Source organism: Giraffa tippelskirchi, chromosome 7 (assembly GCF_054371585.1).
Source record: "Giraffa tippelskirchi isolate mGirTip1 chromosome 7, T2T-mGirTip1v1.2.pri, whole genome shotgun sequence".
Taxonomy (NCBI): domain Eukaryota; kingdom Metazoa; phylum Chordata; class Mammalia; order Artiodactyla; family Giraffidae; genus Giraffa; species Giraffa tippelskirchi.
The window spans coordinates 72,466,427-72,599,267 of record NC_137281.1 but is presented as its reverse complement, the minus strand read 5'-3'; the positions used below and the strand labels follow the sequence as shown (position 1 = coordinate 72,599,267).

General features: G+C 42.7%; 2 protein-coding genes and 1 long non-coding RNA gene across 4 annotated transcripts; 2 read left to right on the top strand and 1 right to left on the bottom strand.

Annotated features, from left to right (window-relative positions):
• The first annotated feature begins 11,913 nt into the window (after nt 1–11,913).
• On the top strand, nt 11,914–18,343 carry LOC145515859 (uncharacterized). Its single transcript, XR_014061072.1, has 3 exons — nt 11,914–13,974; nt 14,918–15,126; nt 16,799–18,343. It is a non-coding gene; the product is annotated as an uncharacterized LOC145515859 (long non-coding RNA).
• A 19,265-nt stretch (nt 18,344–37,608) lies between these two features.
• Nucleotides 37,609–90,111, top strand: SFXN1 (sideroflexin 1). Its single transcript, XM_081517281.1, has 11 exons — nt 37,609–37,664; nt 53,070–53,242; nt 68,597–68,767; nt 69,693–69,791; nt 71,330–71,405; nt 71,979–72,064; nt 73,279–73,406; nt 76,528–76,577; nt 84,015–84,064; nt 84,465–84,512; nt 87,699–90,111. Exons 2-11 carry the CDS (start codon nt 53,079–53,081, stop codon nt 87,793–87,795), a joined length of 969 nt encoding a protein of 322 aa, XP_081373407.1. The 5' UTR covers nt 37,609–37,664; nt 53,070–53,078; the 3' UTR covers nt 87,796–90,111.
• Nucleotides 90,112–93,903: 3,792 nt separating this feature from the next.
• LOC145515856 (uncharacterized) lies at nt 93,904–100,108 on the bottom strand. Of its 2 annotated transcripts, XM_081517282.1 has the most exons (6): nt 99,959–100,089; nt 96,061–99,595; nt 95,651–95,754; nt 95,432–95,563; nt 94,940–94,995; nt 93,904–94,408 (listed from the first exon to the last, which is right to left on the bottom strand). In XM_081517282.1, exon 2 carries the CDS (start codon nt 96,937–96,939, stop codon nt 96,379–96,381), a length of 561 nt encoding a protein of 186 aa, XP_081373408.1. In that variant the 5' UTR covers nt 96,940–99,595; nt 99,959–100,089; the 3' UTR covers nt 93,904–94,408; nt 94,940–94,995; nt 95,432–95,563; nt 95,651–95,754; nt 96,061–96,378. The 2 variants fall into 2 exon arrangements, 1 of the variants encoding a protein (XP_081373408.1); XR_014061070.1 differs by lacking the exons at nt 95,432–95,563; nt 95,651–95,754 and having other exon boundaries at nt 93,904–93,988; nt 94,154–94,408; nt 99,518–99,595; nt 99,857–100,108.
• Nucleotides 100,109–132,841: the final 32,733 nt, after the last annotated feature.

The window sequence follows — 132,841 nt, the reverse complement described above, 5'->3', positions numbered from 1 at the left end:
GTCTTTTTCTCTCAACTCATTCACCTGAAACATCTAGGTTATCAAATCACGTATTGTACAGGTTGATAAGTATTATCTTCTATGAGTAAACTTCTGCCATTTTTACTGCCTGAACATCCAATTTTCTCCTTACCCATAACATACCCCCCCCTCCTCAAAAGGATCAGGAATGCATCTAGAGAAGGAGGGAAGACTTTGTGAATACCTAACAGGATAATTTTGTTTCCTGTCACCCGAAAAATGAAAGAGTTGGACAATTTCTTACAATTCCAAGACGGACTCCTGAGGTCTCTTTCTGGCAAATGTAGGTTATTGATTTTTGAACGTCATTGCTAATGGAACAGGAAATAGTAAAGTGTAACTTAAATCTCGGAGTTTTTTCCACTTTGCAGAGGGTGTGAATTTCAGAGGAACTTACTGTTTGGCTAGAAAGTGAAAGTGTTAGTTGCTCAGTCGTGTCTGACTCTTTGTGACCCCATGGACTGTAGCCCACCCTTCTCCTCTATCCGCGGAATTCTCCAGGCAAGAATTGGTAGCCATTCCCTTCCCTTGGGAGGATGTTCCAACACAGGGATCAGGTTTGGGTTTTTTCCCCATGTTTTCTCTCTCGAAGCCAAGGTGAAACAAAATCTTCCGTTTTGTTCTATAAAAATGTCCCCCACAAACATCAGGAACCGAATATAAATGCAAGCAGGTATTAGCATTAGATCATGCTGGGAATGTAAACCCCAGCACAAAAGCACCTTTGTTTCCCAAATTGACATGTCTTTTAAGCTCTACCATGATTTAGGCACTGCAGGGAGGGGGAAGTTAAAATGTTGCTTTTCAACAAATTTTTATTTGGCATTTGTAAAAGTAAATGAATACAGAAGGCACGCTATCACAGGGGAGCTTAAGCTCATAAAAGACTAAATAAAACAACTGATCTGTCAAGTATAACAAATGAAATATTTGGGAGGCTTTAGGATATATCTAATACCCCCAAATGATTGCTTATAATGTTAGTGAAAAGAGATAAAGGCTAGCTGACCTTGACTAAATAACTAGAATGCTTGTTTTAGATCATAAATATAACTTCTCTAAAATTCCTGATCCCATGTTGAATTGCCTTCTCCTATAGCTTATTATGGAGAAGGCAATGGCACCCCACTCCAGTACTCTTGCCTGGAAAATCCTATGGACGGAAGAGCCCAGTAGGCTGCAGTCCATGGGGTCGCTAAGGGTCACACAACTGAACGACTTCACTTTCACTTTCCACTTTCATGCATTGGAGAAGGAAATGGCAACCCACTCCAGTGTTCTTGCCTGGAGAATTCCAGGGACGGGGGAGCCTAGTGGGCTGCCGTCCATGGGGTCACACAGAGTCGGACACGACTGAAGCGACATAGCAGCAGCAGCAGCAGCATAGCTTATTATATGATTCAAAAATCAACTCTGTTAAAAATTTTAAATCCACAAATGTCAGTTTGGGTGGCGGTTGAGAGGTCGTCCATCATGCATAGTGTGTGCGTGCTGTGTCTGTTCTTGGTTGCCTTTTCTCTTGTCTTTGTTTTCTGACTTCTGTAGATTTACCTGAGTAGTTTTTATGATTTCTTTTTATCTCCTTCATTGCCTTATTGTCTTTAATTCTTTGTTTTGCTATTTTCATGCTTTAGGGTTCACATCATATACCTGAGAAGATGTATAAGATATAGATACAGATATATCCGGTTTTACTGCATTTCACAGATATTGTGTGTTTTACAAATTGAGGGTTTGTGGTAACTCTGAGCAAATCTGTCAGTGCCATTCTTCCAACAATGCTTGATCAGTTTGTGTGTTTGTGTCACATTTTGGTAATTCTTGTAACATTTCAAAGTTTTTCATTAATTTATATTTGTTATGGTGATCAGTGAGCTTTGGTGTTACTACTACAACTTGCTGAAAGCTCAGATGATGGTTACCATTTTTTAGCAATAAAGTATTTTCTTAAGGTATGTACAGTGCTTTTTAAGATATAATGCTATTGCACACTTAGTAGACTACAGTATAGTGTAAACATAACTGTGTATGTACTGGGAAATCAAAAAATTTGTGTGAAACATTTTGTTTGTGATATTCATTTAATTGTGGTGGTATGGAAATAGACCCACAGTAGCACTGAAGTGTGCCTATATCCATTTTCTATTGACATATGTATGATATTTTATAGATTTATGTAAGATATGTTATGTCTCATACATCTTTTTCATAGACTGTCTTCAAGTGAAATGTACCATTTTGTGTATAGTTAAAAAATTTACAATAGTATTTTTCTATGTCTTTCCTTTCAATCTTTATGTTGTTTTGTCATCTATTTTACTTTTATAATGATATAAATCCCAGAATACATCATTATAATTTTTCTTTAAATAGTCAATTATCTGCAACACTGTTTACAATATACAAGACATGGAACCAACCTAAATGTCCACTGACAGATGAATGGATAAAGATGTGATATATAAATACCCAAAGGAGCACTACTTAGTCATGAAAAAGAATAAAATAATGCCATTTACAGCAACATGGATGGACCTAGAGATGATCATCCTAGTTTAAGTAAGTCAGATAGAGAAAGATAAATATCATATGATATCATTTTTTTATGAAATGTAAAATATGACACAAATAAACTTATCTGTGAAACAGAAACAGACTCACAGACATAGAGAACAGATCTGTGGTTGCCAAGGGGGTTAGGAGATGGGGATGGAAGTTTAGGATTAGCAAATACTAACCGTTATATATAGGATATATAAACAACATTTTACTGTATAGCACTGGGAACTACATTAGTATCCTGTGATAAACTATAGTGGAAAAGAATGTGAAAAACAATGTACATACACATGTATAACTGAATCCCTTTGCTGTAGAACAGAAATTAACACGACATTGTAAATCAACTATACTTCAATAAAATAAATTTTAAATAGTCAGTCATCTTATAAAGATATTTAAATAAGAAAGAACTACTATATATTTACTATATAGTAACTTACGTGCCTCTTCTGATACTCTTTATTCTTCTAAAACTAGATCCATAGTTTCATCTAGTATCATCTTTCTGATTGGAGGATGAACTTTAACTTTTCTTGCTACACAGATCTTCTGGGATTGATTCTTTCAACTTCTATATCCTTGAAAAGTCTTTATTTTGCCTTTATTTTTGAAAGATGTTTTGCTAGGGAGAGAATTCTGGATTGACAGGTTTTTCCTTTTTGTTCTTTAAAAGATTTGTCCACTGTTGTTTAACTTGCATTGTTTTCAGTGAGAAATCTGATGTCAGCTTCACCTTTGTCCTTCCGTACGGAACACATCTTTTTTCCTCTGGCTACTTTTAAGAATTTTTTTTCTTTATTATTGATTTCAATCAATTTAAAGATGTGTGGGTTAATAGTTTTTGTTAAATTTGGAAAATTTTGGCCATTATTTTTCAAATTTTTTATCTGTCTCCTCTTTTTTTCAGGTTCTTCAATTTTATGTGTGTTAGACTCCTTGGGATTGGCCTACAACTCACTGATGCTTATTCTATTTTATTTACTCTCTTTTCTCTGCATTTTCATTTTGAATATTTTCTGTTGCTATACCCTTGAGTTCACTAATATATTTCTTTTTCACTGTCTAATTTGTTCTTAATTCCATACAATGAATTTTCCATCTCATCATTTGTAGCTTTCTCCTCTAGAAGTTCTTTTTGTGTCTTTTTTACATGTCCTATGTCTCTACTTAACATTCTGTATGTATGACATGTATTTGTAATAACTGTTTTACTGTTCCTCTTCACTAATTCCAATCTCTGCATCAGTTCAATTGATTGCTTTTACTTCTTATTATGGGTTTCACTTTTCCAGTTCTTTTCACATGCCTAGCAACTTTTGACTGGATGCCATACACTGTGAATTTTATCTTTGGGGTACTGGATCTTTCTATATTCCTATAAATATTCTTGAACTTTGGTTTTAGAACACATTTAAATTTCTTAAAAGCAGTTTAATCCTTTCAGGTGCTGCTTTTGTGGTGGTCTGGTTAGGTAGAATGAAAGCAGTGTCTAGTCTGGGACTAATTGTTTTCCTTGACTGGTGCAGGATCCCTCTGTGTACTCTCTCCAAGGCTGTGTGAGTTATGGGGTTTTCCAATCTGGCTGGTGGCAACAAGCCCTGTTTCTGGTCCTGTGTGAGTTCCCTGTAATATAATCTCCCCACTCCCACATCCTCACATCATATACAGTAAATTCGCTACATACAAACAAGTTCCATTTTGAGAGGTTATTGGTAAGTCCAATTTGTTCATAAGTCCAACAAAGTTAGCCTAGGTACCCAACTAACACTATTGGTTATATAGTACCATAATGGAATAGGTTTGTAATACTTTCCACAAAAATAATACACAAAAAAACAAACACAAAAAATAAAGAAAACATTTTTAATCTTATAGTACAGAACCTTGAAAAGTATGTCCAAGCTGGGTTTAGAAAAAGAAGAGGAACCAGAGATCAAGTTGCCAACATTCGCTGGATCATAAAGAAAGCAAGGGAATTTCAGAAAAACATCTACCTCTGTTTCATCGACTATGTTAAAGCCTCTGACTGTGTGGATCATATCAAACTGTGGAAAGCTCTTTAAGAGATGGGACTACCAGACCATCTGACCTGTTTCCTGAGAAACTTATATGCGGATCAAGAAGCAACAATCAGAACCCTTATGGAACAGCTGATTGGTTCAAAATTGAGAAAGAATCGAGCAGTCTGCTGCAGCCCTGTTTGTTTAACCTATAGGCTGAGTACATCATGAGAAATGCTGGGCTGGATGAGTTACAAGCTTAAATCGAGATAGGCAGGAGAAACATCAACAACCTTAGATATGTGGATGTTACCACTCTGATGGCAGAAACTGAAGAAGAACTAAAGAGCCTCTTCGTGAGGATGAAGAAGGAGTGAGAAAGAGCTGGCTTAAAACTAAATATTAAAAAAAACACTAAGATCATGGCATTTGGTCCCATTACTTCATGGCAAATAGAAAGGGAAAAGGTGGAAGTAGTGACAGATTTCCTCTTCTTGGGCTCCAAAATCACTGTGGATAGTGACTGCAGATGTGAAATCAGAAGACAATTGCTTCTTGGCAGGAAAGCGATGACAAACCTAGAAAGTGAAAAGCAGAGACATTATTCTGCCAACAAAGGTCTGTTATCATCAAGACTATGGTTTTCCCAGTGGGCACGTACAGTTGTGAGAGCTGGACTGTAAAGAAAGTAGAGCACCAAAGAATTGATGCCTTCGAACTGTGGGGCTGGAGAAGACTCCTGAGAGTCCAGTCAATCTTCAGGGAAATCAACCCTGACTATTCGTTGGAAGGACTGAAGCTGAAGCTGAAGCTCCAGTATTTTGGTCATCTGATGTGAACAGACGACTCATTGGAAAAGTCCCTGATGCTGGGAAAGATTGAGGGCAGAAGGAAAAGAGGGCATCAGAGGATGAGATGGCTGGATGGCATCACCGATTCAGTGGACATGAACTTGGGCAAAATTTGGGAGATGGTGAGGGACAGGGAGGCCCAACGTGCTGCAGTCCATGAGGTTGCAAAGAGTCAGACATGACTGAGCAACAACAACATGGTAAAACAGCTGGCATACAAGGGCTGGCATCAAGTGATCAGGTAAGAAGAATTACTGACTGGAGGAGGGAGAGGAGGTGGGAGATAGCAAAACTGAAGGATTGTCAGCAATAGGAGACGAAGGGCAAGCTGCAATTTCATTCATGCCTTTCATGATTGGACATGCAAACACACATTCACATTTTTGAAAATTTGCAACTTGATGGTTCATATGTAGGGGACTTACTGTACTGGTTAGTTCCTGCTGAATACTCCAAGGGATGCTGAAGGTCTCTGGAGTTCCCTATCTATCTATCTATCTGTCTGTCTCTCCAGGTCTCTCCTTTGCAGTACTTTATTCTGTGACCTCCAGCTGTTTTGATGTCCCTGGACTCTCAATGCTGTCTCCTCAATTCTAGGAATCCACCAGACTCCACCTGTGCTACCCTTTCCCATACCGTGACCTGGAAATTCTCTTGAGTCAGTAAGCTGGGGCAGCTGTAAGTCTCACCTCATTTGGTTCCCATCTCTGAAGGATCACTATCCTTTGTTGTATGATATCCCATATCTTGAAAACCATTTCATACGTTCTGCCCATTTTATTGCTTGTTTCAGATAGGAGGATCTATCCAGTCTCTATTACTCCTGTCTGGAAATAGAAATCTCAGCTTCTAAAATTTTAAGTCTAAAAAAGGCAAAGGAATATAAGCCAACAAAGGAAATTGGGATTGGAAATGAAGATTAGTACGACAATAGATTTTCTTCTGGCTTTTTTTTGCACCTCCAAACTACTCCTGGCCCATGGCTCTAGGTTGCCACAAGTACCAGAACTAGCCCTGGCCCACCTATGTTATGACTCCAGTGTTTTCCCTCTTCCCCTGTCTAAATCCCTCAGTTCTGAGAGATACTTGGAGTCAGTTTGACCCAGTCTGGCCTTCTGGGGTTGTGGACAGAGTCAATTCTCTGAGAAGAAATGGAATGGTAACAAATGCCATCATGCATTCTCTAAATATTTATTGAAAACCTATTATTGGCCAGGTACTTTTCTAGATGCTGGAGCCATAGCACTGTACAAAGAAAACACCCCTGTCCTCATAGCATTTATATTCCTGTGCTAAATCATGCATAGCTTTTTATAACAAATTGTCCTGAGTTTCAACTTGGTTGAAAGAAAGAATTTTCTTACTGGCAAAATCATAATCTAAGCTAAGATAAAAGATGGGCTCAGTCAGAAAAGTTGTTTATACTATGTAAATATAGAATCTATTTAAGTCACCTTAAAGAGTCTTCTTTAGGCCATTTACAGAAAATACAAACCCCAACGGAGAGAAGCTTTGCAGAGAAAATGCTGAAGCAGGCTTTTGTAAATCAACACTCTGTGAAGACTCAAAAGATGCTAATTTGTCTGTTGGGCCTATGAGACAATGTACGATTGGAGGACCCCAGACAGCATCCCTCAATTCACGAAAGAATTCACAAGTATGAAATGGCAACCCACTCCAGTATTCTTGTTTGGAAAATTCCATGGACAAAAGAGCCTGGTGGGCTCCAGTCCATGGAGTTGCAAACAGCTGGAAACAACTGAGCCAGCACACACACACACCAAAGAATTGAAGCAACTTTTCCAGCTTCAGAAAGGTCAGAGAGGGACCAGGGGAGACTCCCCAGAGGAGGCAACACTTGATCTGCTCTTAAAAGAAAGAAAGGAAATAATCCAGATGAAGTGAGGGAAAGGTATGTTTGGGAAAGAGAGCACGATATATGTGATGTGATGGTGATGGAGAAGGGGTGGGAAATGAGAAAGAGGAAGTTGGAAGATTGGAAGAAATATAAAGAAGAGGGCCCACCCCTGCTTTGGAAACCCAAGCAATTTTAAGGTCAATAAGCTTTGATTTAGAGGCTTGGGGGTGGATCTCAAGAATAACTAACAGGACTTGTGTTCATGGAATAGAGAAACTAGAGGCAGAAGCCCCCACATATCTCAGTGGCTCCAATATGGAAGAGATAGGGAACATGGAGAAACATGGTCAACACCCTTGCAGACAGAATCCTGGGATCCTTGTGAAAAGGTTTCCTCTCCATACCACCCATAAGCCGTGTGGCTTCAGTTTCTAGCCCCTACTTCTCTGGAACTACTGTGTCACCAACTGCTTACTCAGAATCTCCACCAGGTCATCATAATTGTGTCCCCCTCTTCCTCTCTGCCACTCCTCTTGTGATTCTTCTCTTGGTGAAAGACATCTCGACTCCCCCAGATACAACAATGGGACTCAACACATTACCTGAGGTCTTTACTTGCTTCTTCTTCCTACCTTTAAAATCATACCCTCCTTTTTATTCTTCTGAGATTCATGGAGACCTCTGCTCCCTTTTCTTTCTTTCCAAAACGACTATTCTATTCCAGGTCTCAGTATCTCTCATTTGGTTAGTGCAACCGGCTTCCCAATCATCATCCCAGCATATGCGTTACTGAGTTGTTAAGTCATAGGTTATGTGTCTCTACTCTTCACAGACACTTTGTGAAATGGGATAAGAAGAACCTTTCATTGCTCTTCCCATGTTACCACCTGACACTACTGGATATGGTAGCAAATATTATATGTTACTTGTCCCTTTCTTTAAAATGTAATAATTCCTTATATGTTATACTGGCTCTTAAATTTCTGTAGGCTTCACCTCATTCAATTCAGTTCTAGCAAAAGCACTGTTATTTTCAGCTTTGCAAAGGAAACCCTCCTAATTACAAGCAAAGGAACAACAAAAACAGATTAAAAAAAAAAGCTGGTGAGATTAAATCTTAAACAGCACAGCGTTTTGAGGGTGGGTGGAAGTTTTTAGATAAACTTGAAGGCAGAAAACATTTAAAGAGAGTTCTCTGTTTAGAAAACAGCAAGGGGCCTCAGTTGTCCATAAAAATCTCTTTGGAGATACCTGGACTCAGGGTCTTTCCTGTTGAATGTTCTTTTCATCTGTCAAGGATTTTCATAGTGATTGGCCATCGTCAGACACCTTATTCAAGTTGGTATCTATTATTCCTGGAAGGTTCATAAACTGCCATTTTTCTTTAGCAGAAAGAGAAGACTCAACTCAAACCTATCTCTTCTCCCTGTCTCTTTGTTACGAAGGTAAATAATTGGATAAATCTGATGGATTCCTTTCCTTTGAACAATGAATGCTCATGATTAGGAGTCTGTCTCTGGGTATAGTGACACCTTTATTTTTTGTTCACCTAGCACTTTCCTACCCTGCCTATCATGGCACTCAACTCCCCTGACCTCATGGGACCAGCGTACGACATACACTACCGCGTTCAGACTCTTCCCAGGCATCTGAAATTTGAGTTAGACACACAGAGGAACAAAAAGTGATCAGAGCTGTCTTTTCAATGAACTTTGTTTGGCTATCTGGATATCTACATGCAGAAAGATAAAGTTGGACCCTCACCTAGTACCATATAGAAAAATTAACATCAGCTGGATCAAAAAAAACTAAAAATAAGAGCTAAAACTATAAAATTCTTAGAACAAAATATAGAGTGGAAACCTTCATAACACTGGATTGGCAACAGATGCCAAAAACACAGGCACCAGAAAAGAAGTAGATAAATTTGACTGCATCAAAAGTAAAAACTTGTATGCATCAAAGGACTATTAATAGATTATAAAGGTAACCCACATCATAGAAGAAACTATTCACAAACCATATTTATAAGGAATTAATATCCAGAATCCATAAGGAACTCCTACAACTCGAAGTTTAAAATAGAAAAAAGACTTAATTAAACATTACTCTGAAGAAGATTTCCAAATGGCCAATAAGTGAAGGAAGACATGTTCGTCACTAATGTTTAGGGAAATGAAAATCAAAATCACAATAAGATGCTACTATTATCAAAAATATCAACAGTTAGCAAGGATATAGAGAAATGGGATCATTTGTGCATTGCATTGCTGATGGGAATAAAAACGGTGGTGCAGCCAGAATGGAAAATATCATGGCAGTTCCTCAAAAAGTTAAAAACAGAGTTACCATGTGATTGGGAAGCCATTGTTTCCTGGGGACAGAGTTTCAGGTGAGGAAGGGGAGAAGTTCTGGAGACAGATGGTGGTGATGAAGGCTCAACACTGTGAATGTGCTTAATGCCACCAAACTGTACAATGAAGATCCTTGAAATGGTATATTTTATATTATGTACTCTCACTCAGTCGTTTCTGACTCTTTGCGACCCTGTGGACGATAGCCTGCCAGACTCCTCTGTCCATGGGATTTTTCAGGCGAGAATACTGGAGTGGGTTGCCATTTCCTTCACCAGAGGATCTTCCCGACCCAGGAATCGAACCCGAGTCTCCTGCATCTCCTGCATTGCAGACACATTCTTTACCACTGAGCCATCAGGGAACATTTCACCACAATAAAGAGAACAGATCAGAACTGAGTCATTAGACGTCAGCCTCTAGAGGGTGGTCTGTGAGCTCCTGCTGTTGAAGCCCCCAGCGCTTCCCTAGACCTCCCATACAAAGATGAACCAGCCCACTTTTCCAGCCTCTGAGCTCCCCTTCTCCTCACTATCAGGTTCTCTTTTGGCCAAAGGTATCGGGGATAGGTTTCTTTCGGCCAATGGATATTAACTGCAATGCTGACATTCTACAAAAAACAGCTGCAGCTATTTGTCTGTGAGGTAGCATTGCTAATTATTCTGTGGGACTAAAAATATCCGCCATTTTATGAACATCCTGATAGCTTACGGTGAACGATGTTGGGTTCATGATCTCTGAAGAAGATTTAGCTTCGGGACCAGGGATCAGGCTTGACCACTCAGGGCTCTTGTGTGGCAGAAGTTCTATTACAGTGAAAATGGACAGAGAAAGCTTCCGACACAGACATCAGAAGGGGGTGGAGAGTGCCCCCCTTGCTAGTGTCAGCAAGAGAGTTATATACTTTTTAAATTAGTTATTACAATAAATCAAAAGGATGTCTCAAGGTTGTAAAAGTATATCCAGATGAAGTGAGGGAAAGGTATGTTTGGGAAAGAGAACACGATATATGTGAGCAGATATATATTATATGTTACCAGACCCACTCCCACAATTTACATTTTAAGGTAACAGGATTAGAACTTAACAATAGAAAGATCTTACCAAGCTCAATGAAAGTATGAACCAAGCCATATAGGGCCACCCAAGACAGATGGGTCATGGTGGAGAGTTCTGACAAAATGTGGCCCACTGGAGAAGGGAATGGCAAACCACTTCAGTATACTTGCCTTGAGAAACCCATGAACAGTATGAAAAGGCAAAAAGATAGGACACTGAAAGATGAACTCCCCGGGTTGGTAGGTGCCCAGTATGCTACTGGAGATCAGTAAAGAAATAACTCCCGAAAGAATGAAGAGATGGAGCCAAAGCAAAAACAACACCCAGTTTTGGCTGTGACTGGTGATGGAAGTAAAGCCCAATGCTCTAAAGAGCAATACTGCATAGGAACCTGGAATGTTAGGTCCATGAATCAAGGCAAATTGGAAGTGGTCAAACAGGAGATGGCAAGAGCGAACATAGGCATTTTAGGAATCAGCAAACTAAAATGGACTGGAATGGTTGAATTTAACTTAGATGGTCATTATATCTACTACTGTGGGCAAGAATCCCTTAGAAGAAATGAAGTAGCCATCGTAGTCAACAAAAGAGTCCAAAATGCAGTACTTGGGCGCAGTCTCAAAAACAACAGAGTGATCTCTGTTCATTTCCAAGGGAAGCCATTCAATATTACAGTAATCTAAGTCTATACACTGACCAGTAATGCTGAAGAAGCTGAAGTTGAATGGTTCTATGAAGACCTACAAGATCTTATAAAACTAACACCCAAAAAAGATGCCCTTTTCATTATAGGGGACTGGAATGCAAAAGTAGGAAGTCAAGAGATATCTGGAGTAACAGGCAAATTTGGCCTTGGAGTACAAAGTGAAGCAGGGCAAAGGCTAATAGAGTTCTGCCAAGAGAACACACTGGTCATAGCAAACACCCTCTTCCAACAACACAAGAGAAGATTCTACACATGAACATCACCAGATGGTCAACACCAAAATCAGATTGATTATATTATTTGCAGCCAAAGATGGAGATGCTCTATACAGTCAGCAAAAACAAGACTGGAAGCTGACTGTGGCTCAGATCATGAACTCCTTATTGCCACATTCAGACTTAAGTTGAAGAAAGTAGGGAAAACCACTAGACCATTCAAGTATGACCTAAATCAAATCCCTTACAATTATACAGTGGAAGTGAGAAATAGATTCAAGGGATTAAATCTGATAGACAGAGTGCCTAAAGAACTATGGACGGAGGTTCATGACATGATACAGGAGGCAGGGATCAAGACCATCCCCAAGGAAAAGAAATTCAAAAAGGCAAAATGGTTGTCTGAGGAGGCCTTACAAATAGGTGAGAGAAGAAAAGATGCAAAAGGCAAAGGAGAAAAGGAAAGATATACCCATCTGAATGCAGAGTTCCAAAGAATAGCAAGGAGAGACAAGACTTCCTCAGTGATCAATGCAAAGAAATAGAGGAAAACAATAGAATGGGAAAGACCAGAGATCTCTTCAAGAAAGTTAGAGACACGAAGGTAACATTTCATGCAAAGATGGACTGAATAAAGGACAGAAATAGTATGGACCTAACAGAAGCAGAAGATGTTAAGAAGAGGTGGCAAGAATACACAGAAGAACTGTACAAAAAAAGATCTTTGTGACTCAGATAACCACAATGGTGTGATCATTCACCTAGAGCCAGACTTCCTGGAATGTGAAGTCAAGTGGGCCTTAGGAAGCATCACAATGAACAAAGCTAGTGAAGGTGATGGAATTCCAGTTGAGCTATTTCAAATCCTCAAAGATGATGCTGTAAAAGTGCTACACTCAATATGCTAGCAAATTTGGAAACTCAACAGTGGCCACAGGACTGAAAAAGGACTGTTTTCATTCCAATCCCAAAGAAAGGCAATGCCAAAGAATGGTCAAACTACCACACAACTGCACTCATCTCACACGCTAGTAAAGCAATGCTCAAAATTCTCCAAGTCAGGCTTCAACAGTATGTGAACCATGAACTTCTAGATGTTCAAGCTGGATTTAGAAAAGGTAGAGGCACCAGAGATCAAATTGCCAACATCTGCTGGATCATCAAAAAAGCAAGAAAGCTCCAGAAAAACATCTATTTCTGCTTGATTGATTCAGCTTCCGTCAAAGCTGAGTTGGTAAAGAATCTACCTGCAATGCAGGAAATCCCGGTTCAATTCCTGGGTCAGGAAGACCCACTGGAGAAGGGATAGGCTACCCACTCCAGTATTCTGGCCTGGAGAATTCCATGGACTATATAGTCCATGGGGCCGCAAAGAGTCGGACACAACCGAGCAAATTTCATCATCATTCATCATCATTCATTATTGACTACGCCAAGGCCTTTAACTGTGTGGATAACAACAAACTGTGGAAATTCTTAAAGAGATGGCAGTACCAGACTACCTGACCTGCCTCCTAAGAAATCTGTATCCAAGTCAAGAAGCAACGGTTAGAATTGGACATGGAGCAACAGACTGGTTCCAAATAGGGAAAGGAGTATGTCAAGGGTGTATACCGTCACCCTGCTTATTTAACTTATATGTAGAGTACATCATGAGAAATGCCAGGCTGGATGAAGCACAAGCTGGAATCAAGATTGCTGGGAGAAATATCAATAACCTCAGATATGCAGATGACACCACCCTTATGGCAGAAAGTGAATAAGAACTAAAGAGCCTCTTGATGAAAGTGAGAGAAGAGAGTGAAAAAGTTGGCTTAAAACTCAATATTCAGAAAACTAAGATCATGGCATCTGGTCCCATCACTTCATGGCAAATAGATGGGAAAACAGTGAAAATGGTAAGAGACTTTATTTTCTTGGGCTCCAAAATCACTGCAGATGGTGACTGCAGCCATGAAATTAAAGGACGCTTGCTCCTTGGAAGAAAAGCTATGATCAACCTAGACAACATATTAAAAAGCAGAGACATTACTTTGCTAACAAATGTCTGTCTAGTCAAAGCTAAGGCTTTTCCAGTAGTCATGTATGGATGTGAGAGTTGGACTATAGAGAAAACCGAGTGCTGAAGAACTGATGCTTTTGAACTGTGGAGTAGGAGAAGATTCTTGAGAGTCCTTTTGACTGCAAGGAGATCCAACCAGTCCATCCTAAAAGAAATCAGTCCTGAATATTCATTGGAAGGACTGATGCTGAAGCTGAAACTCCAATACTTTGGCCACCTGATGTGAAGAACTGACTCTCTGGAAAAGACCCTGATGCTGGGAAAGATTGAAGGCAGGAGGAGAAAGGTATGACAGAGGATGAGATGGTTGAATGGCACCAAACTCTATGGACATGAGTTTGAGTAAGCTCTGGGAGTTGGTGATGGACAGAGAAGCCTGGTGTGCTGCAGCCATGGGGTTGCAAAGAGTTAGACAAGACTGAGCAACTGAACTGAACTCATCAGACCCACTCCCATAATATACATTCTAAGATACCAGGATTAGTCAGAAGGTTTTCAGGAAGGGGAAAGTATCCTCAAGCAGGATACACTGTTGTTATATAATCCTTAGTACAGAGTTTAAACTGAGTTGTTTGTATTGTAATCATCAGTTCCCGGCTTAAAGAAAAAAAGTTTTCAGTGACTAAGACTAAGGAATGTAAAGAAAAGCAAGATGTCTGTCCTTTCCTCCTCCTTGAGAATTCCAGACCCCTGTCTCTTCCTAGAGAGCCCCAGGCCCCTTTCTCCTCCTTGGGGGCCCTGGTCTTTTTATCAACCTGCCTAGGAATTGATTTTCTGAATCCTTTATTCACTCTGTTTTCACCTGTACCTGACACTTCATCCTTCAGTCACCTTGCATGCCTAGGGTCTTCAAACTGAAGTTTTCTTTAACATTGCATTCTTGGTTTTGTACTGGTTTCGTTCTTCTCTTCCCCCCCAACAGGGGACATGCACCACAGGCTATGGGCCTGAAAAAGTTACCGACTTGCACTGGTCCTAATTCTTGGACATGACATTATAGTCAGCACCTACCCCGCCTGGAGGAGGAAACTATTCAGGCATGATATCTGCTTTGGTGTTGTTGTTTAGTTGCTCAGTTGTGTCCAACTCTTTTGCCACCCCATGGTCTGTAGCCTGCCAGACTCCCCTGTCCATGGGATTTCCCAGACAAGAATACTGGAGTAAGTTATCATTTCCTTCTCCAGGGGATCTTCCTGACCCAGGGGTTAAATCTGTGTCTCCTTCATTAGCAGGAAGATTCTTTACCACTGAGCCACCAGGGAAGCTCCATCTCTATTTCGCTCAAGATAAATGAGGGGCTCAGAGAGGGGAAGTGAGTTGTCCAAAGCTACCTAATGAACAAGATGCTAGCGCAAGAGTCTTGCCAGTCCTGTTTAACTCCAAAGATCATAATCTCTGAATGTTGGATGGAAGATGGCTGACAGTCTGTATATCAGAGGTAATTAGTGCATCAAAAACAAAAGAATCAGGGCTAATTCTCCAAAATCACATTCATTAGTTTGGGAGTAGGACTCATTATCACCATTAAAAAAAATTGGATATTTCTACTAAAAGTGTAAAATATTCATCAAGTGAAACAAAACAGTCAAGATATCAACAGATGTCATTTTTTAAAATCCAGATTTAGCAGGTTAATTAGAGAATATGAGACACAGTGGCAGAGACAGAAATCACTAAGGTCCTCTTGGGTTAAATTATCACAATACGCAGCCCATGCCAAATGAATGAGGTTTCTGAACCAATGCCAGTATAAAAATGTTGTTTTTTTAATCTGTTGCAATACAATAAATGTCATGTTCATGCTCATTTGTGCTAAAATGAAACACGTTTAAGAATGAGAGCCAACAAAGTAACAAAGTGGGAAAGAAACTCATGTTTTTAGTGCCATCTATGGGCCAAGTCTGGTGACAGTTTCATCAGCCTTATTTTAAATATGAAGAAAGTACAGCACAGTAGTATCATGTATTAATAAAAGACAGGCTGGGATTCACACATGTCTAATTGTATGTGATTGAAAAGCATGGGCTCTATATTTTTGCACATTTATGTGGTCATTCATTCAATAATGATTTATCAGAAACCTATCATGGGCCAGGCCTCTATGATACACATATACAGACACACACACCCAGATACATCTGCCTAGATACACACACAGTTTTTAGGTAAATGCGGATTTATTTGCAGTTTACAACTGTAATAATTTCTATGAAAGAAGACAAAAAGAGGAAATAAAAAAGAATGCAAATTAGGGATAAGCTTTTTGGTAGATTATGTTGTTGTTCCAAATATTTGCCTCCCTGGGAGAATATTACCCTTCCCCAGCTCATTGACTTTAGGCTTGCCCTGGGACTTAACAGTGCCCTTCCTAAGGAAGCATTATGTGTCCCCACACTGTTGCACTAAGGAGTGTCCCACATGACTTGTTTTGGCCAATAGAATGTGGCTGGAAGCCATGCATGTTTTTGTCAAGCATAAGCCTTAAAATCAGTTCAGAGCTCACCATCTCTCTTCTCTCTCCTCTGGGTCCAGCAGTGTCCAAGGCAGAGACTGTGAACAGTCTGTCCCAGAGAGAAGCTGTGGTGGATCAGAGTTGCAGCTTTCCCTTTGTAGGGATGTCCTTGTTAGAAGTCACTGAGAGCTGGGGCTCATTTGTTAGTGCAGCATGACACACCTTATCCTGACTTACAGACTCTCTCACCAGGGGTGGTCAATGAAGACCTCTTTGAGGAAGTAACATTTGAGCTGAGCTCCAAATGCAGGTTCCTGTCAGGTAAAGAGCAGAAAAGGAGGGCTTCCCAGAAAGGGTAAAATAGTCAGTGCACATGCCCTAAAGTGGGAAAGAATGTGGCATGGTCTGTGCATCTGAAGCTGATAAAAGTGATGGAAGGGAAAGCTGGAGAGATGCCTGGGCTGAGTTTAAGGACAAGGGAGCCAAGTGAGGAGGCTGGATTGCATTGTGTGTGATAGGAACCCACAGAAGGCTTCCAGGCAGTGACATTAAGTGATCAGATTCAAGTGTTTAAGAGATTTCTCTGTATTCTATTGAGCAGGAAAGGAATCAGGGAGTCCAAGTAAGAGGCTATTTCATTATTGAATTTGTGTATCAGGCACTCCATCCAATGCTATCATGAATTACTGCTCTCTTCACAAGAGTCCTGTGTGTCAGTTGGGTCCTCTGGGAAGCAGACACTGAGAAGAGATTAGGAATACAAAAGAGGGAATGCCCGTGGAAGATAAAAAGGGAAGAAAGCAGAATTGGACCGAGGAAGAACTGTGATGCAAATCTGGCAAAGTTTTAGCCAACTCAACCCAGTGGGGAGCCTCAGAGCAAAGACTTCTCATCATGGGAATCCTACACCTGGCAGAAGTAGACAGGCCCTAGTCTTTGCACAGGGCTCTGTCATCTCCCAGAAGAGAGTATAGACTCTGCTTGAACGTGAAGTCAGATCCTAAAGGCTCTAACTAGAAGCTGCTAATTGTATTCACTCCGGCAGTGGAAAAAAACTCTTTTTAAAGGGAGACCCAAGCAGGACACCATGCCCTTTAAGGATAGATTTTTAGCCATATCTTACAAATTAGGAAATAGAGGCTCAAAGATCCTACTTTGAAAATGTATTTTGAGTAGGGTGCATAGACTCTGGCTGACATCCTCTAATGGCATGGTCTCTGTGAAGTTCAGGTTAGTATTAATACTTATGGCAGGCACTGCCAACACCCATCCAAAATCCCTCCCAGCTTGCCTGTCTGGGCTGTAGCAGATAAAGAGCTAAAAACCACGTTTCCCAGAATCCTTTGCTGGCTACAAGCAAGTATGTGACCTTGCTTCAGCCTGCCTGATACATCCCTAGACGAGGATGTGGCAGTGAGCAAGGGAAGGTGGGCCGCCAACAGATGAGAGAATAAAGCGGTGAGCCCTGTGGCAAAGGTTTTCAGTCCCCATCACCACAGTGTTTTTTCTAGGACAATCCTTCATCTGGCTGTTTCTCCCAATGGCATTTTTTCCTGATCATGCATTCCCAAGTCTGATTCTTCAAATACCCTGGAAGTTTGCAAACTATCTAATATCTCTTAACAAATGCCCTTCTGTTTAAAGTAGGAGGAGGGGGCTCTGCAACTGCAACTGAGAATCTTCAGAGAGACGGTACTGGTGTTAAGCACTAGACTGTAAGGGCACATATGCACCATTCAGCAGGGGAATGGAGCTTAGATTCAAGGGCACTTCCCAAGCTCTGGCACACTTTAGTGTGGCATTCCTCCCAACTGAGCCACCCACAAGTTGGCCTTTGCAGTGTGTAAACAATATTTTAAAAATCAAATACACACCTGGCAGTGTTTTGGTTAAGAAAGTCTGTGGCTCAGATCATGAACTCCTTATTGCCAAATTCAGACTTAAATTGAAGAAAGTAGGGAAAATCACTAGTCCATTCAGGTATGACCTAGATCAAATCCCTTATGAATGTACAGTAGAGTGACAAATAGATTTAAGGGACTAGATCTGATAGGCAGAGTGCCTGATGAACTATGGACAGAGGTTCGTGACACTGTACAGGAGACAGGGATCAAGACAATCCCCATGCAAAGGAAATGCAAGCAAGCAAAATGGCTGTCTAAGGAGGACTTACAGATAGCTGGGAAGAGAAGAGAAGCAAAAAGCAAAGGAGAAAAGGAAAGATATTTCCATATGAATGCAGGGTTCCAAAGAATAGCAAGGAGCGATAAGAAAGCCTTCCTCAGCGATCTGTGCAAAGAAATAGATGAAAGCAACAGATTGGGAAAGACTAGAGATCTCTTCAAGAAAATTCGAGATACTAAAGGAACATTTCATGCAATGATAGGCTCGATAAAGGACAGAAATGGTATGGACCTAACAGAAGCAGAAGATATTAAGAAGAGGTGGCGAGAATACACAGAAGAACTGTACAAAAAAGATCTTCACGACCCAGATAATCACGATGGTGTGATCACTCACCTATAGCCAGACATCCTGGAATGTGACGTCAAGTGGGTCTTAGAAAGCATCACTAAAAACAAAGCTAGTGGAGGTGATGGAATTCCAGTTGAGCTATTTCAAATCCTGAAAGATGATGCTGTGAAAGTGCTGCACTCGATATGCCAGCAAATTTGGAAAACTCAGCAGTGGCCACAGGACTGGAAAAGGTCAGTTTTCGTTCCAATCCCAAAGAAAGGCAATGCCAAAGAATGCTCAAACTACTGCACAATTGCACTCATCTCACATGCTAGTAAAGTAATGCTCAAAATTCTCCAAGCCAGGCTTCAGCAATACGTGAACCGTGAACTTCCAGATGTTCAAACTGGTTTTAGAAAAGGCAGAGGAACCAGAGATCAAATTGCCAATATCTGCTGGATCATTGAAAAAGCAAGAGAGTTCCAGAAAAACATCTATTTCTGCTTTATTGACTATGCCAAAGCCTTTGACCGTGTGGATTCCAATAAACTGTGGAAAATTCTGAAAGAGATGGGAATACCAGACCATCTGGCCTGTCTCTTGAGAAACCTGTATGCAGGTCAGGAAGCAACAGTTGGAACTGGACATGGAACAACAGACTGCTTCCAAATAGGAAAAGGAGTACATCAGGATGTATATTGTCACCCTGCTTATTTAACTTATATGCAGAGTACATCATGAGAAACGCTGGGCTGGAAGAAACACAAGCTGGAATCAAGATTGCCAGGAGAAATATCAATAACCTCAGATATGCAGATGACACCACCCTTATGGCAGAAAGTGAAGAAGAACTAAAGAGGCTTTTGATGAAAGTGAGAGGAGAGTGAAAAAGTTGGCTTAAAGCTCAATATTCAGAAAACTAAGATCATGGCATCTGGTCCCATCACTTCATGGGAAGTAGATGGGGAAACAGTGGAAACAGTGTCAGACTTTATTTTTCTGGGCTCCAAAATCACTGCTGATGGTGATTGTAGCCATGAAATTAAAAGACGCTTACTCCTTGGAAGGAAGGTTATGGCCAACCTAGATAGCATATTTAAAAGCAGAGACATTACTTTGCCAACAAAAGTCCATCTAGTCAAGGCTATGGTTTTTCCATTGGTCATGTATGGATGTGAGAGTTGGACGGTGAAGAAAGCTGAGCGCCGCAGAATTGACGCTTTTGAACTGTGGTGTTGAAGAAGACTCTTGAGAGTCCCTTGGACTGCAAGGAGATCCAATCAATCCATCCTAAAAGAGATCAATCCTGGGTGTTCATTGGAAGGACTGATGTTGAAGCTGAAACTCCAATACTTTGGCCACCTCATGCGAAGAGTTGACTCATTGGAAAAGACCCTAATGCTGGGTAGGATTGGGGGCAGGAGGAGAAGGGGACGACAAAGGATGAGATGGTTGGATGGCGTCACTGACTCGATGGACATGGGTTTGTGTAGACTCCGAGAGTTGGTGATGGACAGAGAGGCCTGGCGTGCTGCGATTCATGGGGTCTCAAAGAGTCAGACACGACTGAGCGACTGAAATGAACTGAACTGAACTGAGACCTGCTAGAAATTGCCTTGCAAGAGCCAGAATTTCTTTCCAGCTAGAAGCAAATTAAATTTAGCATCTCTCAAAAAAGCAAAATAATAATGCTGTAAGGTGGGACTTAGCTACAACACAGAAAAGCTGCTCACAAAGATTTTTTTATTCAAGGCCGTTTTGAAGACACCCATTTTCAGTATTTGATTTAAATCAGAGAACAAGTATGATCATCTCTCCCTACCTGTCCAGTACAAGCACATCCTAGGCAATTTTCTTCAAGTGATTTTTCCTTGCAGCAGCCAAGAACATCAACGACTGACCTACAAGCCCATCACAGGAAGGACCTCTTCCTGCACTGGTACGGATGCTGCATGAAACAGTGGTAAACTAACGAGGGCAAGGCATGCACTGAGGGGGAGAAACTGACTGCCACACAGTCCCGAGCTTTTGTGTCTTCCTCTCCCATCTCATGGTGTCAAGGTCAGGACTGCACCAAAAAAACTGACACGCACGAAGCTAAGATGAGATAGTCTGAAGGACCATGGGACTGAGCCAAAGGGGAGGCTCAGAAGACCACCTCTCACTGAAGAAACCATCTGAGCAGGACCATACCCAAAATACCAGTAAGACCACACCACCCTCGGGACATTCCAGACACAACAGTGCTGCTCCCGAGGCCAAAAGCCCCTACTCCAGTAAGGCTGCAGATACAGTGTTTCCTGCCTCCCAAGAAGCAGGTCTTGCTTTTTAATCCTATTCACTGGATTAAAAATGGCAGTATATTTATACAAAGAAACACTACTCAGCAAAAAAATAAAAGGAGGGAAGGTGAAGTACTGATACATGCAACACTGTGGATGGACCCACAGTCATGCTGAGCCAAAGAAGCCGGATATAAAGGACTACAAGTATAGTATTCTGTTTATTTGACATCCTAGAAGAGGTTGAACTAATATCTAGTTACAGAAAGCAGCGGAGCGGTTGCCAGGATGAGTGCCAGTGAGCACAAAAGAAATTTTTTAGGACAATGGAAATAGTCTATGTTTTGATTGTCGTGGTAACTGTACAACTGTTTATACATTTATTGAAACTCCATGAGCCATACAATTTGCAATAAACAGTACATTTTATTTTGTATCAATTATACCTCAATAAAGTCCATCAAAAATTCCTAGAACAATGACTGTCGTCTATGCGAATCTACATAAAAATCCCTTTGCTATAAACACTTGTTCCTTTCAAAAACACAACCCTTCACCTCTCCGAGGGTGGCGACGGTTCTGCTGCCAGATAAATCTGAATAATAGTTATCCTTAACAGAAAATGCTGTGCTAACCTTTTTCTGAAAAAAAAAAAAGTTGGCTCTGCCATTGACTTTCTGTGTGACATCAAGTGTGATCGTTCGCTTCTAGGAGACAGTTTCCACGTGTGTGATGGAGAAACAGTATTACGGGGAAAGTTATCCAACGCAGCTTGTGTGGGAGTACCAAGTTCAGAGCTGGGCAAATGGGTGTGTTCTCAATGTGTTGGTTTGTTTTTTCCATTCCATCAGTGAGGACTCTCTTGATTGCAAGTAACAGACTATCTGCCACAACTTATTTAAGCCAAGGAGGGTTTATTCGATGAACAGCTGAAGAGCATAGAGTTTGCACCGGCCTTGGGGAAGGCTGGATCCCAGAGGGTTGGCAGTCATACCGCACCTCAGATTTCTCTTCCTCTCTCTGCTCTGTGTTCTACCACATCAGCCTCACCATCTGCCTCCATACAGTCCACTCCCTCACAGCAGCTCCAGCCACTTTCTTTATGCCTCATTTTCATATTACAACATCCTCGGTACACTCTGTTGTGTTTCATATGGGGACCCCTGCCTATACTGAGCCAAGAACTGTAGCTAAGGGGAGGTGATATGCTGATGAGCCAGTCATCCTGGAGCTGAAGTCTGGCTTAGTCCACCGAAAACAAATGGCTGCTACGCAACTGGGTAGAGGTAATTGCTCCATATCAGAGTACTCTCAGCAGAAAGAAGATAATGGATGTTGAAAGGCAATCATCAAATGTCCACCGAATGCATTCTATCAGCCAGGGGCTCCATCAAGAATACAGAAACTACACAAGCTATTTTAACAGAGAAGATTTAATCTAAGGAATTGCTTAAATGGGTTTAGAACCCTGGAATGACAAAAAGGAACCCTACGCCTTCAGAATGTAGCCACTGTAGGAATCAGCCTCTGGTTTTAACAAATCTTAGGGATCTGGAGGAGAGATCAGACAGGCCAGACTCTGGTGGTGGTCTGACCGGTGCTGGCATCTCAGAGCTTGCAGGAGATGGCTTTTGGATTCAGAACTCTGAGGAAGGGCACCCCATCTGTCTACACTAGTATCTCTGAAGAGGTGCAACAAGTCTGAATCTGGGCATGTGGAAAAAGCTTGACCTTTGAGATGAAGAAACAAAGCTGAGGTGATGCCAATAGGAAGAAAACAAGAAGGGATGCGATCCTCTTTCCTCATTCAGTCTTTCATTTTTCCTAGGCCCTAACAAAGGCCCTGTTTGCAGAGTCCTAGATTAACAAAGCAGGGTATAGAAAAACTGGGTTTGGTACAGAGAGATAATTACTTAGTAACTAGCACACAATTGACATGATCAGGGTATCAGTGAGAATATTTTGTTGCAAGCAATGGATAAACTCTAACTTAATTAGCTTATACTTAACAAAATATAAGTTCCCTAGAATGGTTCCAGGATTGTATAGTTCAGCTATTCAATATTGCACCAAGGATAAAGTTTCTTTCTGTTTTTCCACTCTGACATCTTTAGAATGTGGTTTTATCTTCAGCTAGTTTTCCTCATGGCAACATTATGGCTGCCACAATTCCAGACGTCACATAGCCATTACAGATTCAGACATAGAAAAAAAGGACTTTGTGAAAGAATATCTCTTTTTAGTTCAAGGAAACTTTTCCAGAAGCCTCCCAGCAATTTTTTCTCATATTTCATTGGCCAGGACAGGGTTACATGGCTATATGAAATCAACCCTTAACAAAGAAAGAAACTGAAATAACAAGTATGGCTTAGAGTAATTAAAACTTATTCCTGGGTAACATGTGGGGAGAGTATTTAGTTAAATAAAATTGAGGCTTCAGCCAGAAGTGTAGGTTAAATATTTAACAACCAGTACTCAGAGAAATATATATACATATGATAATTTTATTAGAAATACACTGATACAAAGGATGTGTAGAACAAAATTTACAAATGATAATAAAGTATACAATATTCTAAGTTTCACATAGACAACTGATACTCACAAGATAATTCATTGATTTTTACCAATACTCCTATATTCTTAGTCAAACTATAATTGCAACTGATCAACAAATTTAGTTCTGATAAAATATTGATTGATATGGAAGAAAAAAAGTGAAATAACAAAGACGTACATTTGAGCTTCACTCAGCCAATATATCTCTATCTCAAGCTCCCATTCCTCAGAGGTAGTTGAAAGTTTATCTTAGTTGATTAAAAGTTCACCTACCTTCCCAGTTTCTTGGGGTTTAATCTAAGTTCCAAAGCATATTAGAAGGGCCCATCAACCTTTTGTTAGTTTAAAGAGGTTGCTATTTTCACGTACACATACCTTGATATAAATGTCAATCTTTATATATATACCCCTCATTTCTATCTGCCAGGAATCTTTTGATCTATCAGCTCTGTTTCCATACTTGAGAGCCTGAGAATATCTATGAAGATTCCATCTTCCTAGACTCATTAAAGTCTGCCAGGGAAGCAAAAGGCAGGTTCCCTCTCCTTGGAATACATTAGTATCTGGACTTTCAACATTTTCCTTCTTCTCTCCTCTTCCTTCCGTCTGATGGAATCATTCCCAGTCTGGGAAAGGAGTAAACTTTACACTCCTTAAATCCCCTTATTCACAGTTTAGTAGACAGTGTAGTGAAATCTGGCTCATTCTTTAAAGAAAAATGAAGATGAACCCCTACCTCACACTGTATACAAAAGTCAATTCTAGATTGATTAAAGAGTTAAATGTGAAACATAAAACTACATAACTAATGAATTAAGTAGGGGAGCGCATCTTTACAACCTAGCATCTGGGGAGACGTGCTAAGACCAGAACTCAAAACCTCAAAATATAAGGTAAAAAGCAAATGGCTTTAATTACATAAAATTTTAAAGATTTCTGTTCAACAAAACACACTGTAGAACAAGTTAACAGAAGGATGAAGGTTGGGAGAAGATATCCACAGTGTTTACAATAGACACGGAATACCTGTAAAGAAGCAAAGACAGGAAACCTGATTTAAAAACAAACAAACAAACAAAAACAGGCAATGAATATGATCATGCAAGTGACAAGTAAATGAGAAGATCCTCAAAGTCACTGATAATCAAAGAACTACAAAGCACAACAATAACACAGAGCTTTATTCCCACCGGACTGGCACAGATCAGAGGGAAGAATGATGCTAATTTTTGTGAGATGTGAGGAGCAGGAGCCTTTTTTGCACATTGCTGGCGAGTGTTTAGATACTGCTGCCATTCTGGAGGGCTCTCTGGCAGCACATATCTTAAGTAAGTGTGCTTGTATGTGCAGAAATCTCATCCCTCTGTATATTCCCAGAGTCTTTATTAAACAGGACCATAACTGGACATACGAGAAGGCATTTATCACAGGACTCTTTATGGCACTGAGAAGTAGAAGGCACCCTGGTGTCCATCACGGATAGTGTATGGGAAAATATGGTGGCTCTGCGCCATGGAACTGTGTCCACAGTTAGAAGGGACAAAGAGATAGGCACACATGGATAGACCTAGAAATTATCATACTAAATGAAGTAAATCAGAAAGAGAAAGACAAATGCCATATAATATCATTTATGCATGGAATCTAAAATATGACATGAGTTATCTATGAAACAAAAATAAACTCCCTGATGTAAAGGCATAAAGAACAGATTTGTGGTTGCCAAGGGCATGGGGAGGATTGGATTGGGAGTTTAGGGTTAGCAGATGCAAACTATTATATACAGAATGCATAAATATCAAGGTCCTACTATAAAGCACAGTGAACTATATTTAATATCCTGTGATAAACCATAATGGAAAAAATAAGAAAAAAAAGTGTGTATATACATATATATCTAACATATATAAATATATATATGTAAGAATGTGTGTGTGTATATATCTATATATGTATATATATAGATATATATATATAACTTTGGCCACTTGATGTGAAGAACTAACTCATTCAGTTCTCATTCAGGAAAAAGACCCTGATGCTGGGAAAGATTGAGGGCAAGAGAGGAAGGAGACGACTGAGGACGAGATTGTTGGAGAGCATCACTGACTCAATGGACATGAATTTGAGTAAACTTTAGGAGATAGTGAAGAACAGAGAAGGCTGGCATCCTGCAGCCATGGGGTTGCAAAGAGTTGTACATGGCTTAGCAACTGAACAACAATATATATAACTGAATCACTTTGCTATGCAGCAGAAATTAATACAACCCTGTAAATCAATTATACTTCAATAAAATAATTTTTTTTAAAAGATATGCACAGAACCTTGTGAACAGATTCAGAAAATTTAGGGGGGAGGGGACGAGTAAGAGACCAAATGAGATCTACAGCAGAATAACATTACTGTAATTTAAAAACCATGAACCCACAACAATGTTACATGTTCTACAAGGACACAGAGTAGTGCCTTAGAGCTGTCACCCGTGGAGGGGAGGGAAACAGACATGGAGAATGGGGATTCAGTGATTAAATAAGAGGGGAATATTTCTTTCCAATATGTCATCTCCACTCAACCGCTCTCCATCCCGCTAAAAACTCAGACGTGGAAGGCCAGAGCCTAGGAACTTTCTGTCTGCCCTGTAGCTACTGTCGGCTGAGGAATTTGGCCCAGAACAGCTTGGTCATTTGAAGGGGAGGGAGGAGGACAAAGGGAATTGGGGGAGGTGATCAAGTTAATCAGCTAACCAGCTAATCTCTCAAAATATTATCCCATGGCAACTGTTTCAGGCTTCTTGGAGAGCATTTTCAAACCCATAAAAACTATCACATAAAAACTACTATATATAGCACGGATAAACAACAATAAGATCCTGCTGTCCAGCACAGAGAACTATATTTAATATCCTGTGATAAACCACAGTGGAAAAAATATGAAAAAAAGTGTATATATATGTATAACTGAATCACTTTCCTGTACAGCTGAAATCAACACAACATTGTAAATCAACTATACTTGAAAAAAATAATTTTTTTAAAAAATCCAGAACAATAAAGTCTAATCCATCTCATCAATTTCCTGTGACTTGAGTGAGTTTGTTTTAATTGAACTTCAGTGAGGTCTGCTACATACAGTTATACAGCTTGTGCACTGCACAAGGATGTCCCTGGCCACGTGAGTGAATGAAGGGGAGCTCGAATCCATCAGGGGTTCTGCTTACAGCTGGGCCAACCTGGAGCTACTTTAATCACAGGTAGAAATGCCTTTGATAATTTGTCTGCCAGTCAGACTGATCTTCGGTAACTTCTACCAAGGCATTGTATGTGCCAGCTGGAGCCCTGAGTCTCAGCCTGATCATCATTCTTATCAGAAATTTACTTATCAACTCAAAGGTGTTTTTGCAGCCTCTGCTTTTAGGACAGTCCTTGAGGCTATTTTACTGGCCTTTCCTTCTGCCTGGAACACTCTTCCCTGTTCCAGGCCTGGCCCCTTCCCTCCTTGATTTGGGTCTCTGTTCCCAAGTCACCTCCACAGTGAAGCCTTCTCTGAACATCCCCTCTAAGATCAGCCCCCTTCCCATCTTTACCTTGCTCTATCCTCTTAGCCAGTTTTCTTCATTCCGCTTTTCACTCCCTGAAGTCCTGCATGTATTGAGTCATTTCCTGCCCACCCCCTCCCCGCATCAGGGCATAAGTTCCCACAAAGGAGGGAGTCTCCCTCACTGGTGACTGTGTAGGGCAGGCATGGAACAGAGGCTCAGTTGATGTATGTTGGATGGATGAATGGATTAGACCAAAGCAGCTAACAGGGTATCATAGTCTTCTCAGATGGGTTATAGAAAGGGCAAGGGGAGTCCTTTCCCAGAGCAAAAAGAAATGTGAAGTTATTATTTCTTCCTTATTTCTGCTCTACTATGTTAAGATTAATTTGATTAATGAACAAGTTTCTTAAAACCCATGATGGGGTGAGTCAGCTTTCCCTGAGTAATAAACATTGTGTTTAGCCTCCAGGACCTATTTAAGAGATAATTGGCTTCCAAGTGACATTCAGCATTGCTGTATTTTTAAACAAAGAACCAATTCATGATGTGTTTTTCAGATGCTTTGTGTGTGAGACACATTGAGCTTTCACACCCCTCCCAAACAAGAATGCTTTTAGGATTATTGTCTGCATATTTGAGGAACAAAAGCCAAAGGCCTGTCTGCCCTCTGCTCACAGTCCAGCCCCCATTTCGGGCAGATGGCAGATCAGTTCTGCAATTAACCCACAAAGATCCCTGCAGTCAACCCCCCACACCTCAAGAACAGGAGGGGCCCCTATGAATCAACTGAAGGAGGATCCTGTGGGTTCTGCAGTGTTTGGACCACCCCTTGATTGCAATGACTTCCCTCCCTGGCTGCACACTGAAGCATTAAAAATCCAGATTCCAGGTCCTGTCTTTTAGGATCCTGATGTAATTTGCCTGGATTGTGGCCCAGAAAACTGGATAAAATTGGCAAGCTTTTAAAGCTTCCTGAGTGAGTCCAAGCTCTAGCCAGGGCAAGTCACTATTTTAAAAGGTCCTTGGTAGCACTGAAGCAGATAGCATGAAACCCCACCGCTGCCTGCACTCTGCCTCCAGATATGCCCTAGGCTGCCCATTTGTCCATTCTGCTTTGCTGGCCTCTTGGTTTTCCCTTCCTGGGCCCTGACTCTGGCCCCATCCTCTCCCTAATCTCTCCGATGAGTGAATCCAGGAGGACAGTGCTTCTAGCTTTGACCTCACCTCTCCTGAGAAGTATTCCTACATGCCCTCCAGCCATAGACCCCTGTCCTGTCTGGTACTTCTTCTCTACCTACCCCTACACCTTCCAGGCCAAGCCCACTCCATGCCCATCGTCACCCACCTGGACCACAGCTCCCCCACCCACACCCATTGTTGCCAAAATCTTGGGTTTCTCTGTCCACTGAAGCCAAATAAAAATTATGGAGACAGAGTTTGGAAGGCACAGGTGGCTTGAATTCTCAGCCAGCTGAGATAGAATAACAGCAGGCTCACGTCTCAAGAACTGTGCCCACCTCCCCCACCATGAGGAGTCTAGGGGCTTATATAAGGTGAGGGCTCGCAGTCAGGAGTCAGTGATGAGGACCAAAGGTGTTAGGATCTTGTCAAAAACAGTCGTAGGCTGGCATCAGTAACCCAGTAATTGAGTCTGGTAGTTCGGTGGTGCTGCGGCCTTCTTTCTGATATGTAACTACAAGGGGGAAGGTGTTGTAAGGGTAAAGCTAGATACAGGATTATTTAGCATAGTGTGTGTGCTAAGTCGCTTCAGTCATGTCCAACTCTTTGCAACTCTATGAACCGTAACCTTCCAGACTCCTCTGTCCATGAGATTCTTATCCAGGCAAGAATACTGGAGTGGACTGCCATGCCCTCTTCCAAGGGATCTTCCAGACCCAGGATCAGACCTGCACTGGCAGGCAGGCTCTTTACCACTAGCGCCACCTGGGAAGCCATTTAGTGAAGAGTCAGGAAAATAGGTATGAAGTGCAGCTCCTGCGAAGTTAGGGGGCAGAAAAGGAAACTTAGTTACAGACATTAAGAGCTACAGGCAATTAAAGAAAAAAACAAAAACAGAAAAACACTAGGAATGCTCAGGCCTGCTCACTGTTCTCTTTATCGTCTCTGTCCTTGGAAAAGCAAAAGTCACTCAGTCGTGTCTGATTCTGCAACCTCATGGACTAAAAAAAACTCATTTCTCTTTTTTACCTTCGCACTGCAACAAATTTAAAAAAACTCATTCCTCTTTTTTTCCCTTTTCACTGCAACACCACCTGGTGGGGCCTCTATGTTCCCCCTGCAAAGAATGTCCTTTCCTGCCTGCCTCTTCACCTCGCTTTCTCTTACCTGTCCCTTAAATCTGTTGCCTCAACCAGGATCCCTTCCCTGACACGTATGCAGAAAAGGCCCATTGTCCTTCCTCGGGGCTGCATGTCTGCGGCAGAGACAACCTGGCCCTGCCCGTGTTGGGCTCTGAGTGTCTTACTGGCAGGTGGACCGTGTCTAACACCTCAGTAGCTGAAGTACCCTCAATGGGGCTTCATCGGATGATATCAAAAGACACACAGAGAAAACTAACAAACAGACAGGACCTCAGAAACCTAGGACATTTGACTTGGTTTCCAGGTGAATCTCTGTCTGGGATACAAGCAGTAATTTATCACTCCTATTTTTAACTTTCCAAAGTAAGAATGAACAGGATGCAGATTTTGCATGACAAAGAAGCAAAGATGTACAAGAAGCAAATGAGTGTAAAAAGGCCTGAATTCAGCTCACAGATTTTTTTTGTCTTACTTTGTATTTAAAATAATTACTTACTAACATTCAAAAATTAAGAAATTCTGCCTCTTTTGTGGATTTCTGGTTTCTCTTGAAACAAATCAAAAGATGTGGCCCCTCATGTTCCTATGGCAACCTCCCTGGTGGTTGTGTCCCGACCACTTGGCCTAGTTCCATGCTCTCTGCTGTTCTCATTACCGAGATCAGGACCCCCAGGCCCTTGGAGCTCAAGCTTCTGGTCTCCATTAACCTTGCACACGGTGATTAGCATGTGTTCCACCAAGCCTTGTGTTGTTAAGAGCATTTCACCTGGAATCAGGCAGACCTGGAGTCACAGAAGCTGTGAGGTATCATTAGGTACACCACTTCACTGCTCAGAGCCTCCTTCTCTGCCTTTCAGAGCTCACAGAGAAGACAAAGGGACAGACCATAATCACAGAAATGTGAAGAAATAAGTGCGGTAACAAAATTAATACCAAAGTGTACACCCAATGTAAGTACAATAAAGTGCCTGGCAAACTGAAGGACAGCTTCCTGGAGGAGGTGTCTTTCAACTGGGCTTTGAGGGATGTGTATCATTTTGTCCAGGAATCAAGACTCTCTGGGAAAGGCATTCCAGACCAAAATTTGAACAAAGACAAACAACCTGGTACAGAGTACATCATGAGAAATGCCAGACTGGTTGAAGTACAAGCTGAATCATGATTGCCAGGAGAAATATCAATAGCAGATATGTAGATGACACCACCCTTATGGCAGAAAGTAAAGAAGAACTAAAGAACTTTTTGATGAAAGTGAAAGAGGAGAGTGAAAAAGCTGGCTTAAAACTCAACATTCAAAAAACTGAAATCGTGGCTTCCAGTCCCATCACTTCATGGCAAATAGATGAGGAAATAATGGAAACAGTGACAGGCTTTATTTTCTTGGGCTCCAAAATCACTGCAGATGGTGACTGCAGCCTTGAAATTAAAAGAGGCTTGCTCCTTGGAAGAAAAGCTATGACCAACCTAGACAGCATATTAAAAAGCAGAGACATTATTTTACCAACAAAGGTCCATATAATCAAAGCTATGTTTTTTCCAGAAGTCACGGATGGATGTGAGAGTTACACTATAAAGAAAGCTGAGTGCCAAAGAATTGATGCTTTTGAACTGTGGTGTTGGACAAGACTTGAGAGACCCTTGGACTGCAAGGAGATCCAACCAGTCCATCCTAAAGGAAATCAGTCCTGACTATTCATTGGAAGGACTGATGCTGAAGCTGAAACTCCAGTACTTTGGCCACCTGATTCGAAGAACTGACTCACTGGAAAAAACCCTGATGCTGGGAAAGATTGAAGGCAGGAGGAGAAGGGTATCACAGAGGATGAGATGGTTGGATGGCATCGCCAACTCGATGGACATGAGTTTGAGCAAACTCCAGGAGTCTGTGATGAACAGGGAAGCCTGGCTTGCTGCAGTCCATGGTGTCGCAAAGAGTCAGACACGACTGAGAGACTGAACTGAATTGAGCTTTCTGGAAACAGTGAGTTGATCAATATTCTTGTATCAGGGTGAAAGGTCAGAGATAAAGCTAATTGGAACTTAAGGTCAGTATCAACAAGTCTTGAATGCCATATCAGGGAGTTTGGAGTTTATCTGGAGGCAAGAACCAGTTTTCAGGTGGGGAGTGATATGATTTCAGATCTTGGAAAAATCACTCTAGAGGCAGAAATTAGGTGAAAACACATGCCGCAAACATTGCAAACTAAATGCAAAACAGAACAAAACCCCCTGCTCTTTTATCCACAAAAAGATTATAGTTGAATATTTATACACAGCTGCTTTAGTCATAATAACCAAAAACTGGAAAGACTGTAAATGTTCATCATTTCGAAATGAACACAAAAAATGTGGTCTATTCGTATGAAGCAGAATTCTATACAACTAGAGAAAACAAAGTACAACTATATCCAACAACACAGATACATCTCAAAAACATGCTAAGTGAAAGAAACCAGACACACATTCAAAAAAGCACATATTATGTGATGTCATTTAGATAAAGTTCCAGAACAGATAAAACTAATTAAACATTAGTGCTAGGGCATCATAGAAGATAGTTGATAAAAGTCAAGATAGTGTTTGTGCATGCTCATGTAGTTGCTTAGCCATGTCCAACTCTTTGCGACCCCATGTACTGTAAACTACCAGGCTCCTCTGTCCATGGGATTATCTTGGCAGCCATACTGTACTGGGTTGCCATTTCCTCTTCCAGGGGATCTTCCCGATCCAGGAATTGAACCTACATCACCTGTATTGCAGGAGGATTCTTTATCACTTAGTTGTCTGGGAAGCCCCAAGATGTTACCCCTGGAGAAATCAAGGAGTATGTTGACTGAGAAACAGCCTGAGGGGACTTTCTGGGTGATTCGATTCATCATCTTTGCTTGAGTGGGAGGCAGAGATGAGGCCTCTACAGAAAAGTCTTGATGTTGTGCTGGCACGTGACCTCAGCTCAGCCAATCAGATTGACATGCCCAGCCCATGGAGAATCGTTTCCAGCAGTGGCTGCAATAAGCAATTCCAGGAGGAATGACTCTTGTGCAAGCTGTAGTATCCAACATCCAGGGGTGGTGGCTACAGGGTCCTCACCACAGTGGTGCTGTGGTGTGATTTGAGTGGCAAGGGTAACTGCAGCAGGCATCATTCAAGGACCTGAGAATACAGTGGTGGGTAGACAGAATCCCTGCCCTTGTGGTGAAACATTCTAGTGGAAGAGACAGAGAAGAAACAGGTCAACAGATAAGTAAACACAGTTGTTTTGGACAGCAACAGTGCAGTAACAGAAATAAAAGAGTGATGAACTCCAGGGGGAGTGGGAGGGTCAAGGAAGGCTTCTCTGAGGAAGTGATATTTGACCTGAAAGCATTCCAGGCAGCTGGAACAGCATATGCAAAGGGCCTGAGGTGGAATAAATTGGCCTGTTCAGAAGTCAGGAATTTTGGTGATATTAATATGAAACTGCAGAAATGGGACAGGACAGATCATGCAAGTCTGTAGGTCATGATGGAATGTTCAAATTTAATTGTAAGTGTAGCTGGTAGCCATTGAAGATTTTAAAGCAGAGAATGAATTGATCTTATTCACATTTCAAAGGATCAGGGGATGGATTGTTAGAGGCAATAGTGAGAGGAGATACAAAGTCAGGGGAAGGATAATGTGATGGTTAGTTTTATGCATCAGCCAGGCTTGGCTAGAAACCCAGTTATTCAATTAAGCACTAATCTGGGTGCTGTTGTGAAGGTATTTTGTAGATATGGTTAACATCTGCAATCAGTTGACTTTGCATAAAGAAAACAGTCCTAATGTGGGTGGGCCTCACCTAAGCAGTTGACGGCCTTAAGAGCAAGGAATGATTTTCCCAGAGAAGTTCAGCTACTCGAGACGGAAACATCAATGGGAGTTTTCAGCCTGCTGGTCTGTCCTCTAAATTTCAGGCTTGCAAGCCCCCACAATCATTGAGAAAATTCCTTACCAAAACTCTCTAGATAGATAGATGAATAGAGGATGGACAGATGGATAGCCAGCTATTGTAGAGATAGACACGTATCCTATTGGTTCTATTCTCTCAGTGAACCCTGACTAACACAGGTAGTTAACCTCTCAGAGTTTCGCTAAGGACTAAAGAAGATGTTTATGAAAGTGACTACTATAGGCCCAGCTCATAGTGGATACTCCATGACTGTTATACCCCTATGTCCCAGCTTCTATTAGGCTCAGGATGAAGAAATGTTTGATTAGGTCAGAAAAGAAAAGAAAATTCTAGAAGAAAACATACTGAAAATCTCTCAGGGAGAGTCCTGGGGAACAGCACAGAGTATGTACACAAACTTTTGCATACCTCTACAAATCATGATTATGTATTTCCCTTTATCATCACAAATAACTTTGCTAAGAGAATCTGGAACATAAGGTTTTCATTTAAATATTAAGTCTCACTGAATTCCCTGTTCTACAATGAGGAAACTTTCATCTTGTGATATATTCAAGATCTTTGCTCAGCTCATGGAACTTACACTATGCTCAGAAATGTCCCCCTATCTTTGCTGACTTAAGCGTTGTTTTATTTTTGCCATGCCCTGAACAGTTCAAAGTCCACATTAAAATGTCAGGGTTTTGCAACCTTTGCCAATGCAAGCCCAGTAAGAACCCCCAAGCCCTTGTCAACATCCTGAAAATGATGTTTTGATGAAACATGAAATGATGAAATGACTGTCAGCTCTGACAGTCATCAGAGCTGAAAAATACTAGTTTAACTTCCCTGGATGCTGTTTCTGAAAAATGTTTATGTAAAACAATGGTAGAAACACATGTGGACACCTACTTTTTATTCTTTAAACTTTAGCTTATTTCTTCTTCTGTCATCTGCCTTCTTTTCTTTGATTTTTCAAATTTTATTTCATTCAGCTCAAAGTCACCACTTCTGAGCACCTGCCAGTCAGTAGAGACAGAACTTTAACTCAAAAGGACTTATGACTTAAAAAAAAAAATGTGCATATGGATTGATATATGGGCTCCTATAACTAGAAGCCCAAGAGGTAGACTGAGCTTCACTACTGAGTGAACACAGGGCCTGCAATGATGTCATCTGAACTGTCTCTCTTGCATCTTTCAGCTTAGTTTCAATTCTGCCAACGGGCAAGAACAGCAGCCCTGGCAGCCCCCGATCCATATTCTTCCAGCTTAGTAACCCCAGGAGGGCCAGAGGAGGGAGGTGACTGCCCCTTTTCCCAGTTCTACATGTAAATTCAGGGCAGGATTCTGGTTGACCGAGCTTGTGTTACATACCCATGACAGTGGCAGGCAAGAGAAGATAAATTCCATGATTGATGATCTGACCGGGATCAAATGAAGTAAGTGTTGAGAGCTCCCCAAAAGGAATTGGGAGAAGGTAAAATACACGCAAGAAAGAATTTTTGAAAAATAATGTCCCCCAATTTCCACTTGTCTGTATATCATAGCTATTTGTAGTCACTATGCATCTTCTTCCATTAAGAGATAAAGAATCTGGGCTGGTCATGTGACTTACTTTGACCAATAGGATAAAGCAGAAGCGAAGGCAACCTTGAATTGCTGGAAAAATGAGACTTGGAACAGAGCCCGGTTAGTCCACTTGTACTCAGATAGTGAGAAAGCCCTGCCAAAACCCACAGAGCCACCAATTGAGTAAGTTTTGCAGAGCCCAGCTTTGATTGGCAGAAGTGCCAGCCAACCTACAGATGCAGGAACAAAAACAAATGTTTATGAGTGTACACTCCTGAGGTTTTTGTGGTTCTGTTGCAGCATCAATGTGGCAAAAGATAACAGATAAACTTTGTATCTACCAGACATCGCTCTTATCCCCATTCTGCAGGCAGAGGTAGGCATCCCTCCTATACTCTCATAGCACTTACTTATACAGCCCATATTATACTGTGACAGTGTTTATACTAAGTTGTAATCATTTATTGTAACTACTTGTTTACATATTTATCTCCTTGCCACTAAGTTATTTGAGGGAAGAATTTTTAAAAAATCTTTTTGAGCCCAACACTAGGCACAAGATGTAGTAAAGAAAAGAAACTGGTTAAACGTTTCTAGGAATTATGAGGGTGAGGGGTGCCACCAAAAAACTATGTGTGAAACTGATGTTGAGTGACCAAATCCCTAACCAGGTTGAATATCTTTTCTTGGGTATCAGGGTCATTTGTTTTTCCTTTTCCATGAATGGCATGTTTCATAGTTTTCTGTATGTTTTTCTATTGGATAGTTTCTCTTTCTTCCTCTTAATTTGTAAATCTTTTAAAATACTGTTTCCATGTGTATTCTTTGTCATATCCATGTATTGGAAATATTTCCTGCAAGCCTATAAATGCTTTTCCTTTTATTATGGCGTATGTGAATTGTTTAATGAGGTTTAACTTTTTAATCTTCCCTTTATATTCCATTCATGAGTGTATGCTCAGTCACTCAGTTGTGTCTGACCCTTTGAGACCCCATGAACTGTAGCCCGCCAGGCTTCTTTGTCCATGGGATTATCCAGGCAAGCATGCTGAATTGGTTTGCCATTTCCTCCTCCAGGGGATTTTCCAGATCCAGGGATCGAATCCATATCTCCCACATCTCCGGCATTGCAGGTGGATTCTTTACCACTACACCACCTGGGAAGCCAATAGTCCGCCTATTTTGTGTTTATTTAAGCATGCCCCCTTTATCCCTGGGTCATGAAGGTACCCTCCTATATCATCTGCTAAAACTCTGGGAGTTTTGTTTTTCGTATTTGGGTCTTTAAACTGTGTGGAGCTCACTTTCATAGATGGTTTAAGGTAGGGATTCAATTGTCTCAGCATCATTTAATGAATATTTAACCTACCCCTTCACCTGAAAGTGAAAGTGAAAGTCACTCAGTCCTGTCCAACTCTTTGCGACCCCATGGACTATACAGTCCATGGAATTCTCCAGGCCAGAATACTAGATTGGGTAGCCTATCCCTCTCCAGTGGATCTTCCCCACCCAGGAATTGAACCGGGCTCTCCTGCATTGCAGGCGGGTTCTTTACCAGCTGAGACACCAGGGAAGCCCAAACAGTGGCTCCCCTTCACCTGGGATGCAGCTAGCAGCAGGTCTGTCTATGTGCAGGCCTCATGTCCGGCTCCTCTGTTTGGCTGCACTATTTGTTGATGCCTGTGCAAACACACAACCTTCTGTGTTCAAAGGACAAGTCACTCCACCTTGCTCTTTTTCTTCAAACTTGCTTTGGCTATTTCTGGCTCTTTATTTTGCCATATTCATTTTTACAGTCACCTTGTCAACTTATATGCCACACCCTTATACCCACTAGAGTTTTCAGAATTTTGTTTGGAAGTGCATTCAATTTTTAGGCTCATTTGGGGGAGAATTTACGACTTTAAAAATGGAATCTTCCTATCGTGAAATAATGTAAATTCACCATTTATTAGATTTCATCTGCCTCCAAAATATACCCACAATCCAGTAATTCTCACCATAACCAACCTGGTCCAAGCCAGGATCATCTCTCCCCTGGTTAGCCAAGGTCGCCTCCCTACCGGCCTCTCTGCCTCCACATCACCTCCTCCACAGCAGCGGGCTGAGTTTTGTGAAGCCATGAATCAGGTCATGGCTCTGGCACCACGCCAAATCGCTTTGTCGCCTCCGTGCCAGATTCCACATTTTGGGAAACAGTGGTTTAAATGAATGACTGAGACGATGCTGGTACCTGGGAAATGATCAAGTAAAGGAATCAGAGTGAGCGGCCTTTCCCTTCTCCAAGGGATCTTCCCAATCCGGGGGTTGAACCCAGGTCTCTCGCATTGCAGGTGGATTCTTTACCGGCTGAGCCGCAAGGGAAGCCTAAGAATACTGGAGTGGGTAGCTATCCCTTCTCCAGAGGATCTTCCCGATCCAGGAATCTAACCGGGGTCTCCAGCATTGCAGGCGGATTCTTTACCAACTGAATGAGAAGATGAGTGAGTGAGAAGATGAGCAAGAAGATGCTGGTAACCGGGAAATGATCAAGTAAAGGAGGCGGTCTCCTGGAAACCGACATGGGAACCGAGGCACTGGCCTGAGCAGCGCCCCGCACCGCCGCGAGGATGAACTTGGGAGTTCCTGATGGAGTCAGAAGCAAACGCGCGGGCACGGCGGTTCCGCTCCTGGACCAGGCGGAGGCTGCGCCCAGAGCGCAGTGACAGCGAGGGCGCGTCCGGGCCCTCCTGGCCTCGTGGCTCCGCACGGGGACGCGCCCCGAGGGCGCGCTCAGGGCGGCGGCGCGCGGGGCCGCCGTGGCGGGAGAAGCGCTTCCGGTGCCGGCGGAGGCGGCGCGGAGCAGGTTCTGAGAGCTGCGCGGGCGCTGGCCCGGGGGGAGCGGTGAGTCGCGGGCCTGGGTGCAGTGGGTGGGAAGCGCGCCGGGAGCCGGGCGGACGGGCGCGGGCTGGATCTGGGGCGCGCGCCCGCGGGCGGCTGCTGGGAGACCCCCCCCCCACCCCGGCTGGGAAGTCAAAAGCCCCCTCGCCCTGCCCGGGACTCCCCGGGCCAGGGGGTCCGTGCACCTTGGAGACCCCACCTGCCGTCCCGCTGCCCGAGCGCCCCACCTCCGGCAGCCTGACCTCCCGCGAGCTCCGCCCGGAGCCCTGCGGTGGAGCGGGTCCGCCGGCGCGGAAGGGGGTTCGTGCATCCACGCCCGCACGCGCCCTGCCACGCTGTCCTCGGGGCCGCGTGCCGAAACCCGCCGCGGGGAGGACACCAAGATGGCTGCCGCGGGGACGGGTGCGGGCGGGTGCCAGGCGGCGGGTGGCACGGACCCCCGCGCCCCCGGCTCCTGGCTCCTGGCGCAGAGTGCTGCTCCGGGGTCAGAGCCCGCCTGGCCCCAGCCATCTAGTAGGGCAGACACAGGCAGGTGAGGGAAACAGTAGTGATCCTGCTCAGAGCTTGCATCTCAGTTCTGACCTCCTGAGCTTTCCCACTTGTCACAGGTCTCTAACCTTGTCTACTAAGTGTGTGCAGGTGATCCAGGTCCGTGCATTTTTACATTACATTCCTGCAGCCCCATAAGGTACCTGGCCTTGCCTTCCTAATCCAGATGAGGAAGGAAACTGGATCTCAGAGAGGTTGTGTTTCCTGCCTAAGGTCACACAGTGGGTCCTCTGTAGTCTCAGCTTAAATGTTACTTCCTCAAAGATGGTTTCCCTTGGCCACCTTGTTTGATATTGTCTCCTCCTGCACATACCTTTTGTTAACGTTACCCTTTTGATTTTTTCATAAGAGAATTTGTCACCAGTTGAAATGAACTGTTGACTTCTTGTTTGATTCTCTGCTTGTGATCAGGGCTTCTGTTTGTCTTGCTCACCTATCTGTTCCCTGCACCAGGTAGACCCTCACTGAGTATTTGTTGAGTGCGTGAATGAAAAAGCTTAGCCTGGGTGACTTCAGAGCTTGGACCCTGAGTCACTCCATGAGCCACTGCCTTCTGAACCCCCATGGCATTTTGTTTGTACTTATCTCAGAGTTGTAATCTCTCTTCTGCCTCATCGTCTAGATTTTTCCTTGCATGCCTCTAGCTTTTCTCTTCCTGTGCCCATCCCCAGTTTGTTGAGCTGCTTCCATGTTTCAGGCCTTGTAATAGGTGCGAGATGGATATGCAAGTGAATAAGGAAGCTTTGCCACTCTTGTGGTGCTGAACTTGGACTTGCCATATAAGACTGACTTGTCATATAAGAGCCGTATAAGATGAGAGGGAATCTGGGACAATGAGGCTCCACCAGGAAGTTCTGGGACCTCAAGCAGCTCCTTTCTCCCCTGAGGACTGTGGGTGTCTGGTTTGTAAAAAATGATGGTGTTTGGAAAGGTGGATATATCAGTTTCTCTCCAGCTCTAATATATAATTGCTCTAAGTCTGTATTCAAGGGTTCAGTTGAGTGTCGAGCATTTAAAGTCCCATGGACTTTCAGAAAAGTGTTGATACCTGAGTTGCAGTTGTCAGAGAAAAAAGCTGTAGCTATAATTCAGAATCAGGAAAATATTTAGAATGCTTTTAATAGTCTGTAGAAGTCTTATGAAATCCCATGTGGATGTATAGAAGGAAGCCGAGAGGACAGCCAGAGCAGCAGTGACCCTTGGAGCAGATGCATCATACAACTACTTTGTTCTCTGATGCCTTGGAATGAAAAATAGCCTCTGACCTACTAAGCAAGCAGTGGCTAGATGCATTCGATTGGAGTATAATTGTGAATGGAACGAACCTTTTGTTTGGGGTTAAAGGTAAGAAATCAGCAGGCAGCCATTTTTTTCAAGGCTGACGATGGCCTCAACATTGAAAAATTATTGTCAGAATACAAATCAAACCTACACTTAGTTAATTATACAAAGTTCAAAGTTATTAAGTTTTTGGTTAACTATTACTTTGTGAAATAGACAATATATATAATCTGTGACTTGATTCTTTAAAGTAGGTGGTAAAATATGAAACTTGGTATGTCCAAAGTACTAGAGTTTGGGAATATTTTATTGTTTTCACAGGCTGATACCACTATCTCAAGTATAAACCAGTAGAATTTTTTTTAAAAAAAATGGATAAGAACTTCAGTCATCATAAGAAATTGATTAAGAAACTCAAAGGTGATCTTGAGGACCATTGAAATATGAACAATGATTATATTGTCACCTGTGTGTTTAAAGTTCAGCTAAGAATGGGATCGTCCTTGTGAACTGGGAGGCGGTGGGTGGGAATGGTGGCAGGGAGACAGACAGAAGGCAGTCCGTCCTCCGTGGCTTCTTGATTCTGCATGGGCCCTATGTCTTCGTGCAGACGTATCCCTGAAACAGAGGACGGAATACAACAGAAAGTCATTGCTGAGATTTGAAAGAATCTGCTTCTCAGCACAGGATTCAATTTTCTGTCCTATAAATTGATCTCCTGGGTGGCCACACCCATAAGAAAGGAATGCTGTGTGCTAATGACTATCTCAAAGCCAAATTAGGAAATGTGCTTCTTGAATAAATGTTATTGCTGTTGCCAGACACATCACTTTTGGCCTCACAAGGGCCTGGAGTGAAAGAAAGTGTTAGTTGCTCAGTTGTGTCCGACTCTTTGCAGCCCTATGGACTGTAGTCCACCAGGCTCCTCTGTCCGTGGAATTCTCCAGGCAAGAATACTGGAGTGGGCTGCCATGTGGCCCAGGGATCCAACCCGGGTCTCCTGCATTGCTGGCAGATTCTTTACCATCTGAGCCACCAGGGAAGCTAAGCAGGATATAAAATCAGGTAGAAATGCCATCTTGGGCATGACATTTGGTTTCGCTGAGTAGCTTTACAAAATAGGGGGAAATTTCTTAGAGAGCTGAAGTGAGAATTTAGCCATCTAGTAACACACGGAAAGCCGGGTGTCTGGCACACAGGGCTCTCAGCCATGTCCCCCTCCAGGGACTGGTAGGGTATATCGCACTCTCTGGCCCTAACTAAGTAAACCAAGGGCAACCAGATTGCTTCTCAACTTTTTCAAATGCAGTTATCTTAACTAACAATAAGCTTCCAGTTTATGTCAATGTATGGCAAAACCAATACAATATTGTAAAGTAAAATAATAGATAAATAAATTTTTTTAAAAAGCTTCCAGTTTAATAATTATCATTGTTAATCTTTAGCCAGGGTTAAAGGTCTTTCTTACCAGGTCCCTGGGAGAGCACATTCCCTGATAGTTTGTTTTCTATGAAGTAAATTCTTCTTCTATTTTTTTTTTCACAGTAGTTAAGCATTTTCTTGGCATGTAACTCGAAGTTTGAAATAAAGCTTATCTTAGGAAAAAAGTGTTTTTCTCAGATGTTTCTGGTCATCCTCAGCAAGTTCAGGCAGCCAAGCCCTATTATTCCCCTCTGGTCCCACCACACCAGCGGCCACTGTGTTTATGGACAAGACTTCAGCAAATGAGGACAGGAGATTCCGTGCATGGAGAACCATGTGTCAGTAATGATCCTACATTTGTTTAGCCCTTTACATTTACTAAAGGTCAATGAAGCCCTCTTGTACACCTCAGTTTTATAATCCTTTCAACTCTCTGTTAGCCAACCCTCATCTCCATCTTCAAGATGCTCAGAGAGGCAAAATGAGTCACCCAGTGACATGCTTAGAAAGGAAGTGACAGAATCAAGAGTCTGATCCAGGCTGCAGTGGTTCAAGTCCAATTCTCATTCTGTGGGTTGGTTGTCAGGATAGATACTCAGGGAACCAAAACGCAGGGTAAGGGTTCATCCTCACAGGACCCAGCCAGCATCTAGCGTGAATGGCCATGGAGTGATCTAAATATTTATACTTCCCCAGAAAGAGGGTAAAAATCTTCCCTTCATTGGAAGAGCATTTGGTTATTAATGTTTACCCATTAGTTTTATGTTCTTTACCACATAGTGATTCCCAAACTTAGCTAGTCATAGGATGATGGTGGTTTAGTCACTAAGTTATATCTGTTTGTGACCCCATGGTCTGTGGCCCACCAGACTCCTCTGTCCATGAGATTTCCCAGGAAAGAATACTGGAATGGGTTGCCATTTCCCCCTCCAGGGGATCTTCCCAACCCAGGGATTGAACCTCCATCTCCTACAAGTCATTCATATCAAAGTCATCAGTAAGGTTGATAACTTAGTTGAAGACTTCAGCAGAGGTGGGTGATGTCCATCCGTAATAAGGTCTATATGGGAAGGGTGTCTATACGTACGTTTGAGGAAATTTAGGCTATATTGATTAGAATGTGTTTGCTTTTCAGTCTATTCACTGTGTATTGGGTCTTTTCAAATCCAAGGCCGAGCCCGCGTTGGGTGCAGAAGACTTCAGTCCATGCTGACAGACGGTGACTGTGGCAGTTAAGTTGCTCAGTCGTGTCCAACTCTCTGTGACCCCATGGACTATAACCTGTCAGGCTCCTCCGACCATGAGATTTCCTAGGCAAGAATGCTGGAGTGGTTTGCCATTTCCTTCTCCAGGGAGTCCATACTGAATGTACAAATTAATTTTGTTCTGAGCTTCCCTCGTAGCTCAGTCAGTAAAGAATCTGCCTGCAATGCAGGAGACCCTGGTTCAATTCCTGGGTTGGGAAGATCTCCTGGAGGAGGACATGGCAACCCACTCCAGTGTTCTTGTCTGGAGAATCCCATGGAGAGAGGAGCCTGTTGGGCTACAGTCCAGGGGGTCGCAAGAGTTGCTGTTGGGCTACAGTCCAGGGGGTCGCAAGAGTCGGACATGACTTAGTGACTAAACCACCACCACTGTGGCTTCACCACCCGGCTTCCCAGGTGGCACGAGTGGTAAAGAACCCACCTGTCAATGCAGAAGGTGTAAGAGACTTGGGTTTGATCCTTGGGTGGGGAAGATCCCCTGGAGGAGGCATGGCATTATTCTTGCCCGGAGAATCCCATGGACGGAGGAACTTGGTGGACTACGGTCCATGGGTGGCACAGAGTCCGACATGACTGAAGTGACTCAGCATGCACACACAGCTTCACCATCATCCATGTGGTCCCTAGTATCATCACAAGGGCTGTCCAGCAAGATGACTTTCTGTCTACTCTGAGTAAATTTCCTACCAGAGAAGCACTTGCTCTAGCGTTGTCACCATCCATTGTCATGAAATACTGTGAGAACCACGTCATCAGCTGTGCTCAAGAAAGCTCTGGGAAAGTGTCCGATATTTGACCAAAGTCATCCTGGAGGGGGAGAGAGGGAGGCAAGTTCAGGGACTGAAAGTAGGGGTATGGCTGTGCTCTTCATGCGTAAACCAGACTTTATGCATAAGGCACACCATAGACCATACCTTCCCCTACCACCTTGCGGGCTTCGCTTCCTTTCCACGACAGTGCCCTGGGCAGGCAGCCCCATGGCCCAGCCCACGAGCTGGCACCAAGTGTGAGGCCTGGATGACCCCTAAGCGCAGACCCCGGCAGTCGGTAGGCGCCCGGGATGCTGCGGGACCAAGTGACCAGCCCTGCCAAGCCTCAGCAGTGAGGCAGGTGGAGAGGTGCTGTGCCCAGGGCACCCCTGCCTAGCAGCCAAGGCCATGGGTGCTCTGCCCTCCGAGGCGGCTCCTGGGTCAGGAACCCCCGCCTCGGCCGTCCGCACTTCAGGCAGAGGCTCAGAGCTTCTTGGGTCTACAGCTGGGGAGACAAGTGAGCCAGGGCAGCCGCGCCTTGTCCACTGTCCCACAATTTTAGTGTGAAATAAAAAATAAGTTGTGTTTGTTTTGTTCTTAAACTGGACTCTTATTTATGGAAACTGGTTATTTTATTTAGAGTGGGAAAAAAGTATAGAGTGTTCCTGCGCTTGAAGGTTGGTGCAAGAAAATGCTTGTCTAATTAGAACATGGGAGTCCTAGTTAATAATTAAAATTTTATCTGGTTTGAGATCAGCTTTCTTTGTCAGAATGTTCATATGGCATTTCTGATTAGCCTGTATGGTTTTGAAATTGGTGAGGGTAGGGACAAGCTCTCAAGTCTAGTCGGTATGTCTTATGCCAGTATAGAGTTGTATTAAAATCCTTTTTAAACAATTTTATTTATTTATTGTTACTGAAGTTTAGTTGATGTACAATGTTGTGTTTCAGGTGTACAGCAACACTATTCATATATACATATATACATATATATGCAATAGGTCCTTGTTGTGTGCCTATTTTATATACATGTGTGTGTGCTCAGATGCTTCAGTCATGTCCACCTCTTTGTGACACTATGGACTGTAGCCCACCAGGCTCCTCTGCCCATGGGATTCTCCAGGCAAGAATACTGGAGTGGGTTGTCATGCCCTCCTCCAGGAGATCTTCCCAACCCAGGGATCGAACACGAGCATCCTGCATCTCCTGCATTGCAGGCACATTCTTTACTGCTGAGCCACTGGGATGTATTTTATATAATGTGTAGATATTACTCACAAATTCCTAATTTATCCCTCTCCCCACCCCATCTTTCCTGTTTAGTGACCATAAGTTTTTTTCTAAATGAACTTTACAAAATCACATCCTTTTAAGTAGTAAAAAGAGTGCTGTATTAATAGCCTAATGCTACTTAGCATATTGCTACAAATGTAGCACCTTAAAATAACTAGAACTTATCCTAAAACAACCATATATTAGCTTATCTTCCTGGAGGTCAGAAGCCTAGACTGGTTCTGTGTTGCCTCTGGAGGCTCCAGGGGAGACTCTCTGTCCCTGCTCTTGGGCTTCCAGAGGCTCCTGACCCTCCCACAAGCTCTGCTTGTCCCTTGTCACATCTCCTTCTCTGACTCTCCTCTCCTACCTCCCTCTTTCTCTCCTAAGGACCCTTGCTGTCATCAGGCCCACCTGAATCATCCAAGGGAGTTTCCTAGTCTTAAGACCTTTGACTTAATTATACCAGCAAAGTCCCTTTGCCACATAAGGTCATACAGTCAGAGTCTGGAGGTTGGGGGGTGGGCATCTCTGGGGGGCCGTGGTTCTGCCTGCCACGGTCTATACAGAGTGGGTTGGTATGAGCTTTCAGTGTTGAGGTTTTGGCAGGCTAGGCCTGGGGTCTGATGACCAGCCTGCTTCCTCCCTTGCTGGATAGCTATGGGTGACTTCTGAGACTCTTACTTTCCTCCTCTGTGAACTGTGCATAAGATGCATAAAGCACAGTGTTGTGGAAACTGACCTAGAATATTCTTCCACTGGCATCTAGTAGGGCTTGAGCTCTTAGGCGAGTGCAAGCCCTGTTCCTTGTGTGCAATAGAAACTCCAGAAGTGTTGGCGTTCCTTTCCCTGTCAGTCTCTTTTTCCTTTGCCTGTTAAAGAAGAGACTTTGTATACACTACTATATATAAAATAAACAACAAGATCTTACTATACAGCACAGGGAACTGTATTCAATATCTTATAATAACCTGTATGGAAAAGAATCTGAAAAAGAATATACATACAGATACATACATATATTGATACATATCTGAGTCACTTTGCTGTACACCAGAAACTAATGCAACATTGTAAATCAACTATACTTCAACTTAAAAAAGAGAGACTTCGTGAGGCCTCCACCACAGTCTTCTTCTCATGTATGCTGTGGAGGCACCATAGGGTTAGCATAGCTTGGAGCTTCATGGTATGAGTAGACCTGTTTTTATTTAAGGGAGAAAAGAAGGGCCTTAAAGACACCAGCTCTGTGCAGACATTAATTGCTGTAATTTGAGGGGTGGGGGGATAGCTGAAAGGGAGTAACAGCAGAAAGGATGGATTGGCTGACCGGCGCCTGAGAGTCCAGTCCTGCTTTGGGTCTTTGCCCACTTCCTTCTGCCACAGCAGCAGGGGCACGCCCTGAGCAGTTATTTCCCCTCTGTGCCTCTGTTTCCTGTATGATAGGCACATTGAGGGGCTCATTTTTAAGATCCTCTCTAGCTCTTATCCAATTAGAACATGTTTCTTTTATGAAGTACCATGCTATAAAACGAGATCATGTTTTCAATAACGTGACCTTAAGTTTGCCCCGTATTTAACAAATTAGAGGTTGGTTTGTCATTAAGAACAAGAATTCTCTGAAAGCTATATTAATTTTTTGTTGTTGTTGCTATTATATATATTAAGTGTAAAGGAGAAATAGTGACAGTGAGAATTAGACTTTAAAGGGAAGAAGGATGACTTGGTACCCAATTTTATGAGAAGACATCAGTGTCAGATACCCATGGGGGAGCAAGGCAGACTGCTCAGGGCTGTGAGAAGACGTGGACAGAGTAGAGAAAGACGTGGGGCAAACAGCTCTCAGCCTCATGCAGAGCCGCAGCCTGGTGCCCGGAGAGCTGGAGGCCCAGGCTCAGAGCGCCTGCAGAAGCACGTGCGGGCCTTGTGCTAGCCCTCCTGGATCTGAGTCTCTAGAAGGCTGATAGTGTTTATCTTTTTCAGAAGCTCTTCAAGTGATCTCAATGTCTTCTGTCGGTTAGGAGCCACCAGTGTGTACTGGCGGCTTTGCAGGAGTATTAGTGCCCCAGGGAGGCACTCCCTGCTTGCCACCACCGTTGCTTGTCATTTTTAGAATTTGTCAAGATAACCATCTTTGCAGTGTTCTCACTCCCCGATGGCCGTTTGGGAATTGTCTCCACCTCCTCACTGGCCCAAGGTGGAAACAACCAGGGGGGATCTTCCTTTTGGGCCATGGGACAACCAGTAGACTCACTTCACCTGTCCTCCAGGACAGCACACTCTGCTGAGTTCCTACCCACTGTCACTCTGTCTCAGCCTCTTTTGCTGTAACTTAGTCTTTCCTGACCTCTTAACGTCAGAGGCCTTGGATCCCTTCTCTTTTTACAGTCACATCCCGTTGATCTCCTCCCATTGCATGAGTTTCCATAGTCTCTGTGCTTATCACTCCCAGATGAATATCTGTAGACAAAACCTCTCCCCTGAACTCCAGACTCTCATTTTCAACTGCCTCCTGGACATCTCCATTTAGAAGGCCCCTAGGCATTACAAACTTCATTCATCCAAAGCTGAACTTGCTGTTTTCTCCCTAACATCTGCTCCTCTCCCACCCAGATTACCTTAGGAGTCATGCCTTTTTATTCTGTCCCACCCCCCGTCCAAGTTATCAGGAAATCCTCTTGCCTCCATCAACAGCATATCCAGAACATCAGCGCTTCTTGACACCTCCCTGCTACCACCTGCTCCACCATCAGCTCTTCTCTGGATGCCTGCCGGAGCCTCACAATGACTCTTCCTGCATCTGCTCTTATCACCCCCCTTCATTCTCCACACAGCAGCTAGAGAGATCCTTTTAAATTATAAGTCAGATCATTTTAGTCCTCTGTTTGGAACCCACCAGTGACTCCCATTTCCCTCAGGGTAAAATGCAAAGGCCTCACAGTGGCCACAAGGCACCAAACAATCCTATTCCAACTTAAACCCCTCCCCATACCTCTCAGGGCCCTCATCTCCTGTCTCCCTCTTCCTCTCTCCACCCTAGCTGCACACCTTCTTGCTGTTCTTTGAAGACATCTGCCTCAGGGTCTTTGCAGTGTCTGTTCCTTCTCCCTGGAATGCTGTTCCCCTAGTGCCCACAGGCTTTGGTTCATCTCTTCTCTCTCATCTTGCTCCATTGTTATTTTCTCAGTGAGGCCTACCCTGAGTGCCCTGTATAAAAACATAATCTGTCCTCATGATGTTTCCTATTCTGATTTTTCCCAAAACCACCTATTACCTTCTTATGTATTTGATACTGGTTTACCTTTTGTGTTTTTATTCTCTGGCACCCCTTCTATTGCCACCATCCAATGTCAGCTCCACCAAGGCAGGGATTTTTGTCTTTGCTCACTGATTTAGCCCAGGAATCTGTCACATGGTGGATGCCCAGTCAGTGAACACTAAAGGCAGCAGCATTTTCTAGACTTTAAGGAAAGCAGAAACCTGTAAGTCTTGTCCTGGCAAGACTTTCTTCTGTGTTTAATCTGAGACCTGCAGTGTGGAGTATAGGAACTATACCTTACAATGGTCCATTCAGAAATAGGAGTGAGTTTGACCAGACTATCTGGTTTAATTATTCTAGCACAGAAAGTATAAGTATAGAAACAAACTGTGACCTATGTGCATAAGTAGAAATTCAAATTATGATCCTTAGACAAGGCCAGTGTGAACTGTCTGTTATAGATCCATACTGGAAAAAGTACAGGAATTGGAAGTGCTTAGAAACTCTCATAAAAATATGTTAGAGTTCTATTATGTTAATATCTGCTGGTCCAATAATAAAAAATTGGGACTTTTTTGTGTACAGCCTTTTTCAAAATTTATTTTTAATCTAGTTTACAAAAGTATTGGTTCATGACAGGGACTGGAAATTACAACAAACAAAGCAGGTCTTTCGTCGCACATAGTTTACGAAGCACTAATCAAACGGGCTCCAGAGCTACCTTAGGAGGTTGGGGTCAAAGATAGCTTGAGACCTTCTGTACCTTCATTAGTCATCTCATAGATCTTCAAATTATCATCTATAGTGATTCTCAACTTTTTTCTTTCTTGCTTTTCTTCCCCCCAAGCAGTAGAACCTTCTCTTTAAAAGATCATTGCCATAAAACACAGCTGTAGAGGGCAGATGAAAGCAGACCTGCTGTGGTTGAGTATGAATGCCCTCCACTCCCCTCAGTTCAGTTCAATTCAGTCGCTCAGTCGTGTCCAACTCTTTGCGACCCCATGGACTGCAGCACACCAGGCTTCCCTGTCCTTCACCAATTCCCGGAGCTTATGCAAACCCATGTCCACTGAGTCAGTTATGCCATCCAACCATCTCATCCTCTGTCGTCCCCTTCTACTCATACCTTCAATCTTTCCCAACATCAGGGTCTTTTCAAATGAGTCAGTTCTTCGCATCAGGTGGCCAAAGTATTGAAGCTTCAGCTTCAGCATCTGTCCTTCCAATGAATATTTAGGACTGATTTCCTTCCTAGGATGGACTGGTTGTATCATCTTGCAGTCCAAGGGACTCTCAAGAGTCTTCTCCAACACCACAGTTTAAAAGCATCAATTCTTCTGTGCTCAGCTTTCTTTATAGTCCAACTCTCACATCCATACATGACTACTGGAAAAACCATAGCCTTGACTAGAGGGACCTTTGTTGACAAAGTAATGTCTCTGCTAATCTGCTGTCTTGGTTGATCATAGCTTTTCTTCCAAGGAGCAAGTGTCTTTTAATTTCATGGCTGCAGTCACCATCTACAGTGATTTTGGAGCCCCCCAAACATAGTCTCTCACTGTTTTCATTGTTTCCCCATCTATTTGCCATGAAGTGATGGGACCAGATGCCATGATCTTAGTTTTCTAAATGTTGAGTTTTAAGCCAACTTTTTCACTCTCCTCTTTCACTTTCATCAAGAGGCTCTTTAGTTCTTCTTTGCTTCCTGCCATAAGGGTGGTGTCATCTGCATATCTGAGATTATTGATATTTCTCCCGGCAATCTTGATTCCAGCTTGTGCTTCATACAGCCCGGCATTTCGCAGGATGTACTTACTCTGCATATAAGTTTTTTGTTTTTTTTTTTGACACTTGTTTTCATTTATTCATTTAGGAATATACACAAGTCTGACATGGTATAATGATCTCATCAAGGGAGAACAGAGTACACAGAGGACTGGTTTTCCTCCCTGGCCCCCTCTCTCAGAAAGGCACAAATATATGAGGTTTGGGCTCGGGGAACTTCTGTTCTGGTACCAGTCTACTGCTCAGGTCCCTCTGTAAACAGGAAAAGGGACCCCTTCCTCACATCCACTACTGAGGATGTGGGTTAAGCAAAGCGAGGCCACTGGGAAGTTTGTGATTTAGGCCAAGGCAGGGTCTGTGCTGGGTCCATGTCATCAGCCCCCTGAGGAAAACCAGTCACTCCAACCAGAACGTGATGGGGCTTGATAACCCAAGAGATGGTTCATCTGGACAGCTCCCTTCTCCAGCACAGCAACAATGCCACCCTGATCCTCTCTTTGGAGGCCAGTCCAGGCTCAGATTTCAGAGACTGGGGCCATGGGGGGTGGCAGAAAGGAGAATCAAGCTTGCATATTCCAGGTGCTTATCCCTGTGCTCTTCAAAATGGGAACACCTGTTTCCTCTGAGTCTTCCCTTGGCAAGAAGGTTTAGTCCTGCAGTCAAGCTTTGGGTAGCTGGGCATAGCTGCTACTGTTGCTGCTAAGTCGCTTCAGTCATGTCTGACTCTGTGCGACCCCACAGACAGCAGCCCACCAGGCTCCCCTGTCCGTGGGATTCTCCAGGCAAGAATACTGGAGTGGGTTGCCATTTCCTTCTCCTGCACATAAGTTAAATAAGCAGGATGACAATATACAGCCTTGACGTACTCCTTTCTGGATTTGGAACCAGTCTGTTTTTCTATGTCCATTTCTAACTGTTGCTTCTTGACCTGCATACAGATTTTCCAGAGGCAGGCAAGGTGGTCTGGTATTTCCATCTCTTGAAGAATTTTCCACAGTTTGTTGTGATCCACACAGTCAAAGGCTTTGGTGTAGTCAATTAAGCAGAAGTAGATATTTTTTATGGAACTCTCTTGCTTTTTTGATGATCTAACAGATGCTGGCAATTTGATCTCTGGTTCCTCTGCCTCTTCTAAATCTAGCTTGAACATCTGGAAGTTCACAGTTCACATACTGTTGAAGCCTGGCTTGGAGAATTTTGAGCATTACTTTGCTAGCGTGTGAGATGAGTGCAATTGTGCAGTAGTTTGAGCATTGTTTGGCATTGCCTTTCTTTGGGATTGGGATGAAAACTGACCTATTCCAATCCTGTGGCCACTGCTGAGTTTTCCAAATTTGCTGGCGTATTGAGTGCAGCACTCCACTCCCCTAGAGGTCACTAAAGTCCCTCAGCAGAGCCCTAAATCCCTGCACACAAGTCTGATACCTATTTTCCTGGGCATGAATTGGAGTTTCTGTTTTGCTTTTTATATATTATAGATAATACACCTGATATAGTCTCATTTGAAAAATTTAGACATTTCTTCATACAGTGACCCAGCTCTTTGAAGTGTATCCTCGTATCTCCGGACTTGACATGCATGACTTAAAGGTGCCCAGACTGGCTAAAAACTAGACCTTAGTTAAATGAAGTCATGTGTATTTCAGTGAGAGAAATCAGTGGAGGAATTGGGGCTGTCTCAACAACAAAGGAAGAGATAGGTCTTTCAGAGCATCTTGGAGAATGGTGGAATTTAGGGAAGCTTAATGAAGCAATATTATGATTGACTCAGAGCAGAGCTGGCTATGAAGTTCTGGACTATGAAGTACCCTCATGACCTTGTTTCCATGGAAATGGCAAAGTTAAGAAAGACGTGGAATATTGTTTCCATAAACTCCTTAATCTGAAACTCTCCTCCTGGGCTGGAAATCCAGGCTCCTTTTCTGTGTCAAAAGTGGGATATTTCATTCGTCCAAGTTTTATTTCAAACAACAAAGTTTCTGACAGTCTGTGATTATGGAGAATAAGGTTTCTTGTCCACAAGTGAGATAAGAAAGTGGGGTCACCGAAAAAATGGGATCATTATGACACCTTTTAGCTGCATTATGAGTTTCAGAGAAATATGAAAGGAAGTGTTAGCTGCTCAGTCATGTCTGACTCTTTGCAACCCCATGGACTGTAGCCCACCAGGCTCCTCTGTTCATGAAATTCCAGGCAAGAATACTAGAGTGGGTTGCCATTCCCTTCTCCAGGGGACTGTCCCAACCCAGGGATCAAACCTGGGTCTCCCACATTGCAGGCAGATTCTTTACTGTCTGAGCCACTAGGGAAGCCCCTGGGAGAAATATGGTTTCCCGTTAACTTCACAGCTGACTTTATCTGTTTGTCATCTCAGCCTGTTTTATGAATAATAGGGCTAATTTTTTACTTTCTCACTCTCACTGACCCGCTATTTCACATATACTAAATTCCTCACATCTGTGGGCCCAACATGCTTGATTTTGATCCAGTGGGCCATGATACATGTTAATTTGAGATTCTGATAAAGTTTAAATGCCAGGCACTGACATCTTAAAATACCTACAATCTAGTGAAACACTGAAAAATATCTTAATGAAAAATGACCTGGCAAAGAAAGCTACTAGAAGAACCAATATTAGAAATGTAAGAAGAGGAAACAAGTATGAGAAAGCAATGGTTTGAAGCCATAATAGTGATCAAATCCTTCGACCTTCTAATATCAGATAGATACAGTTTAAGGAAGTCACTAGCTATGAGGGAAAAAATTAGTAGACAATGATATAGCATTATTTTTCATAGTGAAAAACTGAAAATAACATAAACTTTGAAGGTGTTGCTAAATGCCCCAAATGAATATTTAGTCCCATAGTGAGTGCTTATGAAATAAGTGCAAGAAACAGTCAGGATATTAAAATACCAAGTACGAGATCAACTTTGTTATTTGTTTTAATTAGATGATAATATGTATAGAAAATATCTGCAAGGAAATATACAAAGAGAGCAACAATAATTATTTCAGAATGGCTAGATTATAATAGATTTTGTTTCTTTATTCTTTATTTTCTACCATAAGCTTATATTATTCAAAATAGTGCCATAAGCATGTCTTACAACAATACAGAGCAGTTCTAACAATAAACATATATTACTCAGAGAAAGAAATTAGTTACTTTAGAAAAAAGTAAGGGTTCTTAGCCAGAAAATAAGTATTTTATGAGGAAAATTATATGCTCCCATGTTGTTACTTTCATGGGGTTGTCAAAATGTGTTTTTCCCATTATGACCCTGTTAGATTGAAGAACATAATTTTTCACTTTTGATTGGTGGTTTTTACACTGAATAAGACTGAATGAATCTGAATCTTTTTTTAATCATAGAATTTTTAGCATGTAACCCTTTTTTGCATAATTAGTCACTTCTACTTGTAGGAATAACAAATTTAGTAAACCAGAACGCAGCAGTAGTTTGACGTTGGTTCTTTCACCCAGGAAAAGGATTTCAAGCTTCAGTGCCTATTACTGTTGATGTTACTTCTAACTTTTCATGTTTTAATTTTTTTCTAAAGGATAGATTTTCAAAAGTAAGGGATGATGAAATACTATGTCCTTTTAAAAAGAACTGTGTGGGGAATTATTGAAATTTGGTTAGGATCAACTGAGATTTGCAAACAAATTTAGCTTTGGACTTAAATTGTCTCTCTGCCATTTATTACAAAATTATTTTCGTAAACTGAAGTGTCCTTAACTCTTTAGTGTGATTACAAAGTTTCCAAATGTATAGTAACATTGTAAATCTAAAATCAGCTTGTCTCTTTGATCCTCTCCAGTCCAGGAAGATGTCTGGAGAACTTCCACCAAACATTAACATCAAGGAACCTCGATGGGATCAAAGCACTTTTCTTGGACGAGCCAAACATTTCTTCACTGTAACTGATCCCAGGAACATTCTGTTAACCAACGAACAACTGGAGGCGGCGAGGAGGGTGGTCCATGATTACAGGTAACATTAGCGGTATGCTTTTTGACCTAATGTGTTGATAGAGCGTCCTGGTGGCCTCTTGTCTTTAACCTTCCCTTAGTGAGTCTTCAACATGTTTTTGCAATTGAATCATTTTTATCAACAGAAAAAAAATAAGAGAAATAAGAAGACATGTTTTGTACCCCGTTGCTGACCCTTAACAGAAATATCCAAGGTTCATAATAACCTGAATATAAGACAACCATCCTTCAACTCATGAGTGCCAATCTGTGAGGTGCCCTGCCTCACACTCTCTGATACAAATACCCCTGCATCCACATCCTTCTGTCTCCAGGTGGAGACCGCCTCTTACAAAACCAAGTTGTCAAGAATTAGGGTAGGTTGGTCGCTTCTTCTTAGATAAAGCTTCGAGGAATAAACCCCACGTATAGTAGCTTAGATGGGAAGGATGCTGGTGGCATGGTTTGTAGGTTTGGGATGGACTTCATCAGTTCAAAGAGCCAGGCATGAGGTAGAGAAGAGGCATGGGCTCTAAGGCAATAGTCACAACTTTCATTTATTTTTAAAAGTTTTAATATAATTTTTAAAGGCTATACTCCATTTACAGTTATTAACAAAATATTGCTATGTTGTGAAATACATCCTCGAGCCTGTCTTACACCCAGTGGTTTATAACTCCAAGTCTTCCACCCATATATTTCCCCCCCAACTTATAACCACTAGTTTGTTCTCTGTATCTGTGTGCCTGATTCTTTTTTGTTATATTCACTAGTTTGTTGTATTTTTTAGATTCCACATATAAGCAATAATATACAGTATTTGTCTTTGTCTGCCATATTTCACTTAGCTAGTATAATGCCCTCCAAGTCCATCCATATTGCTGCAAATGGCAAAATTTCATTCTTTTTTTATGGTGAGTAGCATTCCATATATATATATATACACCACATCTTCTTTATCCACTCATCTGTTGATGGACACGCAGCTTTCTTGATAAATGACCATATAAGAAATATTGATGTTTGAAGCTTCGTGGACCACAAAGGGTTTCCATCTTATTCTGCATGTTCTGTCTGTTCTTGCTAATTTCTTGGCTGTTTGCTTTTTGGTTGGTTGGTTGTTTTACAATCCTTTAAAAAACAATAGAAAAACCACTCTTAGCCATATAGGCCACAGACAGTAATTTGCTGACTCCTGCTCTCAGGGAAAGTTAGAAGCTGAGAATTGGATTAGTGGGAGCTAGAAGGCTAAACGTGCCATAAATAACGCATGCAGGGTACATACTTGGCTGTCACATGGGTAGTCAGGAAAGCCACCAGGGGTAGTCTACAGACTGGTGCCGAGCACTGAGTCTGGCCAGGTCCTCGCATGCGCAGCCATGCAGAAAGAGGGCTCCCTGGGCAGAAAACGTCTTGGAGCCCTGTAAGCAACTCCTGAGAAAAGAGGCAGGGAAAGAGAGAAGAAATGTTATTTCGGGAATTCTGACAAGTAAAATGTTCCATGATTCTGGAACAAGAGCCAAGAAAAGGAGAACGGCAGAGAGGTAAAGACAACCAGAGGAGTTGAAATGAAGCCATAAAGGAGATTGCAAAGCCCCTAAACCTGTAAGAGCAAAATTAAAACCTTCACTGGAGCCAGTGGTGGAGAACTCAGGACAGCAGTGGTACCGAGAAAAAGTGGAAACAGAGATGCTGGGGATGAACCTGAGTCGCTCTCCAAGGGTGAGAATCTAAGGTCGGTATACTTTTTATGCAAAGGGCCAGATGGTAAATATTTTCGCTTTGCAAGCCCTACAGTCTTATTCTTCTGTGTTGTTTTGCGTGTTCACCATCCTTTAAAAATGGAAAAACCATTGTTAGCTTACCAGCCATTTAAAAATAGGACGTGAGTTGTCAACTTATGACCCACGTGAAGAAGTGAGAGTGTGAAAAGGGTTATATTTCAGGGGAATAGAGGATGGCGCATGAAGACATAATCCATTGATGCTTCTCAAGGAGAAATTAGGAAAATGCGAACAAAGTAATATTAAGTAAATAAAGAATTTTCCTCTAGTGAGGAAAAATATCTAGAAATTAAACTCACCCTGTTGCAGGCAGAGACCCCCACAAAATGGAAATTTTTTTCCATTTCTTTTTCTACAAAGAAACTTTTAAAAAATTTTATAAGCAGCCAGAATAGGGAAAAAAGTTATTTAAAAAAAGAACAAATGACAGAGAAGTCAACCTTTTCATCTATGCACTGAGCACGTGAGGACAGCAAAAAATGTGTGCTGAGTTTCCTGGAGAAAGCATGTAACTGAGGAATTTTATACCAGTGTCTGTTTAGAGAGGCAACAGAAAAATATACAGCATCAAAAATAAACTCCTAGGTACTTCCCTGGCTGTTCAGTGATTAAGACTTCATCTTCCAATGCAAGAGGTGCCTGTTCAATCCCTGGTTTGGGAGCTAAGATCATGCCTCACAGCCAAAAAGCCAGAAGATAAAACCGAATCAATATTGTAACAAATTTGATAAAGACTTTAAAAAATAGTCCACATCAAAAAAAAAAAGTCTTAAAAAAAATTCTGAAAATAGACTCTTCATCAATCCTTCTTTGTGAGGTCAGGAAATAAAGCAAAACTGAGTTCAAAAATAAGAAATCCATAGTATGTAGTGATTCTGCAAACAATTCAAAATGGAATTACCATATATCCAGCCATTCTGCTTCTGGGCACATACCCAAAAGAATAGGCAGCAGGGTCTTAAACAGATATTTGCATACTGGTGTTTAGAGCAGCATTACCCACAGAAGCCAAAGGTAGAAGCAATGCAAGTGTCCACGGAAGGATGAATGAAAAAAATAAAACATAGTATATTCACACAATAGAATACTATTAGGCCTTGAAAACAAAGGGAATCCTAACACATACTCAGTTCGGTTCAGTTAAATTCAGTTCAGTCGCTCAGTCGTGTCAGACTGTTTGCAACCCAATGGACTGCAGCATGCCAGGCCTCCCTGTCCATCACCAACTCCTGGAGTTTGCTCAGACTCATGTCCATCGAGTCGATGATGCCATCCAACCATCTCATCCTCTGTCATCCCCTTCTCCTCCTGCCTTCAATCTTTCCCAGCATCAGGGTCTTTTCCAGTGAGTCAGTTCTTTGCATCACATAACCAAAGTATTCGAGTTTCATCTTCAGCATCAGTCCTTCCAATGAATATTCAGGACTGATTTCCTTTAGGATGGACTGTTTGGATCTCCTTGAAGTCCAAGGGACTCTTAAGAGTCTTCTCCAACACCACAGTTCAGAAGCATCAGTTCTTCGGCACTCAGCTTTCTTTATAGTCCAACTCTCACAGGCATACATGACTACTGAAGAAACCATAGCTTTGACTAGGTTGACTTTTGTTGGCAACGTAATGTCTCTGCTTTTTAATATGCTGTCTAGGTTGGTCATAACTTTTCTTCCAAGGAGTAAGCGTCTTTTAATTTCATGGCTGCAGTCACCATCTGCAGTGATTTTGGAGCCCCAAAAGTAAAATCTGTCACTGTTTCCACTGTTTCCCCATCTATTTGCCATGAAGTGATGGGACCAGATGCCATGATCTTAGTTTTCTGAGAAAAAAGTAAGCCAACTTTTCACTCTCCTCTTTCATGTTCATCAAGATGCTCTTTAGTTCTTCTTCGCTTTTTGCCATAAGGGTGGTGTCATCTGCATATCTGAGTTTATTGATATTTCTCCTGGCAATCTTGATCCCAGTTTGTGCTTCAGCCAGCCCGGCGTTTCTCATGATGTACTCTGCATATAAGTTAAATAAGCAGGGTGACAGTATACAGCCTTGATGTACTCCTTTCCCAATTTGGAACCAGTCTGTTTTTCCATGTCCAGTTCTAACTGTTGCTTCCTGACCTGCATACAGATTTCTCGGCAGGTCAGGTGGTCTGGTATTCCCGTCTCTTGAAGAATTTTCCACAGTTTGTTGTGATCCACACAGTCAAAGGCTTTGGCATAGTCAATAAAGCAGAAGTAGATGTTTTTCTAGAACTCTCTTGCTTTTTTGATGATCCAGCAGATGCTGGCAATTTGATCTCTGGTTCCTTTGCCTTTTCTAAATCCAACTTGAACATCTGGAAGTTCACGGTTCACGTATTGCTGAAGCCTGGCTTGGAGAATTTTGAGCATTACTTTACTAGCGTGTGAGATGAATGCAATTGTGCGGTAGTTTGAGCATTCTTTGGCATTGCCTTTCTTTGGGATTGGAATGAAAACTGACCTTTTCCAGTCCTGTGGCCACTGCTGAGTTTTCCAAATGTAACACATGCTACAACATAAATAAACCTTGGAGGCACTGCTCAGTGAGATAAAGACAAATTATTGCCTAGTTCCACTTACACAAGGTACCTAAAGTAGCAAATACATAGAAACAGAAAAGAGAATGGTGATGGCCAGGGTCCTGGGAAGGGGAGGATCAGGAGTTATTATTTAATGAATACAGTCTCAGTTGGGGACAATGAAAACACTCCAAAGATTGATGGTGGTGAGAGTTGGATGATAACATGAATATGCTTAGTACACTGAAACTATACCCTTAAAATGGTTAAGATGGTAAATTTTATGTTATGTATATTTTATTATAGTAAAAAAAAAAAGGAAGGAAACTATAATATAGACTAGTGATGAATGCTGAAATAGTTAAAATAGAAATGGTTGTTGCGTTTCTAGTTATAAGGGCTTCCCTTGTGGCTCAGCTGGTAAAGAATCCACCTGCAATATGGGAGACCTGGGTTTGATCCCCGGGTTGGGAAGATCCCCTGGTTGGGAAGATCCCCTGGAGAAGGGAATGGCTACCCACTCCAGTATTCTGGCCTAAAGAATTCCATGGACTCTATTGTCCATTGGGTCGCAAAGAGTTGGACACGACTGAGCGACTTTCACTTTCTAGTTATAAAGCTTTGTAAAGGCAAAAAGAAATTTTAAATGTTTTGTAAGAAAAAAAATAGTAGTATCTGTCTGAATCTAAAGCCCTAGATTGTAGTATCAAGAAAAAAAAAAAGAAGAGGAGCAATTAAAAGTATACCAAATATTTATCTTATATAGGTGTGTGCTTAGTTACTCAGCTGTGTCCGACTCTTTGCAACCCCATGGACTGTAGCCCACCAGGCTCCTCTGTCCATGGGATTCTCCAGGCAAGAATACTGGAGTGGGTTGCCATTCCCTTCTCCAGGGGATCTTCACAACCCGGGAATCAAACTCGAATCTCCTGCATTGGCAGGCAGATTCTTTACCACCAAGCCTCCTGGGAAGCCCATTTTAAATAGGAGATGGTCTCAAAAATATCTGTGGTTTGGCTCTTCACCGCATTAGAGAAATGCACTGTATTGTAGAATGGTTTTGAGAATCTTAATGGTAACTAACCATGGTCAAGTTAAATCTTAGTATGTCTTGGGCTTCCCTGGTGGTCAGACGTTAAAGCATCTGCCTGCAGTACGGGAGACCTGGGTTTGATCCCTGGGTTCAAAAGATCCCCTGGAGAAGGGCCTGGCAACCCACTCCAGTATTCTTTCCTGGAGAATACCCATGGACAGAAGAGCCTGGCGGGCTGTAGTCCATGAGGTTGCAAATAGTCAGTCAGGACTGAGCAACTAAGCACAGCACAGCATGTCTTCTAAAATCCCAAAGCCATAAAAACAGACTGTGTAATCAGTGTAACAAAAGATAAAACCAAAAGCCTGACATAGAAGTTTTTAAAATACCATCAAATAAGATAAAAGAGACCAGATAGCCCAGTAATAACAATACATGTAAAAAAGGATCAAAAGCCTCTACTAAAATCAAAGTCTTTAAAATAGAGTAAAAAATACTTAAAAAGCTCAACAGTGATGTGGCATCCCAGTAGGAATGCATGAGGGTTTCCAGCTACATGACTCATCTCTATATGAGGTCATTGCAAAGGGAGAAATACGGTGCCTTCCTCCAAGAATCCTTCCTCCAAGCACCGCTGAACATTGCACTTTCTCTTTTCATATAAACCCTTAAAGTCTGTGTCATAAATTGCCTAGGCCTGCCCCACTGGGGATTAGGGGTAATGCTGCTTCAATCATGTCTGTTTTTATATGTATTATATGTAATATTATATATAAGACAGATATATTCATCTGTAAAACCAATTGTTGAATTAATGAATAAGAAATACCCCAGAATTCTCCCTCTTCCACCAAGAGACAAATTATCTGTGACCTTTCAGGGGAGGATATCTCAAAAGGTTAGTTGGTGTCAAAGAAGTATCATGTATAGTGTAGCTTCAGGAAGTGTGAATACCAATAGTCTGTAGTCTTCATGAGATTCCTACAATGCCACTTTAATGTAAACCCAACAGAAGGTAATAAAAATGGCTAACATTACAAAGCAGGACAAAGGTAACTGCAAATAAAAAGGAAGTTGTATGAAAATCAGACAAAATTCAATTCAGGGCAAATAGAGCAGAAAAATATTGATATTGAGAAAATGAACTTGGTCAATATTCATGAAACAGTTAATGTTGCATCAAATACACAAAGAAAAGACTGTTAGAAATACAGACAGAACTTGATTAAATGCAGTCATCTAATCACATCAGAATTGTTCAATACTTTCTTTTAACTGTATGAAAAGAAAAACCAACAGTAAAATCACAAAGTAAAAATAATGAGAAAATTAATATCAAAACTTAGGGGATTGTGCCAAAATTGTACTGTGAAGGGAAGTTTATAGTTTTGCATGTCCCTCTGATTAAACATTAAAGGCTGATGACAAATGAACTGAGACTTCAGATTAAGAAATTAAAGAGCAACACAAAATAATAAAAAAAACCCAGCAATACCACATAACACATGCTGTGGGCTGATACTGCCTGAAGCACTTTACATGCATTCATTTAAGCACCACAGCAAAAGTAAATGCTGTTCATGTGCCCATTTTTCAGATGAGACAACTAAGGCAGGAAAGTCCTGCCACTGTTAGGTGACAGAGCCAGTATAGGAGCCCAGACCGTCTGACTCCAGGTACATTTTGTTAACTACTCCATAGACTGCTTTTCAAGGAAAACAGAGAGAAGTTCGCATTTGTTTAAAGTCAGAAATTAGTAGAAAAATAAATGTAAAAACTAATTCTTTGATAAACCTCGAGAAAGATGAGCCTCTAGGACATCTAATCGATATAAAATAAATACATAAAATTCAAACTATATAACAAGAGGATAAGAAAGTTTCCTATGGGAAATAGAAATATAAAAATAAAGCCTACTATTTAACTCTTTGCTAAAAATTTCAGAAATCTTAGTGAAATATCTAACCTATGAATATACAAATTACCAAAATTGACTCAATGCAAAAGAAGGCAAGGAAAGAGAAAAAGCAATAAGGAAGAAATGAGATGAATAAAAAATAAAGAGAAAGATGGAATAAATAAATATAAAACTTTCCCACTAAAATCTCTCAGACCAGTTAGCATCATAGGTGAAAGAAATCATTTCTTCATAGGAAGAAACAATACCAATTCCATCACAAACTTTTCCAGAAAATAGAAGAGGGGGAAAGTCTTCCTCATCCATTTTATGACACTACTGATAGCAAAGCCAAAGGGATTGCAAGAAAAGAATTACAGACCAATATCTTTCACTAACATAGACACAAAATTCCTCAACAAAATTAACAGCTTAAATCTAGCCATATAATAAGCAGAACCCAAATGTGGTTTATTACAGCAGTGCAATTTCATTTTAACATTTGGAAATTACTGTATTAGAAGACTATGACAGAAAAACATATGGACATCTCAATAGATGCAGAAAAAGCAGACAGAAGAATCCAACATCAATTCATGATAAAAACTCTCAGCAAACTAGGAATAGAAGGAATAAAGTACATCTAAGAAAACCCTACAACAGATACCAAATTTAGTGATGAAAGAATGAAAACTTTTCCCCTGAGATTAAGAACAAAGCCAAGAGTTCAACAGTCACTTCTTTTATTTAGCATTGTGCTGAGTAGCTAGTAGTCCAATAAGAAAAAATAGCAACATGAAAGATGTATAGATAGGAAAGGAACTAAAACTGTCTTCATTCACAGAAAGCATGATCATCTGTATAGGAAAAATCTACCAAAAATGCAAATAGAGCATGTTTAGCCCAATCACGAGATATAAGATCAATATACAGAAATCAATTGAGTTTCTATATAGTAACAATTAATAACTGGAAATTGACATTTTTAAAATAGTATTTTCATACTATTGATATTGATAACCCTATATGCGAGACAGAATAAGAGACACAGATGCATAGAACAATTTTATGGACTCTGAGGGAGAAGGTGAGGGTGGGACGTTCTGGGAGAATAGCATTGAAACATGTATATTATCATATGTGAAACAGAACACCATTCCATGTTCGATGCATGAGACAAGGGCTCAGGGCCGGGGCAATGGGATGACCCAGAGGGATGGGATGGGGAGGGAGGTGGGTGGGGGGTCCAGGAAGGGGAACACATGTAAACCCATGGCTGATTCATGTCAATGTATGGCAAAAACTATTACAATATTGTAAAGTAATTAGCCCCCAACTAAAATAAAAAACAAAACAAAACAAAACAAAAACAAACAAACAAAAAATTGTAACTCAAAAAAAAAAAAATAGTATTTTCAGTAGTAACAAAAATATTAAATGCCTGATTTCAAGATTTACTGTCAAGCTCAGGTAATCAAAACAGTTTAGCATTGGCATAAAGATAGTTGTATAGATCAGTGGGACAGAATAGAGGATCCCGAAATAGGATTCTCAGGGTACTTCAGTGGAGAAAGAATATTCTGTTCAATGAGTGGGTCTGGAAAAATGGATTTTTGTATTAAGAAAAGTATTAATCCTTAAACAAAACCATAAACATAACTTGAAATGAATGATAAACCTAAATATACAAGCTAAAACTATAAAACTTATAGAAGAAAACAAGATAAAATCTGTATGACTTTGGGATAGGCAAAGATTTCTTAGGCTGTAAGCATGAAGAATAAGGGAAAAGTTATATCTCTACACTTCAGGAGACATTGTTTAGAAGACAAAAATGCAGTTCACAAACTGGAAGAAAATATTTGCAAAGCTTACAGCTCATAAGGGACTTACATCAAGAAGAGATAAAGAATTCTTTTAAACCCAATTTTTTTTAATGGTCCAAAGATTTGAGTAGACTGCTGACATTCAACAAAAGAAAATATAGAAATATCAAGCAAGCATATAGAAAGATGCTGAGCATCATTAGTTGTTAGGGAAATGCAAATTAAAACCACAATGAAGTATCATCTCACACCTGTCAGAATCAAAAAGACAACGAATAACAACTTTCCGTGAGGATGTAGAGAAAAGGGAACCCTCATGTCCTGTTGGTGGAAATGTATAGAATGGAGATTCCTTTAAAAATTAAAACTATTAGGTGGTGCAAACATAATTGCAGTTTTGGATCGTGAATTTTAAATCATTATAACTAGGCTCAAACACATCTTTATTAATCAAAATAGGAACCATTATAATCAACACATTTTTGCCAACGAGAAATAAATTTGTTTATTCCTGTAGCATAAAAATCCGTGCTTCGGGTTTTGATGAACTCTTAGAAAGCATTTTCCAAGCCTCCTGGTTGTGGAAGCATTTTCCCTGCAAAAAGTGATCAAGATGGTTGAAGAAGTGGCAGTCGGTTGGTGAGAGGTCAGGTGAATGTGGTGGATGAGGCAAAACTTCGTAGGCCAACTCATTCAACTTTTGATGTGTTCGTTGTGCAAAGTGTGGTCAGGCGTTGTCACGGAGAAGATCGGGAGCCGTTCTGTTGACCAGTGCCGGCTGCAGGTGACACAGTTTCCAGTACATCTCATCGATTTGCTGAGCTCACTTCTCAGATGTAATGGTTTTGCCAGGATTCAGAAGTCTGTGGTGGATCAGACCAGCAGCAGACCACCAAAGAGTGACCATGACCCTTTTTTTGGGTGCAAGTTGGGCTTTGGGAAGTGCTTTGGAGCTTCTTCTCAGTCCAACCACTGAGCGGGTCGTTGCTGGTTGTCATATAAAATCCGCTTGTCGTCACATCACAATCCAGTTGAGAAACGGTTCATTGTTGTTGTGTAGAATAAGAGAAGATGACACTTCAAAACGACAATTTTTTGATCTGCAGTCAGCTTGTGAGGCACCCACTTACCGAGCTTTTTCACCTTTCCAGTTTGTTTCAAATGCCAAACGACCATAGAAAGGTCGATGTGGAGTTCTTCAGCAACTTCTCGTGTAGTTGTAAGAGGATCAGTTTTGATGGTTGCTCTCAATGGTCCTTGTCAACTTCCAATGGCCAGCCACTGGGCTCCTCATCTTCAAGGATCTCATCTCCTTTGCGAAATTTCTTGAACCACCACTGCACTGTATGTTCATTAGCAGTTCCTGGGCCAAATGAGTTCTTGATGTTGCGAATTGCCTCTGCTGCTTTACAACCCATTTTGAACTTGAAAATCACTCAAAGTTGCCTTTTGTTTAACATCATTTCCATAGTCTAAAAAAATATGAAATACATAGCAAGCAATTAAGGCATTTCACAACAAACTGTGGAAAATTCTTAATGAGATGGAAATACCAGACCACCTGACTTGCCTCCTGAGAAATCTGTATGCAGGCCAAGAAACAACAGTTAGAACTGGACATGGAACAACAGACTGGTTCCAGATCTGGAAAGGAATACGTCAAAGCTGTATATTGTCACCCTGCTTATTTAACTTATATGCAGAGTACATCATGCGAAATGCCCGGCTGGATGAAACACAAGCTGGAATCAAGATTGCCGGGAGAAATATCAATAACCTCAGATATGCAGATGACACCACCCTTATGGCAGAAAGCGAAGAAGAACTAAAGAGCCTCTTGATGAAAGTGAAAGAGGAGAGTGAAAAAGTTGGCTTAAAGCTCAACGTTCAGAAAACTAAGATCATGGCATCTGGTCCCATCACTTCGTGGCAAATGGATGGGTAAACAATGGAAATTGTGAGAGACTTTATTTTCTTGGGCTCCAAAATCACTGCAGATGGTGACTGCAGCCATGAAATTAAAAGATACTTTCTCATTGGAAGAAAAGCTATGACCAACCTAGACAGCATGTTAAAAAGCAGAGACATTGCTTTGCCAACAAAGGTCTGTCTAGTCAAAGGTAAGGTTTTTCCAATAGTCATGTATGGATGTGAGAGTTGTACCATAAAGAAAGCTGAGCGATGAAGAATTGATGCTTTTAACTGTAGTGTTGGAGAAGACTCTTGAGAGTCCCTTGGACTACAAGGAGATCCAACTAGTCAATCCTAAAAGAAATCAGTCCTGAACATTCATTGGAAGGACTGATGTTGAAGCTGAAGCTTCAATACTTTGGCCACCTGATGCGAAGAACTGACTCATTTGAAAAGACCCTGATGCTGGGAAAGATTGAAGGTGGGAGGATGAGATGGTTGAATGGCATCATTGACTCAATGGACATGAGTTTGAGTAAGCTGCAGGAGTTGGTGATGGACAGAGAAGCCTGGCGTGCTGCAGTCCATGGGGTCACAAAGAGTCGGATATGACTGAGCCACTGAACTGAACTGAGTAAGTCATAGCGAAAAACGATAAAGCAATGAGTGCACATTAAAATGATGTATAACATAACCACATTTATTTAAGAATGTATTCCAATATCAAATGGCAAAATTCAGCAATGCAAAACCATAATTGCTTTTGCACCAACCCAATGCATACAGTTCATCAGTTCCACTCCTGGGTTTTCAAAAAAAGATATATGTACACCTGTGTTTATTGCAGCATTATTTACAATAGCCAAGATATGGAAGCAATCTAAGTGTCAATCAATAGATGAATGGATAAGAAGTTGTGATATGTAAAAAATATATTACTCAGCCATAAAAAAAAAAAAAGGAATGAAATCTTGTCATTTCAGAGAACACAGCTGGACTTGGGTGTGTTATGCTAAATGAAACAAGTCAGACAGAGAAAGACAAACACTGTATGATTTTACTTGTATGTGGAATCTAAAAAATGAAACAAATGAACAAACATAACAAAACAAAAGCAAACTCACAGATATAGAGAACAGACAGGTGGTTGTCAGAGGAGAGGAGAGAAAATAGGTGAAGGGGATTAACTCCCAGTTGGTACAAACTCCCAACTACAGAATTGTTGTCATTGTTCAGTCACTTAGTAGTGTCCAACCCTTTGTGACCCCAAGGACTGCAGCACACTAGTCTCCCCTGTCCTCCCAGAGTTTGTTCAAACTCATGTCCATTGAACTGGTGAGGCCATCCAACCATCTCATCCTCTGTTGCCTCCTCCTCCTGCCCTCAATCTTTCCCAGCATCAGGGTCTTTTTAATTACAAAAGAAATGAATCACAGATATGAAGTGTACATTATGGGGATATGTCAAGAATTGTAATTTTAATATCTTTGTAAGGTGGCAATGGCAGCTAGACTTATAATTCTGAAATGTACAGAAGTACTGAATTATGATGGTGTGTACCAGGAGCTCACAGAGTGTTGTAGATCAGTTATCCTGTAAAAACAAACCCAGAGAGAAAGAGCTCAGATGTGTGGTTACCAGAGGCAGGGGGTAAAGGAGAAGTGGATAAAAGCGGTCAAAAGATACAAACTTCCAGTTACAAGATAAGTACTTGAGATATGATATACAACATGGTAATAAAATTAACACTTCTATACATTATATGTGAACATTGTTAAGAGAGTACATTCTGAATTCTTATCACAAGGAACAATATCCTTTTCTATTTCTTTAATTTTGTATCTGTATGATATGAATGTTTGCTAAACTATTATGCTGATCATTTCATGATGTATGTAAGTCAAGTCATTATTTTGAACATCTTAAACTTATATAGTGCTGTATGTTAACTATATCTCAACAAAACTGGAAGAAAAAAAAGGGTATATACTGGAAAGTCTAAAGTAAAAAGCAAAAGCGGCAAATACCACTTTATGCCTACAAGAATGGCTAAAAAGAGAATTGATAAATGTGAGGCATGTGCGAGACTGCTGAGTATCGTCATTAAAAGAAGTCCTTTGAAAAACTGGAGGAATATGTGATAGGCCTGGATATGGTACAGAGGTTTCAGTTCTCTCCAGATTAATACAGTTTTGGTCAAAATACAATTGTGATCACCTATAAAATTAGCAAAATAATAGCTAAGGCACTTTTGAAAAAGCAGAAGAGTAATGGAGTGAAGGACCATTGCTCTAGGAGATATTAAGTGGACTGTCATACAGTGGCAACTAACACATCATAAATCAACTATATTCCAGTAAAAAATTAATTAAAAAAAATAAACCATCAATTAAAATAGTGGCTTCGACACCACAACATGAGGGGATTACTGTGAAAAGTCCAGAAAGCAAGGCTAACGTTCATAAAAGTTCACCTGATGGTAAAGATAACATTAAAATCTTTGTATTGGAATGGAAAGACGAGCCAACTGGAAACAAACGTTAAGCAATTTCACATATTTATATCTTAAGATAAACTCCAAATAGATTGAAAACTTTAAGTGACAAAACAAACACAAAAAGACTATTAGGAAAATGCAAGAAGTGTCTGTGAACATACCTATAACCTAAAATGGGCCACACCTTTCTAGGCAGAACCTTCTTTTGTTCCTCTGCAGTGCTGTGCTTGGTCGCTCGGTCATGTCCAACTCTTTGCAACCCCATGACCTGAATGCATAATAATAAAAATGTTCTTGACAGCAGATAACCTAACTGAACAAAATTATCCACATTGTATAAAGAGTACAACAGGTCACCAAAATAATGGTGATGGTACTGCTGCTGAGGATAAGAAAAGAGTCACACTCAAGTCGAGAAAAAGGATAAAATACTTATAGTTTTAATATTTTACCTAGTTTTTATCTTAGAGAATATACTCATTTCTTTCTAAATAATCTTGGATGTGGGAAAGGTTTTATTTATAAGGATGTTTACTTCCTCATCCTTTACCCATGCTGCTGCTGCTAAGTCGCTTCAGTCGTGTCCGACTCTGTGCGACCCCATAGACGGCAGCCCACCAGGCTCCACCGTCCCTGGGATTCTCCAGGCAAGAACACTGGAGTGGGTTGCCATTTCCTTCTCCAGTGCATGAAAGGGAAAAGTGAAAGTGAAGTCGCTCAGTCATGTCTGACTCTTAGCGACCCCATGGACTATAGCCTACCAGGCTCCTCCGTCCATGGGATTTTCCAGGCAAGAGTACTGGAGTGGGGTGCCATTGCCTTCTCCCCTTTACCCATGGAAAAGGTTAAATGCCGTTACAATGTCCTACAGCGGGGATGAGTATGATTTCTATGGCTGCCTTAACACATTACCACAAACTGAGCGACTTAAAACAATGGAAATGTATGGTCTGAAATCAAGGTGTTGGCAGGGCCCTGCTCCCTCTGACAGCCCTAGGGCAGAATCCTTCTTTATCTCTTCCAGCGCCTGGAAGCCCTAGGCTTGTAGCCATGCCGCTGAAATCTCTGTCTCTCTCGTCATATACCCTTCTTTATGTGGCTGTGCTTGGTCTTACAAAGACATCAGTCATTGCACTTGCCCCCTCTTCCCCGCAATCCAGCATGACCTCATCTTAACTACATAATTAACAGCCCTGTTTACAAATAAGGTCATCTTCTGAAGTTCCATGTGAATGTGATTTTTTGGGGGGAAAAATATTCAACCCAGTATAGATGATATAGAAGAATATATGAAGATATAGAGAAAGGTTTACAAAATAGTATTGATAAAAAGGGTGATAAACACGTCATGTATATAGATCTAGAAAAACCTGAAAGGGTATTCAATAAGCATTACCGGTGGCTGTGAATCAGGGAAAGCTTGAATGGTTTTAGTTATGCTAATGAATTTCTGTATTTTCTAAATTTCTTGCGAGGAATATGTGTTTCTTTGGTAAGGAAATATAATCAACCTGTCTAGTCTAGGTTTTCAACATACAGGTTTAAGAATGATTTCATATTCTTGATTGCCACAGCTTTTGTCTAAAGAGGTAAAAATATCTTAGAGTTTACAGAGTTCAAAGTACATTTTAAAATGTCATTTAAAACAGAGAATATTTCAAAGTTGAATAGTTCCCTATTATACAACAAATTTTTGTTTTTCCAAATTATAGATAATTTGAGAGTTGTGGGTTTAAAATGCTCATTTTAAGTGTATATTGTCCTTTGTGTTATTGGAATTTCCCTGACTCTGTGAAATAGTTCCATTTTTCCCTCCATCCAGACACAGATGTTCTAGGTAGCACTGGTGAGACACTTGTAATGAACAATTGCTATGTTGTTTGTTGCTGTTTTCCTAGGCAAGGAATTGTTCCTTCAGGTCTCACAGAAAATGAATTATGGAGAGCAAAGTACATCTATGATTCAGCTTTTCATCCTGACACTGGTGAAAAGATGATTTTAATAGGAAGAATGTCAGCTCAAGTTCCAATGAACATGACCATCACAGGTTGTATGATGACATTTTATAGGTAAGTTCTGGCAATATAACAACAGTTTGTTTTCTATTCCAGGAGCTTAAAGCACATTTTTGTACTTGGATGGTTTTATTGAAATAAATGCCATTTCACATGGAGTTTCATTTTGTATAAAAGTTACAGTCCTAGGAGGTTGTTTTACCTTTTCCTTCTGTTGAATAGAACTCTCCTTGTTGCCCAAAAGGAAGTTGAATTTCTCCCTAAATCTTAGGCCCAAAAGAAAATGAGAAAGAAAGTTTAGAAAGCCTCTAAGCAGATTCTGTTTGTAATCGATTCAAATAATATAGGTAAAAGTATATAGGTAGGTGTAAACACCTAGGCTTATATGTGGAATGAGGAGGGATGAGAAATACTTAGCCTACAAATAGCTTTTTTCTGTAAGAGAAGGGACCTGACGTTAATCACAGTAATTGAGTGCCTACTCTTTTCTGGGCTCCCTTACAAGTTTAAGACAAAATTTAACTCCATCCTCACCTTAACCCAGCGATCCCCATCCTTCAGGATCTAATGCCTGATGATCTGAGGTGGGACTAATGTAATAATAATAATAGAAATAAAGTGTGCAATAAATGTAATGAGCTTGAATCATCCCGAAACCATCCCCCACTCCAGTCTGTAGAAAAATTGTCTTCCATGAAACCGGTCCCTGGTGCAATAAAGGTTAAGGACCACTGCCCGAACCCTCTTAAGTTTGTTGCTATCCATAGTTAATGAATGAGGAAACTGCGAATCAGAGAGGATAAAAATCTGCCCAGCTCCACTGGTCCTCAGCCTCTGACCCAGAACATACAGTCCTGGACCCAGCGCTCTCCCTGCTCCAGTCCGTCTCCTGTCTGGTTACTGGCGTTCGCATCATCTGCTCTGCATGATGGCTAGATCCCAAGCGGTGTTAGGTGTGTGACGGATCTCTCTATTTCAGGACCACACCAGCAGTGCTCTTCTGGCAGTGGATCAACCAGTCCTTTAATGCCGTGGTCAATTACACCAACAGAAGTGGAGATGCTCCCCTCACTGTCAAGTAAGACTGGAAGGTTTAACCAGCCTCTGCACTCTTCTGGTGTTCATTTGATCCAGTGGTGATGCCCTCCTGGTGAAAAAGTGTATTTGTACAAATTGTTTATATGGTTCGGAATCTTAGGGAGCCTGTATCTCAGTGGTGTGTCTTTTCCTCCCTTTCTGTCTAGATAACAGCTTTTCCACAGCCTGCCTTCTCAGACATCATCCATGCTGTTAGTGGCACTGGTAGGAAGACAGGACTCCCGCACCCTGGGGCACATCCCCTTCACCCCCACAGAACACACAGCAGGCAGCTCAGGGCGGGCCTTGGGAAACCCACACCGTACCCCCATCCACCCTGTGCGTTACACAGATAGCAACATCAACAGTGGGGGTCTCTGCAGAAATCCAGGGGATTTTATATCTGGTTTGTCTTTAAAATAGGATGTCTCTGGAGCCTGAAAGAAAGTGAATGGATTTAAAATTTTGCCTCCTGTGAGAAAATGTTCAGGCAAGCTAAAGTGATTAGTTAACCAAAACTTTGAGCCTAAGTTATGTGACGCTTCAAAGAATTTTTGGTTTTAACTCTGAAATTTTGTTTGATCATCTGTATTCTTCTATTGTCATCCTAGGGAACAAAGAATATTGAAATATGCAACCCAGCAGTGCTCATCACACCTTCATTCCATCCAGTTCTTGGATTAAAATCTATTTAAAAATCATAGAGAGGTGCTTGGGCTTACTTGCATTTTGAGATAAGATTTTTAGTATTTTAATGCAGTAAAATGTCATTTTAAGAATGGCTGCACTGCGTTTTTACTTTCAGCATGTATAGTGATATTTTGAGAAGTATTTTTTATTTAAGTCCATATGCTACAAATATTTAAGCTAATACACATTTCCCCACATTTGTAGCTTCCTGCCCAGTCACAGCTTCCTTCCTTCCCTGCCCAGTCACAGCTTCCTTCCTTCCCTGCCCAGTCACAGCTTCCTTCCTTCCCCTCCCCCAGACATGCATATTCTCCATGGTTTGGCGTGGTAGTTAGGTTACATGTGAAGAATGCCATTTTTATGTGGGTCTGCTTCCAGTTTCTCTGAATAGCTCTACTGGCAGAGCTGAATATATCATTGATGAATCTTTTTTAAAATTTATTTTATTGAATTATGCTTGATTTATAGTGTTCTGTTAGTTTCTACTGTGCAACAAAGTGATTCAGTTAAAATATACATTCTTTTTCGTATTTTCCATTGTAGTCTGTCACAGGATGTTGAATGTAGTTCCCTGTGCTGTACAGTAGAACACTGTTGTTTATCCATTCTACATATAATAGTTTGCATCCACTAAACCCAGACTCCCAAACCATCCCTGCCCTCCTCTCTTCCGGCTTGGCAGCCATGAGGCTATTCTCTTGTGAGCCTGCTCCTGTTTCTTCAATAAATTCATTTGTGTCATGTTTTATAGAATCTCTATTCTTAATCTTCTTCATTTCTTCCCAAAATGTTAGACTTGAGTTTTCTGACATATACCCATTGTTTATGTACCACTTTCCTTCTTTTCAGTGAACTGGGAACAGCTTATGTTTCTGCAACAACAGGTGCTGTAGCAACAGCTCTAGGACTCAACGCATTAACCAAGGTATTCAGATTTTTGTCTCCGTAGTAAAGCGTCTTAACTTGTTCTCACCTACCTGGCTCTAAGTCCCTCTGTTATTTCTCAAAATAGTTCAAGTCTGATGACTTTCTTATTATAGTCATCATCTTCAACTGTTTTTTGTTGTTGTTTTTTTAATTATATCGTCAATACTAACATTTGCCAAGACACTTGTTTGTAACTGACACTGTGTATTAAGTGCTAAATGCTTACCCACCACCCACCACCAAGGTTGGGCGCTGGGCAGGATGCCTCAGGGCACACCTCTGAGGAGGTGGAGGAGTCAGCATCTAAACCCAAGACTTTGGGACTTTAAAACCGCTACTCCATCAGCCACATGCAGCCATCAAAATATCATGGATGTCCACCTGGTCCCAGGATGCCCAGGCTGGCAATAGAAAAATAACCTCTAGGAAACAAGTTTTGAGCATACTTTTGGCCTGAGTTTCTATACAAGTAGGACTCTGCATTGGTAGTGATTTTTGAGAAGAAATAAGTATCTGCATTCAGTACTGTAGAAAAATTAAGATCTTGCTTTCGGAATTATCTTTTCTACAGCATGTCTCTCCGCTCATAGGACGTTTTGTTCCCTTCGCTGCGGTAGCTGCTGCTAATTGCATTAATATTCCGTTAATGAGGCAAAGGTAAGGTTAATATGCTCTCCTAGAGAGGACTTGTGCTTGACAATAGGATCTCTTCTAATAAATTGCTTTGTTGAAACTTTAAAAGCTTTTTATTTTTATTTTAATATTTACAGATGAAATTATATGAGATTCGCTTCCATATAATCTGGTAACGGGGTGAGGATGGGTCCATTGATGAAACAGGGTCAGCTCTGAGTTGCTAATATTAAACTGGACTGATGAGCATATGGGATTTGGACTAGTCTTTCTACTTCTGTATGATACAACATTAAAAAAAATAGATCTCAGACTTATGTCTGTGCCCGGAAAGCTTATTCTATAAAATAGGTTCTTCCCTCACTCAGATTTTCTTTTAGGGTTTAAGATAATATTAATCTATATCTTTGGAAGTATTTTTTTAGTACTGGCAAAAATTAAAGGAGAAGGAAGAATGAAAAAAAAAAAGCATTTTGGAATGGATAACGAAAAACAGGGTAACAGAGGAGCTATAATTATAGCATTAGTGACCATAGTTAAATATTCAATAGTGCCTGTACTTGTGGCTGCTGTGTCAGTATAGTTAGTTTACTTAATGATGCTGTGAATTGTATCTATCTCATTTTCTATTTTTTAGAAATTCAGGCAAGGCTTCATTGTTAGGGCAGATTCTGGAGAAAAGATACAAAGAGACCAAAAAAGTCAGCTCCCACTTTTGAAGAGCCTGGAGCAAAAGCAGGGGACTGGGGCAGGCCCCTGCACACAACCACCTAAGGACTGGGCAAAATGCCTAAGCCAGCGTCCTGCTGGACTCCTGGACACACCCCTACCCTCAGCCCACGTAAGGAACAAGCTGCCCCCCAACCGTGGGAGCTAGCAAGCCTCAGGGAGCCAGCAAGCTAGAAAAGGAAGCTGTTAACTTCTTTTTGCTACCCCTGGAGCCCCAGTTGAGCCTTTCCTGAATTTCTTTAAGTTACCTATACATCTTTTGAGTTCTATTGTTATTCAAAATGCTGCCTTTTTTTAACAAAGTTTGCTAGTGTTGTTTCCTTTTTGTGTCTATCCCACAGGGATTAAGCTTGTTCTTGGCATTTAAAAGTAAGGCTTATTAGAGCCAAAAATGACCCTGGAGTGCATTTTTGGATTAAGTAGGGATTGGTCTTTCACAGCCTAAGTACTGTTTCCAGCTGTTCCGTGGACCACCTGTGTATGAACTTTGCACGTGTCTTGCTCTCCAGGGAACTCAAAGTTGGCATTCCTGTCACAGATGAGAATGGGAACCGCCTGGGCGAGTCGGCAAACGCTGCCAAACAAGCCATCACGCAAGTAGTTGTCTCCAGGATCCTGATGGCAGCCCCTGGCATGGGTGAGGAGAACCTTGGCATCTGTTCATGTACTTGGCATGTCTCGCTTGAACAATCGTTGGTGTGCCAGTGAGCACCAACCATGAAGGATCCCTCCCTGAGGTGGCATCTAGTGGGGGAGGCAGAAAACTGACCAAATAAGTCAAATATGTAATCTGTGAGATGGTTATAAGGGCTAAGGGGATACAGAGGGTTGGGGATCTTGGAGTGGAAGTGTTATCAAACACAAGTCCATGTGTACAGTGAGGGCAAACAATACCAAAACGACAGAGTTTGGAGAAGAGAAAGATTGCAGGGCTGTGCAAGGACAACAGTGGCTCATGCCCCTAGAAAACCCCCAAAGTGTTTACAAACAAAGCATTTTTAAAGGCCACATGATGGGGAGGGGGGCCGCAGGGTATGTGATTGGCTCCTGCACAGTTCTCTGATCGGCTGATGGTAAGGTAACAAGGGGGTTAACAGTATCAGTCCTTAGGCGCCAGACAGTCTGGGGGCTGTGTGCTCATGATCGTCCTGAGATACTGTTATCTGGGTGCTTCAGAGAGGAGCTGCAGCAGAGGGTGTGGGGGAGGGGGTCTGTCCCAGGAAGACCCCATAGGTCCTGCTTGGTGACAGAAGTAGATTGGGCAGGTAAGGGAGAGAGTGGTTCCAGGCATGAATCTTCTGGGGCAGATGGAACAACAAGAGGTGGCTGAGGCATGCCTAGTGGCTTAGAAGCATCACAGGGCCTCGTGGGGAGAGAGAAGGGGGCAGGAACAGTAGACGGGGAGCCGAGGCTGACGTGGGCCGAGCACGGATGGCTCTGCCAGCATTTGGAGTCCTGGCTTTTAGTCTGAGGCGGGGGAGGCCATGGAGGGTTTTGAGCAGGGGAGTAGTAATAATAACCCAACTTGGGTTTTAACTGCATGACTCTGAGGGCCATGTTGAGAGTCAGCTGAAAAGGAACCAAGACTGGTGATTGGAGACTGGTCAGGATGGTGGTTGGACCAGGGCAGTTGACAGTACAGGCGATGAGAATTTGAAGAGAAAGAATTTGGTCTTGTCAATCTTGACAAGAAACTTCTAACAGTTCTTGAATAAGAATAATTTATACTGAGGATTTACTTGTATCAATTGGAAACAATTGGAACACAAACCAAGTTGGGTTAATTCCAACAACTGTGAATAAAATGGCTGCCAGTTTTGTCCATTAGACTTGGACTCAGCATGACGAAATGCAGAAAATCTCTGTTGTGACTTAGTTCCTCTGAGAATCTCAGATCTGCTCCTAAAGCTTCTTCAGCTACACTCAGACCAGGACTCTCAAGAAGGATCTCAGAAACCAGAGGGCCCATGACTACGTTACTCTTTCAAGAAAAAAGAAAACAGAAATAAGTATCTTTAATTTCCTTGTCTAAATTGAATGCAAACAGCACTTGGCTATTTACTAAGCTCTCAAAGGAAGCATACTTAATTGAATGCTGTCAGGTTTTCCCAGTGATATTTTTTTGGTTGTTGTCTTTAAATTCCTTTTGTCACTGAGAATGCTCATCAGCATTCCTCACAAGTAGGAGTGAGCAAACAAAAGTTAAAGAAAGAAAACTTTCTTCTATTCCAACTGCTGGCACTACAGCTAATTAATTGGTTATCTGATTAAAAAGCAGAGACATTACTTTGCCGACAGTGGTCCATCTAGTCAAAGCTATGGTTTTTCCAGTAGTCATTTATTGATGTGAGAGTTGGACCATAAAGAAAGCCAAGTGCCAAAAGAATTGATGCTTTTGAACTGTGGTGTGGAGAAGACTCTTGAGAGTCCCTTGGACTGCAGGGAGATCCAACCAGTCCATCCTAAAGGAAATCAGTCCTGAATATTCATTGGAAGAACTGATGCTGAAGCTGAAACTCCAATACTTTGGTCATCTGATGTGAAGAGCTGACTCATTTGAAAAGACCCGATGCTGGGAAAGATTGAAGGCAGGAGAAGGGGATGACAGGGGATGAGATAGTTGGATGGCATCACCGACTCAATGGACATGAGTTTGAGCAAACTCTGGGAGTTGGTGATGGACAGGGAGGCCTGGTGTACTGCAGTCCATGGGGTCACAAAGAGTTGGACACAACTGAGCTACTGAACTGATTAACCACTGTTAAGTGATTTAACAAAGACATCCTCGTGAGGCAGTAGTGTGCACTGTGGGGTGGGTGAACTGAGGAAACCACAGTCATGAAATGTAGGCCAAGAGTCCACTGACTCAGGGACCAGCATGTTGTCACTGACCTGCGAGGAGGTGGGGAGGCCGCCCTGGCACACCTGCTGAGCCCAGATCTCCAGATTTTATGAGACCAAGGTGGCCACTCCAGTCTACCCTGGGTAGGCTTTTGGTTTTGCTCTTTCCCGTTTTGAAATACAAGGCTCCTCTTTGAAATTCAGTCATCCCAACAGATTTGTCTCCAGTGGCTTGGTTATCTTACACATTATTTAGTCCTGGGAGAAGAGACAGTCTTCCTATCCCAGCAACATCTCTAAAGGTAATTGACATATTGAAATTGCTGTGATGGTTTAGTCTGACGGATAGTTTAGTCTGAATCATGAGTAAATGAACTATGCTATCTGATGTTTTACATGCATCATTGCAGCTTATCGTCCTGGCTAGTTTGATGCAGTTATCCCTATTATATAGACAAGGAAAACAGAAAACCGAGGCTCAGAGCAGTGAGGTAACTTTTTCTGGATCACCCAGCTAACAAGTGGTCTGTGTGACTCAAGGCAGGAATTTTTATACTATACTCCACAGGAATGGCCACCCGGGGAAGCCTGCATTTGTGTCACTGGTACAAGAGGGGAAAGTTCCTGATGTTTGCAGTGTTGTATCTTTAGTTAAAGATAAAGTTCTCTTCAAGATCATAAAGTTTTATAGCTGGCCTAGAGCATTGTATTATTTTTCAAAAGTTTAACAAATGGAAACAGTGGGAGTTTTTTTAATGCTAAGATATTTTAAAGAATATTGCAATTACTTTTATTCTGCCAGTGTGAAACTAGTCTGAAAGTAATATAAGCCTTTTGTGAAATTGTTGAGGGAAAAAAAAATGTGAGCTGGAAATAGACATTAACCAAGATTTAAGCGGGTCTGTCTTTACTTCCAGCCATCCCTCCCTTTATCATGAATACGCTGGAAAAGAAAGCCTTTCTCAAGGTAAGCCCCAGTTCTGTTTATCCTTGTTTCAATCCTTACAGATTGTCTTCAGACTTCAAACTATACAGACTATTTCCCACATGGATAGTGAGTAAAGAATTTGAAGGTCAGTGGCAATTGGACACTTGATGGACTATTTTATTTCTAATAAGAAATATTTGAAAAAGCTCTCATAAATCTTTCACTTGTTGAATGCTGCCCACTCCTCTTGAGCGGCCATAACCCAAGTACACACTTATCTTACTTATCAGTCAGATCCCTAGCTAAGTAATAATGAAGAGAAGGTATGAATTTGGAACGATTTGTTTTAAGTCCCTGTACATACTGTCTGAAAGGAAAGAATAATTGGGAGTAGTAGCTTCACAGAACACTGAATTAGTGCCTAGATGTATTTTTCTTTGGTAATCATCTCTAACAATCCATTAATCTATCAGCCGCCTCCCCTCAGGGTCTGAAAATATTACAGGATGAAGCTGTAACTGAGAAACCTCTGTGCTTTGTCTGCATCCTTGTGGTTTCCAGGATTCAAATGCAGTTGTGTTTATGTTTCACCTTAGCTTTCCAGTTTCTTGTAACAGGTAGGAAAGAGGCAGACGGGGCAACTCCTTTGGCTCCTGCTGTGCTTGGAATCTGACACCATTACTCCTGCTTGGGGAATGGATCCAGCTCCTGGCTGGGGGTGCAGGCGTATTGTAAACACTGCAGCTCTCTCAGGGTGAACTGCTTTGGGTTTTAGCGACAGAACCGTCACATTGAGGGAACACTACCATGTCCTTTGAAAGAAGGACATGGTTCATAGACCTGACGCTTTCTGAATGATTTCTGTGATTGGGAAAATTCTAAATGTCTGACAGGTCAAAGTTCATTGACCTGTATTCACCCTATGGGCTCCAGACGGGAAAATTAAGGCCAACACCCAATACTTTCTACACAATGACATTCTCAGACAATAAGCCAAGAAAGTATGCTTTGGAAAAACAATAGTATTGAGTTTAACTGGCATGTCAGATGTACCAACCCCATGTGAGAGCAAGAAAGAGGGCCCTCTCCTAGACAGCCCCCTCATTCTTTCCTGGGAGCTTCGGGTACATGAGCAAATTATATTCTCGGAGCGTCTTCCTCTAGCAGTCTCACACGTCGGTGTGAGTGGTGTGGTAGGATGTTGCAGTGTCTCTGTAGTGATGGAGCTGTTCCCCTCGGAGCATCCCGGGGGATCCACAGACCCCTGGACCACCCCCAGGAGGCAGCATTCTCACATGCCTTCTGAGTCTCCATCCATCTCCTGGTAGATTTCTACAGTCTTAATTGTAAGATTAAACAAAAATATAAAACAGTTTCACTGACTTAACCAGTAAAGCTATTAGTGAAGACCGAAATGTGAAGGTGACCTCATTTGACATCTTACCTACTTTGATAAGCTCTTACTTGAGGATTCATGAAAAGGCTTTGCTGAAGTCTCTTTCCTCTGCAGAATTTAGAAACGATGAATTCTTTAAAGCTGCTCAGGGATTACTGTGTGTGCTGGAACAGGGACTAGATCTTGAAGCTACCATATTATGTAAACAGATGAACTCTTTAAAGCTGCCAAGGAATTAGTGTATGTACTAGAACGGTGACTAGATCTGAAAACTACTAAATTATGTAAACATCTAAAACTCACCAACTTTGATGTCTCAGTGATTTTCAGATAATCTTAAAAAAAAAAATTGATGCTCCTTTCTCTGTCTATCCCTGCTTTCCTTATGGGAAGTGATTTAGGCTTTGAAGGAGAAAACCTGTCATGAACTTAGAGAGGGGCCATCAGCATTATCCTCCAGGATGCTAGTAGGAACTGGAACATCCAGTGGCTCCTTAACTTTACAGATATGGAATTGATACACTGTGTTCTTCACTGCTAGCTCTTGATCTGATGAGATACTAGGATTATAGTCCTTCTGCAAAGGCATATGTTGATCCAGGCAACCTTTGGATTTTCCTGATTGTTAATTTCTTAAGGTATTGGTATGCCAACTTCACGGGCAACAGAAAATCAAAAAAACATATTTTATAAATCCAACCTCCCCCTCCTGCAGACTTTAAGCAAAATCAGACTTCCGAGTAGATACAAGGCTTGGGGATAGTCATCTCATCCTGTTTGTCTGGCATAAAAGTAAACTTTTGCAGGAGAGGAATACTAAATGTGGGTCATTCCACCAATAGTATATGATTGTCATGAATCAGCAACTATGAATGCAGTGGGGAGACCACCATCAGTGGCAATATCCCCACCATCAAAGCTTTCCCAGTCCTTTCTCTCTGCCTCTCCAATACCACCCAGCACCCAATTAGCAGAGGGATGTCAGCAGCCTGACTCTGCAGTGAGGCTCCGAATCTGGCCATTTGCCACTGCTGGTAGGACATTACTTCCTGGGAGTCTCACTCCTGGCTGTGGATATTGAGCACACATGGGTGCTAATGTGGGTTTGGGACTCCAGAAATTCTTTAAGAGAGTCTGCATGCAAACCTACATTCATGCTGAAATTAGGTCACCAGAGAAAACAGTGGCGTGAACTTGGTCCTTTCTTCTCCTAACTGTCATGCCCTTGTACTCCTGGGGTCTCAGTGTTGTTGGGAAAGTTGCTGGCATTACTCTAATATCTCAGTAACAGACACTGGCCAGGACACATAGTTGGGCATATTGCATCATTTTCCTGCTGGGACAGACAGAAATTGCTGCAGATACAGCCTGGCATTTTCTTCCATGAAGCAACCAGCAAATAGTACAAGCAGTTAGCCACTACTCCCACATGGCCCTAGGGTTTTTCACATGAAAAATGAATAAATATTGTGTTTTCCTCCCTGGTTTTTGGTTTTCGGCTTTGCTTGGTACTGTACCCTTCAACAATAATTTGGAGGTGTGCCACCTTGCTTCCCCTCTGCCTGCTCCACTTCCCCACTGAAGGCCCTCACACAGGGCCGGAGAAGGCTGCTGGCATCAGAAGCCATGTGGCAGGGTGGGGGAGGCGGTCAGAGTAGCTCATGGATCCGTCCAAGGGCCTCACTAGCTGTCAGGGGTCTGGCTGCTGCTAAACTGGTTCAGACCTCTGTGGAGGATGATGCTTTGAAAAAGCTATGGCCAAATGTTGAGCTCCTCAGACATACATCCCACTCCCACATTCAGGGTTGTTGTTACATCAGAGTATTGCATTTTTGCCCCTGTAGCAAGGACTATAGGACTTCACTGATAGTATGGCCATTGTGAAAGCAGAGTGGAGGTAGCTTATATTTGTATCCATACATTTCCATCTGCAAAGCACTTTCACATGCTATTTTGAAAGGGAGGCTTTTCAGAGCCCCTTTTACAAAGGCTCAGAGGTCATTTCTTTAGCTGTGCATCATGTCCACGTGGGTGGCCACTTCTGCCTGGGTCTGTCGGCCCTCTCTTCCCACAGCTCCAGCAGCCAGATGTGCCTCCCTGCAAGGATGTGCTTCTCGGGGCTCACCTCGGATGTGACCAAACTCCTCTGCAAACATGAAAGGAATTGAATGTTCTTGGCTTTTTTAAACAGTGAGCTTGGGGAGCATTCGGCATGACTCATCCTTCCCCCCACGCCTTGTCTTTTTCCAAATGGAGTGCTAGCAAAAAGCATCAGCTGTGGGCAAGTGACTCACCGAAATCTTTGCAGTAAACCAAAAGTTCACTGTCTAAAAGCTGGTGCTTTACCCAACAGTTTTCTTGAAGAATAGCTCCTGTGGTCTCTTTACCTTGCTGGCACTTTTCATTGAGAACAAAGTTGGTATGAATTGAGTCAGATAAGAGCTCCTCATTCCTAAAGTTCTTGTTCATTTATATTTTCTTTAGTAAAGATGGACAGCTCTGTCTACTCAATAGATTTTCAGGATTGTCTGCTAATGGAGTGTGACTATAGCATTTATTTGTTCGTTCATTTGTTTGATTCAGCAGCCCTTTGGTGAATGCCTATTGCAGCCAAGCAATGTGCTGGGTGCCATTATCATAGAAATAGGGCTGGGGCCCTGCTCTCAGAACCATACAGTGTGGTGGGGGGTGGCACAGGGCACGTGGTTCCAATCCATGGTAAATAAGAGTGTGGAGCATGGAGGGAGCATAGGGGAGTTTCTCCCCCAGCTGCAGCAGGTAAGCGGAAGCCCCTGACGACGACTGGCCGGGGGCACAGCCCTGCAGAAGCTCAGAAAGGGCATAGAGGTGGGAGGCCTGTGTGTGGTCAGGCTGCCGGGGATGTGGGCCATGTGTAGGGAATTGATGGCATACATACATACACATATCAACTCCCAGTGGCTCATGGAATCTAAGTGCAAAAATCTACAATTGTCACACTTCTAGAAGAAAATAGAACATCTTTCAGATCTGGAGTTAAGCAAAGATTTCTTAGACTTAACACAATCCATAAAATAAAAAATGGACAAATTTGGCTTCATCAAAATGTTAAAATTCTGTTTTTTGAACACGATAAAGAGAATGAAAAGACAGGGAACAGACTGGAGAAAATTTATGCAAAGTATGTGTCTGATAAAGGACTTGTATCCAAAATATACACTTGTTCAGGAAAACAACTCAATGTTTTTTTAAAGGGTAAAAGGTTTGAACAGATATTTCACCAAATATACATAGATATCAAATAATATCACATGTAAAGATGCTCAGTATCTTTAGTCATTGGGGAAATTCAGGTTAAAAACCACATTAGCTACCTCTAAACACCTATTGGAATGGCTAAAATTAAAAAGACTGACTATAAAAAGTGTTGACAAGGATGTAGATAGAGGACCTGAAGCTCTTATTCCCTACTGGTGGGAATGTGAAAGGGTACAACCACTTTGTTGTTCTTTCTCTAAGTTGTGTCCAACCCTTTATAACCCCAGGGACTGCAGCACACCAAGCTTCCCTGTCCTTCACTATCTCCTGGAGTTTGCTCAAACTCATGTCCATTGAGTCAGTGATGCCATCCAACCATCTCATCCTCTGCCACCCTCTTCTCCTCCTGCCCTCAATTTTTCCCAGCATCAGGGTCTTTTCCAGTGAGTTGGCTCTTCGCATCAGGTGGCCAAATTATTGGGACTTCAGCTTCAGCATCAGTCCAGTGGATATTCAAGGTTGATTTCCGATAAGATTGACTGGTTTGATTTCCTTGCTATCCAAGGGACTCTGAAGAGTCTTTGGAGAATAGTTTGGCAGTTTCTTAAGTTAAACATATGCTTACCATGCAATCCAGTCATTTCACTCCTAAGTATTTACCTAGAAGAAATGAAAATGTATGTCCATAAAAGGCAAGTATTCAAAGCAGCTTTAATTGCAATAGCCCCAAACTAGAAACAGTCCAAATGTTCATAAACAGGAAAATGGATTATCAAATTCCGTTCACACAATGGAATACCTAACCCAGCAATAAAAAGTCCTGAACCATGCGTATATACAACAGCATGAGTGAATCTCAAAATAATTATACAAAAGAGTAGGTACTGTATATAAAATCCTAGAAATCATAAACTAGTATATAATGACAGAAAGTAGATCAGAGGCGGCCAGAGAATGGGTATAGGGTTTAGGAAAGATGGTGGAATGGCCAAGGGCACAGGAAACAAGGAAAACAAGGATGGTAGCTACTAATATTTAATTATCTTGATTGTGACGATGGCCTCACAGCTGAATACATATGTCGAAACTTCTACATGGTCAGTATGTGCAGTTTACTGTATTTCATATACAGTATGAAGTAAAGAGTAAAAATCATTGGAAAGAGAAAGAATTTACTCATACTAACTTTTTGAGCTTTTACTTCATTGAATATGTATCTTTCTAAACTTGTGATTACTGTCTTTAATTCATTTAAAATATCCTGTTTCCACAATTCTGTCCTATGTCCCTTCTGCAAGTTCTGTGGTTATTTAGTGGAAAACCAAACATCCTCAGCTCACTTTTAAAATCTCAGACCAAGTTCTGTTTGAAGTAGGGGCAAATGAGGTGGGAAGGGGTGCTGGAAAGGAGTTGGGAGTGGGGATGACATCCAGGTTGAGTTTCGTGGGAGAGATCCAAATTGTCCAGAATCCTTGCGGTTACTGAGAACCAACAAAACCCTCTGCATGAGCCTCCGTCAGCCTTTGGTTTGTGCACACCCGTTGTTGAGATTGCACATGGCTATTCAAGAGTCTCCTTGAGAAGAAGAGGCTGCCCTCATGGGCTCTCGTGGGCCTGTCTTCCAGCAAGATCTTATTCAGTTCTCAGCTTGCCTTCCCATCGCCAAGTCTGTGCTCCCAGACTATGATACACGACTTGGAAAGAAGGGATGCTAGGAAGACGATTTACCATCTCCTTATGAAAATCCTGCAGCATCAGTCAGAGCCAGTTGCCCAGATGCAGTATTTCCTTCTCCTGCCATCCTTTGAGGGGTGGGGCCCATCTGCGTGAGCTCTGTGGGCCTGTCTCTGCTTGCTGACATCTCTCCCTTTCTCTCCCTTAACCCACGGGATGTACCTTTTCGCCAGAGGAGTCTTCTCGGAGACCAGGGTACGCCTCTCACACAAGCCCCCTTGGGATCCTGATCTTTTAATTAACCACTTGTGTTGACTCTGACTGATTTCATTACAACTAGTTGGCACCTTGGTGGCAGCTCTTTCAGTGGCCTTACTTACATAATCCATATATCTCGTTGCCCTTTATATTGTGTATTATGCTTTATAAAATTCCCTTTTGAAAACTAAAAATCTAATAGCACTTACTCTCCAAAAGACCAACCAACTCATTCATTTCCATTAACGAAAAAGTGGCAGCCAAGAATTTGTTATGCCAGCAATTATTTTAACCATACTGACAGCAACTAAAACCAAGAAAGGAGAGGTGCAGGGCTGGGGGTTGGGGGGGGCAGCAATGCCTTTTGGGTTTCTGAACATTCCAGGCACAGCGCTAGGTGCTTGGTAAATGTTATCTGGTGTATCTTCGCGCACACGCTTTTAGGAAGCTGTTGGGATCTTCATTCTGCAGAAAAGGAACCAGAGCTTGGGCTGGGTGGACTCTGCCTCCCTTTCCCCACAGTGGGGGTGAACTGGAAGAACAGAGATCTGAATACTGGTTTGTTAGTCTTCCAGCCTTGGAACCACACTCCTCCCCAGCCAGGAGACAAGTTATAGCTAAGTGATAACATTTTCTCCAACTCCCATTTACAAGCAGACATCTCTCTGATTCTAAGCGCAAGGGAGGAATATGAGAAGCCACTTGACCCTTGCATGCATCATGGCCAGATCGCAGAGGGCTGCAGGAAGTCAGGACTAACGTGCTATTGGCAGTGGTACCCCCACACCTCGCTAATTGCATCCCAGCTGGATCTTGTAATGTGGCCACGCTCCTTCCAATTAACCAACAGAAGAAATTATCTCTGAGAGCCTGTATAAAAAGTATTCAAAATAGTTTATTTCTCTACCCAGAGGTTCCCATGGATGAGCGCACCTGTCCAAGTTGGAATAGTTGGTTTTTGGTGAGTAGAATTACTTCAATGTCATTCTTTTTTTTAAGATTAATATACAGCATATGAAAGTGAGGGCTAATATGGGACATGCATTTTGAAAAGTGAGACCATCTCAGAACGTCTGGTCCCAGCCATTAGCTAGAAAGAAACTGTCTTTAGAGAAACCTGCAATATTTGGGACTGTTTGTGTGATTCTTTTTTTAAACTCCTTTTATCTCTTTGATTTTTTTCTTTTTTAAATTACTTTGGCAGCCTTTAGTAGTAAAACTACACAAACAGAACATATTTTTGTGTTGGCAGTATAATACTCAAAAGAAAGAAAGGGGATTGTTATCAAAGTAAAATAGAAAAAATCTGAAAAGTAGACCATTTCAAAAATGCTCTGATGTGTCTTTTCCATTTTTTTAAGCTTGGTATTTGCTACACCTCTGTGCTGCGCTCTGTTTCCTCAGAAAAGGTATGTATTTGTTATTCTTCAGAATGATCATATGTTTTAACCCTAAAAACTAGTTGAAGACACAGATTCGTTTCACTAGGAGGAAAGTTGAGTCTCAAAAAGATAATGAAGCCGAGCCTCTAAAAGAAAGAGATAGAGGCAGAAATTAAATGCACATCTATTTAATATCAAAACTCTCTTTGCCCAGCACTTTGCTACCTGCTGCGATTACGTTTGAAAATGCTTTATTCTTGTGCAAGACCCAGGTTAACTCTGGTGCAAATTTGCTCTTATAAAAATTTAAATATGATTCACTGATGTCCAGTCCGTTGGCAAAGGCATCTATAAGGCAGAAATATTAGAATTTAAGTTCCACCCCCAGGGAGAGCAACTGTGTGCACTTAACTTTGGCGGTTGGTATATTGGCTTTCCTTCTTCCTACTTGAGTTTTCTTTTTTTCTTTTTGCCTTAAAAGCCTTATTGTGCATATGTCTTTCATCACAAGTTGTCCTTGAATCCTGCCTTTGATGTAAGAACTGGATTAACTGGCATTAAAAATCAGCATCACATAAATCTGAGGCTTCAGCCTTTTTCTCGTCTAACATCAAGGCTCAGATGGGCAGCATTCTGTTGTTTTGCTGTGATTTCTGTTACCAGTCCTGCCTTTGTCATATCCTTCATGGGCCAACAGGCCCCACACAGATGGCCTTTAATGCCCTAGGCTTTCCAGTAGCTTTGGGATGCGGTATTCTCTTCTAGAACTGACTTCATCAGGTCCCCCTATTTGATAGAGAGATCCATCTTTTATCTGGTCTTTCACTTCTGTCTTTGACCCCCACTGTTGTTAGCTGGGGACTTAAATTTCAAGGAGAGGGAACCTTTATCACCTTGATGCCCATAGTTAAGCCCCCCTTGGAGAGGGCAGGAGCTTCAGGGCCTGTTGTGAAGCCCGATACAGGTGAATTTACTGAAGAGGAGCACTGTTTAATTGGCAAGCCCCAGAATCTCAGGGCTTCAGGTGAGAAAGGTTTGTTTCCTTAGTCTGCGGTACTGGAATACCAGCGTTCGGCACTTGACCTTGCGCTCAGTGACTTAGGAGCGTGGCACTTGTGTCGAGAAGGATCCGACTTCAAATCTCAGCTGCACCTCTAGTTTCCTTATCTATAAAATTAAGATAATACTTGACTTTCCAAGGTTTTATAAGGGTTAAAAATGCATAATGTCTGACCCAAAAATTGAGCACTAAGTCATAGCCATTATCATTGCCATTAGCAACATTATTTTAAAATTACCCAAGGTCTCCCTATATAGAAGAAAAAAACAGCCACTGTGTTTTTTTTATCTTTTTTTTTTTTTTTTTGCATTATGTCTATAAATCTATATCCTATCTTTTTACCTCTTAGTTTACCACATCTCAACTATGGTGGTGCTGGTTTAGTCACTAAGTCCTGTTTGAATCTTGCTACTCCTTGCTCCTCTGTCCATGGAATTCTCCAGGCAAGAACACTGGAGTGGGTTGCCATTTCCTTCTCCAGGGAATCTTCCTGACCCAGAGATCTCCATTGCAGATGGATTCTTTACTGACTGAGCCACCAGGGAAGCCCAGTCAAGTAAAGAACAATTCTTAAGAAACTAATTACTAGTGTTACCAAACCCAAGGTCAGCTGCTTGCAGCTCGGAAGCCAGTAATTCAAGACACAGGTGTCAGTAGAAAGGAAAGATGCTTTAATCAGGGAGAAGGTAGACTCATGTCCAGAGACCAACTCCAAAGATTTTGCTCAGTTGTAACAGTTTTTTTTTTCATTTAATACCTTTTATTTAAAAAAAAAAAACTTTTAATTTTTGTATTGGAGTGTAGGCAGTTAACAAAGTTGTTAACTGTTGTAAACTGTTAACAGTTTCAGGTGAAGAGCAAAGGGACTCAGCCATACACCTACATGTATCCATTCTCTCCCCAACTCCCCTCCCATCCAGGCTGCCACATAACATTGAGCAGAGTTCCCCATGCTATACAGTAAGACCTTGTTGGTTATCCATTTTAAATACAGCAGAGTGTACGCGTCTATCCCAAACTCCCTCACCATCCCTTCTCCCCATCCTTCCCCCCAGCAACCGTAGATTTGTTCTCTAAGTCTGTGAGTCTGCTTCTGTTCTTTAAGCAAGTTCATTTGTATCATTTCTTTTTAGATTCCACATATAAGGGATGTCAGACGATATTTCTCCTTCTCTGTCAATCCTGACAGTTTTTAAAGGAAAAAAAAAGGAGGGGAAAGAATCTCCGTGAACCACCAACTCTGTCTTCAGATGTTTTCTTGCCTGCATGATCTGCCTGCAGATCGCTTGGCAGAGGGCAGAGGGGAGGGGTGGGTGTTGGGGATAGAGAGCTAGTCATTTTTTTTAACTGCTTAATTCTTCATTCTTCTTTCTATTTAGGAAAAGAACAGGTTACTCAGCAGAGCGTAAGTCAGGAGTTAGGCTAAACTGCCTGGTGATCTCATTCCTATAATTAGTTTCTTTTAAGATTAGAGGGGAACAAAAACGGGCAAATAGGAAAGGGGCAAACAAGCTGCTTTCCATAACAGAAAGTCAACAGTTTTGCTGGCCAGTTTTTCTTCATCCTCTTAATACTTAATATTAAGTATGCATTCATAATGAAAAAATAAGCTTTAATACATATGCACACATAAAACATTCAGGTACAATTTTTACATGCACAAAACAAAGACTCAGTAGTGTGATTACAAGAGATGTTTTTTCTCATATATTTTCATATTATCTAAAAGTTTCAGAATATATATCACTATACAGTGGACAGAAGCACATTAACGCAAGTGAATTTTTAGTGCTAAAAATTCCACTGAATGCATGTGTATTTTTCTCATGAATTGTGAATATTTATGTTATTTTTCTCAGGAAGTGTCCTGACCACAGATTACTTTTTTACATTAGGGTCTGAGAGTGTCATTGCCATACCTCCTTGCCAGCAATCAGTGGTTTTTAAGGCTTTTAGTTAGATGAGAGGGAAAAAGGGATCTGATGGTACCTTTCTTTCTTATTTAGTGATAGTTTTCTGGGACGCGAAGCATTTTTCAGACAGGGCTCTTGCACCAGTCGTGGGGGTGGACGGGGTCCTCACTTTCCTCTCCTCGGGTTCGAATCTCCACCTCCGTCCACGGGATGACCCTGTTGTTTTCTCCCTTCTCCCAGTTCCATGTCTGTGACAAGCTTGGAGGCCGCGCTGCAAGCCAGTATCCGAGAGACCCACCCTGAACTACGGCGTGTGTACTTTAACAAGGGGTTATAAAGCAGGTTAAGAAGCATCTTCAGAGGAGCCTCCCAGCCGCAAGCCTGGTGTAGCCAAGTTGGAGCGGAATAGCCTGGGCGGCTGGCTTCTCTCGGTGACAGAAACCTTTCAAAGACCCATAGAAGCCTGTTAGTGTCCAGCTGCTACTTACGGCACAGCCCCTGGGGTGGCCTAGGTGCCTCACCTGCCAGCCCCCACCCCTTACATTTGAATCATGATATGATTTACAGACACCCTTCCTGTAGCTTTTATAGTCACTGTTTTTTCAAAGACAATGTCCCAATTCACACCTAGGGTTTTCCAGAGCACCGCTAGGCATAGAGTTAGATGTTCAGTATATTGATTGTCAGTCAGTGAAAAGGAAATCTGTTTAAAATACTGAATTTTTATCCCACTCGTTTCAAATCAAGGAAAGCTGAGTAGTGAGTTGAGAAAACACAAAAGCCCTGAGGCTAAACTGTAAAAAAAGACTCGTAAATATTAAGGACAGTTTGCTTTTCTGCCCAGGTTGGGCCGGAGGCAACCTGAAGTAGAAGATGAATGTTTTGGATTTGTAGGATAAAAGCTCCTTCATATACCTCCTGAAAGTCAAAGTAATAAACAATTGTGATGCATGGAGACTGCTGTCAACAACTGTAAGCTTTCCTATTGCTGGTGGCTTTCTTTGATTGAATTTTAAATTTATTCTGTTTTATATTCTTATGAAGATATTAACGTTACCTTGCACTTGTTGACTTTTATATTCAATCATTTAAATCAACTAATTAAGTAACTTAAATGCACAAATATCAAATTTGGGGAGTATATTCAAAACCAGCACTATATGACTAGGTTGAATCTGGCTTTTTTAGAATCAAGAGAACAGTCTCATCTACCCACATCTCTTTTCTTGTCATCCTATAAGATTTCTTTGGCTTTCAGAAAGATACAGAAATAATGTGTATGTGAATCAGTGACTCAATGGATTTTACTTGAATGTTGTATATTACATTCCACCCTGTTTGAAAACAACCAGCCCATGGACCACTGTTTACATCACCTGTCCTAGTTTCACATGTAATATATTTAATGTAACAGAGATTATGTTGTAATTCTATAGAGCTTCAAAGGCATATGTGAGGTGGTTATTTCAGTAAGTGTAGACCACTCAATACGATGTGTAATTCAGAGACTTGTAAGTGGAAAAAACCGTAGAATCTAATTTGGGCAGATTTTCCCAACATGTGAGCAGACTGCATTTCCTCATAAAGAAAGAACAGTGTGTGTGCTGTGTCTGCTTCTCTTTTTCTCTGAAACAGTGAGTGGACCTGAAGCTGCAGCTGCTCTGAGCCCTGCTCTGTGCTGCCAGAACTTTCTCGTGTAGACTTTCTGTCTTAAGCCATTTGAAGCAAAAGAGCTTCCCCATGACATGCTGACCTTGGATGTCTTTTGTTGCCATTTTTGCTTCTCTTTAAAAATTGATAAAAGCTAGAAATTTGAGGCAAAGCTCCACGAGGTGCTTAAAGGGGACTTTTAACAAGAAACTAAGGCAACTTGAAGGGCTTCCCCAGTGGCTCAGATGGCAAAGAGTCTGCCTGCAGTGCAGGAGACTTGGGTGCGATCCCTGGGTCAGGAAGAGCCCCTGGAGAAGGAAATGGCAACCCACCTCAGTATTCTTGCCTGGAAAATCCCACGGACGGAGGAGCCTGGTGGGCTACAGTGCATGGGGTCCCAAAGAGTCAGACATGACTGAACCACTAACACTTTCACATTCAAGGCCTTGAAGCTTCCCCACCCCGCCCCTCACCGCCAGCTAACCTCAGAATTCTTAGCCCTGGATAATTGGCAGCTCCATGTTAGTCTTAACCTTCATTGAAAAATGAATGACTGGTTGGAAGATTGACAAACTAACCAAACATTTAATACATACCAGGATGAGATGACCAGAGCCTCATGACAAAAGGGATAATGAGCCTGGAGATGTGTCTTTTTTAAACGTTATCTGTTGAAGCTTCTGATTTTTGATGCTTTTATAGAGAAATATGAACTGTAGAGTTGAATCATGGTTTATCAAAAGGAACAAAATGAACCAAGATTGGCAGTCTTTGCTGATCTCTTAGGAATACCTTTTCTGGAGAAAAGTTCACATGAAGTGCAATAAGCTTGGAGAAGTGAATAGTTATTAATATTTGGGGTAACAATGAGTTATGACTGTAAGTATGAACTGACTGGCAGCTTTTATTTCAGTATTAGCACAGTGCCTGGCCAGTGTTGGAGTCCATGTATTATTTCAGTTCAACTGGATGAAATGTTAAATAAAGTCAGAATGAAAAGAAATCCTCTCTTTTATTTGTATGTCAAGGACGAAGCAGTTTTTATGTTACAGTCAGTGGTACTTTCATTCAAACTTAATATCTGGGTACCGTCAGTAACTCCTGTATTAATCAGGTAATACATTTCTAGTTTTGGCTACCGGTTTTCCACTTTCTTGAACACCATAGAGGTACCCAACACCCGCCACGAGCCCCACAGTGTAAATTCCAGGAACATTCATTATGACACGGGGGGAATGAGATTCTGCCTTTGGCCTTAGTGACTAACACCCTTGCACACGATGCTGAGGTCAATTTGCTTTTATATTGTTCGTCAGATTCTAACATGAAACTAGCGTTTGCCGTAGTTCACAGAGAAAATCCAAATTTAACCCAGGATTTGGGGAGTGCCTTATTAACAGATGTAATAAAGAACTGAGCATTTTACCCTCCTTGGTCACATCTCTGCACCTGTTTTACTACTGGAACTCTGTTCATCACTTAAATCATGGAGCTATATTCAAGATATATTCTAGGAGCCAGACAGAGCCAGTGCAATCTTGATTGTGCTTACTTTTAAAATACACGTATTCGGGCTGCTGACATTGTTTGTGGCCTTCAGTTGTATTGGTTTGGATTGTTTGGACAGATAACTGGATCTGCCTCATAGAGCTGCTGTAAACAAGATAACTCCAGTACAGTGCTTCACACACCGCCCAGCACACTCAGTGGATGATTGGTCATCGTGTATTTGTTTAAAGACACTGGACGTGCATTCAGAATGCCAGTGTATCAATACACTGGTAAGATTTCAGAATCCCAGCAACTTCCCCAGAGACAACCCACAACCTCACTAAAAATAGCAGATTAAAGTGGTCACAGGGAGACACTTGAATCCATCCTTTTAAAGTCCCTAACAAGGGTTTCGGAGAAGGCAATGGCACCCCACTCCAGTCCTCTTGCCTGGAAAATCCCATGGACGGAGGAGCCTGCTGGGCTGCAGTCCATGGGGTTGCTAAGAGTCAGACACGACTGAGCGACTTCACTTTCACTTTTCACTTTCATGCGTTGGAGAAGGAAATGGCAACCCACTCCAGTGTTCTTGCCTGGAGAATCCCAGGGACAAGGGAGCCTGGTGGGCTGCCGTCTATGGCGTCGCACAGAGTCGGACACAACTGAAGTGACTTAGCAGCAGCAGCAGCAGCAACAAGCGTTTGCCTAAATGAGACAAAGGTAGGGAAAGTTTCTGCCCATAGATGAGAAAGCTGGGGCTTCAACAGTACAAGTTCAAGATGGTTCCCAGCCGCTTGAAAACTATAGTGGCAGCCAAGGTCTGACACCCAAAGCTACAATTGGAATGCTCTAATAGGTTTTTCAGGATTTGTGTATTCTCATGCATTCAGCATTTCACTGAAAGCCAAAGAAAAGGTTATATTTGATAGCAATGGTACAAGGATTGCTTAAACTACAGATATTCAAAGTGTGGTCCATAGCCCAGCAACATCCAGGTTTGTTAGAAACGCAAGTTCTTGGGCCTCAGTGTCTGCAGAAACAGGAGCCCCAAGATTCCTGCACACATCACAGCTGGAGAAGGTCTGCTATGCCACATCCCCAGTGCTCCCAGAGACCCAAGTTTCACTCGGTCAGTTTCAGATCAACTTCAAATACTCTGAATGTGTGTATTCACCCCTCACCAGATTCCAAGGAAGCTTCCAGCCTCAATGTTGACAGTCTTAGGGACAAAGGATCAACATGCTTGCGATTTCTGTTCTGTCCACGGCCGTAGCTCCATCACCTGAAACACGCGGCACCCGCCAAGCCGTGATTATCGGTTCATCCTGGAATTTGGGTTCTTCCCAGGAATCTGAAGAAGGGTCCTCACATTTCCAATGTCCAGGTGTGGGAAAGGATCCACTTGGTGTCACGGAGAAGTCATCCCCAGGATGTGGAAAGAACAAGGAATCTGAAGGTTTCTAGGAGCAGAGCTGGAAGTGAATGTTACCCCTGAGAATCGAGAGGCAAGATGGCTGGGACCATCCAGGTTGTAGCCATTGTTCCTGAGCCAACCCAGTTGTCACTGAGGACACCGCTGCCCCTGGAGCTTCCGGCGCAGAAGGAGCTCTCAAGACAATACACAGAGGGGCTTGTTGAACCCTTGGGGAGCCCATGATATGCCCAGTCTTCAAGAGAAGGAATGTGAGGCTCAGAGAAGAGGGCTGATTCATCTGATTTCACGTGGGGGGCAAACCGCCACCTCAGTCCAGGCCTGTCAAACCTGAGTGTCTGCCACTGTGCTTCCCAGCTTTTCCATCAACAGGCATAATGAGAACTAGCTTTGGTACAGGAAATTACAATCTTCAGCGTGTTTTTTTTCTCCTGCATACATTACTCCTTGTAATACCCCCAAGAGTTTCCTGTGAGCGTCATCTCCATTAAAGGGCTGGGGAAACAGTCTGCAAGAGGGGAAACCACTTACCACAAACCAAACATGGTGAATTCAAAGGACTGTAAAAGATGTATTCACGTTCCCACATACACCCCCACCAACAAAAGGTTTGTAGAGCATACAAATTCAAATAAGCACCCAGCAAGGTGGGCAAACAGGGTCATTTCCAGATGGGATTCTGTATTAGAGTAACGCAAGCAATGATTCTCAAAGGATGGCGCCTGGGCCAGCAGCATCAGCGTCGCTAGACATGCGTGTTCTCGGGGCCTTTCTACTATACTGAGTCAGACACTAAGGTGACTTCCAACAAGCCCTCTGAGTGCTTATGACACAGCCCATTCAAACTTGAGCACCATTAGGCGGATGTTAGGGTGAATGCTAGAGTTGGACTCAGCTCTGCTCTAGGAACCGAGGAAGCCCAAGCTCTCTGAGCCTGCTTCCTCATCTGTAAAATGAAGTTAATACTACTTCCCGAGTTGACTTATTGGGAGGATTCAATGAGAATTAACAAATGGACAGCCCCCGGACCTCTCTGGTTAAGACTGTGCTTCCAGTGCAGGGGGTGTGGGTTTGATCCCTAGTCAGGAGACTAAGGTCCCACATGCCTTGCAGCACAGACAGAAGATAAAAAAAAAATAAAATAAATGGACAGCACTTAACCTGGTGTCCGGCACAGCGCACACTCAGCACATTGTAGCTAAATTTATATGATCCCCAGGGCTGGAAGTCTGACAACACTGTTGGTGACCCTCCTGGGAGACAAGAACTCTCATGACCGCAGGTGGGCATCCAAATTTTCCTGTAAGATAGTTTGGCAGTGTTTATCAAACTTATAAAGACACAAGCCCTCCTTAAAGCAATTTCACCTCTTAGAATTAATCCCCCAGGTGAACACACTCGGATTCACAGGAGGCCTGGCTACTCCTGAGAGCCGTGTGGATGCAATGATTGAGAAGGGGGAGGAAGGGTGAGGTTGGAGAATGTTTTCAGAAACTGCCAGGTAGGAAAAAAAAGTGTATGTCATTACAGGGTAATCCAAAATATAAGAGCAAATTTTCCCTTGGGGAAAAATTCTTTTAATTTCTGATTTGGATTTTTGCAAGATAAATAATAGTTGATTATCACAAATATAAAGTAATTTGGAAAGAAATCCTCTCTCTGGATAGTGCGATTTTAAGTAATTTAAAATTTTTCTCCTTTATGCCTTTCTAATTTTCCATTTTTTCTTCTGCTTCTGAACTCAGGACATATTCAATACTTTAAAAAAACAAGAACAACAACTATAGGTTATAGATCCAGTTTGGTAATAAAAAATGCATGGATATGTATAAAAAGATATATTAGAAAGATATATACCACAATGGTTAAAAGTTGGTGTCTATGGATTTACAGGGAAACTTTATTTTCTTTACAATTTTCTGTTTCTCTGATTTTCTGGAATGCTCCTACACTGGTTCTATTGATAAAATCAGGAAGATGTCAAGTTCGGGCCGTTCGGTGGCCCCAGCTCAGACTCGGAAGCTGGTGCCTCTCAGCTCCCAAGCCCTGGGATTACCGAGCCAAGCATCGCCCCTCCCCTTGATTCCAGCTCCCGGCTAGAAATGATGAAAACAGAATCTACCTTCTAAGACCAACCTCAACCTGTGGTTTCAGCGCTCCAGACTAGAGAGAGCCGCAGCGCCGAGAGATGCCGCCAGGGGGCAGCATAGCCTGCAAGATCGCGCGGTTGGAGCCCGCCGATCCCCAGAACGGCCGGCAGAGGACGCGAGGCCACAAACTGCGGCCTGGGAACGTGCATCTCTGGATTTCCGAGGCCAGGTCGGGAGGATGATGCAGGAAGCTACGAGAATGACGTGATCTCTCAGGCAGCAGGAAGCTGGGAAGATGCGGAGACAAGCAGGAATGTGGTCATCCACTGGGGCTTATTGTGCAGAGCACCTGATTCCCGACGGGAGGAGTCAGAGCTGAACCCAGAAACACTGTGGGCCAGAATCCATCCCTGCCCTCAGGGCCATCGCGCCTGGACCTGGACGAGGAGCCCCGAAGCCAGCTTGGAGAGGGGAGCTGGGAGTCGGGAGGGCTTTAAGGAATGGTATCTCAGCTGATACTGGGAAGAGGAGTAGAGACTTTTCACTGGGAGGAGAAAGGGGGCAGGGAGAAAACGAGGGCTTCTCACACAGGAAAGGCTTCACCTTACCATGAAAAGACCTGGAAGCCTGGGAAGGTGTGGCTGAGTGGTGTGTGCAAGGGAGGGAACTTTGGGGGAAATGCTACCAGTATCTCAGGGTTGTGAGGGCCCTTCAGTACCCAGTGACGGAGTGTGGGCTTCATCCTGAAAGCAGGCAGTCCTTCTGGAGTGTTTTGGCCAGGGGAGGAACAGCAGTCAAACCCTCACTCGGGCACTTACCGTTTTCATCTGTGTGGTATCAGCCATATCCCCTCTCTGAGCCTCAGTGTTCTCATCTGTAAAATGGAGACAATAAAACCTATATTATGGTCTTGCTGTGAAGCTTAAAATGGATAAATGGAGAGCCTGAAGTCATGATTTTCCTTCCCCTGTCCTTTTATCTCTGCAGTAAAGCAAATAGAAAAGACAGACCAGCAGGCCCTAATTTACAGTGTGTCACAATGGCATCTCAGCGAGCATTACTAGTCCAGGGGAGTCATCCCAGCTAGTTTCCAGGGACCAGGAAATCATTTCATCCTGTGTGATTGCAATCAAGAACAAGTTCTTTCGTCTTATTCCCGTTTATAATGAAAATGTATTTTAATCATCTGAAGTCTCCAAGAAAGATGGTAGCAGGAGGCAACAGTGTTTTTGATAAGAAAAAGCTAAAATTAGAGATGAAGATGTCGATTCTATTGAAATTCCAAAGGATGCCAACACCAGGATACAAACTCTGAATAATAATTTCGGTCCAGAAGGTAGGAGGAGGCGCTGCTGGGAATCCTTTTCCCCCATGGAACCATCTCAGGTGCAGCAAGAGAAGGGCTGTGCAGCCTTCTGGCTGGGCGGCGTGGGTGCAGATGGCTGAAACGGGAAAGAAAGAAAAAGTTTTCTTCCAACAGCCTTCTCACCAGCAGGGTGACTCACATCTGTAAATCCAGTGATGATGACCTGATGAGGAGGAAGAGGGTGCTGTTACTGAAAAAGAAGCTGAGACGGAATTTTGCTTCCACCGTGAGCCTCCAGCTTCCCGGAGCTCCTTTGCAAGGCAAAATCTGGACAACCAGGAAAACAAAACAAAGAAATCCCAGGCTGCTAAGTAGAGCCTGACAATAAAAATGGAGGGAGGAAGAGGGAAGTCTGGACAGAAAAGCTGCCTGGACCAGGTGTGGGCAGTAGCTCTCAAGTCTGAGAGTTGAAAGCAGGGTGGGGCGGGGGCGGGAGACGAGGGAAGAGGGGTGAGGTGGGGGTGCGGGTTTAGGGGGAGAGGGTGCCAGGAGGCAGCACATGCGAGCTCCCATCCTTGAAACTGGACATTGAGGGCACCCAGTCTGGGGGGAGAACAGGGTCTCTCCCCTTGCCTTCACTGCAGCAGCATCTGAAGAGCCTTTCACAAGTCCCACTGCTCAGGCCCCATCCAAGTCAATCACATCCCAACATTCAGAGGTGGCCTGGGAATCGGCATTTTAGGCTCCCCGGGGCTTGGGTTCTGAGTGTAGCCGGGATTGAGAACGGTTGTTCTCAGGATTGAGTACAGGGAAGTGTTTTCATTTGGAGGTGCGGGAGTTTGGGGGGGGCGCAGGGGGTGAGGGGGCGAGGGGACGGGGGGGGGCCGTGGTTGACGCAGGGCAGTGATACGTGGGTTCAGCAGAGAGCTAGGAATCGGGGCGTGTTATCCTTTAAATGCAGCCGACCACCAGGAGCCGCCGTGACAGACGGGGAGGGCTCGCAGCCGCCGAGCAGTCAGTTTCCCCTGTCGCCGCCTCATTTACTCTCACAGCACCCCGGCAACGAACTGTGAATCCAGTGGCCACCACTTCACGGGTGAAACGGCGGCATTTCGGGCACTTGCCAGGGGTCGGCAGGGCGCCCCCGGCCCCAGACCCTCCGCTCAGCCCGCCTTCCATCGCGGCGAGGGGGCGAGCCAGCCCTGTGACCCCGGGGTCAGAGGGGACCCGGACCGTCGCTGGATGCCCACAGCCGATGTCCGCAGGAGCGCAGCAGCGCAGGAGTTCTGGAGACCGTGGGTCTGGAGAGCTTGCGGCTTGAGTGGAGTGATGAGGCTCCTGGAACCCCGCAGGGAGCTCTGTTCCCGGCACGCGGCTGCCTCCTCCAGTCTTTCCCACCCCCATCCCCGCTCCGGCAGATTCCCCCTGGCACGCCTCTTCCTTCAGCCTTCTTTTCTGCCTCAACCTCTCTGACCTAAGAAGCTCTTTCTTTTCACTACCAAAATAATACATGCTCACAAGGATAAACTAAGATGACACAGAAGTGTGTAAAGTGATCGCTTCCTTCTTTCTAATCCCAGCCCCAGCCTTGCCTTCTTCGGGGATGGGGGCTGGGGGGTAACTGCCTTGTATTGATCTATGCTCATCAGGGGCTTCCCTGACATCAGTTGGTGAAGAATCCGCCTGCAATGCAGGAGACCGCGGTTCCATTCCTGGGTGGGGAAGATCGGCTGGAAAAGGGATAGGTTACCCACTCCAGTATTCTTGCGCTTCCCTTGTGTGGCTCAGTTGGTAGAGAATCTACCCGCAGTGCGGGAGATCTGGTTTTGATCCCTGCGTTGGGAAGATCCCCTAGGGAAGGGAAAGGCTACTCACTCCAGTATTCTGGCCTGGAGAATTCCGTGGACTGTATAGTCCATGGGGTCGCAAAGAGTTGGAAACGACTGAGTGACTTTCACTTCCATCTGGACCTTTCATAGCATGCCATTAACTCTAAGTGTGTCCAGGCTCCCCAGTTGGCACTAGTGTGGAACCCTCCTGCCAATGCAGGAGACATAAGAGATGCAGATTCGATCCTTGGGTTAGGAAGTTCCGCTGGAGGTGGGCGTGGCAACCCATTCCAGTGTTCTTGCCTGGAGAATCCCATGGACAGAGGAGTTTGGTGGGCTATGGGCCATGAGGTTGCAAAGAGTGAGGCACAAGTCAAGCGACTTAGCACGTAAGTATATTTGGTTTGACTTTGTACAAATGAATATACATATTCTCCTACAACTTCATTTTTTCCCTTAAAATTTTCTTATTTTTTAGGTAATATTTATAGTTCTTCCTCATTCTTGCTAACAGCTTCATAGAAATCTGAAACAGTAATTCCTATAATTTATTAATCATTCTTCTGTTGATAGACATTTCTGTTATTTCCACATTTTTGCTACTACTGAAAAAAAAAAAAATTCTGTCCTGAATACCCTTGTGCAAAGATTTATATTCTTATGCTGTTGTTTCTCTAATAGAGGTTCCTATAAGTAAGATGAGTTAGGTCCTAGGAGCATTTAAATGTTTGGTGATGATGATCAAAGCCAGCTGTATTTAGCATTTATTTTGATGTGCATGATGAGCAGTTTATTCATTATCCCATTTTAGCCTCTTACCAACTCTATAAGATGAATTCGATTATTAGCCTCGTTTTTCACACAATAAAATGAGACCTAGGATGGCTGACACCCTTGCCCCAAATCCCACAAAGATCATATGGACTGTCCTACAAAAAGGTATTTCACCCTTCCCCAACATAGGATATAATTGTCTTCTTAAGAACTAAAAAGTCTAAAGGTAACTTTTAAAAAAATTTACTTTGTTCCTATCCCTGCCTCCTCCCACTTTGACCCTTCACGGGCCTGATGCCTGTTACCCCTTTGCTCTGCTACTGTCTACACAGCCCTTAGGCGCCGATGCTCTTGGTACATTGCTGTTCAGTCCCCACATCCAACCTATGCAATAGGAATCGATCATCCTCCTTTCATAGATGAGGAAACTGAGGAGCAGGAAGGTCATGTGACTCCCCTGGGGGTCAAGGTTAATGGGAGCAGGAGCCAGGCTTGGACTCAGTGTGTGCACCCCTCCCACAGACAGGGTGCAGAGCAGCTTGCTGTCGTTCACACTGCTCCGTCCTGTCACCTGAACGCCTCCAAGCTCTCATTACCTCCCAGGTTTTAAAAACACACTTTCTATCTTGAAATTTGTCCATTTGGGAAATGATGCTTCCTGGTAATCTAGTCCTAAATTCCTTAGCAAAAGCTGCAATGAAAGGCTTGTCCTCGGTGAAGTCACATCAGAAGTCCCATCTTGAAGATGCGAATCAGATGGTGGAAAGGAGAGTGCCCCATGTTCACAGAGCTGGGGGCAGGGGTGGGGAACTGTCTAGGTCTCCCCAAAATCTGCAGCCATCAAAGACCAGAGACCCCAGTTCTGGAGATGCTACAGTTTAGAAGAAAGAGCCAGGTTGGCTGACCTCTTGCATCAGAAATGCACTGCCAATCTACACAGTTGGTGGGAATGTAAATTGGTACAGCCAATGTGAAAAACAGCATGGAAGTTTCTCAAAAAACTAAAAATAGAGTTATCATATGATCCAGCACTTTCACTCCTAGGCATGTATCAGGGAAAAAAAAAAGAACTCTAATTTGAATAGATACATGCTTCCCAATGTTCATAGCAACATTATTTACAGTTGCCAAGATATGGAAGCAACTAAGTGTCCATCAACAGGTGAATGGATAAAGATGCGGTGTACATATACAAGGGAATACTACTCAGCCATCAAAAAGAATGAAATTTTGCCATCTGCAACAATGTGGATGGATTTGGAGGGTATTGTACCAAGTGAATAAGACAGACAGAGAAAGACAAATACTGTAAGATCTCACTTATATATGGAATTTAAAAAATACAACTAGTGAATAGAAAAAAAATGAAGAAGACTAGAAAGAAAAAGAGAGAGAAAGAAAGAAGGAAGGAAAGAAAGAATGGCCTCAAAGAATGACATGGTGGTTCCAAGCATGGTGGCTGCCCCACCGTAGACATGACACTTTACCTGCCCCTCTTGTTCTAGGAGGCTCACCAGAAGTCGAGCAGACAGAGGATGGCTGAGAGAACTTACTCCTTTATGACTCTGAAAGTAGTGAAGTGAAAGTGTTAGTCTTCAGTTGTGTCCGACTCTGCAACCCCATGGATTGTAGCCCATGAGGCTCCTCTGTCCATGGGATTCTCCGGGCCAAGAACACTGGAGTCGGTAGCCATGCCCTTCTCCAGGGGCTCTTCCCCACCCAGAGATTGAACCTGGGTCTCTTGCATTGCAGGCAAATTCTTTACCATCTGAGCCACCAGAGAAGCCCCCCTTTAAGCCTCTAGTAATAATGAAAACATGGATGACCTTTCCCCAGGGCTTGACTGAGCTCTTCTCTGGCTCCGACCCCCGCTTTCATCAGTCTCTCATGACCCATAGATCTCTAGAGCCTAGCTACTCTCCCCCCACCTTCACCCCTACCCCCACAGGGGGGTAGGTCTTCGAAATCCCTGCTGAATGAGGCTCTTCACATCAAATCAATGAAATAGACACAGAACAGAGTCAGTTAGGGCATCTGTCCCAGGGACTCTGCCCTGGACAATGACTCAGCTGCTGTGTGACTCTTGAGCTCTGGCTTTCTCATTTGTACAATGAGGCAATAATAGGAGCTGCCTGGCGGGGTTTGTACAAGGAGCTCGTGCAGCGATGCTCAGGGAGGAGGCAGCACAGGCTCGGGCACACACGCCAGCACCTAAGCGTTAGGTCCTATCTCAGTCCGCTGGGGCTGCTCTAACAGAAATAGTGCAGACCAATTAGGTGCCTTATAAACAATGGAAATTCAGTTCTCAGAATTCTGGAGGCTGGGAGTGGAAGTCATGGCCCTGGCGGTTCCGTGTCTGCTGGGGACCCACTTCCTCACTGAGGGCCATCTCTTCACTATAACCTCTCAACGTCCCAGGTTGAAAGGGAGAGCTGGCTCTCTCTTTGGTAAGGGACCTTATCCCACTGCTGAGGGTTCTGCTCACATGTCCTAATCACCCCCACAAAAGCCCCACCTCCCTGACAGCATCGTGTTGGGGATTAGTTTCAAATATGAGTTTCAAGGGGTTGAGGACACAAATGTTCAGTCTGCAGCAGTTAGCATCGCATCCGGGGGGCCTGGTCCTCAAGGAACAGGACTTGAGTTCATATTTTTTTAATGAGGCGACAGCAGGAAACACAGTAGGGGAGCATCGGGGAGTGACGGGAGCCAAGCCAGTGTTGGCTGTGGTTTGAGTGGGCTCCTGTGCAGGCGCCTGGGGGCTCAGTCCACTGAGGAGGTGTGGAATCGTGTCCGCGCCATCACCCCGCACAACAGGAGGGAGGTGGGGGCGTTTATCCGGACTCTGAGCCCCAAGATGTAAGCGTCGCCCTGGGAGGCAGTGGCCAGCTCCACTGAACATCTGGGCTCAGCTGCATGAAGAGACAGACTCTGGCAGAGAAGAGGGATGCAGAAGCTGGAGGAGGGTGGTGCTCAGCTTCAGCCCATCCTGGAGGCTCAGGAGCATTGCAGGGGGGCCTTCATTGATTCTGCTCCAGCTACCATTATCACCAGTATGCATAGTACAACAAGTGTGCATAGAAAGGTATTTTTCTGTTCACTACCCACGTAAATGTAACAGAATGCTTTGACCAACTCAGCCCGCATGCACATGACCAACTTGATCTAATTTTTATTGTTCTCTGTGATGCTTGATGGCTTCCCAGGTGGCACTCGTGGTAAAGAACCCACCTACAAATGCAGGAGATGCAAGAGATACAGGTTCAGTCCCTGAGTCAGGAAGATCCCCTGGAGGAGGGCATAGCAACTGACTTCAGTGTTCTAGCCTGGAGAATTCCAGCAACAGAGAAGCCTGGAAGGCTATGGGCCATAGGGTTGCAATTAGTCACACACGATTGAAGTGACTTAGCACATTTGCTTGTGATGCTGGGATTTCAGTAAATACTTAAACAGTCTCCATGGTTCGTGCAAAGGTAAGAAGGGAAATGAGCAGTTACGGAGGGCTTCTGGGTGCCAGCAGCTGCAGGAGGCACCCAATCCTCACACAACTCAAGCACTTGGGGGTTCATCGCACCATTTTGTAGGGAACAAAACTGAGGCCTGGAGAGATAATGCATCTTGTCCCGGATCACACAGCCGGTAAGAGATTCAAATACATGAAATTTAAAATCCCAGCATCAGTCATCCCAACTGCTGCTGGAATGGGATGAAAAGGGCTCTACTCTTTGAAGGAGTCCAGAGATCTGCTGAGTGGGGAGGACAGAGCAAGGTACTCAAAGTCAGATGCCTACAAGGCTGAGCTAATGACCTTAAAGACACTTCCCACAGGTCCTCCTCCTGAAGGATTTCTCTTCTGTTCTCAGGAAAGCCAGGTGATAAATTGAACACTGAGATGGAGAATGGTCCTGCATCCCAGTTGACTGGGCATCATTGGTAACAGCACCCTCTTCTGTTCTCAGTCATCTTGGTTTGGACAATGAGCTCTCTCCCTCTACAAAACTGTGGCTCAGATGGTAAAGAATCTGCCTGCAATGTGGGAGACCCAGGTTCGATCCCTGAGTTGGGAAGATCACTTGGAGAAGGAAAGGGCTACCTACTCGAGTATCCTTGTCTGAAGAATCCCATGGGCAGAGGAGCCTGGCCGGCTACAGCCCATGGAGTCGCAGAGTTGGATACAACTGAAGTGACTCAGCACACAAACACACACAAAATGATATTAAGTTTAAAGAGCTTCCTGTGGTTTATTTTACCTAATGCTCCCCCACAATCTTGAGAGTTGGACTATAAAGAAAGATGAGCACCAAAGAATTGATGCTTATGAACTGTGGTGTTGGAGAAGACTCTTGAGAGTCCCTTGAACTGCAACCAGTCCATCCTAAAGGAAATCAGTCCTGAGTATTCATTGGAAGGACTGATGCTGAAGCTGAAACTCCAGTACTTTGGCCACCTGATAGGAAGAACTGACTCATTGGAAAAAATCCTGATGCTGGGAAAGATTGAAGGCAGGAGGAGAAGGGGATGACAGAGGATGAGATTTTTGGATGGTATCACCAACTCGATGGACATGAGTTTGAGTAAGCTCCGGGAGTTGGTGATGGCCAGGGAGGCCTGGCGTGCTGCAGTCCCTGGGGTCGCAAAGAGTCGGACACGACTGAGCGACTGAACTGAACTGAACTGAATAATCTTGAGAGGGAGTTGTTTTTGGTGCCACTTGATGAATGAATTTGAAGAGAGACCCAGAGAGGCAAGATAATTTGCATGGGGCCACACAGCAAGCCCCCGGTATGGCGGAGACTGGATCCCAGATGCCCAATCCCAAAACCTATGTCCTTTTTGCTCTGCCATCCTGCATTGCTCTTAGATTGGAATTCATCCATCCATTCATTCATTCTTTTTCTTATGAGCACATGAAGCCAGTCCTCATGTCTGACCCTGCTTCCCAGAAGCTAAGAGTCCAGGACACAAAACCCAGGCTTGTACGTCACCCCAAAGCCCATGTGATTCTGTGCCCGGCACATGGTGTCAACTCTGTGAACCTGCCTGTGGGTTTCAATCCTGGTCTGGGGGCTAACAAGCTGAGTGACTTAAACTGGGAGAGTCTACCTACAGAATTAGATAATCCAAGCAAGTGCCTACCTCATACAGCTGTTGGGAGGATGAAAGGAGATAATGGTCACAGAGAGGGCTTGGCACTGTGCCGGGCACACAGGAAGTGCTCAGAAAAAAACGTGAGCCATTCTTTTCTCCATCAGGTAGGAAACACCACCCAGATCTGAACCTGGATGATAGAGTCTCTAGGAAGCCAGAAAATTGGGGTTTTTGTTTTTAGCGTGTGGCTGGGAACAGTGATTCAAAATTTATCTTTCCCCTGTGAAACATGGACCACTTTCCAAAGAAAACAACAGGGGCTGTGGAGAGGAGAGTTATTTGGCTTCTGAGGGAATGGGACTTGAGAAATGTGGGTCCTTTATTTCTGCATCTGTGCTCCATTTATCCTAAGAGAGTCTCCATTTAATCACACAGGGAAGGTGGAATCCAAGGGGGAGGGGTATTTGCATAATAAAAGAGGTGATTGAATTTAAACGTGTGCAGTCTCTACCTTTCAGAGGCTGCAATCCTTTTGTTCTCTGTTCTAATCATTTCTGGCAGTTTTTTCAAAGGCTAAAGCATGTGGCAGGAGGAGATATCAATTCAGAAGGAAAGAAAATACGGTCACAAAAGGGGTTAATTTGAATCGTGGGCAGAAAGCCTTTTTTTCTTTCTCTCTTTTTTTCCTGTGAGAAGCCCTGACCCAGAAGGGGAGAAGGAAAAGCAGCAGAAGGAAAAGCAACTGATCTCCTGCTTTTTTTCTCCTTTCCTTCTTCCCCACCCTACCCAGCAAGGGTGTGGGTGGAGGAGGGGTATTTCTTCAACGTGGAATTTTAAAACATTTTGAATACACATCTGTTTTGTTTAAAAAGAAAAAATGATGTAAAACTATTCCATAAACACAAACAAAACACTGAAAAGTGTACTTGAGTTTCACTTTTATGACCAGCTGGAGAGACTGAAAGGCACTACTTAAGGACAGACCGTATCTTTAATCTTCTCAAAGTCTTTTGATGTGTGTATATTATTTCCATTTTACAGATGAGGATATGGAGGTTTAGACAGTTCAAGAAAGTCTCAGTAAAGTGCTTGAGGAAGGGATTGGCTCTCATTCTTTTTCCTGCAATGAAAGCGATATCGGTTCAGTTAAGTCACTCAGTCACATCCGACTCTTTGTGACCCCATGGACTGCAGCACGCCAGGCTTTCCTGTCCATCACCAACTCCAGAGCCTACTCAAACTCATGTCCATCGCTTCGGTGATGCCATCCAATCATCTCATCCTGTGTTGGCAATATAGAGAAAGACAAAAACAGATACCTCCCTCCCACCCCCCCCCAAAGAGAACGCATGAACAAAGAAAGAGAGGAGTGACTTCTTGTCGTGCTCCCTGTTCCCGCTGCAAAGGAATTTCCAGACATGAGGCAGAATGAGAGGAGAATACAGTTTTTTCGAGTGGGAGACACTGTTAGTGGGCTGGCTCAAAGGAGACCTGAACCCTTTTGCAGGCTAGTAGTCAATTTTTATAGCCTCAAGAGAGAGAAAATTCCTACTGGAATGGTGGCATTAGGTGGTGGGTTAGGATGCTATATTGTTGTTGTTCAGTCACTCAGTTGTATCCTACTCTGACCCCAGGGACTGCAGCACACCAGCCTTCCCTGTCCTGCACCATCTCTCTGAATTTGCTCAAACTCATGTCCCTTGAGTTGATGATGCCATCCAACCTCCTCATCCTCTGTTGTCCCCTTCTTCTCCCACCTTCAATCTTTCCCAGCATCAGGGTCTTTTCCAGTGAGTCAGCTCTTCAAATCAGGTGGCCCAAAGTATTGGAGCTTCAGCTTCAGCATCAGTTCTTCCAATGAATATTCAGGGTTGATTTCCTTTAGGATTTCCTTTCCTTGCTTAAAGGTATTCTCAAGTGTCTTCTCCAGCACCACAATTCCAAAGCATCAGTTCTTTGGTGCTCAGTCTTCTTTATGGTCCAACTCTCATATCCATACATGACTATTGGAAGAACCATAACCTTGACTATGTGGACCTTTTCTAGCAAAGTGATTAAAAAGTGATGCTTTTTAATACACTGTTTAGGTTGCCATAGCTGTCCTTCCAAAGAGCAAGAGTCTTTTAATTTCATAGCTGCATTCACCATCCACAGTGATTTTGGAGCCCAAGAAAATAAAATCTGTCACTGTTGCCACTTTTTCTCCTTCTGTCTGCCTTGAAGTATGGGACTGGATATCATGAGCTTAGTTTTTTGAATGTTGAATTTCAAGCCAGTTTTTTCACTCTCCTCTTTCACCTTCATCAAGAGGCTCTTTAGTTCCTCTTCACTTTCTGCCATAAGGGTGGTGTCATCTGCATATCTGAGGTTATTGATATTTCTCCCGGCAATCTTGATTCCAGCTTGTGCTTCCTCCAGCCCAGCGTTTCTCATGATGTACTCTGCATATAAGTTAAATAAGCAGGGTGACAATATACAGCCTTGATGTACTCCTTTCCCAATTTTGAACCAGCCTGTTGTTTCATGTCCTGTTCTAACTGTTGCTTCTTGACCTGCATACAGGTTTCTCAGGAGACAGGTAAAGTGGTCTCATCCTCCCATCTCTTTAAGAATTCTCCAGTTTGTTGTGATCCACACAGTCGAAGGCTTTAGTGTAGTCAATGAAGCAGATGTTTTTTTGAAATTACCTTGCTTTCTCTATGACCCAGTGAATGTTGGCAATTTGATCTCTGATTCCTCTGCTTTTTCTCAATCCAGTTTGTACATCTGGAAGTTCTCAGTTCACATACTATTGAGGCCTAGCATGAAGGGTTTTGAGCATTACCTTACTAGCATGTGAAATGAGTGTAACTGTGCAGTAGTTTGAACATTGTTTGGCATTGCCCTTCTTTGGGATTGTAGTGAAAACTGACCTTTTCCAGTCCTGTGACCACAGATGAATTTTCCAAATTTGCTGACATATTGAGTGCAACACTTTAACAGCACCATCTCTTAGGATTTGAAATAGCTCAGTTGGAATTCCATCACCTCTAGTAGCTTTGTTCATAGTAGTGCTTCCTAAGGCCCACTTGACTTCACACTCCAGCATGTCTGGATCTAGGTGAGTGACCATACCATATTGGTTATCTGGGTCATTAAGACATTTTTTTGTATAGTTCTTCTGTGTATTCTTGCCAATGGTTCTTCATGCATACTCCCCATAACTGGCTTGCCAAAGGAACCCAGGGCAGCTACCCATCTGTCTGCCCACTGTTTCTTTGAGAGCATATTCCTGCTTAAGTAAATCCTCACTTGATCTCCTTGTCTCATTTCTGAGTTCCACCTATTTTAAGAACCTTTCACCAGGAACAGTCTGTCTGGAGGACAGAGAACTTGAGTGGGCCTACAAGATTCTGCACTGCACAGGGATAGAGGGGGTCTGGGATGACCTGGAAGCTTGAGGCTCTCCAAAGTGCCAGGAAAGAGACAGAGTCACCCAGGGAGGAAAGTGCAGAGAAATAGTGTGCAATACAGCCAACGTAGAGTGTGTGTGAGCCAAAGTAAAAAAAAAAAAAGTCTAAATATTTGTAGGGAAAATGGCCAGAGGATACAGATCTCTGAAAATAAGAAGGGAGGAGCTGAATGTATTGTTATTTTTTAATAACTTGTGGAAGCAGCAGAAGAGAGAGAAAAGTATAGAGTGTCAAAGAAAACCAGCATCAGACACATGTTAAAGGCAGCAAGACAGATTTTTATTCAGACCAGGGCAGACACTCAGGTACAAAGTGAGCTCAAGTCTAACTGGGAAAAAGGTGACTGAAGCTTTTAAAGGAAGAACAGAAAGGGGACGTTAGGAAATGGAAAATCACGGAAGGGAGTTAAAAGAAGAATTACTGAAAATAGTTTGACTATGTAGGTTGGAACAAGGTACCTTTTGTGGTTTGGCTTAATTTTTTTTTTTGTTTGAGTGCCAACTACAATTGGCACTTGCTATCTACCTCTACAAGGATTAAATTATATACTGCTGAAGTTGCTGATCTTCAACACCCCCTGAAAGGAGTTCGGGGTGGAGATCAGAAATGAAGCACTCTGTGCTCTGGGGAAAGTTGGCAGAATGGGTCTTCAGATAATTAGATATTTTGAGGAAGAGATTTTATGAGCCAATTCTTGTATCTCCTTGTATCTAGAAAAGCACTAAAGTCCTTCATGGTGATGTCTGCTCCTTGTGACTAACAGCAACCTTCTGCAAAAATCATGTGCTTGATTGCATGGTCTCCCCCTTCTCTAAAATCACATATATACTGACCTCCCTGCCCACCTCTTTGGAGCAGTTTCTCAGAGCTATCTGAAATGCTGTCTCCTGGGCTATAGTCCTCATTTTGCACAAAGAAAACTTAACTCAGAACTCTCATGTTGTGCTTTTTTTTTTCCAGTCAACATGAACACAGACTTAGCACAGGGGCCTCGGGTTACCTGTTGAGGCATGAGCTAGTGCAAGCAGAAGCCAGGCTAATATTTGGCCAAGCCTCTTAGCATCATGCAGGCAAACTCTTTGTACTAAGGGGGAGTCCATGGTTCAGAGTAGCCAGGAGAGCTGGCCACCCCATCTTCTGCACAGGGTAGAAAATAATCTCACATTTTAGTGGAAAATTATACATATTCTATAGCACACCCCATACCTTATCAGACTGATTCCGTGGGAGTCCTGTAAGTAGTTTGTTACATGTAGACACATGCAGTCTGTCCTATCTCATACCCCTCCACAGATTTGCAGAAGGTTTGCCTTCATTTGTAATTCATTTCAACACTCCTTTACCCACATATATTTGTGCTTTTCTGACTCTTCCTTTGAATGGGTTAAAACATCCACCTTGTTCCTTTGTTGAAATGGACTAAAAATTGTAAGATATGTTCATATTTAAGTGAATGTGTATTAGAGTCATTATTTTACCTATTTCTGAAAATCATCTTTTAACAACAGAAATTCCTCCAAAATGTATGGGAAAACCCATCCCACTTAAATATGATAGGTGGAGGAAGATTGTGGGTAAAGAATAAGAAAGACAGAATAATTATCAAAGTAATATATCTATGAAAACCAACAACACATTAGAAACCTATAGTTCCAGTGAGAGGAAAACTATAACCTAATATTTCAAAATGAGCTAGAAAACTGGGGAAAAAAGAGCCACTAAGAAAGACCAATATGAAACAGAATTAGAAAAGGTCAGGAATGAATTATAGATAAAACTGATAGGCACCACAGAAGATTACTGTTAGAGAAATATAGGGTTAAAAGAGAGAGAAAAAAAAAGAATGAAACAGAAATGAGGAATTTAAAAAGATTGGAGATAAAGTGATAGAGATATAAAATAGAATAGAATGTTCACCTTCAACACAGTTCTGAATGGGGGGAGGGGTGCAACACAAGAAAACAAATAGCAAAACCTGTGATCTAAGAAGCTTTTCTGGGAAAAAAAAGATACTTCAGTTATATAATCCGGGAAAAGCAACTGGTCAAAGCTAAATGGTCAATGCCAAGCCACACTCCAGTTAAACATTTGGACTCTAAAAGGAAAAGTACGTTAGGTGTCCAGCCAAAATGAACAAATTAATTAAGAGGGAAAGAATTGGAAGACAAATTGTCATCAGAACCACTTTATGTCAGAATTCTAAAGAGTAACATATTTAAGAAGTTTCAGAAAAGAAACAAGAGCCAAGAATTTTATATTCAGTCAAATGGATCAAGTGAAAAGGTCACAGCTCAAGCTGTTATAAATACCCAAGCAGCAAAATCATACCAAATATATGGCATCTCTAAATTCAAAACGATATTTTAAAAACCTCACGGTTTCCTTTAGAAACTACTAAGTATCAACTCTTTATGCCAAAAATTGATGAATAAAGAATAAGATTGAAGCATTTACTTGCCTTGTTTTCATGGATTAGATTTCAGGGAAACCAAACAGCAAGCAGAAGTTTTTTCCATTTAGGAGAATCATAGCCAAGAAATGATAGCATTAGATAATCACCAATTTGCAATCCCTAATGAAATAATACATCTATGCCAGTGTCTCCCAACCACCTTTTCATTATCACCCTCCTCGAGGAGTCTTTTTAGACTTTTTTCCCCTAATCAACTCTTCCATGAAATTTTAATACTACAAATGTACTGTATACTACTATGTACTATGTGTACTTCTATGCTTTATACACAGAAAAAAAAAAGTTTTTTTTTTAATCCCCCATCCTAGAACAACTTTTTGCCTCCACAGAGGCATTGTCAGCCCAGTAAGAATGCATGATCTAGACAGTGATCATCAGTGGTATGATGCTGAACTTTATCGTGCTAAGAGCCACTGACACATCTGAACTTGCTAACCATTCTTTAAAATGTGGAACAACAGATGTTCTGGGTACCTTGATATAAAGCAATAGGAAATAAAGAGCACTACTGATGACAGTGAAAGAGGAGGGTGAAAAAGCTGGCTTGAAACTCAACATTCAAAAATCTAAGATCATGGCATCTGATCCCGTAACTTCATGGCAAATAGAAGGGGAAAAAAAGGGAAGCAATGATAGATTTTATTTTCTTGGGCTCCAAAATCACTGTGGATGATGACTGCAGCCATGATATTAAAAGACACTTGCTCCTTGGAAGGAAAGCTATGATAAACCTAGACAACGTATTAAAAAGCAGAGACTTCACTTTGCCGACAAATGTCCATATAGTCAAAGCTATAATTTTTCCAGTAGTCATGTGTGGATGTAAGAGATAAAATAGGCTGAGCGCCAAAGAAGTGATGCTTTAGAATTGTGGTGCTGGGGAAGATTCTTGAGCATCTCTTCCTTGGACTACAAGGAGATCAAATCAGTCAATCCTAAAGGAAATCAACCCTGAATATTCATTGGAAGGACTGATGCTGAAGCTGAAGGTCCAATACTTTGGCCACCTGATGTGAAGAGCTGACTCTTTGGAAATGACTCTCATGCTGGGAAAGATTGAGGGCAAGAAGAGAAGGAGGCGGCAGAGGATGAGATGGTTGGATGGCATCACTGACTCGATGGATATGAAACACCAGAAGACAATGCAGGAGAGGGAAGCCTGGGGCGCTGCAGTCCATGGGATCGCAAAGAATCTGACATGACTCAGTGACTGAACAACAACAAACCAATGAGTAGCACTTGCAAAAAAAGAAAGAATAAATTTGACTCTAACCAAGCCTCTAACTATAACTGGTCTAGAGGAAATACAAAGATAGACAAGAATGTTAAATACAGCAAGAGGAAACAATCAGTTAAACCTAGAATATGCAAAGTTTTACAAGAGAAATGACCCAGTTTCTTCAACAAATGGAAAAAAATGTAAAAGGAAAAAAAGAAGAAGAGGGAAAAAGAACTATAGAAGAAACTTAGGAGACATGTCAACCAAATGCAGTATGTGGGCCTTATGGAACTTAATTTGGATATTAGATGATATTAAGGAATTGTTACCAATTTTGTTGAGTGTGATAATGGCAGTGTGGTTATGATTTTTAAACATCTTCACCTCTTAGAAAGTCAAACTGTATTAATGGGTAGAGTCATATGATGTCTTGAATTTAATTTAAAATAGGCCAACTTTCCCCTCCCCTGGACAAAAAGAAAAAAAAAAAAGGTTGGGATAGAAATTGAGAAAACAAGAAAGGCAGATCTTAATAACTGTCAAATTTCTTGATGATATGGCAAAGTACCTCACATTACTCTCCTCTCTACTTCTTAGTAGGTAGAAAGTGTTCACTATAAAAGGGTTTTCTTTAAAAGAATTGTTATTTGCTTAACCAAAATCTTCAAAAGTAAATATGAAAGAGGGCGGCCAACTGATGCTTTCTGGGAATTAGAGGCAAGTGTTTTCAGGCATTCTTGCTTTTTAAAGGGGCTAGAAACTGGGTTTTTATGGAAACTCTCCAAGTTTTTAAGTGTTAGCAGCAAGTTCTGGATGTGAGAGTTGGACTATAAAGAAAGCTGAGTGCCGAAGAATTAATGCTTTTGAACCGTGGTGTTGGAGGGGACTCTTGAGAGTCCCTTGGATTGCAAGGAGATCCGACCAGTCCATCCTAAAGGAAATCAGTCCTGGGTGTTCATTGGAAGGACTGATGCTGAATCTGAAACTCTAATACTTTGGCCACCTGGTGCGAAGAGCTGACTCATTGGAAAAGACTCTGATACTGGGAAAGATTGAAGGTGGGAGGAGAAGGGGACAACAGAGGATGAGATGGTTGGATGGCATCACCAACTCAGTGGACATGAGTTTGAGTAAACTCCGGGAGTTGGTGATGGCCAGGGAGGCCTGTCATGCTGCAGTCCATGGGGTCGCAAAGAGTCGGACACGACTGAGCGACTGAACTGAACTGAACAGAACTGAGGAAGTTCTGCATTTGGCCCCATTGTGGATCCAATATAACTTGTGAGCCCCTCATCTAGGACTTGGGGAAAAAAGCCAAGCTCCATTGCTCTGATTAAAAGTAGTCCACATTGGGAATAACTTGTCTGCTTTTAGTTTTAAGCCTCATGGTTATTTTTGAAATGTTGGTTTATTTTCCCAAGGCCAACTGAAATGATTGATTTTAAAAGTGTACTCATCTTTAAAGACCTTTAAAAGGTCTCATCTTCCTGCTGTGCCTGAAAGCACTACCACTGCTCAGTCCTCACTCCTGCATGTCCCCACAACACACTTTTTCTTAAAAAATGAAGTGTAATTAATTTACAATATTTTGTTAGTTTCAGGTGTATAGCAAACTGATTCAGTTATACATATTTTTTCCATTAGATATTGAATATAGTTTTTTCCATAAGATATTAAACATAGTTTTCTGTGATGTATAGTAGGTCCTTGTTTACCTGTTTTATAAACTGAAGTATGTATCTGTTAATCCCAAACTCCTAATTCATCCCTCCCGCCAACCACTTTCCTTTTTGGTAACCTTCAGTTTGTTTTCTATGTCTGTAAGTCTATTTGTTTTATAAATAATTTCATTTGCATCATTTTTTAGATTGCATATATAAGTGATATTATATGATATTTGTCTTTCTCTGTCTGACTTACTTCACTTAGTATAGTAAACTCTAGGTGTATCCATGTTGCTGCAAATGGCAGTATGATATTCTTTTTCATGGCTGAGTAATATTCCTCATAGATATATCACATCTTCTTTTCCATTCATCTTTTGATGGATACTTAGGTTGCTTGGCTATTATATATCATGCTGCTATGAATATTGGGTACAAGTATATTTCCAGACATATGCCCTGGAATGGGATTGCTGGATTAACTCTGTTTTTAGTTTTTCAGGGAACCTCCATACTATTCTCCATAGTGACTGCACCAATTTACATTCCCGCCAACAGTGTAGGAGGGTTCCCATTTTTTTCACATTCTTTTCAGCTCTCATTATTTGCAGATATTTTGATGATGGCCTCTCCGACTGGTGTGAGATAACACCTCACTGAAGTTTTGATTTGCCTTTCTCTAATAATTAGTGATGTTCATTATCTTTTCACATGCCTGTTGGCCAACTGTGCGCCTTCTTTGGAGAAGTGTCTATTTAGGTGTTTTACTCATCTTTTGTTTTTGTTAAATATTGAGCTATGTGAGTTATTTGTATATTTTGGAAACTACAAGTAGAAAATGATGACCCCTTCTCAGTTGCATCCCTTGTGATTATTTCTTTTACCTTTCTCCTCCCCCTTTCATTGACATGTCTTGCTGCTCTTTCTTCACTCCTCTTCATCTCTCCAGTCCACACACGGCTGGGCCCCCATTTTGTCTTGCACACTCCCATGGGCAGGCGCTGTGATTGTGTCACCCTCGCCACACGCATGACTCCTAAGCCCCCCTCTTCAGCCCAGCCTGCCCTCCTGATGATTTTCCAAGACGCCTCAGTGATGACTCAGCTTGACAGTGTTCCAGCCAGGTGCACAATCTTTCTTTCTCTGTCACTCTCCTCTCTTGATGTCGCTGTGAACAGGGCCACTCTGCTCAGAAACCACAACTTGGGATATCAAATAGCTGTATGATCTCACACGTGGATCTGCATTCATTCATTCATTTGTTTAACAAACACTTATTGAATGTCTACCATGTGCCAGGCACTGTCTGGACACTGGGTAAGTGAGACACAATGGCTTTGCTCTGATGAAGATGACGATAGAAAGACAACTCCATGATATAAAGCAAGGCAAGGTGATAGAGAGTGACTCTGAGCTGGGCCTTTAGAGCAGAGCCCTGGATGAAGTGAGGAGTGAGCTATGTGGATATTTGGGGAAGAAGGTTCCAGGAAGAGGGAACAGCATGTGAAAAGGCCCTGAGGCAGCAGCATCTTGGCAGATTCCAGTAACAGCAAGTAGACCAGGAAGGCTGGAATTGAGTGAATGAGAAGAGGGTGGTAAGAGAAGGGATCAAAGAAGTAGCAAGACGCTGGACGGTGCAGAATCTTATCAGTCATGGGATGGGCTCTGGGTTTACTTCTAGAGCAGTGGGAGGCCATTGGAGGGCCTCGGGTAAAGGGATGACCTTATTTCATGAACATTTGTGTCACAACTCTCTGGTTTCTGGCTGGAGAATAAACTGTAGGAGGACAAGAGGAGAAGCAAGGAGACTGGTGGACTAGCATTTCCATGAGACCCTGTTCTCAGAGATTCTTTGCTCACCTGGACTGTTTATTGCATTCTAAATTCTGAAGGCCGTGGTTGAGCTGTTTAGAACTGGCTACCTGCACTGAAATTCAGAGTTACTGGTTGTGTGTTGTCCATCATGCACAAGCTAAAGAGGTGAGAAGCTGGGTTCCACCTGGATTGCGGCCCTTGCCAGGATCTCCCTTTCCTGAATCAATCCAGCATCTGGCTCCTTCTCTTCCTTTGGGTCTTTGCCTAAGTATGAGCCCTTCAGAGGCCTCTTCTCTGACACTCTATGTAATCAGAGCCCCTCTGTTATTCTCTGCCACTGTGCTCTGTCCCTTTTCATGGCACTTATCACATATCACGTTCACACACGTGCGTGCATTCTAGATTACCACCTGTCTTCCCCTACTAGGGGATTCCCTGGTTTCTCAGAGAGTAAAGAGTCTGCCTGCAATGCGGGAGACCTGGGTTCGATCCCTGGGTCAGGAAGATCCCCTGGAGAAGGAAATGGCAACCCACTCCAGTATTCTTGCCTGGAAAATCCCATGGACAGAGGAGCCTGGTAGGCTGCAGTCCATAGGGTCACAAATAGTTAGACACAACAGAGCGACTTCACTTTCCTTTTCTTTCTCCTACTAGACTAGAGAACCAGGACCACCATCTTGCAAGCATGAGAAGAAAGATTCTCAGAGAGGCTGTCCAGAAGTTCCAACAAGCAGAGCTGGGTCATCCAGCTTGGAACTGTCAACCTCCAGACTTCCTGTCAAATGAGGACTTTAACAACCCCCATGTTTAGATCACTTTTGCTCAGTATGTTGCTCACATAGCCAATAGCATCTCAATGGACACACCCCATTTTACAGAAAACTGAGTCTGACTAATGATGTCACTAAAGAAGCGTCTGCCTTCCCTGTTTCTGTTCTCTCCACCAACGTGCCTCCTTTGCCCTGCCCCTAGATCCTCCTGGCAAGGACAGTCTTGTCCTTGAGGACCCCCCTCCCAAGCCCTCTTCCCTAGGAAACCTTTGATTCCACCAACCCCTGGCGTCTCCCCCACCTAGAGGATTGTTTGTGGGGGCCCAGTAGCACCAGCTGCACAGCGTTCTTCTAGAGAGAGGGGACTTCAGCATTGGCCTTTTAAAAAGCCATCGTTATTGTTTCATGTTGGAATCAGTGATCATTATTTTATTTCCTGCTGAGTTTATGCCAAAGAAGCAGCTCATCCCCCCAGAGACTTCAAAGGTATTCCTGTGCCCCAGGGACCCTCCAGGTCTGCAGGGGAGGCAGGGCCTTTTCTGTGCTCACTTGGAGATCCATCCTGAGGGTGGTGAGGCTGCTCTGGGCCCAGCTACAGCTAACTGGTTGCTACCTTGGGATAGTCACCTCTCTGACACTTGGATATTTCCTCAGCAAAGTGGGGCCGTTGGACTCAGCAGGTCTTCCTATCCCAATCTCGGAAGACATTATTCTGAGTCTGTGAAGCATCAAGGAATTGCTCACTGAATTCTGAGCTGGTTTCTCTAGTCAACTGCGCTCTCTTTCCAGGAACTGAGGAAGACCCGGAGGGCCCAGGACTAGATGGAGCTCTATGAGATAGGTTATCCTGGGGAAATCTTCATCCATGCAGCATTTTCCCCTACTGTTTTTCATCAGGTCCTCTCGAAGACTCTGGGACATGGGGAAAGAAGTGAAAGGCAAGAGAGAAAGGGAAAGATATACCCAACTGAATGCAGAGTTCTAGAGAATAGCAAAGAGAGATCAGAAGCCCTTCTTATATGAACAATGCAAAGAAAAAGAGGGAAAAAAATAGAAAGGGAAAGACTAGAGATACCTTTTCACTTCTCTTCTTTCCTCAGCTATTTGTAAAGCCTCCTCAGACAACTACTTTGCATTTCTTTTTTGGGGGGGATGGTTTTGGTCACTGCCTCCTGTTCATTGTTATGAACTTCTGGCCATAGTTCTTCAGACACTCTGTCTGCTAGATCTAATCCCTTGAATCTATTCATCTCTGCTGTATAATCACAAGGGATGGGATTTAGGTAATATCTGAATGGCATAGTGGTTTTCCCTACTTTCTTCAATTAAGCGTGAATTTTGCAATAAGGATTTCATGATCTGAGCCACAGTCAGCCCCAGGTCTTGTTTTTGCTGTCCATATAGAGGTTCTCCATCTTTGGCTACAAAGAGTATAATTGATCTGATCTCAGTATTGACCATCTCATGATGTCCATGTATAGAGTTCTCTCTTGGGTTGTTAGAGAAGGGTGTTTCCTAGGATCAGTGTGTTCTCTTCACAAAACTCTGTTAGCCTTTGCCCTGCTTTGTTTTGTACTCCAAGGCCAAACTTGCCTGTTGTTCCAAGTATCTCTTGACTTTCTACTTCTGCATTCCAATCCTCTACGAAGAATAAGACATCTTTTTTTGGTGTTCATTCTAGAAGGTGTTTTAGATCGTCACAGAGCCAGTCAACTTTAGCTTTTTTGGCATTACTGGTTGGGGCATAGACTTGGATTACTGTGATGTTGAATGGTTTGCCTTGGAAATGAACCGAGATCATTCTGTCATTTTTGAGGTTGCACCCAAGTACTGCATTTCAGACTGTTTTGTTGACTATGAGGGCTACTCCATTTATTCTAAGGGGTTCTTGTCCAAAGTAGTAGACATAATTGCCATCTGAATTAAATTTGCCCATTCCCAACCATTTTAGTTCACTGAGTCTTAAGATGTCGATGTTCACTCTTGCCATTTCCTGCCTGACCACATCCAATTTACCTTGATTCGTGGATGTAACATTCCAGGTTCCTATGTAATATGTTCTTTACAGCATTGGACTTTACTTTCACCACCAGATACATCTGAAAACATAATGTCCACACAAAAACTTGAACATAGATGTTCTTCAGAAATTATGAATAGTAGCTAAGTGGAAATAATCCAAATGTTCATCAACTGATGGATAAACGTGATGTGGTATGTCTTAGAATGGGACATTATTTGTCAATCAGAGGAAATGAAGTTCTGATTCATGCTACAACACAGATGAACTAAAAACATTACGGTAAGTGAAAGAAGACAGAAACAACAAAAGACCCATTACTGCATTATTTCATTTACATGAAATGTCCAAACCAGACTGATCCCTAGAGATTAGTAATGTCCTTGCAGTAGAGGAAGGAAGAAAAGGGAGTGACTAATAATGGGTATGGGGCATCTTCTGGGGATGATGGAAGTTTTCAGAATTAGACAGTGGCGATGGCTGCACAATCTTTGGGTTACACTAAAAATCACTTGATTGTGAATTTAGAAAGGATAAATTTTATGGGATATAAATTATATCTCAACTTTTTTTAAAAAAAAAGACCCTAGGAGATACAGGGGCTCTATCTCTACCTCACCCATCTACACTTGCTCTTCCCGCCCTGTAATGCCAGCTTCACCCTGAATGGAAGTCACAGCCTGAGCCTAGCCTGACACTCCTTCTCGTGCCCCAGTGAGCACCCAGAGTGCTACTTGTAAAATGCAAATCACATCTTATTCCTCCCCTAGAGAGTGCTCACTGCCCTGAAGTAAAATCTCCTGTCCCCGTGGCCTCTAGGGCCCTGTGAGATTTGTCCCCTGCCTGCCTTGCCCTCACCCTCACTCCGCTGCCCCCTCATCAGTCTACTCCAGACACACTGGCCTTCTCTGGGTTCCTCAAGCCCCAGGCTTGTTCCTACTTTGGGGCCTTTCTCTGGCTGTTCTCTCTACTGAGATGCCCATTCCCACAGATGTCTGCATGGATCTATCACAGCACCTGGCACATAGTATGATCTCAACAGTATGTGTCAAATGAATAAATGAAGCATTGTGCATCTGCCATTTATAGGGGTGTGCCCTTGTTGTCAAGGTGCCTAATTGCTTTGCACCTCTGTTTTCTAATCTGTAGAATGGGGCCCCATTGGACCAGTTGTAGGAACTTGGTGAGATGCTGCACATAAAGCCCAAACAATGGCTTCTTTTCTTAAGGGGTAAAATGCCCAAGTAGGAGGGACATCTCTTGTGATTTGAGGGGAATATTTGAATATTGCCAGGCTTGCCTGGTGGCTCAGATGATAAAGAATCTGCCTGCCATGCAGGGGAACCGGATTCAATCCCTGGGTCGGGAAGATCCTCTGGAGGAGAGCATTGCAACCCACTCCAGTATTCTTGCCTGGAGAATCCCAAGGACAGAGGAGCCTGGAGGGTTGCAGTCCTTGGAGTTGCAAAGAGTCAGACACGGCTGAGCAACTAACACTTTCCTTCCTTTGAATACTGGGCCCCAGAGTAAGTTTTGCCTTTAGATCCCCATTGTCAAAGGCAACCCCATGAAGGGGTCTGGCTACTTCTGGACTGGGGTTGCATTACAACTCACAAGCCATGGAGAGAAGGGTCCAGGGTGGGAAATATGTCTGATTCACTTCTGTGTTCTGGGGGAACCGCTGAGAGGCAGGCCCAGAGTCCATACCCTCAGAGTCATGACCCCAGTGAGTCATGCAAAATGGATCCTCCCAGGCAAGTACCTGTGAAGTGGGTCCCAGGAGCGTGGTGAACACCCTGCTGTGAGCTTTGTTGCCTAAAACAGGCAGGCTAAAGATAAGACTCCCACTTCTGGGAAAAAGTAGCAGACCTTTTGGAAGTCATCCACTTTCGAAGGCCCACCATGGAGAAACAATGGGTGTGTTGTCCGCAGCTGAGCCCCAGGGACCCTGAAGGCCAGGCTGCTTCTGACTGAGGCCTAAAAACAGCCCTGCTGGGGGGAAGCGGGCCCAGGCTGGCACGCAGGCCAGCTCTTCTGAGACCCGCAGGAAGCGGGCCACAGGGGTATTTCCACAGTCTGTATCCTGGAGGCCACCTGCCCTGTAAAAGTAGAATGCTCTTCACTGCCCAGGCACTGGGCAGAGCACCTGAACGCACTTTCTTTTCTGGGGCTTCAACTCCCCCTTCCTGGGGCATGCAAGTGAACAGAGTGCCCTTCTCCAGGCTGTGGAAGAGGAAGAATTTACGGTCTTGGAAGGACTCCGGAGGCCACGTCCTGGGGAGTGGCAAGCAGGTCTAGATTGCACTCTGCTATGGTTTTATCAGCTATGCCACCTTAGACAAGTCATTGACCTCTCTGAACCGCTTTCTCATCTGAACTAGGAGCATAAAGCTCCACTCCACAGAACTGTCTAAAGGACTAAGATGCTGTAAGTAAGGACTCCCGCAACATAAATTTAGAGGCTAATATGGGAGAATTGTCTTCCACATTGGAATAGGAAAATTTTTTGGTTAATATACAAAAAGCACAAGCCACAAAGGAAAGGAATTGGTTTGACTAAAATTTAAAATTGCTGAGTGAAAATGACCAACAAGAAAGTGAAGCTTTGATTAGTCAAAGGCAAAGAAAATGTATTTGTAATACACAACCAACAAAAGATTGATAAGCAGAATATGATAAAGAATTCCAATAAATCAAGAAGGAAAAAGCAAATAACTGAATGAAAAATGGACAAAATGACTAAGAAACTCACAGGAGAGAAAATAAAAAGAGCCAAAACACAATGAAAAAATGCCTGACTTCATTAGCTATTGGGAAGATGTAAATACTAAGATGTATGCATGCTGCTAAGTCGCTTCAGTTGTGTCTGACTCTTTGCAACCCCATGGACTGTAGCCTACCAGGCTCCTCTGTCCATGGGATTCTCCAGGCAAGAATACTGGAGTGGGTTGCCATGCCCTCCTCCAGGGGATCTTCCTAACCCAGGGATAGAACCCACATCTCTTACATCTCCTGCATTGACAGGAGGGTTCTTTACCACTAGCGCCACCTGGGAAGCCCCAAATACTAAGATATAAAATACTAAATCATACCTATCAGATTGGCAAAAATTAGAAAGTCTGACCAGCATAATAAAGGTGGAGTAAAAACAATGAGGCTATCAACCATAAGACGGTAAAGGCATATCTGACCCATCAATTTATTTTGAAACACCTCTAATCACAGATAGTGACAAAAAAAAAAAAAAAAAAAAGCTAAATAATGAGTCTTCCTCTACTATTTCCAGGCAAAACAGAAGCAAAATCCAGATGTGTTCTTGCTCAATAAATGGGAAGCAACAAAGGAAGGGATTTGAATTCAGAGTGAGCAATTAGCTAATGGCACCTTTATTTAAAGCAGGAGGCGATCTTATGTTCTCAAGAGGAACTTCCCTTAAATTGTCTTAGAGCACTTTTCCCCTCATCATCTAAATTCTAGAGGCACTAGATCTGACCAGCATAAATTGTATTTGCAATTTCCCAAATGAATAACAAAGTTAGACAGGAGTCTCTGTGACAGGAAAGATAGCACATATTTTCTGCACACCTAGCGATAATTGCTCAATGGCTCATCCCCATTAGACTGCAAGGTCCTTAAGAGAAGCAGTAATAGTAACTGACAACTGTTCATATTGAATTTTTTTAAAAAAAAGTCCACCCATACAAGTGTTCAGAGATATGAAACAACCAGAGCTCTTATACACGAATGAGGGATATAAATTAATACAACCACTTTGGAACAGTGCAGCATTATCTAGAAAATTTGAGCATATGTCTACTGTGTGAACCAACAATTCTGCTCTTAAGTATATAGCCCAGAAAATCTTGGGCACCTACATACCAGGAGAAATGTGCATAAATTGTGATAACCCTAAACTGGAAAACAACTGTGCATCAACTGTAGAAGGGAGGGGTTAGCAAGCTATTTTTTTTTTTTTGCAAAAGGCTATATAGTAAATATTTAGGCTTTGTGGTCCATATATGGGCTTCCCAGGTGGGACTAATGGTAAGGAATCTGTCTGCCAATGTAGGAGACATAAGACAAGTGGGTTCAATCCCTGGGTTGGGAGGATCCCCTGGAGCAGGGCATTGCAACCCACTCCAGTATTCTTGCCTGGAGAATCCTCATGGATAGAGGAACCAGAGGGCTACAGTCCATAGGATCACGAAGAGTCAGACATGACTGAAGAAAGCTAGCATGCAAGCACACAGCACGGGCCATAGACTCTCTGCCACAACTAATCAATTCTTCTTAGGAGAGTGAACGCAGCCATAGATGGTGTGTAAATGAATGGGCTGGGCTGTGTTCTAATGAAACTTTATCTATAAACAACAGGCATTCAGTTGGATTTAGATCTATGGGCTGTAGTTTGCAGACCCCAGGTAGAATGATTATATAAATCGTGGTATATTCATTCAGCTCAATAATATTTTCCAACAAAAAATGTTACAGAACAACGTGGATGAATCTTAAAAGAGTATTTTTGAGCTAAAGAAGTCAGACTTAAGAGAAAACATAATTTGCATGCTATTTATAGAAAACTCCAAAGCAGGCAAAATTAAACTGAAGTGTTTAGGAATGCATAGCTAGATAGTAGAAGTATGAAGAATGTTAATGTACCGATTATCATAAAAGTTAGGACAAGGGTTACCTTGACGGGATGGAGAGGGGTGTCATTGAAAGGGGTAGGCTTCTAGGGCACTGCCAGTTTTTATTTCTCAGCATGGATGTTCATTTTAGAACAATCCGTTAAACTGTACATTCATATTGCACATACCTTTATAAACATGCATTATTTTCACCAAAAAAAAGTTTTTTAAAATATGAGAACTTCTAATATTTATTCTCACACCCCAGTCTATTTTCCTGCACCCTGAGAGGGATCTTCCAGGAGCAAATCTCCCTCGTAAGGGTAGCTGCCTAGGGCCCAGCAGAGAGTTTCCTAGACAAGAGGGCATAGGAAGATAGTAGTCACCTAAGCCCTAAGGAATTTACCCTGGAGAGGGAAAAGAAGGTTTTGGCCTTGACAGCTACATCTCATTTTAGGGGGAAGCCCCAGAGTTGGAGCTGAAATCTAGTATCTGAGCCAGAATTGGAGAGAGAAATCGCCCTGCCAATCAGATCCTATGTCAGCTTCTTTGGCTTCTTTTAACACTGAGCTGGGGGTGGCAGAGTTTTGAAGGGTTGTTTCCCAGTTTCATACATCCTATTGACGTTCCCATTGATCCTAGTCTACAGGGTCACTCATGACAAATGCTAAACATGTGTGCACATGTATGTTTTTGCATGCACTCACATTTGTGAACAAGTCAAACATTTAAAACAGATAGCTACAAGATAAAAGATAGCTACAAAATAGCTACAGTGATAAAAGTATCTTGAAAATCACATTGGCTACTAAGAATTGAAAACATGTCCCAACTTTTTCCCCAATATTTCTACATACAAGATTGTTTCCTTATGATATTATCAGAAATACTAGATAAGTTTTTGCAGAAAATTTTTCAACTCTATGTTATTAACATCTCTGATGTTAATCAGTGAAAACTTGGAAACTACTCAGTGTTCACAAATAGAAATGATTAAGTCAACCAATTCCAGACACATGATGAAAAATATTATGGTTATTAAAATTCTATTTAGGGAGAGTAGGTAATAACCAAGAAAGGAATAGTATACAAAATTGAAATTACAGGATGATTATGACTTCAACAACAACAAAACCTTATACACAGAAAAATACCATAGAAGGAAATCCAATAAAACAGTGAAGAGTCATCTCCAGGGACAGGGATGAAATTGGATGATTTTTTCTTTATAATTTTCTAGAAGAAATTTTCCTAAATTATCAAAACAAGTTGATTATTTTTCAAAAATTGTAGAAAAGTAAGTGAATACAGCTATGTGTAAGGAAGATAAAAAATCATGTGTCATGGGACAGAGAGTGAAAAGGGAAACTGAGGCACCTAGTGGGTGAGAAGAAGTGACCGCTTGTTGAGTCCTTTCTGTTGGTTTATATGTCTCAACAGCAGGCAGCCAGTCAGCACCCACACCAGGGTCTGTGTGTGCCAGATCTGTTCTCTTAGCTCCTGACCACCAACCTCCCAGTCATCATCACTGCCATCACCATCATCACCATCATCATCGCTGTCCATTTCCTCAATTCAAAGATAACTTTTTTTCAAATTTAACATTTCTGAAATTTCATGCCATTGATATGGCAGTTTTTATCCTCCCCCAAAAGCTATTAAATCAATGATTCATCTATTTTTTCTCTCTCCAAAAGGCTATTAAATCAATGATTCATCTATAATCACTGCTTTCATAGAGCCAAGGAAATATTGTAATTGCTGATTGTTATCAAGTAGTTACTTTGTGCCAAGGACTCTACATAAATTCATCAACTCCCTACAGCAGCTCTCTAAAGAAAACATTTCATGTACCACTTGAGCGATGAAGAATGAGGTTCAGAGAAATGAATAACATTCCCAAGGCCCCTCACAAAGTAAATGGCTGAGCCAGGACTTGACCCACTAAGCATCATGCACTCAAGTTTTTCTCTCCAAAACTTTCATCCTCTGCCACTCCGCCTTCTCCACCTTATACCCTCCTACTCCCTGGTCCTGGTTCCCTGAGCCCCAGAGGGGCTTCCACCTCACCCAACACCACTACTCAGCTAAAGAGTAGAGCAGTTCTCTGCAGACATTGAATAAATCATTCTAAATTGACTCATCAGATCTCTTTCTGGGGGACCACTCATCCTCCATAGGCAATCCTTTTGCTTCCAGTAGAGCTGACCCTATCCCTTCCATAGACATGTGACTTAAGCCTGGCCAATTACAATGTTATATTTGCTTAATATGGTGATTGGGTTAGAGATGGGCACCTGACCTGCTTAGAGCCAGTGAAATGCCTTTAGTCCATTTCTGTGAATTTAAAAAATATGCTGTGCCTCCTCCTGCCTAGAGAAGGATTAGAGAGAAGGTGGAAGGGCTGGAACTGCTACAACCATCTTGTGACATGAGGTCTGATAATAAAGCATAGCCAAGAGAAGGGGAGAGAAAGAAACTGGATACTGGATTGAGCCATGCCAAATAGCAATCATAACCCACCAGTGCTGGTTTAGGTAAGATGTTCTCTGATAAAAACTCTTCAACAGGTCCCCAGTGTCTGATAATAATGTTCAAACTCCACCATTTTGGCATTCAAGGCCTTCCTGATCTGGCTTCAACCTGCAATTTTAGCTTTCAGGCTTTGCACATCTCCTTGTCATCCAACGCTCCATCTACTTTACACCACCCTTTAGCAACTTTCCTTCTTCTTAAGAGCTTCTGTGTATGCTGTACCTTCTGCTTCAAATGGCATTCTACACACATGAAATAAAACTTTCTTATAGTCTCAGATGCCCAAAGACGGTGAGCTTCCATCCAGGGTATCACAGGTAGAAAGAAGGGCATCCAGAGGGGATGCTACAGAGAGAATTCAAGACATCAAATAGGGTTTGGTTCAGCTCAGGGTTTCTCTGGCCTGGGGGTTGATGACTACCTATGTAAAAATCACCAGAGGGTGAATGCCAAAATACAGAGTCACAGACTGAAACTTTAGCGCAGATCTACAGAACAAGAATCTCTGGATATGGGGCCCAGGAATCTTCCCCTTTTGCAAAATCTCCATTCTATGGATGAAGAAGATATAACATATGTATCTATATGTGAATATATATATACACATACATATATATATATGGTTGAGTAATATTCCACTGTATATGTATATATATATATATATATATATACAACCACATTGCTGTAAATGGCATTATATTATATGATATCAATCACTTGTGGAATCTACAAAAATGATACAAATGAGCTTATTTTAAAAACAGAAATAGACTTACAGACATAGAAAACAAACAGGCTTACCAAAGAGGTGTGTGTTTGTGGGTTACATTGCTTCAGTCCTGTCTGACTCTGTGACCCCATGGACTGTAGCCCACCAGGCTCCTCTGTCCATGGGGATTCTCCAGGCAAGAATACTGGAGAGGATTGCCATGCCCTCCTCCAGGGGGTCTTCCCAACCCAGGGATCGAACTCACGTCTTTTACATCTCCTGCCTTTGCAGGGGGGTTCTTTACCAAAGTAGGGGAAGGATAAACTAGGAGTTTTGGATTAACAGATACATACCACTATACATAAAACAGATGAGTGACAAGGACCCACTGTATAGCACAGGGAACTATATTCAATATCTTGTAATAACCTATAATGGAAAAGAACCTTATATATATATATGTATGTGTGTGTGTATATATAACCGAACCACTTTGCTGTAGACTTGAAATGAACACAACATTGTAAATCAACTATGCTTCAATGAAAGAAAAAAAAAAACAGGGAAATTTAGTTATTACCCCCCCCCAAAAAAAAATCCCCATTCTAATGTTTGCTAGCACTTGGGAACTTCTGGCCTAGGTGAACATCAAGCCTCTTTTAACCCATTGATCATACAAAGTCTGGATGTTTATCAAAATTTCAACATCCCCTCCTACCAATTTTTCTCAGGGGTATTCCTGACTCCCATTTTTTTCCCCCTGTGAACTCTGATCTTTGGAAATAATTTCCATTGCGTTGCTTTAGATGGGAAGGGAGGGTTCATCGCAAAGGTTTTATCAGATGAAACTCCATTCCTCGCCTATTCCCTGAAATACCGCGTGTGTGTGCATGCACAAATTCCTGTACCATAAATAACTGTGCTCAATGCTTTTCCAAGAAGAGAGTATGTAAATCTGCTTACCATAAATTAAGTAAGCCTCCACATTTTTCCCTCTCTTGTTTCCTCTGCTACAAGTACCATTTACTTCTGCATCCTTTAAACACACATTCATTGAATACCTACTGTGTGCCAGCTATCTTTGGGATGCTGGGGGTACTGAGAGTCAAAACAGACCCAGCCCTTTTCCTCAAGGACTAGCAGGAGAGACAGCGAGTGCAAAGATGGCAGTGAGACATGTGCTATCCATTCTTTTGTTAGCTCACTCGCTCCTGTGCTTGCATGGCACAAATAGTTAAGCACACACTACGAGCAGAGTTACAGTGATGCAGAAGTGGCCAACAGTGAAGAGATTGCTCTGCGGGAGCCCCCATTCCAGTGGGGAAGACGGATACCACACAAGTGAACAAAGGAACCAGACAATATCTGACAGCAAAATGTGCAGTATGAAAAACAAAGCTGTATAGATCTGCTTGGAGTAGTCGGTGGGGGTGGGGGGGTGGGAGAGATGCCTGGTGTGACCAACGTGGACTTCACTAAGGAGCAGACCTTTGAGCGGGGACCCTGATCCAGAGTGACGAGAAGCTGCCACCAGGTAAAAATGGGGGATAAACACACCCAGACAGAGAGACCCACCTGCACAAAGCCCCAGAGGTGTTCTGTGGGTACCAGGAACAGGAAGACCAGTCAGCTGCAGGCTGGATATGAGGGAGGAGGAGTAAGAGGTGAGGACAAGAATGCGGGAAGGGGCTTAAATGGAGCAGGATGTGCCAAAAGACTACAGTGGGAGATTTGAATTGTATCTCAACCACAATAAGATGCCTTGGAAGGTAGTTAAGCAGAAGGACGTATAGGATTGAGGAGTCTAAGATTGAATTTAAGAAGCTATTACAGGATCCAGGAAAGAGAATGTCTTGATATAGAAAGAAATCAATATAGAAAGAAAAGGATGGGTTCAAATGGAACTTGTGAGGGAAGGAGTGTAGATCCAAGACGACTGGCAGGTGAATGGGACTGGGCAGGTAGAGAGAAAACTAAGGAGAAAGATGACAACTGGCTGAACTCAGAGGTGGTGTGATGTCATTTTCTTAGATGGAGAGGAAGTGGTTGTTTAGGGGGCAGGGGAGTGGAGATCGAGGGATTGGTGCTTTGCATATTAGGTATCTGAGTGGCCGTGTTAGTGGAGCAGTTGGATACTCAAGTTCCCAGCTCAGTGGACAGCTCAGAGCTGGAGATAAAAATATGTCATGGGCACATGGCCCTGATAAGAGGCATAGCTGTGGGCTCATGGTCTTGCCAGAAAGGAAGGAGAAATTCTTCCCCAGAGTGAATGGAGGCAAGGGCCCTTGACACCAAGTTTGTCACTTAGGGCCTTTTGATTATGAACTGCAGAAACCAAGCCTGGCTATTGAGCAGCTCAGAGACTGAGATTCAAGAAGGAGACAATCCAGGTAGGGCTGAATCTCTGGAGAAGAAATTCAAGGACCATCTTGGGATGACTTGGTTCCAGCTGCCTTCTGTCCTTGTAAGATACTTTGGGAAATGGAGTTCCAGGAGTAAGATCTGAAGGACCCACATCTTGGCTGTGGGCTGGGGGTGGGCCATACACCTGGTTCCTCTAGGACCTCATGGGAGGTGGCATGCAGGAGGCGAGTTCTCAAAGAATACCTGAATGCTATGATCAAAGAAGGCAGGAGGGAAGAGGGGCAGGCAAGAGCAGCAGACATCTAGTCCACCTGGCATGTCTGGAAACTCCTGCACAATTTTTAAGAGACAGCTCAAAGATCACATTCTCTCTGAAGCTGCCCCTGACCTTCACAAGTGAATTTACATGCCCCTCCTCTGTGCTCCCACTCTCTAAATTGTAAGCACCTGAAGGCCATCAGTCTATCCTCTACCCCCACCCCACAGACCATAAGCACACCAAGATCAGAAACGCACTCCTATTCATCAGTGAAACCCCAGCAGCTCACACAGGGCCTGGCATATAATCAGAACTCAGTTTTAAAAATTGCTGCCCTGAATGTGTTACCATCCGCTGAAGATAATTGGGATCACAACCCTGGGATTTCTTTTAATGTATCATTCCGTATTCATTTTAAAGTCCAGGGCACATGGAGTAACAAATTGCAGAGATCTCTCCCAAATGCCTTTCAAGTCACACAGCCAAATCAGTTCAGCAAATTATGCGTAATCAACGAGGAAATCAATAAGTACTGCAAATGCATTAAAGAGTTTAGCAGATTCATTATGTATTTAGCACATCCAGTTCAATTTGCAGAAAGTTCAGAGAAAAACAGGCTTTAGCATGTAAACAGTGACTCTGATGGAGTCTTTGGAGAATCCTGGCTGCATAGCCTTTGGAGATGAGGACAGAGGCTTCCCACGTGAGCCCTGGCCAGCCTAGGCCAATCCCATGAGTCAGGAGTTTCTCCTCCAATGGTGACAAAAATGATCTCACAGGACCCTTCTTCTTGGAAATTCTAAGGGAGATTCTAAAGGAAAATTCTAAGGAAGGGAGGAGACCGTGGAGAAAAATTATAGAAAGTATGTGGTTCCTGGGGGTTCTTGCCTTCCCCTTAATTTCACAGCAGCTTCATGCCTCTGAAAAGAGGTAATTTGCTAATTCATTCAACAAAACTTGTCTGAACACTAGCTCTGTGCCAGGTCGTAGGCCATGCTCTATAGCACGAGCTGAAACAGACCTGGACCTGCCTTCAGGCCACTCATAGCACAGGAAGCCAAGTAGAGGCTCTAAGTCCCTCTATCCGAGGACAACGAGGAGGAGGAAGGGACGTTTGAGCAGGGTGCTGAGGAATGATGAGGAGTGCATAAGGGTAGCATTTCACAGAGAGACAAATGTCCTCAAAGGGACAGAGGCAAAGAAATGTGTTTGGAGAATGACATATAGGTCAGTGTCGCCAGAGCATAAGACCGCAGATGAGATGGCACCGGCAATGCCTCTTGCCCACAAGTCACGAGACCTCTCCAGTCCTCCTGGTTCAAATCCCTCTCACTGCAGGTTCAGTCACTGGTGTTGGGGGAGGGAAAGTGATTGCCCAGAATCATCCAGCAAGTGGCAGACACTAAATGTGACTTCTGGCCATCACCCCAAGTCCTTTGCAAATTCCTTTGGTCACCTCTGGCCATAAATCTTCCCACGCTCCAGTTTCTGAACTGGGCTGAGAACTGGCCCCAACTTCAGAAATCACGGGGCACACAACCAGTAAAATTACCTTTTATTGATTTGGGAACAACTGACACCAAAAAAAGGAATAATTCACACATGGTGAGAATGTAACATGCGTACCCACAGCAGAGTGCAGCCTCCATGGCAGACATTGCTAATCAAACCCTGCATTGTTTCCCACTGATTTCCTAACCCAGCACTCTAGGCAGCCGATTAGGAAAGCGTTGTCACTTACATGAAGGCTTTTTCCTGCATACGCATTTAACTCTGCCAGCTGTTACCATCTGTCGAGCAGTAAGGAGTGAGATAATAAAGAGAAAAAGAGCTAATATCTAGCACAAATTATAAAAAGCCAGAGAAGATCCAAAGCAGTGCCCAAGCACTGATTGTATGGCAGCCGTGCAGCACTTAGCGGCAAATGCAGGTTTCAGATTTGGCAGCTGCTGATGGTGTGGGGCCTTCTATCACTCCCTCCACAATAGGAAATCAGCTCAGGTTAACTTTAGCAGAAAACAGGGATCCACTGTCACACTCACGCGGAAGTGGACCTGGCTTTGAGGCAGGGGCTTACATGATGTCATCTGACACTTCCTCAGCCTCTTTTCTCTGAAGCCTGCTTTCCCCCAAGCTGGCTTCCTTCCCAGGCAGAAATGCCCTTTGAAGGGACAAATTGGCCCAGGCTACATCCCCACAGCTCCCAGCCAGGGAGAAGAATGTCCCTTTCCCCCCAGGGTTTCCAATCAAGTCCTCAGTTCAGGCTTTCATTGGGCCACCCTGGAGCACTGCGCCTGTGGAAAGCACGCCCAGCAAAGGAAAGTGATGAGGGCAGAAGCAGGAGGGACAGCTACCATGAAAACTGATAGCATTTAGACAGCATAAAACAGGGATCACCCATTACTATAATAACTGCCCACACAAAGGGGAGGAAACAGCCTCAAAGAGTGAGCTCGACCCCGGGTGGAAGGGAGGAGGGGAAGCTGGCATGACCACTCTCTTCTCCAGGCTCGCTGTCTGTCCGTCCCCTTCCCCCGCCGCTAAGTGAAACAGACAGTTAAGAGAGGACCCCTCTGTGCAGCCCAGGGTTAACCCAGGGGCAGGAGATGCCCCGTAGCTTCAAACTGCCTTTGATAGAGAGCCCTGCAGGGGCCAGCGCCTCCTGATGAAAGAGCTTCTGCTCACTGCCTGCCTCCCCTGGACAGCCCAGGGGAGCAGACACAGGCCCCCCGCTCCCAACCACGGGGCTTGTGTGTTGCCCTCACTCCCAAATTGAAGTGTTCACAAGGCCCTGGAGAGACTGCTGAAATGCAGAGTCCTTGGTCCCACCTAGAGAGCTTGATTCTGCTGTTCTGTAACCTGGCCTAGGAGTGGACAGTTTAAACCTATTCCCCAAGTGTTGCTGATGCAGGAAGTCTCTGTGCCACACTTTGAGAGAAACACTGGTAAAATGGGGTTTGGAGTACAATAGCTGTGGTATTCAGTAGGTACTCAGAAAGGGTAGCTTAAGGCTCTGGCAGCTTAAGGCTGTCTTACAACACTCCCCAGGGTGTCAATGAAGATGAAGTCTCATTTGTAACAGACCGGCTGCACCAAACCTAACCTGGAGAACCGCCCAACGGCCATGGCCGCCAACTCCTTCTCCCAGTGGCCAGCATGGCTGGGCCAGGAGTGGATATTATTCCAGGAGATCTGGGCCCATCAACTCCTCCCTCAGAAAAGCTGGTGTTCAAAGTCACAAAGCCAGCAAGTAACCCAAAGTGCTGGAGCAAACTGGGCTTTAAAATAAGGGGGTTGTCAGACTTCCTGAGTTTGTCTTTTTTTAAGAGAGGCCACAAATGTCAAATCTTATAATATTTAAATATCTGCTCATGTTTTTTAAACATTCCAAATTGTCAAGAGTAGCCAAACTACATCTACAAACCACAGTGTGAGTATCTAATTTAGGTGTGATCATTGACTCACTTCTGGCCAATTGAAATCTTGTGTGGTCAATAGAAGTGTTATGTGGGTCTTGCTGGAAGTTTTCTTAAAAAGGAATCCTTCTCTTCCTCATTCCAGATGCCTGGAATACAGAAATACTGGTTGGAGCTTCAGCAATCATCTTAGACACCAAGGTGACTTTGCAGTTGGAAGCATGCTAAGGATGACAGAGCAGAAAAATAGCAGTCTGACTTCTTTATGACACTGAGAAGCTGTCATGCTAGATCTGAGCTTCTGAATTCTATACTTCTCTTATATTTCTCATGTATTTTATCTCAGTTATATGCAGCCAAACTTAATCCCCTACCCTCTTCCTGGTTTAGATGAGTCCTGGCCATTCTGCTTACCCCCAGTTTCCATAAGAGGACCCTAGATCTTTCTAGTAAAACTCTCCTTAGTTGGACTAGTTTGGGTAGGATTTTATCCCTGGGAAACCAAACATACTTTCTTTGCTGTCTCTCTATTTCCACCCCCATTCCTTACTTACCACCACTAGCCATCATTTTCAAATTAAACAAATGTTAAAGGGTCACATTTTAACAGGCAACATCATGACTTTCATACAAATACAAAATGAATTTGTGTCAAAGATATGATTTAGCTGATTAATCATGAGGGAACGAGGAAGATATCAAAACAGGTTTAAGGAGAATCCAAGGAACAGACTTGAATTGGCAATCAGGAATGCTGTCATGAATTTGTTAGTGGTTGCAAATCTGCCTTCCCTGTGACAGAAATCAATTGAGTCTCCAAGCAAAATTCACTTGCATCAATATGGACAAGAATCATTTGCTTTACTGTCTGTTTTCTACAGCTTACAGAGATATAAAATAACTCAGTCAAAGACCATGAAAGGCATAGACCCTACAGATTTAGAAAACCCCAAAGGGTCTCCCAGACACAGTTTCTAAACCTAACAACAGTCATTTTCTGAGCGTCCCTGACTACTGAAGAATAGAGAATGCCTTGTGTCTTCCCAGGGGCACCCTCCCCTAACCCCTTCATCTGTGCCCTTGACTTTCCTGCCTCAAAAATACCTACAGAAGTTTCCCAGCTGAAGTGGACTTTGAAGGAGAAGTAGGAGTTTAGCAGGCAGAGAAGGTTCTAGATTAATGGGGGTACTCATAGAATCACCTGAGCCAAGACAATTGTGCTCAGTCATGTCCAGCTATTTGCAACCTCATGGACTATAGCCTGCCAGGTTCCTCTGTCCATGGAGTTCTCCAGGCAATAATACTGGAGTGGGTTGCCATTTCCTACTCTAGGGGATCTTCCTAACCCAGGGAAGGAAACTGCATTGCAGGTGGATTCTTTATCCTCTGAGCCATCACCTGAAGAGCTTGTAAAAGTGGCCATGACCAGCTTCTGTCCTAAATTTCCTGAATTGTTGTATTTGCAGAGCTGGCCCAATGTTTTTACTGGGACTGTGCAGGGGGTATGAGGTGAGGAGACTGTGAGCTGCTGATGGAGATATGAGAGTGAGCCTCCTCCTCCCTGCCCCTGGCCACTCACACGCATACCCACCACAGCGCTTGCCTCCCCCGGGTGCCATCACCACTAACTCTGAATGTCTAGTTTGCAAATACCCACACGGTACCTAGATCTCATGGTTTCCCTGAGAGCAGTTGGTAAAGAATCCACCTGCAAGGCAGGAGACCCTGGTTCAATCCCTGGGTTGGGAAGATCCGCTAGAGAAGGGAAAGGCTACCCACCCCAGTATTCTGGCCTGGAGAAGTCCATGGACTGTATAGTCCAGGGGGTCGCAAAGAGTTGGACCCGACTGAGCGAATTTCACTTTCACTTCCACTTTTTACCTAGATCTCACCGCCTGCACCCTGTCTCGCCACCTGCAGCTGCCTCTCTGCTCTGCTTCCTCTTTGCCGTGAGGGTCATGAGGGACCTGCTATCTACGTTTGTGGTTTCCATCCTCCTCTTCACCTTAAACCCACTGTGGTCAGGCTTTTGCCCTAACCCTCTGCCCCCTGTTCTGCTGCAGTCACCACGTCCACATGGCCAGATCCAGACTCCTCCTCCTCCATCGGCCCCTGACAGATGGGCGTTATGCATCACCCCACCTCCTGGCGATGCTCTGCTCTCCTGGTCCCCTTACCTCCGGCCTCTCCTCTCAGCCTCCTTTGCTCTCCCTTCCCTCCTTCTGAACATCCCTGGTGCCCAGGGCTCAGCTTCTTTTCTACCAACATTCCTTCCTGCAGAGCTGTCAGCCTGAAGGCTTTAAATGTCTCTGTGTCTTTCAACTCCCAAGTTCACATCTTCCAAACACTTTGCTGAACTCTGACCTCTTTTTCTAAACTTCTACTCAACAGCTCCACCT

Bases quoted from the DNA above. Each gene is read 5' to 3' on its own strand.
- SFXN1 (XM_081517281.1), top strand. From the start codon at position 53,079: ATGTCTGGAGAACTTCCACCAAACATTAACATCAAGGAACCTCGATGG. The intron at 72,065-73,278 runs GTAAGGTTAATA...CTTGCTCTCCAG, and splicing joins ATTCCGTTAATGAGGCAAAG to GGAACTCAAAGTTGGCATTC. The intron at 84,513-87,698 runs GTATGTATTTGT...CCCTTCTCCCAG, and splicing joins GCTCTGTTTCCTCAGAAAAG to TTCCATGTCTGTGACAAGCT.
- LOC145515856 (XM_081517282.1), bottom strand. From the start codon at position 96,939: ATGTATTATTTTGGTAGTGAAAAGAAAGAGCTTCTTAGGTCAGAGAGG.